At 33.0% G+C, this 144179-nt stretch overlaps 1 protein-coding gene across 1 annotated transcript; it reads right to left on the minus strand.

Moving 5' to 3' along the window:
• Window positions 1-13526: 13526 nt before the first annotated feature.
• Dbx (homeobox protein Dbx) lies at window positions 13527-77665 on the minus strand. The gene is made up of 5 exons (XM_075361711.1): window positions 77348-77665; window positions 73156-73545; window positions 43636-43776; window positions 41025-41272; window positions 13527-13754 (listed from the first exon to the last, which is right to left on the minus strand). Exons 1-5 carry the CDS (start codon window positions 77652-77654, stop codon window positions 13527-13529), a joined length of 1314 nt encoding a protein of 437 aa, XP_075217826.1. The 5' UTR covers window positions 77655-77665.
• Between the last annotated feature and the right edge of the window lie 66514 nt (window positions 77666-144179).

The raw sequence follows: 144179 nt of genomic DNA on the forward strand, positions 1-144179 counted from the left end.
CATCTGTTCCTATAAATAACCAAAGGAATATGGAATCTCAGATTAATGCACCTATTAAGATTCCTTCGACCGATGATGATATAATAGAAATCATGTGTTATACTGGTATTCCAAACATACCGGAAGTGAGGCTAAGGTGTTCGAGTTATGGCGTCAGCGCAACCCGGATAGCATGCCGAATATGAACTCTAGAAAGTTATCAAACCAACAGCGATACGTGGAAAGAAGCGAAATTAGAAGTACAAATTAGGAAGATCAAAAAAGATATAGCGCGGATTGCTTACGAGTAGAAAACTGTAACGCGAACAACCAACCAGACCAATCAGAAATCCATCAAAACCTTAACAGATCTGCATCAATCCTTTCTTTGCTACAGGAAATAGCACTTGTATGTCCATATTCAACTCGTAAGTCCATATTTCAGAGTTCTGTAACTTAATACGAGAAGCAATGATCCAAAAGCTTAGAGTACTCTGAGCTTATAAAGATCCCAAAATTACCTGATAACGATAAGACCGGAGAACTAATCAGATTGGTTAATCATTTACACTATCTCGGATTTGAATTGTTTAATGAATGCTGCAGCTTCAACAATTGCTATTAAGTACAGTATTTGTGCACCAGATCAGGCAAAAGAGAAAACTTGAGTCGTGCATCACCGAATACCCTCCATTGGTACATAGCATTAAGAGAAAAATAGGGTAAAACTTTCTCGATTAGCTGATAACAGGTGCAATAGGAAGATCAGAACCAAAACTAAGAAAGCTGCAGACGCTCTGAAGCGTAAACATCATATCGCTACTGAAGAAAACCGAGAAATTAATTTCGACTGAAAATAAACAAATAATACAAGCTAAAGCGCTGCGTATTAGAAGATAAAAGAAACATATCGCATTTAGAAAAGAAAACCTCCCCTTCTTACCCAATGCGAAACGATTCTATCCACAATTAGGGAAAAGGAATGCCTCAAAAACTGATTCTAGAAATATCCAACGCTTCACCGATGATTAAGCTTCCACATGGGAACAACCAGTGGAATATAATCCTGAGGCGCCATGGATTGAAACTGAAGAAAGTGTTTCACGACATACTCCAAAAATGGCCGATGGAATGTCAATCTTATGAGAGGATTTTTAGAGGGGAATATTTCAAACAGGTAAATGGAAAGCTTCCGGAATCGACAAAACACAAAACTTCAGGGTAAAAAACTGGACGTCATATACCCCTTTATTATAGCCTTATATAAGAGACTATTGCTGGGTATTGAGCGTTCCCTGAATGGATGACACAAGGTGTGAGATATTTTTTAAATAAGGATAACAATGTACAGTTACCAGAAACCTTTAGGCCTATCGCGTGATTATCCGTCTTTTACAAACTGTTCAGAACAATATATCCAACAAAATATATAACCACCTAGATACGAACATATTATTCCGTACAGAACAAAAGGATTGCTGTAGAAGCAATAATGAAGATATATGAAAAAACCATGGAGAACTGGAAAACGTAGCTAAATTACTATGAAGGAACTAAGATTAAAATATTAAAATATCGAGATGGATAGAAGTGTAAAAAGGTATTTTCCAGGTAGACTGTCTTTCCCCTTTGCTGTTTTGTGTAGCGCTGTTCCCACTATCTCGTCAACTCAAGCACAGTGAAGGGAGTTATCTGGTTCATAAAGATAAGGATCCTTCATCACATATGTTTACGTGGACGATTTAAAATTAACCGGAAGAAGTAGAACTGAGCTAGATCGCGGTGATCGCTATCTTTGCAATAGTATAAGCATGCAGTTTGGTCTCGAGAAATGAGTTAAACTCACATGTTTAAAGGTATTAGGGCAGATTATGGATAGTGCTAACAAAGAGGACTATCGAGTTATCTGCCTACTGGCACCACAAGAATCCTATAAGTATCTTGGTACGGAGGAAAACCCGGAAATTTGCACAGAACCAATTAAGAGCAGATTACATAAATAATATTTCCGTAAAGTTTTAGTACTGAGCTACGTGTAGAAATAAGATTTCCGCCATCGGGAGCTTAGTCATCCCGGTTTTGGAATAGATCTTTGGTGTGATCAGATGAAAGGTTAAAGAATTGGAAGAACCGGATCGTAAAACTAAGAAAATGCTGACAATTTATGAAATAGTGTACCCAAGAGCTGATATAGACAGATTATATATCTAGAAAGAGAGGGAGTGAGGACTCCGACAAATATTAACAGCTTACAATTCATCCATTATAAGATCGGCTCAGTTCGTTATAAGTCACCAAAACGATAAATTTATGAGACAGGTCTTAAGAACAGAGAGGAAACCGACAACTGCAGGTATTCTGAGTAATACCAAAAAGATACGTAATAATTTACGGCTTAAAGACGAACAACATCCTGAAAAGAATCCAGATGATAGAATCTTAGATTTGATATGAAAGAGCTAACGCAAAGGCTACCGAGAAAGAAGTGGAAAGAGAAGAAATTGCGTGGAAGATATGCGATAAGGGTGAATGTGGCGAAGATAGATCGAAACGAGATCTGGGCATGGCTTACGAGAGGAAATTTGAAAGGGGAAACGGAGGCCCTGAAATAAGCGATCAGAACCGAACCCAGAGAAGAACTACAAAAAAAAGCCGTTTTAAAAAACAATAATGTATGACGATGCAGGCTATGTGACTCAACAAGAGAGACTATTGGTCGCATAATTACAGGATGCCTGCAACTTGCTAATATTAATATTAATATTTAGAGACAAAATAAGGTTTGTGATTGTATACACTTCTCAGTGTGCAAAGGCCACGGATTACTCAACCAAGCTGAGAAGTGGCACATTCATAGACCGAAAGCAGTAGTAAGCAGTGAGCGATAAACCCATAATGTACGTACGACTTACCTCTACACACTGACCGGACAATTAGCGCTAATAGGCCTGATTTGATCATTAAAGATTTTCAGGAGAGAGTTGCCTTCTTATGTCGTGATACCGTTTGATTTCAGTCTAGCGAGCGGCAGAGAACAAACTTAAATATCAAAACCTGCGAATAGAGGTAAACAGAATGCGGAGACTTAAGACGGAGATCACGCCTATTATCGGCACTTGGAAGAATTTCACCGGATTTACTGTTAAACTTGAGATACCCTGGGAAGCAGGTTTGCGAGAGAATTCAAGAAATGGTGTTGAACACCACGGTTCATGTACTTAGAATCAACTCTAGGGTAGGTAGACCACATCACTGTACATTCCTGAATGTTCAGATAGGACATTGGAGTGCATGTTTAATTCTGAGACCGGATTGCTAACTCAACACAGTGAGAATCGCAGGATGATTGCATAGTACACTAGCAACCTCGCTGTGAATAATAATAATTCAAATCTGAGTAAAATAGTACAATATCTCTCGATCGCTAGTTTATTTTTCCTAACGTCTTTTTCAATCCCGATTTGCTAAAAAACAAATGAAGTTTCTGCAAGCGTAAAACACTTCATTCTGGGATATCGTTACATGAAATTCGTTTGAAGGATGATCTAAAAAATTTTCGGAAAATTTATTTATAATTCTCCGAACCTTTTCTTCTTTGTGTCTCGTTGGACGGAATCATACTGAGGAACACAGAATCGTATTCTTATATTTCAGGTTAAATAATTAACTACCTTCTTTAAATTACAGCGTATAAAATACGTTGTATAAAGTCGTGATATTCGATAAAATTTAATGCAATGCGGCCTATTGATTAAATTATAAATAAATTAATCCAGTAAAATTGATGTGACAGTCAAATGTTGGCAGTCCGCTTAGGCAGCATTCGATATCGAGAAGAAGGGACTACCGCATGACGCGCGCGTCATCTGCTTCGAGTACATTATTAAAATTAAGAATTAAGAATGAATTGAAGTAAGAAATGACGTACGCCTCCTCCCCCTGGTTCCGGCTTGTTTCGCTCTCGGCGGCGGGTAAAGAACTAATAAAAATGGCGACGGACCTTGCAGCAGCTGTACGCCCGTATTTCGCGTTTTGGAGGTTATGAAGGGGATTGAACATGCAAATTTAGTTTCATTATTTCATAGTCATCAGCGCGGAGCGCACCATATTGTTTTAGAGGAGGGGTAGCCTGAAGGAAAGGGGCATCGTATAATTCATGACTTTAAGAGGAAATTTAAGCGGTGAGAAGTGGGAAGGGGAGATCTATAGCCGACGCGGACTTATTGGCTTTTATTGTGGAAGGGTGGCCGGGCGACTCGTGAGTCCTGCAGCGACACATGTTGGCCTCCTGTTAATTCCTTTATTAGAAGACAAACTATTACCGATTTACTTCTCATCTCCTAGTTCGGTTTTTTTAATGTTTTCTCTACCGATGCTGCTTTTATTAAAATATGCTTATTAAAATGACTAAAAGTGCGGGTATGCCGGTCAAGTCTTAGCTTTTATGAGTACACTGCATCCTCCGTACTGTACACTGTTCACTGTATTGTTAAATCGATCTTATAATTACAATACACGGAACAGAGTAATTGGTTAATAATGAATTACATTTAAAAGGGCCTAGAAAACGAATTTTTCACTAGGTCTTATTTTCTTTTAATATTTTAATCATATAAAATCTCCATTACGAACGGGGTACATACTGGCGAAAAAGAGTTAATTAAGCGGTCCTCTTCAGCAAACATGGTCTTCAGTCGTGTGCGCGTGAACAAGAAAAAAATTTTATAATATTTTTCAGATAAACGTTATCGTGCAAGGGAATAAAACATCTTTGTGAGAACGATCGACTAAAATTACTAAAAAATACTTTATAAAAAACCCATTTAATATGCCTCTTTACATATTTTGTATTATTGATGCAAGTTATTTTTTGTTGTCGTTAATAAGTGAAAAGTAATGTTTCCCTATTGAGGAAAGACAGCATATAATGGATTCTGGACGGAAAGGGTATTTGTAATTTTTTTTTACTCTCTGCCCTGGTTTTGAATTCTGTAAATCGGTCGTTGTTCAAGAAACATTGAGTCCATTTCTCGGACAGGAATGATGAATACTATCATATCAGTCTCTGCCGTGACCGGAGTGAGATTCCCTTTTAGCACACAATTTCAGCTGAATTCGGTCGAGATCGGGATGGTTATGTGCAATAATTCAGCGCAGGGACGAAGAAAACGGGAAACCACTTCAATTTTCTAATATTTTCCTATTATGTTCTGAGTGAAATACTTATCGCTTCTGAGCGCGTGACCTACGTCACGCGTTACGACCGTTTCGATTATGGCAGCTAATAAATAATCGATAATATTTAATTATTATTTTTCAAACTATAAAATTATTATCGTCAGTTACTATTTAATAGTTTTATTTTCTTCGTTGTCATTTTCCCTACCGATCAGAGGCCCCACTATTTTTCTTTTCTCAACTAAGGGATACATTAATTTGTTCTTTACTCCACCTTTCCTAGACATTCGTGCGGTTGTGACGCGTGCAAACACTCGAGATATGAGAGGCACTTATCAGATTCGTATTATCTGAGAGTAATGATGTTTACTATGCGACCGGTCAGGAGTGAAGGCTTGTCGCTTAAACTCAAAAACTGAATATTATTTGCGTTTTCGAATCGGCTCGCTAAAGATAGCGACGGAAACCGCTTCACTTCACGTTTTCATTAGTAAACGCGGTCCTGGGTGCTTGTTATCTCGAGAACAGCTAAGCCGATTTAGAGAATGATTGATATCTCATGTCATATCACCATAATATTTTCGGCTATGGCCCTTAATATGCTTATACAATTATAAAAAATAAAGTACAACATAATGAAAAGTTAAATAATTTACGTTCCGTAAAATGTAATCCAGAATATAAAACACGATATTAATTTAATAAACCTGATCGGATGCTATTTCGAGAATTGTATTAGGTACGCGAAGCGTATTCCTTAGAAATACTTAAATAAAAATTGGTCATTTACAAAACAAAAACGGAAACGAAATATTTGTAACGTTTTTTGTTCATCAATATTTATATAGTTTTACATAAATAATATTTACAATATTTACTTCGTTTTACGAAGAGTAAAATTGCATCAATAAACTTGCGATTCGAATAAAATTCTCAGTAAAATTAAAAAAAAAGTGTAGTCTGAGGAGTGATGCCCGAAAAATATTTCTCTATGTAGACTGTATGTGCATTTTTCAGAGTAAAATTTTTTGATTACGCCGTAATCTGATACAATAAAGAAGCACGGTTTCTTAACGACGTATAAAAATTTTTATTAAAATTAAAAAGGTTGTTTACGTTCTAAATGTGGTAGTTGCGATCGGAACTCGTTGATTACCCGTGACGACCTAGAAGACGGGATTTCGGTATTTTAAATTTAATTGCAATCCTCTATGAAAAGAGTAAGACTAAATAAATGCGATCTGTATTTTTAATAGTCATTACAGCAAAAAAAGCAAATTTATCGCTTTTGCCGAGGAATGAATGAGAACTTGCCACGAAAAGGCTCTTAAAGATATTCAGTTCGATATAATTCAAAAAGTTTATAGCTAACCGGCATTTAGCTGTTCGTTTGTTGCTGTAAATCTTCGATCCATTTGTAATGAAATTATTTCTGATCGTTTAAGTCTAACAGTCGAAAATTCGTAATATTTATTTATTAATTACAAAGTGTTCAGAAAGTGACGCAACCTTATGGAAAAATCTTTCCTTCTTTTGTTGCCGGTTTAATTGAAGAAAATTTAGGAAAAACGGGTTACACAATGCTGCAGAGAATATTCATTGTCTCCTAATACATTAGATATGCCAGTTACGCCCAGACCCAGAATGCCTTCACAGAAAATTACGGTGTCGACGCACCAAACAATTCCTCCATCAAGCTTGGGTGTACAAGTTCCAAGAGACAGGGAGTGCAGTAGATGCAGCCAAAAGTAGTCGACCGAAAGTGCTAACATCAGAAAAGTTGATCGACGTGCAAGCCACATATTCTGTTAGTCCCAAGAAGTCTGTGCGACGCCTATTTAGTCAGTCTGATCTCTCCGTCGGTAGTGCCCACTCGGCACTGCGCAAGTGTTTAAAGATCCAAAATACAAAATTCGTTTGTTATCTGCAGACTCTGGAAAACGTGTAATTTTCTGTCAGAGGTTCATGTCATCTGTAACGCCAGACGGGAAAGAACTCGATAATTGGTTTCAGTCTGACGAGGCATGGTTCCACATCGGTGGATACGTGAATGCGCAGAATTCACGGATTTGGTGTACGAGAAATTCACATCAGCCGCACGAGTCTCCTCTACACGGACAAAAAGCGGGTGCTTGATGTGCAATTTCACGTAGGCGAATCTTCATGACATTCTTTCACGGCACAGTTAACAGCGAGCGCTACATACAGATGGTGCAACAATTTGTTAATACCATACCTGCAAACCGGCTGGAGTACATGTGGTTTCAGCAGGACGATGCTACGGCTCATACAGCCAACAATACCTTGTATCGGTGTTTTCATGGACAAATAATTTCGAAGGAGTTGTGGCCTCCTTGATCTCCTGATTTATGCCCTCTTGATTTTTTTTTTGGGGATACCTTAAGATCCCGCTTACAAAACTCATCCTCACACCGTTCTCGAATTTCAGAGCGAAATTGAACAATGCGTCGTTGGAATTCCTCAAAAAACGTTACAACATGTGTTTAACCTTTTCCCATCACAATGCTCCGCGCTTCTTAGCGCTCCGCAAAAATAGTTGGTATCTGATTGCCTCTCTTCGTAGTTTTATGCTACCCTCTTGTGAAAAAATTTTCAAAAAATTACAGTATATTAACGAGATTTAACAGATTCTGACAAAAAAAAAAAACCTTACGATTGGATATTTTTTATGCCTGTAACAACAAAAAAATTGAAACCGTACAAAAATTACGATAATTTAATTGCAGAATTTTTTTTGCGCATTTCTACCGCGTTTTTTATTAGCGAATTTTTTTTTTTTTTGATTTGTGTTTATGAAACATAGTTTGCTGATTAAAAAAAAAATACTTTCAAGCAAATCGGTTGAAAGTTGGGCAAAATATGATGAAAAACCCGTGTCATAAATTACAGATTAATTAGCATATCAGTTTCGAGAAATTTTTATAGTTATTTATTTTTTCTTAGCGTTACATATAATGTAAAATTTATTTTAAAAATTATAAGACTTCCTTAGAGCATTTATTACGTAAAAAAACTTTTTTTACAACAGAGTATTGCTGTTACACGCCACGGGGGGGGGGGGGGCAATAGAGTTCATGAAACGCATAATAATTACCCCAGTAATTACAAGCTATTCGGTACAAACAACAGTTATTTTTTATGTTACTATGTATATAAAATCGTAATATATATTATATATATATATAATATATAAAATAAATTACGAGCGCGCACTAGTTTTTACACCAACATATAAATCGCAATATGGGAGATTCCCCAAAAAAACAAAAGAATGAAATAGATGAAAAATAATAAATAACCTAAACAAATAAAATGAAGTAATAAATTTATAAATAAAAAGCTCTTACCCCTAGTTGGTGATATTTTGGCGTGTGTGATACACGAGAAAGCATCCATCTAAACAGAGTGGTACCTCACAAGCCACACACCTCCAGACTGATCTTACGCGAATGCCGTTTGCCGAGCACACAACGCATTGTCTAAAACTGTTTGTTCCCTCACGTTTAGGAAAATGTCTTGCTTCACAACTTTCAAGACGTAAAAATTCACGATTTCTTACATAAGATCCTCGTGCAGAAAATCTCGTAGGAGATGATGAAATAAGCCCTTTCAAAACCTCATTTCGAAACCATCAGAAGGATTGGTTCTTCTCCATCTTATTGCCGTATTATTTATTATTTATTGTAAGCCGTATAAGCATTGACAAGAAGCATACCAAAAATGTGGAAAAAGAGCATGTCAAAAATGTGGAAAAAAGTTTTTTCGTCCATTTTGTCATGCGCCTATGTAAGTAATAGCTTGAAGACAGAAGATAAGATTGATCAACAGCCCCCATATAATTATTGTAATCTACAATCATTACAGGTCTCACGACATTTTCTGTACCGTGAATTGTTACACTGTATTTACCCTCTTCAGCAGGCCCATGAATAGAAGACAGAAGTGTTACCATTCGCTTGTCATTGAATAGAATACAAGATATTCCATCCAGTGTCGTACAACAGGCTAACCGGTGTCTGGTCAAACCTAATTGTTTACGTCTGTTTCGTGTGAATTCAGCTGGCATTCCAGCACGATTGGATCGAGCTGTTCCACAAGCTAGAATTCCCACATCTTTCAGTCGTCGATATAATTGCAGGGATGAAAAAAAATTTTCCATATACAAATGATATCCACAATTTTCATAACCTGCAATTAGATCGATAACTGTACGTTCAGTAATTTTTTCGTTTACATTTTGTTCCTCTCGTTGTCTCCCGAGATATACATTCATATCGAATGTGTACCCAGAATTATCGAAAAGTCTGTAAACCTTTATCCCAAAGCGCTTTCGTTTACTAGGTATATACTGCCGAAACAAGACTCTACCCTTGTAGGCGCATAAAACCTCATCAACTACAATTTGTTGTCGTGGATTACAGAGTTCACGAGATTTCTGACGAGCAATTTAAAATATTTCGCGTACTCTCCAGAGACGGTCATAGTTACCAGTTTGCATTTCTGATTCTATCGGTGGATCCTGGTTAGTGAAGTGTAAATACTTCAAAATATGAAGAAAGACAGTTCTCGGTAATGTATTCCCAAACCAAGCGAAATGGAAACCTCGTCAGTCGACCAGTATTCTTGTAAAGTGTGTCTTACAGTATGACCCATTTCCAGGATGATTGCAAAGAAACGTTTCATCTGGGCAAGACTAACGTCACCTTGAATTCTGTCCTTAGGTAATGGCTTATCAGGTCTACGGCTTTGAAAATACAAATTAGTTTGTGATGTTACTTTTTCAAGGATAGCCCCAAAAAACAACATAGATACGGCAAACGGCGTCTGCCCATGAATACGGGGATCAGGAATATATTCAGGCACATTGTGTAAATTCCTACGACGCTTCTTAGGCCGACCTCTCTTATGAGGAGCGGATTTAGCCAAAAGGTCGGGATTCTTTACAAATGCACCTGGTTCCGGACCCGTAAAAGGCAAACTGTTTAGTGTATCATATTTACACCTATCAGTACAAACTAACCAGGGATTTCCAAGAACTGGCAGACGACCTTCCAACTCGTAACCTTCGTCATCTGTAACTGTTTCGTCATTTTGGGCCCGGTCAGTTGGATTTTCTTGTAACTCCACCGTGTCAAGTTCCTCATCTTGGAGAGGAAATTCAACAGCTGGTTGCATTTCAACATCCAACTGCACTGGAGAACGATAATGGATTTCATGAAATATATTACCGTTTCCTTCAGCATGTGGATGTAGAACTGAACCGGCTACATTTATTTTCTGTTCCGTGTCAGTATCACTAATCGAATGACCTGGATCATCATCGTCGCTACTAAAATTCAGGAGATGCGGTTCCGAAAAATCGTTACTCCTAATTTCAGTATTTTTGATGTCATCCAAGCCCTCAAGGTCGTCACTGTCATTTTCGTCATAATCTGAAAGTTCTTCGTCAAGAGCAAACCTAATCTGTTCGTCATTCATTGTCTCGATAAAAAAAAAATTACGGCAAATAAAAAAAAATCACAAATTTAAAAAAAACGCCCAATATGTGAAAAAAAATCGCACTGAATAAAAAAAAACCGATGTAATTTTGAAAAAAATAATGAAATAATATATTACCAACGGAACGCCGGTTTGCGATAGTAAGTTACTTACTGCAGTTCACTCGTACTCACTCACACAATAAAGTAACATATGTTAGTATAAAGAAAGAGATTCAGTAAAAACTACGTTTTATAAAAATCCCCTCCACTTAAAAGGCTATTCGGATTGACAAAAAACTATTTTTACTGTATACTGTTATTCATTACGAATCGGTATGCGTTTCATTGATGCCGATATCTTTTGTCAGAAAAGATTTATTAGGCCTCAAATAAAAGTGACACATTTATGACCACAAATTACTTTTTTTTTTGTGTGTGCCGTATAACATATCTTATTATGTGTTTCAATACATCGTTATGTTGCTGATATAATAAGCTAGTTTTGTAAATAATAAATAAATCCGTAACCCTCATAGCAATTATAATACACCAGTCACACACACACACACAAGCACATTTCTGAGAAAAAAATGGTCATATTCTTTCTTGTCCAAATAAAACATTTTAATTCGTATAACTATAGTTCAAATTGTATAATAAAACTGATTTCTTTGTGAATATAAAAAAATATAACCGACTTAGATCCCATATAAAATGTTTTTGTAACAGCGTTTTAAAACTGTCACCGCACAGAGCCACTTTACTGGCTTCGTGATCTGAAAAGGTTAAGAGCGTGCAGCGTCGTATTCAATTATGTGAATCGTTTAATGGAGGCCACTTTCAACAACTATTGTAATTTACTCATTTTCCCGTAAGGTTGCATCATCTTCTGAACACTCATATTATTATTGGTGATTTATTAAACAAAAGTATGAAAATCCGATGGTGGGTGAAGACACATGTCTCCAGTAAATCGCGTACTCGAATATATTGTGTAATCTGAGTATCAGAAAAAAGGTTTGTCATTGAAGAGATATTATCCAAAATGGTAAAATTTGAATTTTATATTTCATTAAATCTTGTTACTTTTTAATTTTTTTGTCTATTTAAAGAAAAAACGCAGGATTTATTATAAAATACGCTTAAAAGGTACCTCGATTTTTCTAATGTTTGTAGTTTTCTGATATTTTTAAACTTTTTTTACGGTCGATTAAAAAATGGATACCGTTAAAAAAATGTTAAATATTTTGGATATTTTTTTACAGAACAGTGCTTTAAAATAAAATTACAGCATTTACATAACTTTATCGATTAACAACGGGATGATTAAAAGGTCTCAAAGAAAGAATTTCAATTAAAATACAGGTAAACTTCGCAGTGCGTTTGCGTTAGAGATATGGTCGCCAAAGTGTCGCAAATTTGCAAAATGGAATAACGGCCACCAAAAGCTGGGTTTACGCAATTCAGTTTTAGCCGTCATCATTTCTGTTACTCGCGGTCTGTTCTTTCAGAATAATTTACCTTATACATTAGTTTATGTATTATTTTGTATTTTTTTACGTTCATAAATACTTTGTTATTTCATTCTTATCGCTACAGTTATTTCATATTTGTCACGGAATACTTAATAAACTCACAGCAAAAATCTACCTCAGTGTATCGATACGTAAGTAAAATTATTTCTAAGTGTTAACAATCAAAAAAAAAAAAAAAAAAAAAAGCCTCAAAAAATTCTGGAGGCAGGGGATGAATCGTGGCGACGATTAGGGACCAGGGAGGTAGCCTTATTGCCTAGGGTGTTCTGGCCCCATATGATGGAGTCGGAGCTCCCCGATGATGGCATTAAGGACCCTCAGGTATGAGGGGAACGCGTGGGGGTAGCGGTACGCGGAAGGCGTGCCGGCTACATGTAGGTTAGGATCGGGGAGGGTAGCCCCATTGAAGAGGGGGGAGTTAGCTGCCCGAATGAGGTGGTTGGCTCACCCTGAAGAGGCTTTGGGGACCCCGGCGGGAGATCCTCCGTAAGGAGGCAGTTAGGGTGGGCAGAGACTGCTGCCACGGCACTGCAAGGCGACCATGCTATGTCTTAACAGGCGGAGGCTGGTTGCCTTGGGGTGCTTAACAAGATAAGAAAAAAAAAAAAAAGTGTTAACAATCGCCGTTTCCACTAAAAAATGTAAAGTGAATGCTCTCTCTTCCGTCTGTTTACGTAATATATTATTTAAATTAAACGTAAGATTAAATTCATTCTTTTATAGCATTTTACTTGAAGTAGATGTAAAATATTAGTTCATAATATTAAGTATTATTACTTACAGACGTTCTCTATGAGTGTCGTGGTGAGCGAAGGGTTCTGTGCCCTTCGTACGAGTAATCGACATTTTAAGTCCAGGTCGGACTGGCAGTATTTTGATGGAAAGAACTTCTCGATACATTCTCCCGGCCGGAATCCGATTAGCGACTTGTGTCGGCTAATCCGAGTACACTTCGATCTCCAGGTGCACTCGCTAGATCAGCGAGGGACCTGGCTGCCTACGGCCTAAAGCAGCTACGAAAGACCCATGGAGACTTTCAGGATATCATATTTCATTTTAATCAATTTAATTTTCTATCTCGGAGATATCACGTATTTTACAATACATAATAAAAATTATATTATTTTACTCTTTAAAATTAGAAGCGTTAACGCTAAAGCGAGTGAGTGTAGATTTCTCGATCTTCAAAAGATATTGATCTTAAAAACCTCAACGCATCGTGTGCCGAGTGGTAAACGAGATATAAAACTGAAGTATTTTATTCATAAAATTAAGGAATGATTATTCCAGAATCAACGGTGGGTTTTATTCTTACCTGTTATTCCTCGTGGGGTCACGTAACATTGATCTCTTCTTCTTCTTCTTCGTCGTCCTCATGATGTTCATCTTCTTCTTCGAGCATAGAGTCCGCTTTATTTCTGTCGGTTTCTAGATCGCTCAAATCCGGGTGAGGATTGTTTTTGTTCGGTAGAGTCTGTTCACGACTGCCTCCGCTCGCCAGTAATTCACGTTCCTTCGAATTCCTCCATTTCATTCGCCGGTTTTGAAACCAAATCTTTACCTTGAAAAAATTATAAACAAAATCTATTATAAATAAAACTAAAATAAACAAAATTGTATCAATAATGATAATATTCTAACTCTGAGGGATAGTGGGGGATAAAGAGTGCTTAGCGAAGAATGAATCTGTTTGACATGTAATATCTTAAAATAATTAATAACTCTAATAGGATTATCAAAAAGATATTACATCTTTCTGTTTTTAATCCCTACGGCTAAGAAATGTTGTTTTGGCAAAAACAAAACAAAAAACAACGTGTTTAAAATATTACAGTCTTATTACATTTTAATAATATCTGTGAACGAGTCATGTAATTTTTCTTTTTTCGATAAAAGAGATTAAACATTGTAAATGTAAACGTTTTTCTTATCAAAATTAAAACATATGGATTTCAGGAAAACAACTAAAACTTCAATTCGGTAAAAAAAGAAGACCAAAGAAATTTTACTATAATTAATGAAATTTAAACTGTTCCCAAAAAGCTTCTGTTATTGTAAGACATATCGTAGACTGCATGAAGTTTATCAGCATCTCTGCGCCTATCGGTGAATTATTGCATCATGCGGGATCGAAGATACAAAAAGAAATAAATATTATTATATGTAAATGAGGTACTATGTATATTAACGGTTTCGCATCCTTTAAAATCATCGATGAAATTTCGAATGAAGAAATGAACTTGCACTTCGGTATTCTATCGGCAAGAAAAAAAATAATTGTCGATTCATTTTTACGTTCATATTCCTAAGCGACTGAACTCGGTTTACCGAGTTCTACAGAAAAATTATTTTTAATGGATTCAGTCGATTAATTTAAGTTTGATCCGATTACAGACTTTATTGGCGCGATCTAGGTGACTTCCGGTTCGTGAAATGTACACTACGTTTTTGCCACTGCATTAAATTTACTGCCTGCAAAACTTTAGCTTTTTCACCGATACGCCCACAAAATTTATTTATTATAATTTTTTATCAGATTTTTTGGGTCGCATACCGAGTTCATTTGAGCGATTAATCGAACCTCCATAGAGAATAAAAACTTGATTTTCCTGTCAACCGAGTTGAACGAAACTTTGAAAGCGGCAGGAGTAGGAGTAGGTTAACGTTACGTTTATCATTAGATATAATTTATATCGTGGATTAATATTCATCCTGAAAATTACATGTCTCAAATAAAATAAAATTCTCCTCGAATGTTTAATTTTATTTAAGCTATTGAAGCTCCACTTAAGTTTTCACATTAACCCGATGTTAGCTCGTGTACATATTAACTTAGGTACTAAATTTTATCGCGGCGTCGCAAAGTGTAGACGTTGACTGTCATATTTTAAATAGCGGTGTAGGAAATCGGCAAATCTTTTACATCGACTTTAATACTGTATTGGCTTATTTAAGAATATGTATAATAAACGAAAAAGTAAATGTCAAACTGAAAAAACGCTAGCTACAAAAAAATTACAGAAACGTTGTAAGAGAGTGCGATGTCGGAAACCTTTCATCGGAACGACAACTCATAATTGACAACGCACCGGTTTCACAAATGATATCCGCACGTATGAAACGGAACACAAGGGTATCGGAGGATGCAATACCCTTCTACTAATCGCAGTATACGGGCATGCGTCCTTTGCTGCTGGATGATTTTAATGTGCTTACGGATTACAAATTGAAAGTGGCGTTGATTCATTTGGTGAAATTTGGACTGCGTTCCCATCCAATGGAGGTTTTTAACGGTAGGTATCCGTCGGAACGGTGCGCTAATGACCTTATCTTCCGTGACGCTCTCTCTTTCCGCCCAGTATGGGCTGAAATCCTTTGTTTAAGAGGTAGTTCTCTCGAGAGAAGAGGGCACCGGAAGCGATTTTGGGGCCTGTACTTCATTACATTTGTTTATTATTAAAGAAAATGTGTTTTGGTTGGACAGCTTAGGGCGTTGCGTCCCAAAGCTAGCCCAGTCTGTGGGAAAATGGGGTTGGGATGGCGAGTAAGGAATTTGGTGTGATGTTTTCCCCTATTAAGTAAGATGCACGTATGAACGTTTACCTAATCAACGGATAGGTTGGTGTCGTACGTATGAGCGGATAGCTTACCGTTCCGGATCTATTAAGAGTTGGTTTAATCAAACCGACCTTAAAAAGCTATCTCATTAGTTACCTGTGACGTGCCGGTAAACGTGTTTTTAGGTAGCAGTAATCCTATTTTGGCGGATTCAACAGTGGCCGCATGTACCAAGAGAATTATCCCGGACCTGGATGCTCGGCTAGATCGCTCTCATGGCGAATTAGATTACCATACAACGCAACTCATGTCGGGACATGGTGCGTTTGAACAATACCTGTATAGGTTTGGCAGGAGAGAGCCACCCATCTGCTGTTATTGCGATGCGGTTGACGAAGCCGAACACACTATTTTCGTGCGCAGACGATGGGAGAAACATCGTATAAATGCAGGACTGATGCATACCCGACCGGAGCAGCTCTCGAAGTGCTCTTGGCTATGTCCGGAAACTGGCATAATTTTGCAATATTTGCAAGAGCAGTCCTCAGAATAAAAGAAGATGATGCAAGACGACTGGGATACTGAGGGTTTCAGTTTATAGCAGGGCTGGGCGACAGCCCCGTTCCTGAGGGCTCACATGCCCTGGTGTGTGGGTTTCCGTGATGGAGCGGGGACTCCTGGGGTCCGTTAGGTGTGGATTAATTAAAAGACCGAGATCCGGCCGGCGGTGTGGTTCCCAGATACGCTTCGGCTTCTGCGCCGTCGGTTTGAGGCTGGCAAAAAGGAAAGACCGAGACCCGGTCTCCGGCGGGGGGGGCTGGGAACGGTATAGCGGGCCTGGTTTCTTCCGTCGGAGATTAGAGGCAGGCAATTAAAAGATCCGGTAAGGACACGTCCCCGAGCCGAGTATACTTAATTGGATGTCCGGCTCGGGGATATAGGGGGGAAAAAATCCTATTTTTACGCAATATTTCTGCAATGTAGTAGCATTATGAGCGAAGTTTCAAATCTACGACTAGCAGAACCGACTAATTGTAAGAAATACAAAGCCGAACACAATCATTATTTTAAAAGTATTTGACACTCGCAGTTAGATAAGTGTAGATCACCCACCGGGTTGGTCTAGTGGTGAACGCGTCTTCCCAAATCAGCTGATTTAGAAGTCGAGAGTTCCAGCGTTCAAGTCCTAGTAAAGCCAGCTATTTTTACACGGACTTCAATACTAGATCGTGGATACCGGTGTTCTTTGGTGGTTGGGTTTCAGTTAACCACACATCTCAGGTATGGTCGAACTGAGAATGTACAAGACTACACTTCATTCACACTCATACATATCATCCTCTGAAGTATTATCTAAACGGTAGTTACCGGAGGCTAAACAGGAAAAAGAAAGTGTAGATCAACTTAAGCCGTATCTTTTTTTTTACGTATACGATTCACAAACTCGTTAAACGTTCGTCCGATTTTGAATCGGACATCACTATTCGCGGTTAGGGAACCTCCTGGTTCTCTATAGACTATTACTCCGATAAGTGCCTGCGTACTGAGCATTTTTTCGTGTCGCTAGGCTTTATTTCGTTATAAATTACCATAATATTTAAAAATTCTCTTCCTGTATATACCGAGTTACCTAAAAAAATGTGTCCGATCTAACTTTAATGGGGGTATTCGACCCCCATTAAAACGCTCGGAAAGTTACCTGAAAATTCTTTCTGGAGTTTCAAAGAAAATTTTCTTGCCGATAGCTATTTTTATATATATTTTTCACTAGGATTGCATGCTACAGAAAAAAAAAAATGTTTTAGTCGCTATAATTATATCAGCAGCTTTTATTTTTAAAAGTTGCCATCAGTTACACTCGGAATTTTTATGATTTCTTTTTTTCAGTCAGGATGAATTTCAGAGCAAAAATGTTACAAGTAAGAATTTTCAAATCGCTTTTATTTATTTTGAGCGACAAATTCCCGATTTCTTTACGTAATATAAAGAGTGGATTAGACCTTCACTACGGTGAACTTACTGCTTGACGTCTATATTAACACACCCTCATCTTCCGATTAGCAGCTAACAACCATCTATCTATCCGTGTACCAGGCCTTTGCATGTGATTTAACTGTTTTTATGAATACTTTCTTACAAAGTTTATCATATGCCTGGGAGAAGCTGGTATATTGTGCGCCTCTAAAGATGACTTTCTGACATATTGTGTCTTTCTAAATAAAAGCTGACGAAAAAAATATTAATATTATCCATAGTAAAATTATTAATATATCTGTAAATAAAGTGGCCTTTATTTATCGCTATTCGATCAATGGTAAAAAAGGGTTGTTGATTTATCGTAACATTTTACTGCTGTATAAAGATAAAACATTTTTCAGTTTCTTGAAATTGTCAATTTTAAAGGTTTACAAACTGAGACGGATAGAAATTAAATTTTTAAATACTTACATGTTCATTTATCAAAGCATTTTTAATGACGACGTGGTGTCGTAACTCGATCGAATGATTTTTATATTAAACACATAGATCGTTTCTTGCGTCGCGATGAATATTTTATATATTTTATTAATATTTTATAAAGTTTTCTTCACGAAAACTTTTATTTTATATGAATTGTAATTAATATGAATTAAAAACTTAAAAACCCATATTTTTCCTCTAGACTGTTAAAACAGCTTTGTAGTAGTAGTAGTAAAATTCAAATTTATATTAAAAAGCTAAAAATCATCCGGAAATTTTATCGGTTTTGCCGTTAATTTACCGCAGTTTATTTTATATTTCCCAGCGCTACACTATTTGACCGGACGGTTGTTTGTTTACGTTGTCCATTAGCAGAAGTCGAATAGCACGCCCCAAAATAACCGTTGTAACACGAGCCGCAAAACACGCACACAAGTCGGTGGACGGACGGGGTGTGGAAACGATTTAAAGGGGGGGGTCGTGGGAACCATCATACGGAACGACAATTTAGCGCGATCCGAAGCAGACACATATTTCCTATCCGGGCAAACTTACGTAAATACTGATTTTAAAATCTTTTTTTTAAGCGTTATTTTATGACGAAAATAAAAACGGTTATAATTTAATTGTTTTTCGTGTTTATTACAAATTTTCCCCGACTGTTTCGTTAAAGAACCTTCGCAGTGTATGAAAACCAGTAAGAATTAATATTAATATGCATTTTTTTTTCTGTAAAAATGATATCGTATGATCAACGGCATCATCCAATCACGCCGTTTGATCAGCGTTTATATCGGCTGATACTGAAGGAATGCGGAAGGTATTTTACGGCTATTTTTTGATAATTTAAAAGTTAATAATTAATAACAATAATTTAACTGGGTAAAAACCTCAATTTTAGGCTGTCTAAATTTTATTTCGACGTGTTCATTTTAAAATTATCCGTTCTAATGAATGTTACTGCCAGGTTCCGGCACAATAAACGTCGCTAAACGGCTCTCACGACTACACGTTTCTTCGGTGTGTGTATATATTCTTCGGATGTTACGTTTTTCAAAGCGCATTAGTCGGTGTTTTTTGTTGATACTGAGACTTTTTCTTACGCCTTTTTAATATATTTTATTATATGTTTTGATATTTAGTTTATTTCTCTTTTTCTGTTTTCTTTTATAATATTCTGCTGTATTCTGCTCTTTACCTTATTTTTATCACCACGTATATATTCTTTTTGTAGCTGTAGTAATGTATTTAACATCTAATGTCATTTGAAATGTTGCTGCAGGTGTTTGAAGATCTAGCAAACTATAATTATGTATGTGTGTGTGCGTGCGCACGGGTGTGCGAACAACACACAGGAGCGCGCCCGCGCCCTATGTTCTTCATCGACGATAGTTCCATGTCGTAGAATTGATTTAATTACTTACTGGCCGTTTTGGCACATATTTAAAAATTAATAACATATTTTTTATGCATTTTAATACGTTTCAGTTATTGGATTACCGGTTCCTTAAGTTCCATACATAGGGTTCACAACCTGCACATTGAATTCTTCCGCGACAATTCGGTTTGTTACGAACAGTTTCTTCAGGAGATTTAGGAATGGACTGTCGTATTGTAACTCTCAGAACATATTACTAGCGATTTGTATCAGTTGAAAAGAAATTAGCTATTAAAAGTCGAACGGATTATTTTTGCTCGACTCTTATCGGTTGTGCGTCGGGGTTATCTTTTTTAAACAAATTATTGCGTCGGTGAAAGTAGAGGATCGTGCTACGATCATTGTCGGTGTTAAGTAAGGTAAAAATTCAAAAGAGTTTGGAAACATTAAAACTCTGAAGGTAGGGAACACACAAAATAACGAATATTATGAAAGTTTTAAGGAGGTCGACGGCGGTAAAAAGATGACCACAAGAGGTGTGATAAGCGCTCATCTAATGTCAGCGTCGTTTTTGCCTTTTCTGATCGTCGAGGTTTTCTTCTTCTGATCGAAGAAGATCATTTACTAAAATGCAGTAGATGAGCTGAATCTCAATAAGAGTGTCATACAATCAAATGTCTTCATCTCCTGATGCACTCCCTCTGGCGGTCGATCGTTTCCACCTTGACCCATCTTTTACCTGTATTAAATCGTTTCTTCCGGGAAGGGTACCCAGAAGTCGGATCGGCCACACTCGCTATATTAATACATCGGTACTGTGCGGGCGATTCTGTCGATAGGTTCGTCCTGTTATCTACCTGAAGGTCACACTAAGGGTGTGACGTGCCTGTTATCAAAAGGCCTAACCGTGTAATTTTAATTTAAATCTAATACCAAAAAATCCATTAATTCGTTCCGGAACTTTTTGGAAATTCGTAAACTTGTCGGCGACCTGGAAAACATTTTTATCTAAAAGAATTAAAATGTATAAATTTTGTAGCGACTTTCAGGACGGTTTATGTACAGCTTAAGAACAAGGAAAATAAAACGCTGTTAAAAATATTTTTATATCGTTCTAGAAAAATTTTAATAAAATGAATTTAGTTTTTCGGTTTTCAATTCATAAATCGGTTTTGTCTGTTCTTCGCAGGGCGACTCTCGCCTCTTCCGTTTCATATCTTCGCTAGAATAGCGTTGATTATTTTCTATAGTATAAGTCAAAGTCTCCGTCATTCTCTGTATTTTTCTCTCGTAACTTTGTATTACTTTACTTTTTTTACTTTGTGTAACTTTGTATTACTGTTAGGGATCTTTTTATGAATTCACAACTCTAATCGTGCGTACGACCTGTTGAAGAACGATTACGATCACTACATTTAAAAGATGACTCGGATATCAGTCGAATAAAATAACGACTGAATATGCGGTACATCTGTAGTTTTTTTTTAATGGTTTTTTATGGTTGTTGAAAGTGAAAATTACGTCTGGGCTTACTCGATATTTTGTTTTTGTCCGGTGAGTCGAAGTTTCGTTAGGGACGGACGAAATGATGACTCCGCACGTTACAATGTATCTCACCGGACTCGCTGTGTATATTGCGGCCCTAGAATGACCCTTCCACAAATTAGCACCCCGTACAAGACCCTTCTCGGTATTCGAGGTCTGTTCAAATTCCGGCCGACTCCGGTGCAAATTATGTACATCGTAATAAGCCGCACAAATTTTGTCGTTATTTGCATCGCACGTCCCTCCGTTCCTTCTAAAGAAAGATAGAATCCATAACGATTCGGACTTTTCCCCGCTCGGCGACGTAAATTCGACGGGCTGACGCATCCGTTTCGTAGCGGTGATCTCTGTACTAAGCAATTTTAGATTTAAATCCCTCTTCAACGGAACGAGAATACGTAATATTCACGACTCATAATTATTCACGAGCTTTCAGCGGGGATCGAATTTGCATAGCCGGCTCGGCGAACGAGCGTCTCGTTTTTACATAATTGGAATACAAAGTAATTTTTTTTTTGTTTTTAGTAAAGAAAACATCGATAACAACTTCAACATTTTTTTCGACATTTTTTATTACGATAGGCTTTAGCGGAGCGACAAATCCGATATGACGATGTTTCTACATATTTTTTCTTTTTGAAAATGAACTCTTTACGAGTAGTAGTACTCTAGGCACCGTTATTAAGAACCCGCAGCACATTTTACAGTAGATACAGATGTTTTTAGATAAAAAATAAATATTATATTATTTTGTAGGAGCAGTAGAAATGATTTCTCTCGAAGGAGACTATTTAAAAAATAAATATTACTTAAAATTCGGGCGAATTTTTGAAGAGATTCACGGTTGATAAACTGGTACATTAAAACGGCAAAAATATGTCGTCTTAAAAACGTTAACTTTTATTGTACATAATACATTTTATTAAATATTATTGTTGTGTTCAGAAATCAAGCGATTCGGAAACGATGTATCGGTTGATAACGTAAACGGATTTTTTAACGGATCTGCCACAACCTAAAATAATTACCTACATTAATCATCGAGAAATAATTTCTGTTTATCGTTTTAGAAAGTGACGGTGGGTATCGTATATTTGTTGTTCGATACTCGATATCGCCGCTCCGAAACGGCGGTACGCTTGAATAAAACGTCTAATACGATTTTGGTTACTGTTAAGCATAGAAATTGATATTATCATTTTTTTTACATATTATACTTTTTTTTTAACGATTTCGGTGTGCTTGCAGTCGATCAGCTCCGTCTGAGATTCTGGAGTTACTTTTGACGGCGTCTCGCTTCGCTCGTCGCACGATTGATTATTAATGGGATTTAATACTGAAATCGGATTTTCGGAATCTATGAACGAGTTTCGACTGTTATAATTTACCTTTTATCTATAGAAGAGATTTGTTAAAATTACATTAAAACAAGTTTAAATCTCTACGCTCGCCCTGAAACTCGGGACGGTATTCACATTCAAAATCGTCCGTGATATCGAAAATGTTCCTTTGATCCAGCGCTATAACTAAACGAGGTTTTTAACGGTTCATTATACGTTTTATACCGAAAGGGAAGGCTTTAACCGGTTACGTTCCGTTTCTAGATCGAGTAAGGAGTTAATAAGGCGTCTACACGCCTTACGTATATCTTCTCTTCTAAAATACTTCGCTTTTAATTAATTATTAAAATTATTTTAAATAATTAAAGAGCGAGAAATTGAAGTATTTTCTATCTCGTTTCTTAACAGATCTCGTAGGCCGTTCTAATATCTTAATTCGATTGAACTGTAACTGTGCTGGTTTAAGCTTTCTACAGATTCGTCGCTGCGTAATCGAGTTATTATCGAGTGTGTCTAAATATTAACATCCGTTACAGTTCTTAACGTATATTCTGAAGGTTCGATTTTCCTCATCGAACTTTTTCTTTTCTTCTATTCTCGAACGACCGTAACGGTCTCTCTCGATTTGTTTATAATTCGTTTATATTTTGCGTTCTATTCTATCAAAGGTAAGAAATCAGTATTAGTTTTAGGCTACCCGTTGTCTTCTGCGTAAATGAAAACCTAAATAAATTTTTACCGCACGATCTTAGAAAAACATTCGTAGATAATAACTTAAAAGTTTAAAGTAAACAACTTAATACAGTAAAACGTGACGTATAATAAGTTTTGTCGACTCGGATTTTATTATTTTTTTCGCCAAAAAAATCGTTCAGGTAAACGGTGTGATGCGAAGGGATAGAAGAAAAATTCTCGAGCGCTATTTCTTCAAGAAAGCAGCCGAAAATATTCTAGACACTTTAAATGCGAATGTTTTCAATACAAAAATATTTTTAATTTTTTTTAAATATTCTTTATGGTCATATTTTAAACGCTTCTAGATGATCGATGGATTTATTAAAACAAGGTGAGGTACGTTTAGTTTGAATATTTCTGTCTAAAAATTTACGTTTACTCATATATTAGCCGATCAGCTGTTAATTATTATTAGAATGTCATTTTTGTTCATTTGTTTATTTAATCACGGTACTTGTATTTTCATTGAGTCAATGAAAATGTATTATATTCTATCAGTTTATGAATAATATATATATAAAAAACCAGTTTTACTTTATATTAGTTTGAGTACGTATTCATTTATGAATTGATATGTTTTATAAATATTAATTTTTGTTATAAATTATTATTTAGCGCCTTATAGATTTTTTTTTTTTTAAAGTAAGAATATATTCTCACATATTTTTACGTACTCGGATAAAATTTTTATCACCAATATTTTCTGCAAAGATTTTTTTTTACAAAGTATTTTTAACGAAGAACGTTTTACTACCTTTTCAAAATTAGTAATATTTCAAACTTCACTGAGCCCTACCGAGTTTACAGGCGATCGGTGAGCTTATGTTTTCGTACGGTGGATACGACTCGGATGTTATATTTAAAAAGGGATTTTTAATTTTTTTATTCTCGTAACTGAAAAAAAATCTATATGTAATGCCGTAAGCTATGCCAGAAATACGGTTAAATTACATTTTCCTTTTTAATGACGTGAAAAGTAATTAATCAAACACTTGTGTGTGTGTGTGTGTGTGTGTGTGTGTGTGTGTGTGTGTGTGTGTGTGTGTGTGTGTGTGTGTGTGTGTGTGTGTGTGTGTGTGTGTGTGTGTGTGTACGTGCACGCACTTTCATTTATGGTGTGTGCCATACACACAGATTATGTGTGTATGGCCCTCTATGTACACTTACACAGATAAAAAACACGACTATGTATTTTTTTTATGAACGATAGGGATACTCGTGTGCCGATATGAAAACCGAATTACCGAAATGAATTTTTTTAATGCCCGTCTAGATTTGTAACGATATCGATTCGATTGGCTGTCACAAGCATATCCTAGGTACAATCGAGAGAAGCCGTGTGGTGATACGCGTAAAAAAACGCTTTTCAAAATTATTGAAAACCCTTTTTAATAATTTTTTACTTTGTAAAGTAGCGTTTAGTACATTACACTTCTTTATTCAGTGTGATGCGGTAGGTTCGGCTAAATTATTAACATATAAGAGACATTAAAAGTAAATCCTCTTTATTCTTTTGTGATTTCATTCGTTATCGCAAGATTTATTTGTTATGTAGACAAAAAACTGGCTCCGAAGTAGACTTCTTCACTACCTCGGTATACAGTATTTAAATTCATGACGAATTCGCCGTGCAAGTATATTTCTCTGCTGTCTCAGCGTATAAAAAGGTTTTTCCGCTAAATAAAAGTATCCGCTATATTTTCGACCTTCTAAGGAGAAATTTAAAAACGTTTGATTAGGCTAGATGGGACACTACGGTGTCCACTACACCACCATCGGTTACTCGTTTGAATGGGCTATAAAGATAAATACTATTGACTCTGGTTCAGGATACCGTAACAGTACACCCATCAGTTCACATTCCTACCGATTGTATCATTTAAGCCTTAACACTGTCGGCCTGTATCAGTTGGATTTTTAACGTCATAGTGTCATGTTTTACCGGAAATATTTGAGATTATGAAATCCATCGAGTGTGACTTATAATACCGGCAATATTTCATTTTTAATTTTGCTTTTTACATCGAATTTCATATTTCTAGTATTTTTTATGGTTGCAATACGTTCCTGTCGCAAATAATGCGTATAGTTTAAAAATAAGGAAGAAAACGTGTTAAATTTTATTTATTTATGGTTAGTCATTCTTACTTTTTCATAATTTTTTTTTTTTTTTTTTAAATATATTACTAAATAAAGAAATATATTTAGTAGTTATATAATTATGAAAATTAGAATCTATATAAAAATGTTACCTTTTGATCTGGAAATTGGAAAAATGAAAGTAGGACTTTCAAATACTATAATAAATATATTTTTTAATTCGTTTTATTTTCTACCGTAATGTTTTTTTTTTGTGTATTTTTCTGCTGTGGTTGTTATTAGGCAGAATAAATTATTAAGATATTTGATTATTATTTCCTATATGACGTGAAAGAATAAAGACGTACGATAACGAAAGAGGATAACGGACCTTAACGACCTTTTTATTCAAGATCGATAAATTTTTGTTCCATCAACCTAATTTTCCAAATATTTATTCGATGTTTGTTTTGTTTTAAAGGGTGAAATAAATAAATAATCATAAATTATATATACGCATATCGCTGTGCGAGTGTTTAATTAATTAATATATGAGTTTAAGTCGGTGAGTTTTTCGAACCTAATTTAGTGTAGGAACAAAAAAAAAACACTTGTGATAATATATCTTGATGCTTGAAATCCGTTTAAGTGCCAGCTTTAGTCTTAATTTATTCCTATATATTTTTTTGTCAAATTATTCCATTTCACATCATTACTGAAGTTTGTCTTAAAAAATATCCGAATAACGGAGATTACTGCCGACTTCTGATTCTTTTTGAGTACTTTTCGTGTCACTAATTAACACGATGATTGATGATGATTCGAGTTTACTCCAATCATCATTCGTGTAAAACGCATAATTTTTTTTTTAATATGCCCAATTAACCGCCTAATTACCGGTCTTTTCTCGTTGGATTTATACAATGTAGGCGTTTCTGTAACAACTGTAATTCAGTTATCGGTTAATTTTTGCAACGGGTAGCTATTATAATCGGGAATGGTTATTTTAACCTTAGAAAGAACGATTAAAAAAGTTAATTTTGATAAACCGAGTAAGAAATCGTGTATAGCAATCAAAATGATTATTATGTCGCAAATGAATCGATTAAAAAATAATAACAGGTACAAATTATCGGGCGTCGACACTATTCTATTATTACTGTTTATTTTACTGTTACCGATGGCTTAATGCGTGCAATTTAACGCTAAAAATTTATGATTAAAATCCAACTATTTATACAATTTTATAAGTAGGGTTTGACGTTTTGTTCGTGAAACCGAATATGCAATTCGGTATAAGTAATTCAGTAATTGCGGTTTCAGAAATCCAGAGTCGGTTTCGATCGACATAATATCACTCGCGAATAGGGGGAGGAATCCGTACCGAATTTATTATGTTATAAACGTAACGGAACTTAGAGTTACGAAAAAAATACACTCGGTTCAATCTCTGACTTCAGAACTCGGTTAAAGTCTTCGAATTAAGACTTCTTTTTTTTTTTTTTTTGTTAAAGCACGTACAATGAAATTTTAAAAATGAAATAGTGGTTTGCGCGGGTGTCGCCCTCGTTATTTCTAGGAAAATACTTCAAGAATTTAGCGACTGAAGGATCGCAATGAATTTAATCATCGAATGCGACTCCCCGATCGAAATTAAACGTAAGCCGACTTTGTATGTTTTAAGATGGATACCCTTAGGTGTGAGAAGCCGATACTCTGTTGTAATATGTGTACGTGCACGAGCAGGCGTTTATGTGTTTACGCACGCGCGCGTAAGAGACAGAAAGGGAGTGAGAAAATGAAGACGGAGCGAGGGGGCCCGCGAATGTAATGTAAAGCATTTAGAGGAGACAGATAGAAATAAATTCAGTGATAATATTATTATTGGGCTCTGGTGAGGTACCGCGGATGGTTTTTATCGATGAGAATTTTTATTGGTTGAAGACGGAGCGGGTGGGGTGTGCGATAAAGCGACCGAGGCGCATGCGCTACCGCCTGGCCCGGCCAGCCTGCTGTTGACAGGTTGATTGAGAGGGTCGCAAGGAAATTACAATGGTCCGATCCACCGCTCCTTTAGACTACTTTTTTTGCGAAATCTCTGATTTATAATGTAGATTGATACTGGAGTCTTAATTTATTCGATATAAAGTCGCATTTATCGTTAAATTATTTTCTTTTCCTCCCTCCTAGTTCGTGCACATCGATAGTAAAAGTCTGCCTATTCTCCTTCTGGTGTTAATCTTTTTTTTTTTGGGAGTACGTGTAAATAATAAATACAAGTAACACAGAAGCGGGTTAAAGCAAATCAGTATTAAAAAAACACATAAAAATTTCAGGCTCGATTCGTTTACCGACCGACGGCTACTAATGAAATGAAAATGAACGATTATAATTATCGTATAAAACAACCCCTTGTTTCATCGAACTCTCCGAGAATTCCATTCTCAAAATTTTTAAACTTCGTTTAATTATTTAATAGTACTCAGGTATCATATCATTATCGTATTAATCCTCCCCTCACCACGTTTTATGTTCAATAATAATAATAATAAGATTATAATTAGATAAATCCTCTCCCACAGACGAATAATATAACTGGCACGCGGTATCCGTGTTTGGTGTCTTTGGTTTTCTTCAACCATGTCTAACTCAACTTCTGATCCTTCTTTAAATTTCTTGTTCACTTCGGATATATTGATGACTTTCCCCTTTAACTTTTCTAATTTACATATACATGTAATTTACGTATACATATTGATAATCTGTCTTCCGGTAGGTTCAAGCGGGTGGCTCGGTCGACAGCTTAAAAGTAACTCCAATTCTACGGACTATTTTTCCTCCAACAGAATCCTTTGATCTTAATGTACCCGGTGTAGCAAATACTTATCCTCTCTTATCCGTACTTTCCTGCTATAATCCCTTCGATCGGATCCCTAGATGAGTTTCTTTCACGGTATTTGTCCTTTTCTATATTTCCCATCTCAAAATCTTAGGTGTTCTTATTCTCCCTTTATTCTTACAGTCGAACATAAGCACGTTTTACGTTGATTGCTGATAAACTTCTTCTGATTTAGGAATCATGTAAGTTACTAAAAATGTAAAAATTATTTACTACGAGTATATTGTCATTATAACCTACACAATATTCCCTCGATTTATCTCAGAAAGGTAAACAAAGTAATGGACGAGGAATGAATGACATATACAAAAAATTACGATATAATATATTATAAAAAATTTTGAAATGTTTTTCTTAATTTCCATTTGCATTAAACTAGAGTTAAATGGGATGCTGCATTAGCAGTTAATGGAAACATTTTAATTTTTTAAATAATAACCTTTTTTAAAATGTTAAATTTGCGATTGAAAATTCCTTTTTTCGAATTACAATTTTGATCGCGGCTTTTTTCCACTTTCAGACACTTATTTGGACCTGGAGTATTGTAATAAACAAAAAATCAGCACACTGTTTCTTGCACTGTAATTTTTAACGTTTTTCTTTATAATTGTTGAATCTACAATTTTTCCTTTAATTAAAATTGATAAACGATTAAAAAATGAGCAAAACAGCGGCTAAATAACTTTAAAGGTTTCAAAAATAAGCATCTAAAAACTTATTAAAAATAAATAAATAAGTTATTAAATTGTAAATTTAATGAGAGCTTTAATCTGTTCTTGGATTAATTACAACGACGTCGGACATTTGGACACTATTCTTCAGTATAAAATTTCTTGCCCAGCATTAAGGTTCCTTGTATCAAAAATTAATAAAAATAATTAATATCGACTCCTGATTTCACCTCTTCTAATGTAGTGATTATTGAATTCTTAAAATACGTGATTTTCTAGGTCGATAGTAGTAATGTAAAAAACCATTCTCGGTAAAAATAACAAAATTTGTGAAACGTTTATTTTTCTTTAACTTATTTATTCATCTAGTTTAAAGAGAAATCTTATTTATTAAACTACTAATCGTCAACACTGCTTTATCGATCGACCATTCAGGCTTAAAATTATCAAACGGGTCCTTATCTTTCGGCCGAGGAAGTATCTTAATATATATGGCATTACAATTTAATCGGAACTCAAACGATCGAGTATTCGCTTGTGAGTAGATTTTGAGGTAATGGTTGGAAGTGCGATCGATATTAAGAAAAGTACCGTACGTAAAACATTAAAGAATCTTTTTCTTCTGCAGCAAGAAAATAAAAGGAATCGTAATCCATTTTCGATCGCAAAACCTAATTTTCCCATTTCTGAAGCCGTCCCTACTAAAAAATCAGACGCTGACAAAAACCGGAAAAGCGTATTCAGGATTTTGGTGGACGGTTACAAAGATTCGCCGATGGTAGTTGCAGCTTATAAAGAAGTCGTCATAAAGATAAAAACGATACAAAATTACTATACCATCCGAGTGAAAATGCTTTAGCAGGATTTTTTATCGATTTCTACGGGACATTCTTACGACTAAGAAAAGTCCATTCTTTTCTGTTCTAATATATAAGCTGAAATATTCCGACGCGGTCGGGTAAAGGAAACAAGGAAGTAAGGCCGTGAGGAGGGAGGTCGTTCGGCGGGAGGAGACTGTGAGTGTGAGCGAAAGAGAGCGTTCGAGAGAAGTGATTCCTTTTCACGGTCGGTTATCGACACAAATATGTGGGTGCTCTCAATCTTATATCGTGATATTAAACAAATCCTCCCCTCGCACAATATGTTTGTGACAGTCTCACTCCGCACCGCACCCCATAAGGGGAGTTCATAGCCCAGTTACAATTTGATTGATTCGCTAATGCAGTCACATATTGCTACAATATGTCGCAATGTCATTTCACTTTCTTTAAAATTGTAACTTATTGAATGAAGGAAAACGGATACTCATTTGTAAAATATAATTTTATTCATTCTCCAAACACGCACGACCGATTTAATACGTCTGCGCACGAGTATCGTTTGATATTTAGAAGGACGGATAATAATCGATACACAAACCATATTAAAACAAAAAAACAAAAAACAACTTTCAGGAGTTAAGTGTGGAATACCGGGTTTCTTCGATAAAATGATATAACACCTAAACATATTATCTGAGGTGAGATAAGATGAAATATTTCACAGATGTATTCAAGTAATACAGTTTCTCATTCTTTTCCGCTCATTCTTTTCAATTTTCTCTTATCGACCAAAAAAAATTACCTAAACTGAATTTTATCACTTATTAGAATGGGATTCTCTTTTAGATCCCTACATAATTTTCTACGGATGCTTGAGGGATAAAATATATCGACTCAATAGAATACGTTTATAGCGGTAGACCATTGGAAGTTAGACCTGTAGTAAACAGAGATATAATTTATTTTTAATGGGAAACAATTCAGCCACGTCAATAGCATTCTAGTTCGCTGGTAGTGGCATAAAAATTACAAGTGCCACACACACACACACACAATATATATATATATATATATATAATTTTACTTGTCTGCGTGAAATTACAGTTTCGCGCGTTAAGCCTTTTGTTTTTCGGTTAATAGAGAGAAGATCGTTGTCATGAAAGTCATCGAGCGACCAAAAGGCGTAGCTTTACGTATTAGATCAGAATGAAATGAGAGAAGGTTAGCAGTACAGTTGTATACCGTTCGAAGTTTCCGGTGGGACAAATCAGGATCGGCATTATTAGAAAAATAGGAAAATCCAAATATTTGAATATTTCAAATACCTGAGGATAAAATTTAAAGTAACCTGTGTGAATAGCGAAGAACGAAAATATAACGGAATAAATAAAGCATAGAAATAAATATTAAATACGATTAATTTGGAAAGTTTTCGCATTATTTTAATGTTTTATTACACTTTCCCCTTGAATTGCAGTCAGGTTGAGACTATTAGTTTTACAAAAATTAAAATTTTTAGAAGTTCAACGATTACAAACATCAAAATCTTAATCCGATCGATCAGAATCTTTTTGAGAACTGTTGGAAAGTTCTGCATGCTTGTGATTTTACATATCCACTATTAAATAGTTCCGCCTCCCCCGGACATTGAAAATGTGGTTTTAAGCTAAACAGTATTAAGCCCTCTAATGAATATTTCTTTTTTGACTATTAATATATTGTTTAGAGTTAATCCTAAAAAAATGAACTTTAAAAATTATGCGTTATATAGAAATTTTCTAAAGATACTGAAACGTGTGTAAAAATTACTGTTTTACATAATTATGGTTGGATTTCGGTATCATTAAAATCTAAGAACTATATTTAAAATTTTTGTAAATAGTTTATAATTCTCCAGTTATTAATTGATCACTTAAAAAACCAAGGTCATTTCTTAATAGAAATAAACTTTTTATATGCTCTTAGGAGAAAAATATTCATTTGACATTTAATAATTTTTTTATTAATCTCTGAAATAAAAACTAAAAAATTCATTCATCCGTAGTATTTATGATACAAAAGGATTAACTTTTAAACCGAAATTTAAAGATTTCCATTTAGGCTGTACTGTTTAGTATGAACATGGTTTTATCAAAAGCCTCGTCTATTAGCAAAGATATGTATGTAATCTAAATCGCGAGAACAATTGAAACAATTCCTCTAATATACGTACGATTAGATGCATTAGACTGCCTTCCAATAGAAACTGACTACCGATTAGATATTTACCGGGTGATTGAAGGTTGTCATCTCTAATTTTAATAAATCTATATTTTCTAAAAAAAAGCAACACAATAACTACACGAAATTAAAAATTTAATAAACAAAACATATACGATTAATTTTTCAATTTTATTTCACTGACATTAATGATTTTGGCGAAGCCATTTAATTCCATCAGTTAATTTATTTGCTACATCTCATATTTTTAACAAAAGTAATAGGTATGATATTAACCGATTATTAACAAAAATATAGTTTTGTTATGCATATATTTTAAACATATATGCATATGTTTTTTTTTTAAATAGTAATTTTTAAATTTGTAGTTCAGGTATAAAAAAAATTAAATAAATATACGCACGTTGAAATTCTGTGAGCGATTCGAGAAATAAATCTTATTTAGTCTGGTGTGTTATTCCTTCAAGATTCAATTATTTAAAGTTTACATCGGTTAAAAGAAAAAAATAAATCGTCTTATCTTTAACAGAGGGCTTTTCTGTAAAATCGTTATTTAAGTATGCGGATCGAAATATTTATTTAGTTGAAGTTAAGAAAAATGAAAACGAGTACGCCGTAATTCTGTGGTAGATGTTTTAAAAGATGACGTCATCGGATACGCGACACGTGACGCGCCGTGGAGTTGCAACATCTGCAAGGAATTGCACGCTTTCCCGCCGCCTGCTCGGTGAAACATGACACTCGCTTATTATAATGTTATGTTTTTAGCGAAACGAAATGAGATTTAGCCCTTAAACTTTATCGAGCTCTGATAAAGGTCACCGTTTGAAGGAGCTTTGAACAGAGAGTTTCTGCTCGAAAAATTCGCTTCGCTTTTTAACTTACTTTTATTTTATTTTGTATTAATCTGGAATTATAGGCTCGTTTTTAATTCTTATCGATTAAATTCGATTTAATTTTTTGAAAGAAGGTTTACTTACCCGTATTAAAACGAACTAGTCGTACCGAAGACTTTATAAAAAAAATTCAGTATAAATATTCAATTCAAAAAGCGTCAAAAAAATAAAATTTCTAGTCGCTCCGGAATAAAACTCGATCGAATATCTCCGTTAATCTTATATTTCAGTTCTACCCGAATGAATATTCGATTCGAATTTTGTTTCAAAGCATTCCTTAAAAATAAACGTTTTCCCTAAAAATAAAAATTTAAAATAGGATAGAGATATTTTATCTCTTTATATATAAAGAAATAATTTAAAAATATCCGGAAAATGGTATTCTTTCCTAGAAAATTTTAACGGATGATTTGGTTATTTCCATTAAACCATTCGCGTCATTTAAATTTATTTAATGTAAACCTGTAGGAAATGTAGCAAATTACGATTATACATAAAGGTACACTTTTTTCTCGGTGTGCAGTTTTAATGTTACATAACTTCGTTAAGAGATTATTTTATAAAACTGCAACGTTTAACTTTATTTCAAAACAGAGTTTTATTCATTTAAAAATTACAAAAAAAATTCTGGATGATTTGTTTCAATATGGCGGCGGTTTAAAAAATTGTATTTTCGGTTTTCGATCGAGGTAAAAAAATGTATTTTGCATAGAACTACATGTTTTAACAACACGATTTCGGTACGTACATAATTTTAATCGACGGGAGAGAAAAACAGGTGGGGAGGTTCCCACCCAGCAGAGGTTTGCTGATTTTTGGAAAACAGTAGAGTCGCTTCATGTGCGCATAAAATACTTCGCATCGCATGTAGCGATGTGAAGTGACGATATTTTTCTAAAAGAAAATTTATATCGTCTCAAGTTTTAATGGAAATGTTTCGTTTCTTGGCAAACTTTTTTCCATCCCGTATTTAACTGAGATCAGTTAAAGATTGTTTTCTTAGGACATGAAGTTAAGTGAAAAAGAAAAACATTGTAACAACAGAAAACCAAAACAGGAATTTAAAAAAAACAGTCCCATAGTGAAACCGACCGTGAGAAAAAATTGTTTAATTCATAAACGACAGTAAAACTATATGTTCTTAAAGTAATGATGTTATGAAACGGTGAAAAACGAGGTCATTTAAAAGCGTTTAGTTTTTTAAACTTCCAAGAATAACGTAGAAAAAAACATGGTTTAAATTACTGTGTAATATCCATTTTTTTCCTTCGAGCTTTTAAGATTCAAATCTTTAAATAAGAGATAAGTCTTTTCTTATTTTTTGCATTCTTTTTGAGACAACTCTTTTCTTTTGTGTGGTGTACCATTATACTTATGACATTATTTAAGATTCTTTCCTAATTCCGGCTTTTCTCGTACGGTATTCCCCCAAAAAATTCTTTGCTACGCGATACGAAAACTGTTGGTTTTCACAGTTATACGTTTTCATTTCGTTTGAAATTTTTAATAGCAGACCTCCGAATCACAATATATTACGACAAAATAGCAGTATTTCCTTTACTAGTATGAATTTCTAATAAATTAAGTCTTTATTACGATTTTAAAGTGGAAACTATAGAATATTAACTATTATTTCTTGTAAGTGCGATTGATCTTTTTAACTGAATTTATGGGTTTTAGCTTCGTTTATATTTGTTATTATTACTATATTCAGATACGTACGATCCCATTAACGAAATAAATCTTTACCGTGCAACTTAGTATCGATGTGAAAGAAAGTTTATCTTATAAAGTCGCCGATTCACCTTTGCCCTTTAACTACACCTTTTTTTAGTAGGTCTGTTGACTTCAGAACTGTTTATTTGTAGATAAATTAAAAATTTTAAGCAAGAATATCTTTTTGGTCGGTTACACTAAAATATTAACCTGACCGACTGAAAATAACTTCCTTAAAAATTAATTTCTAACTTAAAATGTTAAAGAACAAATAAATAACTTGTGAACCCACCGAAAAAGTTAAGTATCGAGTGAAACGTGAATAGGTAACTCGGTAAGGAAAAGCATTTTTATTATTGTCGATAAACAAGCGTGTCCCGTTCTAAACTGAAAACTGAATCGAATAAAGCATATCGTTTAGGTTAGCGTCTCAGTTTTTCCGATCGTTGAGGAAGAACGGCCGAAAAGATTTTTATTAAAATTGAGAATGAAGCTGAACGTGTCGAAACCTTACCTCTGTCTTAATTTAAAACAGTTAAAGATAAAAAAAAAAATTAAATATTCGAAAAGCGAGTTAACTCTTAAAAATATATAGTTTTCGGGTACTTATTCGTACGACATGATTTAGCTGTTACTTCGCTTACGATTTAATCGTGAAAAAATTAAAACCGATAAAATTTGGAACGCGTGAGAAGATAAATATTTTTTTGAAAATTTGAAACGGGGGCTCGAGCTTTTCCGATGGTGAAACTGTTTTCTTAATGTGAGTTATGCGATGAAGTTGATTTTATGAAATTTCTATAGATTTAAAAAATAATGAATTGTAATTTAAAGCATTTTTGTTGCTGAGTTCTTAAATTAATTTAAGATATTTTTTTTTTAAATTTGAAATCGTTCCTTTTTGTAGAAAACAGTTGTGTAATTACTCAAAAAAACTTCAGTACAAAACTTTAGCTCGCAATGACATGTGTAAATAAATGTGTGTGTTTTTTGGTATGTGACAACAATTTATGTCATCGTATGAAGGTAATAAATAGTTTATTATAGAATGGAATAATCTGAATTAGAAATTGGGATAATCTGTTTGCAACAAACTGTACGATTAGTTATAATTAAAAAATACAGTTCACCGCATCAAAATACTGAATCCATTTAATAAAACCAGGCACTATAAAATAAATATATAAATGAGTAAAAAGCAGACGATTATGAAAAGTTTAAGTTTACAACTACGTATTATTAAAGAATACGTTTAAGTAAGAGTAAGTCTGAATTTCATGATGTCAAAAGTAGTTTTCAGGCTTATACTAAAAAATAAAAATTTACCTAAAAACTTAGACGAGAAAATTGAGTAAGCACGAGTCTTTTTTGAAAAGTAATTTGTTTTTTTTTAAAAAAACATTAAAAAAAGAAAGAAACCCAGTAAATATGAAAGGAAAAACCGAGAGAGAGATTTTTATAAAGGCATACATCTTATTTTTGGTGTTCAAAAGGTTCTGAAGAAATCTATGAGATTCAGGTCGTTCCTTATATCGACACGTTTAAAACTCGTTATTTTGTTTATATTTTCTATTAAAAAACCACGAATGTATGAGATTTTAGTAATGTATCGACTAAATTAAAATTTACCTACTAATTAAGATCTCTGGTAGAATATTCACGTAATATAATAAAACTCAGATGATCTAACATTCGGTCGAAACTCGTGAAACAAGTAAACGGGTTCGTATTTTTAATACGGCCGGTTAGGACTGAAGATTATATATTATAGGCTTTTTACAAGTTCGTTAAATGTAAATGAAAAAAAATTTATTATTAAAAGTAAGAATTAAAATGTAAGATTTATAATAGTAAAAGAATAGTACCGTTTGTTAATATTAGTTTTAGTAAATATCGATGAATTCTAATTATCAACAAATCAACGAATACTTTCTAAATAATCGAATTAAAACAAATTTTTTAATTTTAAAAAGCGGATTACGAATGCGGTATTACATTTCTTATTCATTTATATGACGTGACGTCACGTGAGATTAGATTCTGCCCTTACGTTTAAGCGCGGCTTGGTATCCACATTAATACGAACCGTGTTAATGAAATCGCGCAGTAGTACTACTAGTGACTTTAAGAGTAAAATCTCCTGTACGACGCCTAGTTTTAGCATTTATATAAATACAAACCGCGTTCATTAAAGAGATTTTATGGTTCTTCTCTGGCAATAAAGCAACGAATCCGTTTTTAACCACTCGAAAAAGCCATCAACCCTCAACAATAGTGCTTAAGGGTGTGAATGTTGAGGGTGGTTTTATTGCAGACTGCTTGAACCATTAGGAAGGTCTGTAGTTGACATCCAGCATTAGGGATGATAATCAAGATCTGTTTTCAATTGCCTCGAGGGAGTTCGCCTCCCACTTCCCACTCGGGCGCTCGTTTTGCCGTGCTCCGCCCACTATTACAATACCGTATTGCGAGCCGTACTGCGAATAAATACTCGTACGAACACACGCGAGCGCGGGTGGCGCATAACTACTCGGTTCGTTTAATAATGATACAGATATAATGAACGGTATACGTTTATCGTAAAGAGAATTTATATACGGTAGGCGATTTTAACTTACATACGCGAAAGTTAATCGGAGTCGACAAAAATAATAAAACATGAGTTTTCGTTTGTCGTCGATCGCACGATGCGTTCGCGTAATCTGCTTACGGGATAATCGGTGTAAGTAAATATCGACTTTATAAAACCTTATAAATATTTTATGAAATGTCGCGGTTTTAGCGAACGTTCGGATAAACTTCATCTACCTTGTAGATCAGGAAATGTCGCACGGTAATGAGCTTAACAATGAAATTAAAAAGAAATAAAATAAAGGATTATGAAACCGTTAATGAGTAATCGAGGAATTATCGGTCGATTAGGAAAGATTGTTTATTGCTCAGCAGAGTCGTTATGAAAAATAAAACGAAAACGAAAACGTTCAGAAATCAATTTCTGTTCTTCTGAAAAATATTTGCTAGTATTTAGAACAGTGGGTATCGACCGATCCAGTGAGACTATAAAGCAGATACAAAGCCTAGGGGACACTAGAGGTGACCTCAGGAATAAGTAATGGGTAACGGCAGTTCTTTTTGTTTCATTATTAATTATCGCGTCACTGAGTAAGGATTAGCGGGTTTTTATGTGTATATATATATATATATATATATATATATATATATATATATATATATATATTTATCAAAATGTTATTCTACGTGTAATTTATGTATTACACCTTTCTTTTCAAAGACAGCAGTATAGAAGAAAACATAGTTTTAATAGAACCAGGTTAATTCTTTACAGCAGAAACATAATTTTAAAATGACATAACAATCATTTTAAAAATTTTTTCAAATACTATCATATATATATATATACATACAGAGTGTTTCTAAAATGGTGGGCTGGCTATACATTTTCGAATTATAATTGTAAAACTAAACAAAATATACCCTAGGAAAAATGATAATTTCTCCTTCGTTCTTCCCCTGTCCGCAATTTTGTTATTTTTATATAAAAATGTATATATAAAGTTCGGATAGACGAATCATATTAATATTTGGTAAGCGTCTTGGTAATAAAGTTATAAAATTACCAAAAAATCAGGACTTAAATTCCTTCGCAAATTACAAATGGCGGCCATGTTTATTTTTCAATCCGTTATATTTCCATAAATTATCAAAATTTATATTATTTTTCTAAAATATTAAGCTTTTTATTTTGAACGATTTTTAACGTTCTACTGTATTCTTGCCTTTTTCGGCCTTGGTAAAAAAACCTGCCGAAGCAGAGTCGCTATAGCAACCGACTACGTAACTATAGATTGCTATTTAACACAAATACTCTATGAATTATTTCCGTTAATTAAATTTTAAATCGATACCGGTAGGCGTGAAAGACGTCATCGCTTGAGCCGATCTGTCTACGGTAACACCTTCTTAAATCTGTTCATCTTTTGTAATTTTACTACAACCGAATAATTAAAATATCTCCTCGACGATATGTTACCGTTATCAATAATTTAATACATTGATTTTTCCTTTTTATACGTTTCTTTAGTTTTTTATTTTTATTTATATCGCCGTTCAATCTATCCTATAGTGAAGAATCGTTACCGAATAATATCGAATTATGGATTCAAAATATGAATTTTTAGCAAAAAAAAAAATCGATCGAATCATCTAGGTCTCTGAAGGAATAAAAATTAAAAAAGAAAAAGTATAAATTTTGTAAAAGTATTAAAAAAAGAAATACAATAATAAATATAATTAACTGCGAGAAATCACAGATTCCATTTTTAGTGTAGCTTACGCTTGTACATTTACAATTATTGGAACATCAGTTCACCGAGCAATTTGATGGATGGCAGGCACACGCAGTACGATGTGGTTGTTGCGGGGTTTAATATACCTGCTTAACAAGTTTATCCCTTCCTCTAATACTGAAATTACCTCTAAATTATCTGATTAATTGCTTATCGCCAGTTATTAAAATTATATACTGCCCTGAACCGGGGTGGCCATATAGGTTATAAACGCCTATCGTTTTGTTAAAACCATCTGTCTTTGTAATTTTAATCGAGCAATTTTTTCGTTTAATGTTTTTCTACGTGATAAGAATAAATTTAACAAAAATTTTACACGAGATAATTCACCGTAAGGGTGATACCAGAGTGTAGGTAGCTTATGTATAAAAACTGTTTCGCTAATGTACATTAAATATCCGATTAAACTAACATAAAATTTTACATGAAAGGGTTACTTTAAATTGATTTCCAGGGCGCATCGAGCCGATGGATGAAGTAAGTTTATATCTTCCTATCTTTAATTATCTTAACATATAAAATAAAAGGACGACATAAAAAGCAAAGTATTGATATTAACGACCGTTATTATACTCTTTTGAAATACTGGTGTATTTTGACCGTTCGGAAAATCTAATGCCCTGAATAAAATTTATTTGGTGTTGTAATTTATTAGGCAAATAATTAAATTTTCATCGCACCCAAAAAATGTTAAAAAATGGAATTTTTTCGGTTTCGGTGAAAGATTAAAATTTTATTTTTAAAACCTTAAAAGAAATTATAATATTGGAGAGAAAACGGTCACAGTGTTAGACTACCGAATTAAAAATTTATGAAGATGGTCGTCCGATATCTAAAGTTCGATAAAGTACTATCGATTTATTTCGAAGCGATATATTCATTTGAGATTTTGTACCGATGTCTTATTGAGATTACATACATAAATTTTTATCGAATAAGGGACTTCATTTTTGTAAGAAATACAATACAATACAATACAATACAATACGGAAGAGAAGATAAATCACTAATAATATTTTACTAAAGTTCTTTCAACAAAAAACACTGTTCTTAATAATGGTTACAAACTTTTCGTTTTAGATGGTGATATGGCAAAATACATAACATTCAGATCGATTATAATTTGTTGAAAACTTACTTATAATCGATAGGGAAATAGCGAATTTCTTTGAGTTCTTTTATTCTGACTTACATCATACGATTACGGTCCGATAGGAGATAATTCAATTTCCGTTGGGTGATCGGCGTTAATTCGCGTATTGATTTATATTTCCTGTTAAATTAATAAAATGAGATTACAGACCGGTAGACCGGTAGGTGAAGGCGGATTTTGAAGAACCTTCATCAGATAGTGGAGATATAATCGAAAATTTTGGGAGCGTATACTATAATGGGTGTTAGGTAGATATGGTTTTGAAATTTTTCGTTCTTTTTTTTAATAGAAAATACTCGGAATATAGTCGTAATAATAATTATCGTTATACTTTTGATGAATCACATAGTTCGATTAACAGAAATTAGATTTTTTATTTAGAATACAAAGAATAGTTATTATAAACACTATCGCTGTGTACATTCAGATGTAACCGATCAGATGTGTTGTCCATTTTTGGGCTCTTTTGAATCATTAAAAAAATGTAATTATCTTAAAAGCTTAAAAATCTTCTGAAAGTGATAATTAAAGAGCTCCGATGAAAACCAGTTTAACAATAAAAAACTTAATTTTTTGGGTTGTCTGAAGTACTAAGCGAAATATGTTGGAAGGAAGGCCTAAAACGGTAGACGTCACACTACTTTATGCCTTGTGACTAAATTTCTTCTATTAAATTTATTAAAGTGAGAAAACCTATCGGAGAATAATTAGTTTTATTTGTAAAGGACACAAAGCAGATGTATTTTAGATATAAATATGTGCAGGGTTGATTATATTAGATCCGTCGATGGTGAGTACGCGTTCATCTCTAAAGAAACTTTTCGTATTAGCAATTTTGCTTAAATATCTACAGATGAGTTCGCATATCGGTGTACTTTTTGTTTCGATCTCCTGATCAAAGTTTTCGTCGGGGATTTTTGGTAAAAGCTAAAAAGCCGAAAGGTTTTTACAGTTATTTAACAGTTGCTATAATAATATTTATTCTCTGCTTACCTGAGAGTCTTTCAGTCCTAGTTTTTCCGCCAGTTTTTTTCTATCAGGCTTTGAGATATATTTTTGTAACTGAAATCTTTTCTCGAGACCTTTCCTTTGTAGATCTGAAAAAACGGCTCTTCTCATCATGCCACGACGCGGTTTACCTCTGGAACTGTGAGCCCACGGAAAGGAACCGGGTAATGGAAATACAGTTGTAGCTCCGGGAACCGCCATTCCCGGTCCTGTGCCGCTTCCTCCGGTTCCACCTGATAACATTAACATTAAAATTCGTAATTACAAAACTTTTTATCGGCTTAATCTAGGTTATATTAATTATCCGCTTAAATAAACGCTACTGGAAAGTTTATGGGAGTCTAAAAGTTATCGGAAAGTTTCTGGATACGGACTTGAAAGTCTGTATTAAAAAATAAAGATATTTCGCGGAAATATTCGGTCTTGATCCTCTTACGACGATCAAGGAAGCGTTATCGAATGAAATGCCTGGAACGTCTTGAGGAGCAACCTCTTTAAAATAAATAATACGAAGTAATAAAAAATTCTGATATTCTATTCGCGTGTAGTAAACCGATTCTTCACCGAAAATAATGGGGTTCTTAACCCGCTGGGTGTAAGGCTAATGACCCGATCACTCCTTCAAAAACATTAAAGAACTAAAAGTCTAATGTCTTGTACACGGGTAGATAGTACAAATAAAGATATAAACCGGATTAAGTTCGGTTTTAAGATCTATTTGTCCTCTCCCACGAACGAAATAATATTCATCGAGTACTTTACCGGGTAAAAACGCTTCTAGAAAGGCCTGGGAGGGGAGGTTTTGCCCGCATATCCTCGCTTCACGAAAGTAGGATAATCTTGTGGAATAGATTCAGTACAGAAATCGTCTACCTTCCAGAAAATCTCCATTCCGAAAACGAATCTTGATCAGAACGTACTGATGTACCGTTATAGGGACGCACACAAATAAAAAGCATAAGTTTATGACGGGACGAAATCGGTGTCTCAGTAGTCACGTATTACTGGAAACATAGTGCCACGATCCAAATAATACGTATAGGCTAACTAGACGGGCACATCTTGATGTTTCAAATGGACAATAATATAGAAATACGTGTTTTAAGAAAAATCTATCGTTAAGTTACACCTGGTTCGTTAAAGATTATCTGTGTACGACCTGGAGGCAAAGTGAGATCCTTTCAGTTCTACTTTTTCTAGTCGAATTTCAACTTAATTTCGACTTTTGGCCTACTGTTAGCAGATACGACTCTCTCCGGCGAAGAGGGTACATTGCATTCTTCAACACCTAGGGTCCCATCCGAGGCATTCCTGCTAGGCCGAAAGGCACAAACACCGACAGACCTTCAGTGGACTAACTGAGGGGAATCGTGCTGGGAGAAAGACGCAAATACACTGCTAGTCTCCCAAGGTTAGCCCAAGTAAAAATTTTTTGATTTAATCTGTAAGGGTCTGAACGCAATCCACAAATATGTCCATAAAAAAAAATTAATATATAATCGACATTAAACAAATATCCGCCCGATAATAAGAAAGACCTGGCAGCAAGGGACTGATGACAGAGTTCTGCGATTAATAGGGGGATATGTATCCCCCGTTATCTTTAAGTTCCGTTAATTCTTAAGTAATGCTTTAATTTGGCTCAGCTACATTTAACGAATGCAGCCGACTTCCTTAATGAATAGATTGCAACTATCGCAAAACGTAGGGGCGAAGCAGATAAAGCTACCGTATTTGTAACCGAAAGGAACCATAATTTAACAAAAATTACAAGGTTTAAAGCTACTGAAATGTACACATTTACGAGTCTATTCAAACGAAAAATAACGCATATAAATATAAGTATGATTAAACCTCTGATCATTTAGATTTTACTTGAAATTAAGTGTGGTTTACGTGAACAGATGTCGATAAAAAAAGCTATAGTGTAGCCTTTATTTTTTCGATCGATCGATTCGACGTAATTTTGATTAATGTTCGTGGATCGATGAAATTTCGTACGATTACTAAAACTTGTAAGTAATTATACCAAATTAATATTATTATAATACATCGTATTTTAAAATTAATGCTTCGTTCTTCTTACCGAAGTCGGACCTAATTTGGAACATTATTATTATTTTCACACGTACTAATATACACTAAAATAGATTAAAAATTGTCCATCGGGAATCAATACTCAGTTTTAAATTCGATACACAGTCCATAACGGTATCCTTTTCCGGTCCCGTTAAGTTTTGTTATCGACTTTCTTTACCGCTTATATAGTGGTCGATTTAGTATTGTAACAGTTAATTATGAATTGGGGATTTTCAACTTATGCCGCAAAAGGAAACTTTAAAAATAATAAACAAAAGTCGATTACAATTTTTTACAATATATTAATTCCTAATTTGTTTTTTTTTTTACTTGGAGTAGTAATCTCTGAATATATTACGGTAATCCTATCGGCTTTAGGCCATCCGAAATCTTTTAGTTGGTTGGTTTTTGGATAAGGACGGGAGAGGTTTCTTTGCGTTTTTAGAGATTAACAGAATAATAATCAAAAATATTAATTAGTACAAAAAAGATAAAAAATAACTACACTTGTACTGACCGGTATAATAATGTTGCCGGCAGTATAGAAGCGTATGCTGTAATACACTATAATGTGCAGACGGCCTCGGTATCGGTTTGGCTATTCCACATTTGCCGTCGTAATCGGATGCCGTATTGCCTCCTAGGTACGGGTTTGAACCTGTTCGACACAAATATACATGTATTGAAATTTAGTTTCATTCCGTTGCTACTAATCATTAAAAAATTTTCAAAAAGTTAATAATCGGTATGCGATACAGATTACTGATGAGAAACAGTATCAGTCTAATGTTTAACATTACAAAAAAAAAAAACTTAATCGTATTTTTATGAAGATAACTCGTGCGAGGGTGTGAAATTTATAATAAACGGATAAAATTCATAGAAAAATTCGACCAAATACTATAAAAATTATATATATATCCCACATGACATCTCGGGCGTAAAATATTGTAAATTCATATACATCGCCCGGTTAATCAGAATTCAAATTACAGAACTCAGTGTACAAATCAAACTTCGTAAGGACTAATAACGACACGTTCATCGAGGATAGCCGACGGATAAAACTCTGCTGAGTCCGGACGATCTGTTATAATTCGATGTGTTTTGGGTCTAGAACAACATTTATGATGAATAAGGTTAACAAGGAGTTGAAATTATAACGTTTTTCGATCAAATAAAGTGATTCGTTCTGGTTCAAATTATATTATCGTAAAAAATATTCTTAAGAGTGTTCCAAACAAAAAACCGATGAATTTAAAAAAAAATTTACAACGAATATTTACGATCGAATGTAAGGTGACTTCTTTAGAGATGGCCTTCTCTTATTATCACCTGAGCCATCGTAAGGGGTTCGGCGACGAACCATACATTCCATTTTATGAGATAATGTGTCGATTGCCTGCGTTATTTAATATCCAAATGCCATAATATTAATATCGTCAAAAACTTCGTCGATTTTCTAGACCTTCAAACAACGATAATATATTGTTTTACATATCTGTCCGTGCTATATTTGTTAAGTTATCGACCTCTTTATAAATTGTAATTTGAAAAAAAAAGATAAAGATACTACTTTTTTGCTTTCAGGGATTTATGGCATTTGTCGGAACCATATAATGATAAATACTACTGTAAGCAGCATTATTCTCAGTAAATAAGCACCGTCCGAAGATGTATCTCTGTTTATTTAACTGTAACGAATATGCGGCAAGTTATTATTATTTAAGTCTGCCTGTTTAAAAATGACTTTTTAATTGAAAATAATCTATTTTAACACTTTTTGTCGTAATAAAATGTACGTCTTCATTTTAATAGGAATTTTTTTAGTTTTACCGAAGATAAGTAAATTGTTAACGGGTATAACGATAATTTGTAAGAATATTCAGAAAAGAAGTTTTATACCAATTACGAATACAATTCATGTGTTAGGTATCGCTAGATGACTTATTTAGAGTTTAGATGATCTCGAATGTGGTTTTTTTAAAAATAAAAATTAGAAATTAACGTATATATTTTGACTTATAAAAATATTTTGTTTTTTTAAAACGTTAATGTTGTGAGCTATAAAAAATCTATACTTACTCTAGAATAAAATTCTAAAAAAAATAATTATAAAGAAATTAAATCGCACTAGCTTCATATATTGATGTAATTAGAAACAACTTTTTAAAAAAGCTAATTATCGTTTATTGCGATCACCGGTTTAATTATCAAAATAGAAACGAATGTCGAATATTTTAACTTTATTAGTTAGAGTTATATAAATGATACCCGATATTATAATATCTTACTTAAATATCGTGAATGGAAGTCTTAATTTCGGATTTTTTATTTATTTAACTCTGATAACCTCTGCTGTATATGCGGCTACGTAACAAGTCGCAAACGATAATCAGATGTCTTCATTTTATTTTAAGTAAGAGGTGCAGAAAAATGATCTCGTTCGTACGATTAACAATATACACCTTCTTACAAAGAATACGAGCCGCTTCGGCTTAATAGATAAAATTAATAATCGATAACCATAGTCGTGTGTAGACAAATAACTATGCCGATCAAATAATTTAAAACAGGCGTAATTGTTGTCCTGTCAGACAAAATATTGGATTAATAACATCTACATACATTAATTATAATTTAATGATATATGAAAAAAACCTTCTTACACATACTGCTTTCATACATACAAAAAGAAGAAAATGCAGTTTTTAATTTTTTTAAATTGTTTTTAATATTAAAACCATTTATTTGTTGTCTACATTACTAAAAGAATCAATTCTTATTTTTAATTATGTTCAAATTTTGATCTAGCATTCACTTATTCCTTCACTTAAATCTCTGATTTTATAAACAATTTGGGAGAATAAAAACTTGTAATCGTTAATCGCGACTTTGATATGATAATTCAACCACACTTTTTTCCCTTGTTTTCATTGTTCTAAAAATCGTTATTTTTCTTCGGTGTATTATAATTAAAGAAAAAAAAAACAGTCGACAAGTAAAAAAGGTTATATAACTTAAAATATAAACAAAAATGAGTTAAAGGTAAAAACGGGTCTAAAAACAGTGTTCGTATTATATCTCAAGACGGCGAGAAATGTTAACTCGAAGTTAGAAAATTTCTTTCGTATTTGACGTTCTTGCGTGAACGTACTTCGTACAGCCGTTTTATCGTTCAAATTTTTCGGTCGAACGCCATTTACCCCACGCGAAACGCAGTTTAGAAGATGAAGGGTGTGTAAAGAAATATAAGGGAGCACCCTCAACGATTTTACATCTAAATTATATTGTAGCATTGGGCTGTAGAGAGAAGCGACAAATACAATAATTGAACTCTATTATTTTAGCTTTTATTTTTCATTAACGAGCTTTACACGATCGGTCTCGCTTTCCTTTATAATAAATATAAATAATATGTAAGCTCTCCCTCATCTGGGAATTATTTATATTAAAATAGATTAAAATATATAAATATTAAAATATATTATAGTAGATTTTTATATTAAAATTCATTTTTACAATTAATCCGCTGAACAATGTAATATTGCTTTTATTTTAATGGAAAAATAATTTTAATTTTATCTAAAGATAAATTATCCTTATCGTAGAGAGTATAATTAACCGTTACGGATTTCATTATCGTTTAATAAAACGTACCTATTCTTTGTGCAGCCCTATTGAACAGAATTTTTTTTGATGAAAGTTAAAAAATAATAAAAGATAAAAATAAAAATAATGAAAAATTAAAAACAACGTATCAAAGCCTAGATAAAAATCCTATCACACGAATCCCGCTGGGTTGCGTGCGACATTAAAAAACCGTTTTTATACCTTTGCTTCACAAAACTTCACCAGTTCAATATCTAAAAAATGGATTTTTAAATCGTTTAAATTAGAGATCAACACGGCTTAAATGTTTTTCTGTAAAAATTATATATTTTTTGTATCAGCCGATTCTACCACAGAAACATAAGATCTGCACCTCAATAGAGACCTGTCCTCAGCCAAAAATTATGAATAATCGCTCATTACTTTCCTTTCCAAGAAAAGTCATTACCGACTAACGACAGGTGCACGATTTTGCTTCAAGTGCAGCAAGTTTTTTCCATCAAATATTACAGAACTATCCTAGGACATGCGGATGATTCCTAAAGAAAAAACCTCGCTGTTCCCAGAACCGTGTGGCTTAAGGAAATATCCGATTGAAATATGAATCGTCCAGAAAAATCCCTGCTAGAGGATAAACAAATTGTTTTCAAGATATTATGTGCGTTCACATTTTTTTGAGGATAATATATATTTTTGTTATAATACATGAACTGAAAAATTTAGAAACAAAATTTATCGATTTTGATACGGTATTTAAAAATGCCGAGTACATAAAAGCAAAATTACGATGTTTAGTGGATGAGTTGTAAAAATGAATATTAAATATTCTATTTTAATACAAATAATTTCCCAGGTATTTAAAATTCGTGGCATTTAAAAACGCAGAGTAGATTGTATATTAATTTTGTAACCATCATTGACGAAATAATTCTACCGTAGTTCATCCATTTTTCACTTCTAGGTACAAATATATTTCGTTCGCAACTTAAAAAATTGTCGTTTACACAAAACATAATTAATATTATTCTATAACGTTTTGTTTTTCAATATTTTTATTATGAAAATTTTGAAATAATTTCGTGTGTAACAAAATATAATTTTTTCGTAACGTTGCTGATCAATCAAACATTATATTGTTCTATGTATAAGTATTACACTCTGAAATATCTCAGAGTAAAAATTGTTTGCTTTTTTTGTCAGTTTGTGATAAATTAATATATATATATATATATATATATATATATATATATAATATTTATTTATATATATATTAATATATATTATTATATATATTTATATAATATATAATATATATTTTCAAATCAGAACATCTGTTATACTGTTTGTTTTATGTAAAAAAGGAAGCAGAATGTTACTCAACTGGGATTTGGAAAAATATACCACAACATTACTACTAATATTCAATTGATTTTCTTTCATCACAAAGTATTTAGTTCGACTACTGAAAAGGTCAACGGTTGAGACGAAATTGTGTCAACCGAACATAGAGCGTATATGCGAGAAAACCTTTGATCTTCTGTGTAAGAAGCCTACAGTGAAAAAAATTCTGCGCAACTCGATTTAAAGATTATTCTGAAGTATTCAATATTTGATCGTTGATACGCTATCAATTTTTTACATCGTTGACCGGCACAAAACAGTTTTACTAAGCGATACTTTTGTCCGCATGAAATGTGACGCATACGGTCGTAATTCATATTATGGCTATTTTATGTATTACAGCGACCGATGCTACAGTACACGGAGGGTAGATACTGTTAATATTTATTTGTTGTTTTCTGATATCGTAATGGAAATGATAGCGACGCACAAATTACAATATATAATTTTCAGAAAAACTAAAAAATGACTGCTTTTTATCTTTTCACAGACTTCGTATTTCAGTCGCTATTCAAGATGAATCAGAAATTTTAAACTCGGCAGAAAAATTACGGTCGATTTAAATTCGAGGAGCTGCAACAAATCTTTCTTTATTTGAAAATACATGCTCAGTAAATCGTTTTTCCATTCTTTAAATAAATTTTTAAAAATAAATTTTAGTTAATTTTCAGCATTTTTCAAACATAAAATGTGCATTTCTTTTTTCTAGAAATATTGTATAGAACTATATGTGAAATATTTTTTTAATCTCGGAAACCAATTCGTTCAGGAAAAAAGATCCATTTTTTTTTTATTCGTATAAGTGTATAATTAGATCACTTTTGGAACCGGAAGGGAATTTTAATCACCTGTATGTTTATAGTCTTCCTCATCTAGATCTGAAATAAATTACGGAAGAATTATGTTTACGACGCGGGTAGGTACCACATAACAACTGCATTTTGATCCGTGTCCAAAGAGCGAGAGAGTAGCAGTACAATTTAAAACTTAACGTTCAACCGAATAATTCCGGACCCGATGAGAACCCGATCGGATGAGCGTGTTAGCTCACTTATTCAGTGGACCGTCAAATCTTTGTAAGACTCTCATATAGTGCGATTTTTGCTAAAAGAACAGATCTCGTTTCCGCAACACTTTTTGATGGGTTGAAAAGCTGTAGTATTGTATTTTACCGAATTTATAAAAAGATACGGTTAAGACGTTTCTTATCAGCCAATAACGTGTGAAATTTTTTCCCATTTATTCGATTAACTTGGAAATCATCAACTTCTTCAAAAGCCATTTTAGAAAAGTTATTGTTAAAAAAAAAAAAACATTTTCACAGTTTTAAAAAGAATCCAAACGAGGAATCTAAACGTATTGAAATCTATACGTGGGATGTCTGATGACGCAGTAGCGAAATCTGTACATACTAATGTCGCAGTACGGTTTCTCGTGGGACAAACTGACTTCTGTCGCTACAACGAATCTTTTTAAAAAGTTAGGAAAAGGATTTCTTGTAGAAAAGATCATGAAAATCAGTGCGCAGATCTAAAAGAACAAAGATCGAAAAAAATCGAATTTCTTTTTGTTTAAAAATGAAGCGCTTACGTTTCAACGTTTTGAAAGATGAGATAAAGATTCTGAGACGACTGTCAATCAAACTATGTACGTATCAATTGCATAAATCGATACGGAGGTAAAATCTGGAAAAGAAAAAACCGAAACTGCTGCCCGAGATTTCGATGACGAGAGATAAATCCACCTATTCGTAGTTTTAAGGACACTTACAGCGTCCAGAACGAGTGCTTCAAATACATACATAGGTACTTCAAAACGAGTCATAGGTACTTTTATCGACGCAAAAAATATTTACGGTAATCAAGCGGGCAAAACTCTAATATAATCGGATATTAAAAAACGTTTTACTTGATTATTTTAATGCGAAATAAACGGAGTTATTTACAAATTTTATAATTAGTATTTGTTTGGTACCGTTACCTGACGGTTGTAGGCGACACGCTGAGAGACTCTTGCTCCTGAACAAACATAACCAGGAATAATACACCTCGTGCTTTGTTCACAAAGGAAAGTAAAGAGCGAATCGACTTCTTTACTGAAACGGACATATCATCGCGTATGTGCAGGCCATGCGCGCAGAAATGAAGTCTGTAATAAACGATGTAAGAGACATTGTTTATCGTAGGGATTAGTGTCGCTTGTACCTCGGATGGTTTTCGTGATTTTAGACAAAAGGGACACCGGGACAAGTAGTTTCAAGTACAACATTAATGAATCCCGTTATATGTATTCGGTAAGGGAATTAAATAATAATGTAATTTTAAGTTTACTTTATTTGTTTTTCTGTGAACGAAACCTTAATTTTATTATGCAGATAATAAAATATAAAATTTTATTACATTCTCAATAATATGGGTATTTAGTGATGAAACTCATCGATATTAATTTAAATATAGAAATATTTATCGCGATACAAGTCTTATTTGTAAATAAATAACAAGAAAAAAGAGAAATGTAAATTATTTTTGCCTACATATTAATACGACAGCAAGCGTATGTTTTAATAATACACGAAGAAAAAATGTACTGGTTCTCGATTACGATTTGGCACAAAATGAAATTTAATTAAAATAAAAAAAATTGAAAAATATTTTCAGCCGCACAACTGACTTATGTACGCGTTTTGAGATCATATGGTCTTCAATATGTCAGATAGTCGGTAGCGTGACGTATACCTTGTTGCGATGTATGTATCGATGTAGTGTAATATTTGATCCGAGAATTCATCCGAGCGCGAACGATCGGAAATCATTTCGCTCCTATGCGTTTTTATCACGGAATGCTCACTGTCTTGAGTGTGGCTGAAAGTTTTTGAGTTCGATTAACGTCTCTTCCCTGATGCTCTGCAGTCATTATATTACGGGACTAAAAGAGAGAGGAAAACACGGACTGCGCTTAAAAGCAAATCGTCGTAAGAAAAACGATTTCTTTGGTGACCAATCTTTTACAATGTTGTGACCATTCTTAAGCTAATCTAGACGCGTAAAAGGTGGAGGTATCATATTCAAATCTCACCGTATTTGAAATTAAATTTTTAAAATCGATGAAAAGATACGCTCATCGAGCGCCAGATGAAGGATAGCGATCGGCGGGTATTATCAGAAAAATCGCTTAAATTAAACGTAAATTAAAGATCGATTAGACGATCTAAAAACGGATTTCGCTACAAAAGTGGGCTTCGAATGAACGTCTGCATTCCAAGTACTTTTTACTCATATGGATGTGTTTACGGCGATAAATAAAGAAGAATTTAAAAAGATTAACATTACATACATTGTAAGGAAGTATTGTTTTCAACGGAGTTTAAAATCTTTACTTTCAATAGAAGTTAGGCTAAGTTGTAGATTTTACTGGAATTAGTTCTTAGTTCTGAACACAACTATCCTGTAAATACTTGATTTGTGTGTGTGTGTTCAGAGTGCTTGTGTAATTTTTTTGTTGGAAAAATGTTTAAAAACTAATTTTTTTCGGCAGAGAAGTAACATTTTTATCGGTGTAGATAAAACTGTGATTTATAATTTCCAAAAACTTGTAACTCAAGTGATTTTTATGGGAAAACTAAGACAAACAATTCAGCTGAAGAACGTATATACTTATTCAACTTAACGTCAATTTCATTTAAATAACGACACTTATAAACGTTAATGTTGTTACAAAACTTATAAGTATCAAAGGTCATAAAATATAAGGTTTCATCGATAACAAAAACGTTAAATATTTTTACGGCTTATTTATCTTTAATCAAAAATACAAAGTTGTTCCACTGCTATTATAATTTTCCTTCGTTCTTCTTGATGATGATACATCGTTAATTTTTTCGGAGTTTTATCTCTAACAAAATAGAAAATTACATCGGGAACTGTTCTTGACTATAACAAGGTATACATACTATTATTCGCAAACTTTGCATAAGCTGAAGCCGATTCATAGAAAATTATAATTTTTTGTTCTGTTAAATATATATATATAGCTTCATAAGACGGTACAGTAATTCTAAATTTGGAAGTTATTTAAAGTTTAAAAGTTATGAAAAATGTAGGAATTGATGAACTACCAATAGAAGTGATTAGATGTCTCAATGAAGAAGGATTACAGGAGATGATGAAACTATGTAATACGATCTATAATAGTGATGTTTCCATATTTCCTTAAAAGACTGTGTTTACAACCCCCAAAAAGCACGGTGCAGTAGATTGTTAAGATTATAGTACGATCAGTTTAATTTCGCATTCGACAGATTCTTCTGCGAATTCTAAGCAGAAGACCGAATAAAAAAATTGAGCGGATGGTTATAGGTTGCATAAGAACAAGAACGCTATTGAGTTAACAAAAATTTTGCTTAGAGCCGAATAGAAAAACCTAATGGAGAAAGTGCACGTTTTATAAATATGGAATAGCATTCGATCATGTCAAAAGGGATAAACTAGTGGAAGCATTAAAAGAGCTAAAGAGCGATCGAAAAGATAAAATATTAATTAAAGAATTATAACTTAATCAGAAAACGGCTGTGAAAATAGGAAACGCTCAAACCGAGTGGTTTCACATAGGAAAAGGAGTAAGACTAATGTGAGGTCTATCACCGACTTCGTTTAGTATGTTTGTTGAAGATATGATAAAAAGTACTCTAGAAAAAGATAAAGGAATCAGTGTGGGAGGAAGAAGAATAAAATGGATAAGATGTGCAAATGAAGAAATATTTTTTTAATTAAAGAAGAACAGGGTATTCAACAAATGATTTGAGTTAGAGGAAATTATGAACCAGTAAGGTATGAGAATGAATGCTAAGAAATTGTTGGAATAAAGATAGGAAACAATAGGCTGATCCTTGTCTCATACCCTCCAATAAGTCAATTATTGTCCCGATTTCGTCTGCACGAAGGAATAGGTTAATATTTGAATAAATTAAACGGTTCAGATACGTAATATCATTTCATCAACAGGAGATTAAAAAAGTTGAAAGTAAATAAAAACAAGAATAAAAACAGCTAAGGAAACGTTTAAAAGAAAATAACAGTTATTATGTAGTAAAATAAAAAAGTCTTGAAGAAACTTGTTCTGAACTGTATGAATTTAAAATACGGACGCTACGAATAAGAAAAAAGGAGAATTTCGAATGCGGACACGGAGGAGATCGGAAAAAACAAAGTGAAAAATTAAGAAGTAATGAAAAATTTGACGAGATTAGACGCTTAATCGGAAAGATAGCTTTATTCGTATTAGCTACCGGTTGGCTAGCGTGACGTGAAAGCTAAATCGGATGGGATAAGGATCGACTAGAAGGATCAGTACAAGGTGAAAAAACCCTAAAAAGAATAAAAATTATAGACGATCTAAAAGGAAATTGGAGCTATAAAGATATTAAAAGTTTAGCTGTTAATTGAGGAAAACGGAGACGACATAATGATGATTATCGAGCTGTTCCCAAGATTAACACACATCCCGTGATAGCCGTACCAAGCAAAGTAGGGGTGAAGCGATTTTCCAGTTGTCTTCTTCACAGAGCCGAATATATCGTTGCAAGACTGCATGCCGCGTTCTCTAAAATTGAGGCGGTATTCGGTCCTACAAGTAACACCTTTGTTGTATTAATCGCATCATTACTTTCCGATAAAGCGTTCGATGCCGCTTATTCTTCAGCTAATTCATATGCGTCACGATAGTTGGGACAGACAGTATAATGCAATAAAATTGTAATTATCAAAAAATTTCTAAGGACTAAGTTGAAGAGAAAAAATTTGAAAATGTGGTTGTAAATACTATATCGGAAAGTTTAATGGGTACTCCGCCCTCCGGATAACTTACCATATTATTTTTCTAAAATTGTTCCGAGGCAAAACTTTTCAGGTCTGTCTAGTAGTACGGATGTCACGAATACCAGTAGATTTTTCAACTGTTATTTAAATAAACCGATTTACTTTATTATCGAATAAATCGATTTAGATATCCTTATCGGTATACGGAAAAATATCGCAATTTATTAACAGATAAAAAGCCTGTTGTTTTTTACTCTACTGAGGGAGAAGTTAAGCTTGTTTGACGATTAGTGAGTGTTAAATAAGTGCAATTAAAAAATGGCTTCACAATTTTCATATACAAAGTATTATGAGCGAAAAATATTTGTGCACTTTCACCAAAAACGGGAGGGTTGGATAAACACGCGCGTCGAATATGTTATCGTGCGGCGATGTATGATAATCGTACCCCTATGAAAACATCATATCACGACCTTTTAAAGATGTATTTATTACGTCTATTTTTAGTTTAAAAACCTTTTTTCATTATAATAAATTTATTGTTTACGGTTAGAATAATTTATGAATTTAAAAAATATTTTTATCGAATCGTTAAAAATGTACTTACATTTTAAAAAAAAACCTAAAATCGTTATGTTTTTCTGTTTCGTTCAGTATTTTCAAGAAAAGTTGAAATACTACACCGTTCTCGGCCATTTTTGCTGGAATTTTAAAAAATATTTTCTTTTCGTGTAATCGACTTTCGTGTTGAACCGAAATACGTTCTGTAAATGAATAGTCGGACTCTATAGTCCTAACATCTGTAATAAAAACTGCCATTGCCATAGAAACAATCAAAATTATATAATATAAGATGGAATAAAAAATAATAAGATGAAGATTTAAATTAAATTGATTTTTATTTTTTCATTCATTTCAATATTTATAATTAATCCATTACAATCCAAAATTGTACACATTTTATTTCTTACAATAATAACACAATTATTTACAAAATAAATTCGTCTCGATGATTACGCATCTTAGCATACCGATGGATTACGCAATCTATATCAATTTGCATGTTGTTATGAATATGCATTAGAGCAAGTGACGTCTAATTACCTATTACCTAATTATCCTACCTCTTAATTACCTAGTAAGAAAAAAAGATATATTCAGGTTAATTGCAGAGTTGCAACTTGCTACTGGTTATTTTGACAATTTAGTATTGGCAAAACGTTTCATTTTTTCAATTGGGTTTTCAAAAGGAAAAGCCTTTGGGGGGGACCCTGTCCCCCATGACCCACTGTATCTGCCCCTGTCATCGACATACTTATTAAAAAGATTCAGTTTTAATTTCGTTCCCGTTGTATCCTCTAATATTTACTTATATATCATAAAATAAATTTATTTTTAAAATGTTATTAAATTAAACACAATCTCAAAAGATATAACTTTTTATTATGATAACTGTACTTAAACAAATTATTCGGTACATTTACTGATAAAACTAATGAAATAGCACATAGTTTTACAAAATATAATTTTACTTTCTGTAATTACATACGATGATTTTATTATGTCGAATGACAAAGATAATGAAAGCTTTCGTTAAATTTTATTTATTTATATAGATTAAGCATATCATTTATGTCAGAGATAATTTTTTTTCATTCTTACTATAAAATGCTATTTATTAAAAGTGTATTTAGGTACTATTATTTTTATAATATCAGTCTACTCTGATATTAAATGGGTCATACCTTAAAAAATTGGATAGTAAAACCCACGATAAACACGAAAGATACTCGCGGTTCTTTTCTTCATAATCTGGAGTTGATTTCATAGATATACAATCATAAAATCGGTGTTTAGCATTTTAATGATATATATATCTTACGCGACCTTTCATATAAAAAGCGAATGATACGCATTTCCTAAGTAAGCTTTTTGAAACTGGATGACATGAAAGAATTTGCATTTTTGAAAGGAAGCTTTACCTCGTGTCGACTCTACTTTATGTTCTAAGTATTTTTTTTTTTACACTTGTTTTGGTGAAATCGGTGAAAAATCTCTTATTAATTATTTTACCATCTACGGTCGTGAAAGATACGATCAGAATTATAGGATGAAAATTATAAACTAAGCTACGAAGAAAGTATGTTAGTTAAACACTTTTTTTTTGTGGGGAGAAACCGTTTACGAACATTTCCGAACCGAATTAATGAACGGGTTGTATCGATCAGAGTAATCTCAATAAATCGAATCGGCTAAGGAAAGAGAGTATAAATTAAACAACCGTCGAGGCAGGACCGATTTTAGGAAAACGTGGACGCCGACAGACACTGAGTTTTAGCAAAATTTCAGATGGAAATAGTTCTGAAAGTTTTGAGGGAAACGCTGAGAATTGGCAAACGCAGAGATGTAATAGTCGATGACTGTAGATAAAATAAGACTGCCCGGACTTGTGCTAGGATTTTCTAAACTTTTATACTGCGAGGAAAACTTTTATCGGTAGCAGGAAAGTCGGCAGAACGAAACTGTGATGTTCGGAAGAGATTTAACGCGATACTGAGGACTGGAGAATTACTCCTATCGACGGACTGTTACGGTCGATTACTTACGACAGATCGTTCAAGATTGCCGACGTTCAGCTAACAGATCGTAGTATCGAATAAAACCCAATTATTTACGGGCGGTGAACGTACCTGTTACACGGGTGCTTTATAATTTCTGGAGAAAGGTGCGATCGAGCGAAAGTTTTTGAATTAAGTTCTTTTCTTCACGGCATTCTTTCCTTTCGACCGCATGTACATATATTTAGCTATTCGATCACTGCGGTTATTATTATTATTATTATTCTGAAAAATTTCACTCTAGTGTTCGATCCGATCGATCGTTAAATATATATATAACCGCCTTTAATATCGTTAGACTTTTAAGATGAGGGAGTAGGGAGGTCTGAATCCAACTTTACTAACAGCAAGAAGTGAATTACAATTAACAATTCAATCTTTTCAAACCGAAATCAGTTAAAGAGAGGCCTATTCGTAGGATCTATATTAATCGCTTTATTCAGTCGATTATATATAAATAATAACGTGCGTATTAATGTGTAAGTTGTTTAAAGAATGAAAAAATAGTGATGCACGTATTCGAGCAGTATGTTAGCTTTATTAAATTAAGTATCTATGAAGAAGTACAGAGAAAACGCCGAGCTAGCTCGATGGTGTAACCGGTAACAAATTAATATAAGACAAATATCTGATAAATGTATCGAATGATAATACAAATAATATAAGATTACTATCAAAATTTGTACGACCGATACAAAATAGAAATCGGTAACGATTTGACACAAGTGAATCGAGCAGAAGGTTTGGGAGTCTAGTCTAAATAAGTTACCGATAAAAATTTCCCATATTCATCGTTCTTTCTTTTTCCGATTATGCAACAACAGCGGCATACTGTATAACAATCGGATCCGGTTAATCGGCTCAGAATGCGAGTGTTTGATGGGTATTCAATCACTGTATGATCGGCAATTACCCTACTGCTATCGATTGTAGCGATTTGATTTTCTTATACGGTATTTCGTAGCAGAAACATTTATTTGTTTTATTTTAGATAGAGAATTTTTCAGACGGATTTTAGCGTTATAAATATCACGTGTTATCTGCTACTAAATATAATTATGTAAAAGGATTTTAACCGACTCGTGCGGCAAGAGGACCGAATCGAGCGTAATTTTAAAGTTGAGGGGCTATAAATAGATCTAAATATAAGTTAAAGCCTGTGAAAAATTCTATACGATAACTAAACGTCGAAAGTATATCTTCTTGAAAGATTTTACCGAATAAGTACACAAAATTCTTGATAGGTTCGAAGTTTTTAGGTTTTTCACCGGAAACTGCCGTATTGTCCGAATATACGTCGACGCTTTTTCCTATATTTTCTTTCATAAAATGGGGAGGATGTCAACCTATATGCGGGACCCACTTACATCTGGATTCGACAGGTTTTTAAATTGTTCCGTAGTTTATTTTCGTTTCTATATTCATGTTAGGGGACTTATTACAGTTTATATTTATAGTAATAACTACCTTCGGTTATTATTATTTATAAAAGTACTTAATTAATGAAAAAGGTTGGATGAATATGAGTCTTTTGTCAAAGATTGGTTTAAAACGGTCTGCTACAGAAACTTAGGTGTTATAATACAGCGATCCACGCTAATATTAGATGCGTTCAAGGGTCATTTGACTGAAAATCTAAAATCGGGTTTAAAAACTAAACACGGAATTAGTAATAATACCTGGTGGTATGACTTCACAGTTATAGATTTCGGATGTAGTTTTGAACAAGCCTTTTAATGATAATGTTAAAAAAAAGTGTAATTGTTGAGTGCGAAGCAACAGTTATCGGCTAACTCCTATTAGAAGAAAAAAAACCTTCCGTGAGCTCTTATTATGTGAGTGGATTATGAAGCCATGGAATTCGACACCAGATGGCATTGACAAAAATGTTTTTAATTGTTGCGTTAGCAATACATTAGATGGAACTGAAAATGATATTCAGAGGGAGGAAAAATCAAATAATGAAAAATAATGTTATTGATGACAGCATCAATTCAAGTGTTAATGAATTGTGAATGAATATTTTAATGCAGTTTTTTCATGAAAATATAGAAAAACACATTTAAATAGAAATTTAAAAAATTGCAATAATTATTATTTCTTTTAAAATATTCCTTGCTTAAAATCTTGCGCGTAATTTTATATATATATTTTTTTGTTTTATGGTGCTATTTTGATATAAAATTTAAATAATATGTATAATATGATAAAATACTAATATAATAGTGTATAATAAAAAGGATATACAATATACGTATAATAACTTAGGAGATTAATTTTTTATTGGCGGTAAAATTTTATTTGGTTGAAAAAAAATTTCTACCAATTTTTTTCCTGAAAATTAAATTAAAAAATTTGGAGTCGACGTATATATTCAGTGTCGACGTGATATTCAGTGTCGACGTATATTCGGGCAAATAAGCCATTAATCTGATATTTCTATACCAACTGTCATAAACTATCATTGTATTGTTTTTTAACATATAGCGTCCGATTGAGGCTTAAAATACCTGAACGAATTTGCAAAGTCCATCATAATTTTCCACACTGGGTTACTGGTTTTTATTATCAGTATTATTATTATTTTTTTTATAAAAGGAGCAGACTGATCTACCTTTCCCCGTTAACCGTGTACCTTATATGATGTAAGCTTACCTATTAACGTACCTGTAACATAATTGATCACACACATGAGAAAATTAAAATGCAGTAATGACCAAATTATCTATATATATATATATATATATATATATATATATATATGTGTGTGTGTGGACTTAAGAACTTGGTGATAAAACGTTTTCTTCCGCGAAGGCTGATGACTTAAAAGTACTTAATATTAAACAAATGTATTTAATTCTACAAAGAGATACAGAGCTGTCTCCTAAGTATTCTCGATTATCGAACGAAAATTCAAGTATTTATCAGAAATAGAATGAGATGTATCACCTCGATCTGTGTTGTAAGAATTTTGTCGTAAGCGGAAGATTTTTTTTTTATTCAGAGATTAATATTTTTGAATAAGAAAAACCTTACGCACTGCAGAAGTTATCACGGTTCAGGTTAAAAGGCATACGAATGAAAGGATCTTGCTGTAAATATTTATGGAATGAATTGATTATAAAATAATCCTGACATATTATAACAAACCTACTGTATTCAAGTAATATGAACTTTTAAGTAAAACTGTTGATTTTGAAAAAAATTTCGTTTGCTTACTCTAAATATAAGCAGGTCCCATGTTTTCCATTTACGGTGTATTGAGGATTGAAAAATATTATTATCATTGTTATTTCTAATATTCGAGTTTCGATATAATATTTTTTATCCTCAATTCTCAGCGAGTACCTGTCCGAAGAAGTATCGGCGAATTATTATTATTCTATTTTTCTATTAAAAAAATCATGTTGTTGTTATTATTATTTGTAATTCTGTTTATTTTTAAAAGTTCAATTTTATTTTCAGATTCATTTCGTCCATTTTTTATGCTATCTTACCCTCCTCGCTACACTTCATCGCTCTTTTGTATCCTCTGGTCGCGTATGTTTACGCAAAACATTTATAAAACTTACAAGAAGCCGTAAAGAATAGAAGTTTCATTTTATTTCTTTATTTTTTTGTTACCTTTAATTCGCTATAGCCATCGAATTAGGAGCAGTTCAATAGGGTACAATGAATGAAGAACGGATCGAACTCCCTTTTAGTAATGACTATGATGTTACATAATGCTTACCGTGTTATTTCAGCCGACTAAAACACCCCTAAAAAAACAACGCATTTAACTTAGGGTGGCTTACTCTGTTCGGTTAATAAAGCACCCTTAAACGGGAATGTTTACCTAAGGGATTTAGCCTATTGATAGTTGTAGTCGTTCGAGCTTATAAACATAATTATTTCTACCCCTCCTTTTTAAGATTGCAAGGAGGTAGTCAAATGCTGTGACCACTGATTTAACAAGCCCTCTTCGAACACATATACACATATACGCACACACATCATTTACAGTATCTAAGATTGAGGCTTAATTTATCGGAACGAATAAGTATTTTGTTTTATTGTTCATGGATTGATTTTTTCCGTATATCTACGAATTAGCTTAAAAATCGTAAAATATTAACGAAGTTTATTAGTGCACTTATAATAATTTAAAATTAACAAAACATTTTGGATTTATAAATATTGAAGACAGGAAACGTTCAGGTCGTGATCTAATATCGTTTTATTTTTTACAAATAATATAATTATTACTAGTAAATATTTGTGATATAATTAGTATACTACTAATGTATGATACCTAATAATATTTATTATACTAATTATAGTACGTTATACAGTAATTAGACAATAATATAATAACTATTACTTTTACTCGGTAATATAATTGAAAGAGGCGTGTAAATTAGATTTTAAATGGATAACTTCGACGTAAGCTTTTACTCAGAATAGGTAGTGATTAAATTTATGATCGTTGCAAGTATACCGAACAAAAGCCCGAAATGGAACTTCGTATATGTCGGCCAGTAATCGTTACGGTAGCTCTTGCTAGTACTGAGATTTCTATTGTGTTACATACGATGGACAAATATGAAAAAGACTTCATATTTGACTTCATTAGACTTCATATTTGACTCAAATTAGACTTCATCTAAAATTAATTTATTTTATCGCTAATCGCATGTTCGCAATTCTGTATATGTTTGTAATAAATACGGATCGAAGATGACGGCGACGTAGCATCATCGATTTTGAACAGCGGACGTAAATTCTTTTAAACGAGAAACATTCGGGCTACTTTTACTCCCGTTATAATTTTTCTTGATTCGTAATAAAATCTTGGCATCGGGTGTCGGACGCGAAGGCATAGAAGACGATAATAAAAACAAAGTCTTCGCTAAAGAGGAAGCGTCTCTTTTTTATATAGACCTGTTTATGGGATGAATTCGACCGGAGTAAGGATCGTAATATTTAAAAGGACTTACATAACCATAGTTCCAGAAAAAAACCTGAGGAAGACGCTATTCAAAAGTCGGGTACGGGACTTCAAAGAAGGACCTTATTTTTCGCTTGCGGATGCTGATCGTTCTAGATGCGGTAACGACATATACTACGGATTTAATTCGAATCGATTTTCAAATGGAACTTTTCATCGGTGCTAGAAATCGAAGATGCATCGTTATCGGATACGAGGGCTTCGAATTCAAATGCGGTTCTATGTCTTCGAGGCCTGTCGTTCGTGTGAAATGAAAATTTCTGCCCGATCAGGAAGATTTTAGTACTCCTTACAGATACAGAACGGGAGATTTATGCTCGTTTCTTTGTGAGTACATTATAACCATTGGGGGGCTTTTTCTCAGTTCCTTCTGTTATAAAAAAAAAGGGTACGTAAATAATTCTTAATTTCCGGTAAGCTGAAATAATATTTCAGAAAATGAGCCATAATAATCGAGGAATTGTGTTAATTATTTAGTAATTTCTTAGGAATGATTTAGCAATGCAGTACGAATTACACTATTTGGATGATCACGGGCGATTTTGTTACTCTACATTATTTCTACTAACTTTTATAAATTGTTAACCGGATTTGATTTTATTTACAGAAAATCATGACTGATCACTAATAAACGAAAACGCAAACTGTAACTTAAATGAAAAACAGTTCTTGGTATTTATGCTATTAGTACCGATTCGGACAATATGATTAAAACGATTTCTTCAGTTGTGATTAAATACCATTTATGTAATGTCATCTTGTCATTTTCTATTAATTTTTATAATTACACATTTGAGAAAGGATTTTTTATTTAAATCTGAGGTTAGGAGGTCGATCTGTTTAGTACCAGACAGCGAATTGAAACATTTAAATTCTTCTTCGTTTAATTTGTACCGAAGTGGATATCGGCATCGTTCAGTATTTTATTTAAATTTAGGGAAACCTAATTTAATTCGTGAATATTTTTGTAATTATGTGTTTATATTAAGGTGTTAAAACTAAGGTATAAGATAATATAATAAAACTCTAACTTTTTTTATATTTTTGTTATAACTTTCGAAACGGATGTCGATTTTCTTCTTGTCATTGTCAAATTAAAAGAAATTGTAACATATTCTCATCTAGATTAGTGACAATTTTTTAATCGTAAGGAGGAGCTTCTCGAATCTACTTATGTGCACTTTCAAACCTTATTCGATTTATCAAAAGGACCGATTTCTGTAATTTTTTTCTTAATTTCGTAGAAGTTCCTCTTGTTATACCTTTTTTTGAGTTTCTCAAACAGATTAAGCGGAGATTTTTTAATAAAAAAATCAACGGTCTATATAGACGATTTCAAAACAATTTCAATCCTCTTGATTGCCAATACCGCTTAATATTGGATTTTTATTCAGTAATATTTTGCAAATCGATATTAATCTGATATTAAAATATTTTCCCTCGAAACTTTAACCAAATTAGTTACAAAACTTTAAATAAAAAATGATTATTTCACAATACACGGGTGTCCCGTTTTACATTTTTAAAACGAATAAAATTTTATCGTACATACGTACATACATGACAGTATATATGACAAATTTATATACCCTTCCGACACTTTAAATAAAAATAGCATAAAATGTAGAATAAAATATATTTTTTAAAATAAAACAAATAATAAATAAATAAAACCGATTTAAAAAAAAAATAATAATAAAAATACTGAAAATGGAAAGTTTTGGTCTGAAATAGGATTTTCTAAATTTAAACCCGCAAAAATTACATCGACTTCCGAAACAAATGTTATAAGAATAACTCGACACATTTTTATACGCAACATATAAATTCGTAAGGATTTTAAATAAAAGTTACGGGCCAGGATATGTACGAACTTGAATAACTTGAATAGGTATTCAAAATACCTACTCAATTCTTTCATTCTATTACAATTCTATCTCGCAACGTCATGAAGTTACGAACATCTATCGATTCCTCGACTCGATAAACCCACAAGAAATTCGTCATTTCTCAGCCATAATTTAAATGGAACGATTCCATTTTTGTTTAAAACTATATTTTTTGCGATCGACGTCAGTGATTTAGACATTTATTCAAGTTTTTTAACATTTTAATCACGTTTTCTCATACGGGGAAATTTTGAATCTCTAATGAAATGTCGTTCAGTAAGAGTAGTCATATGAAGTCAGCAATAATCTTTTGAAAGATCATATTTTATTTCGGTTTCGTTTCATTAAAGCCAGATTTTCTGATTTCGAGTTAAAGAAATTCGTTTATATATTACATGTTTGTCTGATGACGTAAAAATCGATTTGACAAAACCGATTTTGCTCTGTTAAAATATCAATCCGTGATTCTCTTCTAATCCTCTTTCTGAGAAAAAAATTGTAAATAATTAAAGATTATAAATCGGTTTACAAACAGGTTTAATAATTTTTCGATGCGAATGGTTTAAGAAAATTATAACACAATCTAAAAAATGATATTGCATTCAGCTTTTCTTACGGAATAATCGATTACGTATGAATCGATTCTTCCTGGAAGGAAAATAATCAATTAATTTAGAGGCTAAAATAATTTAAATGAAGGTTTTAGAAAAATAACAAATTGTACAATCGGACAGCATTACTTCGCTGTACTTGGAGCAAGTTATACGCGTACAATGAGCATCACACTGTTTTTTATATCGGATTAAATTGAAGATATTCGTAACTATTTTAATCTATATTGTTTGTACCATATAACGCACTCTTTCGTGCGTTTATTAAACTCTTCAAATTTCCGCACAAGTCGGATGTTTCGTTTTACGTAAATTTAAGCTGTAGGCTTAATTCTTTAAGGATTAAACGGTGCTCCAGCTTTACCATTTCGGTTTCTCAGCAAATTATTCGGCCCCTTTGTGAATCCCTCCGGATCAAAAACGGCCTGGATATGCTCTAACCGTGGAGAAAGCGGTTGTTTGTAGCGTCACGGTACCGGGATGGCACCACAAACAGGATGAGTGCGGGGGCCGATGCAAACCTCCTGGTACTATCCGGGGAAGTAGAGATTAATGAAAATGGGGTGTAGCGTGTCAATTCGCGAAGGTATTTCCTCGAGAAATCGGGTAGGTTATCGTCTTGCTTGGGATTCTTCAAAGGATTAGTACCTTTTGAAGAGTATTTTTTATAGAGTGTTCCAAAAGTAATGCAGAATATATATTTACAGAATGAACCTTTATTTTTGCATGAATTTGCAGAGATGTGACGTTTTTTGAAAAAGTAAACACTCCGATAGAATTTGTAAAATAATAACCGGCGAATGTTCCCCACGTCTCATATGACAATCGCGTAATCTTTTGGCAAAATTTGCGATCACATTTTCGCAGAATTGTAGCTCAATTGTTGCGATAACACGTAAGATTTCTTGTTTAACTTCAGGAATAGTTGGTATAAGTTTGCTGTAAACCTTGGAACAAATCGTCAGAGATAAAAGTCACACGGGGTAAGATCGCATGACCTTTGCGGCCAATTGTGATTACTGTTGTGAGAAATCAGCTGCCCGTAAAATTTCTACTGTAACAACTCGTTGTTTTCACGCGCCGCTGGAAGAACACCTTATCAATATCAAAGTCTAACTGCACGGCTTCAAACTGAGGCCAAAAAATGCTGTTATCATTTCGCAATAATGTATACCATTGACAGATTTAGTTCAACGCTCTACGTATTTATATGTTTTCACGATACTTATGCGCTCCTGCATCTCATATTTCTTCATCGTGACTAACTTGCTACTAACCGGAATGTGATTACTACAACATGTTCTTCAGAGAGCGTTGTAAGCCAACGGAAACAAATTAGGCGGGCAATTTAAATCCTGCGTTAATTTTGAGACAATCTTTTCTTACAGAATAAATATGTCGATCGTTTATTCGGTAAAATATCATCCGGAGTAAATTCTTCTGGAAAATTACTAAACCGGAAAATAAATTAAATACATCACGGTCCGATTATGTCGTTTATATGATACAGACTTTTTTGCGAGATTCTTCATAGGGTTGTGCTTTACAAACAGTTTTTAAAATTTGGAAAATTATTGTTAGATCCATGAAAGAAATAGTCGATGTAGTCAATTTTTGTATCAGTAGGTCTATTATAAATTCCATGTTTGTACTTATACGAAATGGTTGCTTTAAAAAAGAACATTGATATCCAAAATCGTCACGAAATGAAACACAATAATTAGATCGAAACATAATTGAAAGTTAGCAAATATAAGTTATATTTAGCCGATTAATTAATGAAAAAACTTCCAAAGAATGTAAAAGATTGTAGAGTCGAAAAAATTTAAAAGATTGCAAACTGAATTTTACGTTCCATTCAGTTAATTAGTTATTTTCCTCATATTTATTTTTAAATTTTGGTTTGTAATTGTAATTGTGATATACCATTACCAATTTTTTATTTAGTTTAAAAAAATTAGAACGGAGCTGAGAAATGCTTAATTAAATCGTCGGTACCACTAGAATTGGGAAGTAACAGATTCAAACGGATTAGAAAGAGAAATAAAATTTAGAATTTGGCCCGAAACTCGGTTTCTTGAAAAAATTAAAAAATCTATTGTGTAGATCAATAAAGTCTTAGCGTTTCTTATCGAGTAAAAATGATAAGTTTTAAAAATATACTTGCAAATTTCTTTCACTGACGGCTAAGAAACTTAAATTTTTTTAAGTTCTATTAAAATGTAAAAATAGACTGACTTTAAAAGAGTAGTGTTAAATTCAATATTTGTATTAAAGGAATGCGTTATCAAAGTTTGAAAGATGGTATCAGTGTTCATCATTTATTTTTTGCTAATATATACAGAATTATTAATTCTTTCTTTATAAATAAGCCACATATTCCCCACGTTGACAAAGGATTTTTCAAAAGTATCTAATAACAATAATAAAATAAACAACAATAATAATAATAATAAGTCTTTCTTTCAGTTTTATATGACTGAAATTATTTGATTCTTGTATAATAAAATGTTTAATTCTACATCGATTATTATAAGGACGATATGATCTTACGAACGGGTAATATTTCTTGTAATCGTGGAAGTGAAAATTAAATTCATTCCGAATATAATATAATATAATAGAGTAGAATACGGTAGATGGTGCTCTGCGGGCAGGACTGGATTGTGGATCGCTGGGTTTCGGATATACAGTGTAACCGAGTGTGAAGGGAGGTGGTAGGTTATGTGCGAACTGTACCCTAGGGAGAGAAGGGAGCTTTTAGCACTAAGTGGCGGTGCAGCTGACGGTCCCGATCCCCCTTCCACCCTTCGATCTCTTAGACTCCAACTAAACAGTGTACAGGGTGTACGAAACTTGATACTCATCCCAGTTTCGTGTTCTCCTTGTCGGTAAACAATATCAAAAGTCTTCTTGTGTATGCCGACATCTCTTTCTTCCCGTAATAATGTACGTGATAAAAATTGTATTAGATTTATTTAGTATTCGGGAATAAAAAGCTAACTTTAACGTTTTGTGTTTTTTATCTTTAGGATTTCGTCACGTAAAAAATTTGCAAATCTTTTTGAAATAAATAATTAAGCGAGTTTTATTATTATTATTTTCGTAATAAATCTTTTGATTTCGATCACAGACAAAGGTCACAATATAAAAAGCAGTAACTCGTCTCATTTAACTTGTAATAAAAAATTTTTAAAACACTACTCTTAAATTAAACGCACTAAAAGGTAAATAATAATTTTAGGACGGTATCTCAGTATGGATTTGACAACAAGCTTTGATGGTTATATGTAAGATTATGTGAAAGTCATAGCTTCAAATTGAAAAGTTGATGTTTTTACCAATTTTTTCATATGCGTGATGAATGGCCTAAAGAGTGGGGTGCTCGTGTCAAAGCACCCCACTAAAAGAAAGCGTCAAAAGCTCATGTTGTCAAATCATCATGTCAAAAGCATCAAAGCTTGTTGTCAAATCCATTCTGAGATACCGTCCTAAAATAATTTTTTACCTTTTAGTGTGTTTAATTTAAATGGTGCTTTAATTTTTTTTTTTACAAATTTTTTATTTTCTACTTTTTAGAGTATTTAATATAAGAGTGGTTTTTAAAAAGGTTTTTATATATATATTTTTTTTTTTTCGTAAGTCTAAATAGTCTCCATAAGTTTATATTTTACAGCTGCGGTAGCGCACATGTTTGAGCGATCTTTCTAAGTTTTCACGTCTTCCAATTTCCAGTACCGCAGACAACAGTATAGGCAACTTTAAAAGTTCATATATCTTAAAATATTACTGTATGTACTCATATACACTTGAGTGGAGAAAGATGGAAAAATCCTGTTTTTTACATTTGATTCTTGCCATAATCTAGATGTGCACGCAGCAATTTGTTTTTGGATTCAGCACATCCTGCTCGCACACGGGCTATGTCTGACGAATCATCAAACATAAATATTGAATGTAACGGTTATATGAAATTTGAATTTTTCCCTCAGTCGTAGAAAAATACTTTCGTTCAATTTAATCAATTGAAACGACAATATCAGAATGATGGATAATTCTTGAGACTAGACTTCTGCACCACCATTGACTGCTCTGTCAGTTGCACTCCCTCCATCTTCTCCGGGGTACTTGGTTTGTCTACCCCTTTATTCAACGTGATCTGAGGGAACTGAGGTTCCATCTGTTTCTGTCCCTCAGTAGACCCAACTTAATTTCTGGTTAATCTGGGTATCCTCTATTTGCCACCATCTTAAAAAGGACGTCAGCACTATCTTCTGTGTCGAAAAACGTTGAGCCGGAAGTGCTTCAAGATTCGACTGAAAGTTCCGTACCATGAATCTCATACGATGCATAATCCAAGAACGAGTTAATATAAGAATGGTAAAAATACAAACGCTCTGTTTAAGAAAAACAGATCACGATTTCAGTTTAACATTTTAAATGATTTTGGTATTTTAATGGCTGGAAATATTAAGATAATATTTTTTTCCGAACCGTCCTGATTTCCACCTCTTATAGTTCAAACGTTTAATTCTCTTACATTGTTTGACTTCAAAATTTATATCGAAATCACTTACGCGCATGCGCGTCTTTGCCGTACAACGTACAGTCTTTTCTCTACCTGTAATGTCATATGGAATTTCAGATAACATTCAGTCTGTAAATTATAATTCTCTCTTAGTTTAACTGCAAGCACAAATTATGTGTTTTATTTAGGGATTGTACTGTATCAAAGCAGGCTGTTAACTCGATTACGGTTCTATAGTTGGTCTTTAACAATCACAGACGTTTGCCGTAAACAGTGCTCTAACCGTTATTGGAGATAGAGCCGGTCGATCAATAGAACAGCAGTGTACCGGTGACTAAGTGATTTAAATAAATTTAAAAATGTTACGGTCACGCGAAGAAAGATTCCTTTTCTGTGGAAATAAGACGCGGAATAATCAGTCTCTGTGAAAAATTATGCTTCTTCTTAAGAGAGATATTAGAGCTCTAATGACTTGTAAGCGAGCTAAATTCTCGCTGGAAGTTATCGGATTAGTAGTAAAAACGATCTATAGTTGCTTTAATATACCGATCAGAAAACCGTTCTAGACCATTATTTCTTTGTAAAACCACGTACTAGGAGTGTAGGAACACGATGAAGGTTAAAAGGTCAAGACCCGACCGTATTAATTACATTTTACGTTCCTCGGTTTTCCTATAATTTTTTTCAGGTTTCGCGGTACAGCGATCCTCTAGGCCACGTGTATCGTCACTATACGGACGAGGGATGGAGTATTATATACGTCCCGTAGTTAAATAAAACCGGGCTAGATATCCGGTATCTTTCGGGTACGATACGCGAGCTTACAATCCGTAATTATCCGACCGTTTTTTTAAACCAGATTTTCTTAAAGCTCTGATAGTCATGTGATTTCTTCTGAACGTTTTTTCATTAGCCGATCTCTTTTTTTAATAACTTAATTTTGTAATAATCGAGGTATTTTATCAGTTTATACGGTTTACCGATCGAAACATAACTGAAAACCTGAATTATTCAAAACAATTGTTAATATTTTTTATAAAACTAACTTACAGATAAAAGTATGTAAGAACACCGTATTGTAAAAGTAATTAAATATTATTATTTGATTTATTATTATTAAACCTCGTTTGCAATATTTACATTAAATAAAACTATGCGGAGATATCGATCTGAAAGTCAAGTCTCAACAAGAGTAAGTTAACTTATATGCAAATTCCAAGCGGGATACGTAAGAGAAAAATACATAAATTTTCTTCGAGAATAAATCTGTTAAATATACGTTTTGTGTAAATGAATCTTTAGAAAATTTTTCCGTTTTTGTCTTCTTTTCTATTAGTTCAATTTAATTTCTTCGTAATTTATTTGATTTAGTTTTAATAAAAGGTAAGAGATAAATTTAATAGTTAATATTTCCTGAATAGAAAAATAATGTAATTTTGTCGTTGATCACACAAATCTAAGTTCGGTATTTTGTTATCGTCAAGATCCGAGAAAGAGAAGCAAGTTCACCATAAGAAACAACAAGATCGTTTATTCGTAAGCGATGTCATTGAAGTTATTGATAGTGTAATAAACTATCGCTTAACTGTAATTTTGAGTGGGAAGGACGCGGTGGTAGAACGACGATGTGGCGATGAAGCCAAAAAAAGATCAGGACTGATTCGTACGTACATCTTAACGATTTAAAATATGAAAAAAATTATATTTCTACAGATCGAGTTTTCTAAAACAAATGTTTAACTTCACGACGCATTGTGACGGCTTTGTTATTCGGAAATTTTGCTGAACTTGTTAACAGGAAATATCATTTCTAATGTTTCGAAGTACTGACGAAAATCAAGAGTTTTATTTTTTATTAAATTATAAAGGGAAATTCAGAGATTTTATAGACTCATAGGAAAAGTTAAAATAGATATAAAACAAAAATGTAATAGTGCAAGATGTAGTAATGTACAGTAATAGAAGATAAAAACTAATTATTAGTATTTTATCTGACCGCCGAACACATAAATATGGGTTTTATATCAGTTTTACGGTCGTTTAAAGCATTTGAAAATTCTCGGATAAATTCAGATCCCGTAGACAGTGGTGTGCTTTGTAATGGCTTTAAATTATTTTATTTTGAGGTGATCTTGACAATATTCTTATTCATTATAATACGATTATGGACGACAACGTTCTTTTTCGAGTTTAAAATTACAACTGAACAAACATAGCCTAAATGAAAACGAAACCGTCAGTAAACCTTTGTACAAAACTTTCTTTGTCTTTCACGGCGAATTATTGAGGCCATTTCTCTCACGTTCGGTGTTTATCTTACGGCACAATTTTTAGAACGTTTTGTAAGTGACAGCTCGCTAAGGAACACCAAACGACAATTCGTATATCGTATCCGATATTCGTTTACAGTAATAAACAGCGAATAGTTGTCGCTCGATGGGATAATTTTTCTTAAATCATAACCCGTGGACTGGATGCTGCTTTACCGCATAAATCATGTTTATCTTTATCAACGGTAACTCTTAGCAATTTAAATTGAAGATTTCGATTTACAGTATCGTTTATGCGAACGTTCAGGTCATATTAATGTTTAAAAAAATATTTCTCCAGAAAAGAGAACGATATAAAAGTAATGAAAACAGAAGTTTGGAATGAATTTGGTCGGTTTCATGACTAATCAAATGAAATGAATTTCTGAAGTCAGTTTTTAAGCAAAAGAAAATGTGTAACCTTCAATAATAAAAACACAATCATTGTACAAAAATGAAATAAATTACAAACACACAAAAGGTTTTTATTCATATCATATTAAAACATAACAAGTATAATAAATATATAAAACATTGTGTATGTGTTTATTAATATATATATATATATATTAATATGTTGTCCTGATGATGGTTTTAAGGGTTCTTACCTGTAGGCCTGTAGTAATAACAAAAGGGTGTAGGTTACAACAAACAGTAAATTTACCGGGAGTGACGTAAATTGTATAAGGTAAGAGCTCTGTTTTACCTTTTTATGGCAAAACGGACTCAACATTTTATACATGGCCAATTTTTCTTTGATTTATTCATTTATTTAATATATGGTAAATTGTCATCAACAATCATGCAAAAGGTTAGAATCGGCATAGGGATTTAGCATTTTCCGAGGGTTTCGGATTCTTTCATTGTTTCGTCAGCCCCTCAAAATAAAATTTAACTATTGTTGGGCGTCAGTCTGACGTCATTGGTTGGTATTTTCAACATTTCAAATCAGGTCTTGATTTTTACACCTCCTATTTGTAAACTCGTGCTCTATTTGGAGAAGATTTATTTGAATTTACGATCGACTATCACCCGATATTTATTTGTTTAGTTTTGGAATTACAATCGATCGAATGAATTTATTTCGGTTCTTCTGTATAGGGCGATGTCTCATTATTGTTTTTTTCTTTTAAATTTAAAGATCTGATGGAACCTTCCGTCCCGGCCTACGTACATTTCCAGTTCTAATAGGTTTTAGTAGAATAACCGGGTTAATTTCTGAAAATCCGATTCGAGACGTGTTCTAAAGGGGGGTAGAGGAAGAATTAAAAAAAAAAATCTATTTTTAACTATAAGATGTACTTATAAAAATACTTTTCATCCGTGTAATCTTATCGTAAATCAGAATTTATTTATTGGAAACCCTTTCAGAAATTTATAAATATTACTGTCTCGGTAGAAATTTACACGTGTTTTAGAGATATCGCACAATATTCGACTTTATCATATACCGTTAAAGGACAGAAACAGACATCGCCGCTCCCGTAAAGAATTTGTATGATAATTAAAATTAACTGTTTACGTTAATAAATCGTAACGTAGAAAAAACTCTAGTAGAGTATACTTTTACGGCTTTACGCTCTGTATCGTACATCTGAAGCTGTGAGAGCTCCTAACCGAATAAAAAGAAGACAGACTACTGGTATCGAAATAAAATCGTACTGGAAAATAATAAAAAAAAAAAAAACGTTGGTAGAAAAAGACACCGCGATGTTCGATAAGTGTGCAAACGAATCGAAATTGTAGTAATCGGCAAATAAAAGAGTGTCGGATATTTCATACATTAGGAATTAACTATGGATTATCGAAGCAAAAATAAATCTTGTGAAAGGGCAAGCGGCTCTGTTCTAAGCAGTGAATCGAAGAGAAGAAGTGGATGGAGAACGCGAAATGATGAGAGAAAGACCAAACTACAAAAAATGTCGGTGGATTCCTTGAAGTTATTAGTTTAAAGAAGTGAAATAATATTTAAATCATATAGATTTTAATAGTTGAGATGACAGAAGTTCGTAACGGAACGGACTACGCGAATCAAAGTAGACTTTAATTGCTTTGCGAGTCCAAGAGCTAGGTTTAGTTTGCAAACCGAATTCTAGTTTGACTAGTGGTAATGCGGTAAATTATGTTATGATAAATTACATACGATCGGTTGTATTTCTGTATAAAAGCATGAAGAATATTTAGATACTTAAACTATGAATATATTTGTATTATAAATAAATTTAAACGACTAAAATTATGAAATAAAAATAGAATAAAAGTTTACCTCGGTAGGAAGGAGCTTTGGCGTGATCAGGTCCCAGGATCGCGTTAACACTGAACTTGAGCACAGGGGCCTGCTTGCTACCGGGTAAAGAGTCTATTTTCTCTCCGTCCCGGTCGGCCGAATAAATATCACTAAACCTGTTTTTCTGTTCGACACATCTATCGCGGTTCAAATTTAATCCAGAATAGTTTCTGAAGACACCGTTTTGGTTGTAGACGAAATTCCTGAAATGCGGATGTTCCGTTGTAGTAAAGCTGGGTAAACACGAAGGAAATTCAGATCGTTTCAGCGGAGGCGGCACGGAAACTGAAGTGGAATTCGGGGCGCCTTCGTTTCCTCCTAGCCCGTATCTTTCTGGATTGTAATGCGACGGCGAACCGGTTTCTAGTTCTGTAACAAAGAAATCATTATTTACATAATAGTTATTTAAATTATCAAGCGTTTTAAAAATCGAATCCTCTTTATTCCTTCAAAACTTATAAGTTTTAAAAATAACCTTAATGCTAAGAAAATGGTATTTTTATCGAATATACAACTGATAGTTTTGATGGCAGCTAGTGCCATCATGCCGGTCTTTAGTTCCATTACTTATTTCTCTTTTTGTCCTGGTTCTTTGTGTTTTATTTCAATTTTAACTTACAATTAACACTAATTAAAGGTTACTACCCCGTAAAGTTATTCCCTACTTCACCGAGAAAATATGTTGGGTTGCAGAGAATCGAACCAGATCCTTCTGTTTAGCGGTGGGTGATCCCATTGACCGAGCCGCTGAAGGGTTCACTCGAAAAGATTTTAATAGTATCGTCTCTGATTTATTTATAATATTTTACATAATGTATAACAGTTAATGTACAAAAATCTACCAGTTGTGAAACTTTTTAAATAAAATATACGTCCTGCTTAAACTGTAAAAAATAAAAATGCGGAAGGTAGATACGCATATCTAATCGGTTTAAAAATATGTACAACAGAAAAACCTTTTTAAATTCTCTTTCAGGTGTATTAGCCTGAAACGGCCTTTTTAACGGCGTTCATCGCCGTTAAAAATTTCGTAACCGAGCTGTGTTGATATGGAAATTTATCGTCGTCCTTTTCGTTTTCTGTAATGTTCTCTTAATCCGCGGTATCGGAACACAGCCGGAAAATTTCGTAGCTGTTTACTACGAATTCATGATTTGCTTCGATGTCGGTCGAATTTATTATCGGCAACAGCTTACTCCGGCATCTGTTTAATTTTCGAAATAGGACATCTTTCTCGGTATTGGAGACACCGAATATTATTTATATTTATAAATTATTTTAGTATTTTTGGGTCTTTAAACTAGAGAATTATTACCGATGAAATACGTCCGAAAAACTTTCTTTTAACAGTTTAAAGCCTCTATTATAATTATAATTATTATTATTGTTATTATTATTATTATTAATATTATTATGCGATAGTCGGATGTTTCGGCAATGTTGAGGTCATCTGTAGTAATTAATGGTTCTGCAGCTTTTAGAATTTTACACCGGGTAAGGTAAACCGATATTACATTTACTTTTAGATAAACAGATGACCTGGAAGCGTTACTAAATATTTTTATGAACTACTGTTTTTCACTTACGTTCTTACCGAAATCTATCTAAAAGCTTTGCTTCTGAAATCATAATAAACATCGTTCAACGAATTTATGAACGAGAAAATCTGCATTTATTTCGCTCCGAATTTATGTTATTCCGAACGCAATTATATGAAATAAAACAATAACACACTTTGTGATTTTCGAAAAACTGATCATCGTTCAAGTGGTATTTATTCACCGATGCGCATATCGTTGAATGAATTTATCGGATATTTGAATAGCGTATTCACTTTTTGACCGCATTGTTCCAATAAATATTGAAATCTCTCTCAATGGCTGTTCTTTTATTACGATTATTACCGTAATCATTATTATATTATCGCTTTTGTCTTTATAATGTTTTCATTTTAGTAAAATCTAAAAAAAATTGCTTCAATCTTTGTTAAATGGGGATAAAATCAGTTTTAAACCAATTAACAGAAAAGGAATTAACGTTGAAGATACATGAACGTAATACTTTAGAATTTGAAATATTTAGTTCATGCAAGATGTTTAATCGGTGAAATATAAACGTCAGAAGAGGCGCAAAGAAAAAGAATAGAGACTTTTGAAAATTATTTCAAAAGAAAATGTAGAAAATCGGGTATAATAATTATTATTAAACTGTAATACTTGTAGGCTTTTCTAACTATCTTTAGAAGAGAAGGTCGTGGCAAATGTTTTCGAAGAAGAAGATATAACGAGAACATAAAAACATATAAGGATCGTATATCATGACAATATCAGTTAAGTTTCTAGCGCCTAGAAAGTATAAACTACTTTACAAGGTAAAGTTTCGCAGGTGAAAACTGTAAGGAAAAATTAAGATCAAGCTACCCCAAAGCAGAAGCTGATAATGAAGATGACGAACATTTTCAAGTAAAACATTTTAGGTTTAAAAAACCATAGTTGTTTATTCATAAGAAATAAAAATATTCTCTTTTGTCAACACAAACGACGAAACTATTTTCATATTCCATAGAAAGTGATATGGCTTTTGGAAGGGCCTTCCTTTTGCTTCCGTTGCCTTTTTTAATATATTACCCAAAAACTAAAAGATCTTCCAACCGATTTACTTAAAATTAAATTGAAAGTCTTTTCTTTTACATAAATACTATTCGGTCAATCATTTAAAATAATAATTTAACAACCGTGAATTTGCAATATTCTCCTTTATCGAGTATTGATGTTCTTTAATATTTTTTAAATTAAATTCTTCAAAATTATTGTTTTTATATTCTGCTCTAATTTTATTTCATTTTGTTACCTTCTTATTATAATCCATAAAAGTCTCGTATAATAATTTTTTTTTAATGTATTATTCTTATTTTGTGTCGCTATACCGCTATAAGTTTTCTCACTGTTTGCTTTGGTTCTTCGGGGCGAGTGTCAAAGCAGTTCCTTTTGATATATATACACTCAAACATTCCTGATGTTATTTATATGATTTATAATTATGCGATGTGATCTACAAAAATATCTATTTTCTTTTATAACATTAAAAGAACTGAAACTTACGGAGAATTACATTAAACCAGATAGTTATACGGGAAACGACAATACCTAATGTCTGTTTTTTAGTTTTTCTACGATATATATATTAATTATATTGAATTATTATTTGTATTAAAATTGCATTCGGAATAATAATTAAAAAAAAGGAAAATAATTAAAAAAGGAAAAACCAGGCAATTAAATTACAGTTCATCAAAGTTATTCTAGCTCGATTGTCTATAGAACTATCATACATTTTGATGGGGTTAAGCTAAGAATTGTAGTTAGAGGTGATTTTCTCGATAAGCTTTTCTCCTATTATATTTTACCTCTATTCGCTAGATATAAATATTGTCAAAGAGATAGAAAATAACAACCTGTGCGATTATTGTCGATTCTACTATAGCTAGCTGTACGCATAGAGTGCAAATTAATAAAATTAAGGAATTAGAACAAAATTGTAATGTACATTTTAACATGAATTATTTTCGCTAGATATAAATATTGTCAAAGAGATAGAAAATAACAACCTGTGCGATTATTGTCGATTCTACTATAGCTAGCTGTACACATAGAGTGCAAAATAATAAAATTAAGGAATTAGAACAAAATTGTAATGTACATTTTAACATGAATTATTTTCGCTAGATATAAATATTGTCAGATAGAAAATAACAACCTGTGCGATTATTGTCGATTCTACTATAGCTAGCTGTACGCATAGAGTGCAAATTAATAAAATTAAGGAATTAGAACAAAATTGTAATGTACATTTTAACATGAAACCTGTATTTAGAACGTATGTAAATAATATAAAAAAACTAATACAATATTATTGCTACTCAAGATTTCTGTCGTATTATCAGAATAGACAGAACAATTTGCATCCATTTTAGTAACATTGGTTTGAAGCATTATGAAGATATGACAGCCTGTTGTAGGATCGCAATAAAGTTTTTAGTATGTTTTCCAACATACTCGTATCTATTATAACGGTTTACTGTACTTCCCACATTTAATTTAACATTACAGTTTATAGGACAGTAGTAAAAAAAAAAAAAAAAAACAACAAACAAAAAAACAAAATTGTTAACCTCTGATCGGAGAACCTTGATGAAATTCGCCGTCTACTCCAGGATCGATTTCGGCTCCGACGACGGGACTAGAATCGGCTGAAATTTCTTCATCGGGCTCCACGGCAGAAACCGGCCGATCTCGTATAGGCGATGATGCGTCTTGGAGTACGGGTGAAGATCTCGCGGGACTTTTATCCGGAGATAAAATCCGGTCTCTTTTTATCCGATAATCAGTCGGACTTTCGGAATCGGAACGATAACTACGGGCGTTAGGGTACAGTCTGTAATCCGCTGGAGAATCGGCTCTGGAAGATTCGCTGTCCATTCTGATTCTACGAAAACCTTCCGGGCTTCTTCTTTCATTAATATCGTGTTCCGGCGATAAATCTCTCGATTCGCTATTTCCCGATTCGGATTTTAATCCCGGTTCGCTTTTTTCTAGATTTGAATTCAATAAGTTTTCCATCAGAAACGGCGACGTCATTAAAATGTTTGAACTCTGACCGGTGGAGGTCGCTTGCGGTTTCAGCATCCCGTAACAGTCTCTGGTGTCGTTTGCGAATCTGTTATAACTATGAATCGGCGTAGGAATAAGTACGTTGGGATACATAACTAAGCAGAGATTTTACCGTACTGTAATTAAATTTTATAGGCGATGGAACATATTTTAACCGATTCGTACGTAAAACTTCATCCTCGTATCGATCAGTTTTTCTTAAATTGAGTAAAATGAGCAGTTTTTTTATACTTTCCTTTATACGAGTATAAAAATCTGCTGTTCGATAATACGAACCCGATTAACTTTTATTTTTTTCACGATATCATTTCCTATCGTGTAATACGGAAGAGACGATTAATTTTCGCGAATTTAGATAAATTAGTCGGCGAAGTCGATTCTATTCTTTTTACATCTTCAAACTTTTGGAGCGTCGCTTTTCCTCGATCTCAGCATTCTAGGTGCCATTAAGTCTTCATTATCTGAAAAAAGAAAAACATAATTTACTTTTTGTCACGAGTTACCCGAAAAGATTTCTTATAAAATAAAATTTCCTTTAAAAAATACCCCGTTGATAAAAATTTTAATTATGCGATGAAATATATTTTTAACGAGTGAAAATAGTTTACTCGTAATCAGATTATATTTGTAAACCGATATATTAATTTTAATTAACTTTTAACTTAAGTATAACCTGTATACTTAACCGAGTTTCGAAATTTTTATTTTACTGGGTTTAGTTTGCTTCTCTCGAAGTTTCATGACCCAGGGACCCCAAAAAATGGGGTAATATTCGTATGTACAAAGTGGATAAACCGATTTTCATGAAATTTGGTAGAGACTCGTATGTGTGGAAAATTTGTTGATATAAGTTTGGGGTCAATATCTCCAGGGTGGGGGGCTGAGCAAATTTTCTAAAAATATTATAATGGGATGGGATTATATTCTATAAATATAATCCCATCTTATACTAAGCTCAGTACCCACATGCATCCTTATATTACCATTTTTTTTAAATCGCTCCAAAATTTCCCCTTCTCCAAAAATCGAAAAGTTATCTTTTGATTTATTGGATATTTTTTAATTTAAATTTGTTTTAAAGTTTTCCTAGGCATTGTATAAGTACAAGTGACCTAAAAAAAAGTAGTTTGGTGGCAATACGGGGAGTAGGGGAGCCGACCAAAGTTCAAAATATAATTTTTTTGAATTTTTCAAATTTTTTGGTTTTATAAATAAAAATTTAAGTAATAATATTACAGTAAATATACAATAATAAAAATTAAAATCGGTTTATAAGACTAATAATGAAAATTCTATTCTTTAATACTAAAATAGCGATTAGGATTAATAAGGATAAAAATTGACCATTATTGTTATAAGAATAAATATTAAATTTACGATTAAAATATGAAAATTATTTATTTTGATGAACAGTAAGAACCGAGAAGAGCGGTCGTGCTGCGATCAGAGACTTCCGTTACGGAAGTACCTGGTTACAGTCTCTTTCGATACTGTATCATACTCTCTTCCGAAACACTGGCTCGTCTAATATTTACATCAATTTTTATTTTTTTGTATCCGATTTTCCAAACATCTCGTAGTATTAAATATTTTAATTTACGATATTCATGAACCGAGCGACTCGTTAATTTACTCGCTGGGCTATCCATAATTTTTAATACTTTTAACATGATAATTCAAAGATTTTTTGTTTCTTTTACATTGAAAATAATTGTAAGGAACATTCAAATAATAACCGCGAGTAACGTAAAACCTGGACGTTTTGTTTTATTCGTTTAATAATTTAAATAGGCGACTTAGTTTTCGTACCCGGGAAATACCGGCATGTTAAGTTCCAACACGGTTTAGTAAGTACTGACAGGTCTGCTTGTGATTTAATTCCTGTTTTCTTTCTTTTTTTTTGCCGACTAACTTTTCAAAATAATATTTTTATTTTCTAAGAACCGAAATATTTCCTTTTTAATGTTACACTAGATATTGCTTAGAAAAAATGTTATCGCTTTAAATAATACTTTTTAAATCCACATCCTTAATAATGTTTGAATTCATGATGTACGCGATACTGTTGTAATCATAGAATATCACATAGTCACATCAGGCATAATAATTCGTACATTATGGCTCCCTAAAGCCATAACGCAGGAGTGCAATCGACGATTCTCGCAAAATTACTCGTACAGAGCTGATATAAAATCATTTTTTTTTACAATAATATTATACCGTTGTATTATAATACAGTGTAGCCATTTTTACACCATTGTATTATAATATCGTTCACTGTTACGACGCATTAAAAATAATTAGTATATTTTTTTACATACTTTTTCATTATATTGAACTATAGTAGTTTCTTATTAATAATATCCAACAGGTTTTTCCGGTTTATCCTTCGGAGAAGATCTATTACTATCCCTTAGACAGAACGCAAATAAAGGTCTTTCCGGCTTAAAACCTAAAATGTTCAAATACATTTCATCGTTTCTGTAATACACTTTCCAAAATATTGTTTTATGAATACGTGTAACAGCGTAGCTTAATTTTAAGATGTTTCGGTCAGTATAAAATTTTTCATTAATTTTACTATAGAATTTCTACAATTCGTACAAAGGACATTTTCTTGAATGATTCTCTAAAAAAAATTTCTTATAATAAACCTCAAATTAATTATATTACGAAAAATGTTAGTAATATCGAAGTTGAAATCGTTCCTAAAAATTTATTTTTTTTTCGGTGGTTGAGCAGATTTTAAATTTAAATAAAGCCATTTCACCTTTCGAATTAAATATTCCAGTCATTTATTAAATTATTTTTCTTTGTAATTTTGAACTCACATTATAAGTTCACTATTTATTAAAAAAAAATTAGTGTTACCCCGTGTCAGAATTTTAACTTTTAAATTTTATTCTCATCATTATTTTTAATTTTAGAGTACAAAATATTAAATCGTCCATTATATACTGAAATTTTAACATTTTCAAAACACTCATAAACTGGCGGCATTAAAATAAAATAAAAAATAAAAAAATAAGGTTGCGATTACTCACGTTGAAAATAGGTTCGCTGTTTTAAATCCCCATTAAGTACAAATGTAATGTAAATGTAAATGTAAAAAGTAATGTAGTGAATAAACAAGGATCGAAATACCGATTAATTTAACAAGTAATTCATCGGCCTGATTATATCGATTAAAATTTTTTAATTTACCTGAACGACGTATTTAAAATTTGACATATCGCTCTCTTACAAAACACTGGCTACTTGTGTAATATTTACATCAATTTTTATTTTTTATATCCGATTTTCCAAAAATCTCGTAGTATAAAATATTTTAATTTACGATATTCATGAACGAGCGACTCGTTAATTTACTCGCTCGGCTTTCCGTAATTTTTAATACTTTTAACATTATAATTCAAAGATTTGTAAGGAACATTGAAAATATTTGTAAGGAACATTCAAATAATAACCGCGAGTAACGTAAAACCTGGACGTTTTGTTTAAATTCGTTTAATAATTTAAGTTCTATAATGAACTAGGCAAGATCTAAGAAAAAATGAGAGAAATATTAAATATTTAAATACCCGATTAATATTTATTATTTAAATATAAATTTTAATATTTAAATATTAAATACCCGACCAAACTTTTAAAAATGTTGTTTTAAGAACAATCTATATAACGGTTTTATAGATTCAGGATTTAAAAAATAAAATTTTGATAAGTACCAGTTATTTATTCTGATTTTAAGGCGTTTTAAGCTAACGGTTGAGAAATTTTCACGACTACCGATACAGAGCTCGATAGAAGTATTATTTATTTAGTAAAATATCAAATCAGGATGCCAGATACTTTTTATAATTAAATTTATAAATTTTATACGTAGTTAACGATTTTTATCAAAGTTTTTTTCGCTAATCTTAACAACCAAAAACCTAAATTTTAACTCATCGGTACGATATTCCGATGTCTACAGCCGTTTATAAACTGAGATCGATATCCAGGAAATATATTTTATCGGAAAATTTACTTTTATCTCTTGTTCGAATCGAATTCCTTAGGGTAATGCTTCGATGAACAACATAAGATAAAATATTAATCGTTCTAAATACAAAACAGTAGACTAATCTTCTCTTAAGGTATCTGATGAATATTAGATTTTATCAGATAAAAAGTGAAAAAAAATAATTATAGTTATTCATGCATTTAGTAAGTTAGGCCTATTAAAATATTATCGTATGAAAGGGTACAGATATCGCTTTAAATACCGAATAATTAACACCATCGATTTATTAAAAGAATTTCAGGTCGTGGACGACTTTATTAGCGTTAAAAGAATAGGATTTGTGTTTAGCGTCGCTCGCCGTATTAGTAACTTAAAAAATGATATTTACCAAGAATTTGTAACTCATTCGATCGTGCATTTAAATTTGAAATATTCTATTTATCCAAGAGATCTTCCAATTCGGAGAGGATTCTAAACATTCACTATAATTACCTAACATTTTTAAATATTTATTTTTTAAATAGATTAACATACAAGCGACCGAGTCGACAATTTAAAAAGAAATCGGTAACCGGGGTTCTGAACAATACCTTTACATAAAAAATAAAAATAGAGCAAAACGGTGATTGTTTTTATTTGAAAATTATAGTATACGCTTTTCTAATCCGGAAAAATTCTTATTTTTCGGTGAGATTTTTGTAGACGTAACTTGAAGGAAAGGAAAAGGAATAATATAAAGCGGTAATTAAACTTAATAATTTTTAAAAATAACATTGATACATACGTATGATTCTTTCATCGTGTAATCAACGTACGCTATCGATTTAAATTAATAATATCAGCCGATATTAATGTTATATAACTAATTACACAGTTATAAATACAACCCGAATTAACTGAAACAAATTTATTACTGAAAGCAGTTACATTTTTTTTTTAAATAGTGATTTTAAGTCATAAACAGTTTCACGGGTATCAAATAGCTTTCTGCAACCGTTTTTCATAAATCGTCGACGTCTGTATTATTAATAGTGGATGCGATTCAGTAAAACTTTGCAAAAAACTGTTAATCGAATTTATTAACAGGTTAATTCGATCATCTTCGGAAAAATTACCCTTGAAATTAAATTTTCGGAAATTATTTTATTATCCGCTCCCTCCTTTACACTGTAAATCGTAAGATTTGATTACCGCAAATCGTCAAGTAAAATTATATGTACAAAAATGAACCGCTTGCGTTTGATTTCTTCGTATGTAACCTTGCGTTATTTTTGTTCGGCCGTTTATTCTTTTCCTTTTTCGAAAACTAAACTGTGTAAAGATTAATAATAACGGTAACTATCTTAATTTATCCGACTAATTATAAATACTGAAAGAAACAAAACACTTTTAAAAAAGAGAAAACTATTAACGACGTTTAAAGAAGATAGATTTCCGATTCGCCCGGTATGTATTTAAGTGTAGTGTAAAAGTATATATACACTTCACCTCAGCGACCCGATTAACGATTTTCATTAATTTTACCGGTGTTTGAAAGTATGCTTCAAAAGATTTTTATTTCACGTGAAACGTTTAATTTTGTATTAAAAAAGTAATACAGTTAGAATAATTATAATAGATTGCCGGCGATTAAGTTTTGCTTATGTTGGCAAAGCATTTATGTATTTCATAAATGTTAATAATTTTTAAGGATAAGGAAATCGGTTTCATTTGATTTTTATAATTATTATTGTGAAAATTTGTATATTAGATGATTAAGATTTTAATTAAATTGTACCGACAGTAATGTATTCTGAACACAAATTTTTTTATAACTGTAATTATTAACTCCTAAGCAGAAATAATATCATTATGTTTTTTAACGCATTGTAAATTACTTCTTAATGATTTATTTATTGTTTTTATAATATTTTACATTGTAATATACAAATAAAGTCGTAAAAAGCTATACAATGATTGACAACAATATTAAAAAGTGTTTATGATATTTCATAACGATGAATCATATATATATATATATATATTAATCATACACCTATAATTTATACAATTGGAATAACTTAGTTCTAAAATTTGTAAAGGATTCATAACAGTAAATTAAAATCGATGTATTAAGCATAAATAATTTTTACATAATTATTGTAAATAACACATATCGCAGTAAATTAAAATAAATTTATTTCTTTAGATATATTATGTAAATAAAGGTTTTATCAAATAAATGAATAATTATTTATAAATAAAATTTATTCGAATTTAAAAACCCAAAGCTGAAGGAAAAGAACGACTCTTTTTCTTTGTCGGATTTACTAAAAATCCATCGAGAAAAAAGTTTAATTCGACAGAAATTTGAATTATTTATTGTAATTAACACTTTTCTAAAGTCGTGGGACATTTTTTATAGATTTTAGAGTACTCAGGGCCATAACGGCGCCCAACGGGTTTTTAATTAGCGAGCCTGAAGTCCTCATGATTATCGGTGTCGCATATACACTGCTGCATCAGCATCGTCTTCTAATAAAGTTTGTTGTGTTGTCAGTTTTGAAACGTTCTTTTCGCTTAATCGGTATACGCATAACAAAAAAAAGGTAATTAAATTTACCGTTTATTAATTGGTTTTTTTGCGTGTGATGTATTTATACTTTTAAAAGTATATCTATAAAGACCTAGCCTAAAGTCCCTGCTACTGGACTTCGACCGATTATCTATATCTAGACGACTACCCGGCCAGTGGTGCAGCGGTCAGCTTGTCGACTTCCCTAGACAAAAGGTCTCGGGTTCGATTCCGGTCGAAGTTTTCTATCTTGTTTCGATCGCAAAATATCGTATCCGAGGCGGTAATAATACGTATAACAATAAAAATTTGTTCATCTGGCTGTGTCTCTATTCCGTTGGAAACTTACTGAATGAGATTAAATCGCTTGAGTTTAAACTTCAGTTTGGTCTTATCCGGAAAATTTGACGAAAGAAAAACACACAAGACTCTGGTGTAGGCGGGGGTACGATTTGTTATTTATAAATCATTATCAGGGCCGAGTAAGTCTAAATTCTTCACGGAATTGTTCATTTCAATGTTAAAAGTATTACTTTCAGCGCTTGTATTACGGAATCTGAACAATTGTCTGAATAATTTGATTCGACCGATCGAGAAGAATTGTTCGATCGATTATATCGATATTTACTATAAAAATTATAAAAAAAAACGCATATGCCGTAAATATTTTCAAAATTATGTAAGTTTTGGGATTAAGATACGATTTTTAACGATTCGTCGAATTTTAATTTGTATTAGTCATCTCTTAAGAATGATTGCAAAGAAATCTAAGGTTTTTTTCTAACTTATGATTTCAGATAATTTCACTGAACATTTTATGAAGCATTCTACCTGTGAAACGTTACCAAAACGTCACGACATATCTCTAAAAAAAATTCGGAAGAGCATTTAATATCGACGAGAAATATTTCAGAATGGAGATAATAGTTTTATGTTCTCAAACGTTAATTTTGGAAAGTTTTTTCACGGCTATCGACGGTAAATCAGATTTCTATAACACGCACATCACTTGTCTTATATTCTGGTCGTAAACGTTTCGATTCGGTCGTTTTACTTGTTCGGTAAGTATTTTTTATTCACATCTAATAAATTATATATAACGACCCATACGGCACAGGCAGATAGAATGTACGTAAGTAGCCAAATATTTCTTTTACAAATCGAACAAACGGTTTTCATAAAACAACAATAAATATATTACGCTTAACCGTGTGAAACAGACTACAGGATCCGTAATACGGTAAACTAATTTTAGATAATTAATATTGAGGGATATTTTTGAACAATAAAATTTAAAAACCTATGCTGATCATTTAACGATCACGGCATAAATGGTCGTTCAACGGACCAAAATCAATACGTTTTTTTCAATTAATGGATGAATTAAGGGCTTATTCTATATCTGTATATTTTGGTTTACTTCGCACATACATATGTGAATGTGCAAGCTTACACATATATATAAGCTTACACGTACGCATAAAATGGGCACGGGTTATGTAAAGTGAATTATTTTCAATAATATAAGTAAAACATATTCGCCAAAATTATCGCTACTGATGTATATAATTTTCATTGTAACATTATATCATTATATACTGCAATACCTATTTCATTGTATAATGTTACAGTTCATTACATATTATTTATATGTTATATATATAATAAATATACTGGGTATTTTATTTTGTATGCACGCGAGTTTATTTTGTATAAGATAAACGCGTAAAACAATAAAGGATAAAACGAATTTAGAAGCGTTGTATTCAAGAATTTTATCCGCGGCCGTTTGAAAAAGAATTTTCTTGTTAATAAATAAATGAATCCAAAAAAACAGAAAATTGATCGTTAATAAATCGGATGTAGAAGTAACAACCGATAGTTTAGGTGAACGAAGGTATATTTTTACTCGTATTTTGATACTTCATTAATGCTAGTTATTCATTATTGATTTATTTTAATTCTGAATCGTCATAAAATATAGTAATTAATTTTAAATATGCTGTATTTCTGTTCACATTTACGCTAACTCAAAGAAAAAAAATGTTAAAGGTTAAATTTTGAATTCTATAAAACATGAACGCTGTCTAATCCATTTAGGAGACAGTATTTTAAGAAACAGATAGGATTACTTTACTAAAACAGTTTTTTATTAATAATAATAATAATGTTGGACTATTACTCTTTATTAGTAACACACAGGATTATTATTACATTTTTTTCAGTAAAAGATTTATAAAATTACGTTTAAAATTAAGAGTTTTATAAAATTACTTTTCTAAAAGTGTCGACTATCGAGGCACCCAGTTCGGGATTTTTGACTTCATATAGTTTTAAATGTAGAAGTGTTTGTTTTGATTTTCTTTGCTTCTATAGAAAATTCCTAATTTTTGTGAAAAAAATAATGCGAGTTTTCGAATTCTATTTTAATTAAGAAAAATATGTTTTTGAGAATTTAAAATGAAGCGCATCTCGTGAAACAGTTAAAATTATGTAGGAGATTTTAATGCTGCTGACATCAGACTTTTGGAAACAAATAAGTATTTACAGATTAATGTATTGAGTGTATAATTAACATTATTTTATCTGGAGTATTCTTTAGACTTTAAAAACAAATTTAAAAAAAATTAAAGAAAATTTAACCCGACATGAAAAGTAGTTAGTTTAAACAGAAATTATATTTTAAAAAAAAGTAATCGTGTACGGGGAAAAATATTATACAGTAAGTATTATTTTTAATAATTTCATACCATTACTTTGTAAAACATACGGATATTTTAGCGGTACTCAAAATCAACATATATATATATATATATATATTCGAGTATAGCCCCTTAAAATTATTTTATTGATTTATCAGTTTTCTCAGTTAACTAATTTTTGCTAATTTTATTTATGCACTATATTACTATAATTACTGTAATATAATTTTTTATTTATTACTATATATCTGTAATATATTTCGTGTAGTGATTTTAAACTACTCATCGGCGTTTAGAAAAAGTAAAAATATGAAAATTTTTTCATAATACGATAATTGTGATTAATTAAAAGTAACTAATAATAGTGAGGAAGAAAAAACTAAAACAGACGACTAACACGAAAATTTGACAAACGCATGATCACACAAATCGGTAAAATTATTTGAATATTAGAAAATTTAAATATTTATTTAAATACAAAATGAGAAGAAGACCAAAACCGTTTTTCTGATTAGGAAAACGTTTTATGAGGTTAAACAAAACTTATCATTAAACTTTCCCTATTTTTGGTACAATTTCATGAAAAATAGAAGGTTTTGGTTAAATAATTGACAACAAAATCAAAAAGATAAATATTTGAAATTCATGTACGATTAATTTATCGATGAAGCAGAGCAATTTGTCTGGCAATCTTTGCAAAATTTGTAAAATTCCACTATTTTCGTTTCCCGAGTATGTAATTAACTGTCGGCTAATTTATTACGAATACTTATTCTATTCTCTAATATTTTATTTCGCCGTTCCATTCGATCAACTACGGGTATTTTTTTTTCTGTTTCTTCGAAGTTTATTTTGTATAAACCTATAAAATTACACTATCGCATTTATTTTGACGAATTTCTATACCGTAATTCATTAAATGCTTATATTTGTTTATAATGTCAAATATTAGTTTTAAGCGTTTCATATAATTAGTTTTTGAGGTATGGACAGAGCACTCCTCCTATAAATAAAATAGTACTGATTAAAAGGAGTAGATTTTTTTTAATCTCTCGCCATAAAAGGTTTTCATATTCCTGATAATTTTTTATTCGGCGCCTAATTACTTTTTGCGGGTAAATTATTTAGCCTAAATGCTACTTCTAAGTTTTTTCCAAAAAATAAAAAAAAAATAATAAATTAGAGAAATCATATCGATATATTTCAATCGCGAACTTTAAGATTTTGTTAAAATTTTTAAGGCACGATCATTCATCTGGCCATCTACTCGTTCGTGAATGTGTAAGACAGAAATTACACCGCAGCCAAACTTTTCATCAAAGTTCATCCGTTTTCCGCACATACAGTAAATATATGGGACGTTTCAGGAATTTGATTTTTTTAAAAATAATATGTGTCGGTATATAACGTTCAAAGTATAATTTAATTTTCAGAATTTCAGAACGAAAAACAAACAATCTGCGTTTAAAGTATTTTAAAACGGAAAGTGTATAAAAACGGAAAATTAATTATGCTACTTATTACGACCGCGTGGAAAATACTTCTTGTTAAGAAATTTAAGGAATCGAAATTTTTATTTTCAGTTCTTAAACCGATCTTTGTTTTCTGTCATCTGTTTGTGTAAATACGAGTACCGTACTCGATCTGATCGTAACACATAACAAAATAATCTATAAAAATTAAACGTTAAAAACTTTTAATTTCATTTTCACCTTAAATATATGTATTTCGGTTTTACATTTTTGTATTAGAATTTGGTTAACCGAACCTAGTTTGACAAGAGCTGCTTTGTAAGTTTTCGTCGATATATTGCTACTATTAAAGTATGTTTAATAATTTTTACTGAACTAAATACTCGGGCGATAAAAAGTTTTATTCGTGTAATATTTTTTTAATAAAAATTACTTTTGTACATCAAAAAATTATAAGTTTATAAATGTTTGCTATTTGTCTTGCGATGACTTTTTTCTCGCTATTTATTGTCTGTTTTGGGACTGACTGCTCTGTAAGTAAACGGACACTGTTTTTTGATCGGCCAAAATCTATGTAACATCCGTATTGGATCACAAGAGATTAAATAAAGCATATTTTCTTCGATTCCTTAACGAAAACGAATGGAATTTGAAACTAATTATTACCTAAACTCATTTAGGTAAAAGTTTAATGATATTCATTTAGTTTTAGGTAAAACTAAATGAATTTAGATTTTACTTTTACAATATTTTTAAAAACTAATCGGCATTTTCTAACATGATTTTGTTTGTATTTTAAATGTGACTTTATTTTGTAATATTGAATTGTAAAACACATTTTGTTTATTTTTCTTTAAATTATTATTCCCTCTTCCAACATAAAGGTATAAAGTGTGACGTATTATTTATAAAAATGATTATCGTATCGCAAAATTTCATTCGGCGATCTTACGGATTTATTCAGTTTGACAATAATTTAATAAAAAAATAGGTTAGGAAACTGTGGTTTGGCGTGCAATCTGTGATCGACCGTCTTCTTGTGTTCGTGATAAAAGGAGCCGTTCTTCTGCAGAAGATGCGTTTTATTCACCCAGTTGAACCTTTTAGTTCTGACCGGAAATTAAATCTCTAAATAGCCGCTTCAACCATGATTCAATTTCGACCGCTTTTAAGTCACTCATTCTTCTATTAAGATATACGTAAAGATTTTTGATATTTTGTTTTGATCGCGGAGAAACATTTTTATTATAATTATTATTTTATTGTTTATGTTACAAGTAAGCGATAATTTTGAGAAACAATCGTTCTAAGTCGATTTAAATTTTTTTTAATAATTTTATCGATTCAGTTTAAATAACGTCGATATATAATAATATCTTGCACAACGTTGCAGTTTTGAAGGCGATTTCAGTCTTTAAAAAAAAAAGAGGCTTTGATTAATATAATTTTAATACATATAATTCCCTTTTATTTATTTTATTATCAAATAATTATTTTATTACGGTGTATTAATTATTTTAAAGAAAAAAATTAAAATACTCAATTATAGATTTTTTAAAAATATTTAACGATCTGTAGAGAATATTTCTAATTCAGTCTATATGTCGGAATATAGTTGTAGTTTTATAATGTCATGTAATAAAAATAATTATTTGAATTATCAACCTTCTTTGGTATTATTAAATACAAAATACAGTCGGTGATTTTTTTAAATATCTTTTTACAATTAGCTATTCCAGTCCATTTTCTCGACTCGCATACTGCTTAATAATTTATTTATATTTTATTTTCCGAGGAAACAAGACGTTGTAGAGAATATCGATCTATTTAATATTAGCAATATCATTAAGATCGGTTCATTATCGTACCATTACCAAAGAAACAATCGTACCGATTTAATGCGAATCGACAGAGTCGAACGGTTAAATTTAGTTAACTTTTCAATGAAAAGAAAGTTAATGTAGGAACGATTTCTATTAAGAGTTTACATTTTAATTGCAATAATACGTGAAACTTAATATATGGTGAAATACACATACACATACTTTTTGTTTTGTTTGAAGTTAACTTTTACTCGGTACTTACTTTCTACATGATACATCGTGTAAAAGTTTGTTCGCGTTACTTCCGAAATATTTTTAAATATTATTATTCATTTTGTTATTATTATTATTATGGGTTTAAAAATAATCAAGGAATTAATAACGTACAGTTTACTAAATCAGCGTTGGTGGCGGCACGAACAAAATCATTACAAAAGTGAAATTTTATTGCAAAAATCGTTTTATTATCTCTTTAGTTAATTAAAACTTAAACGAAAAAAAACTTTCTACACAGGTGAGACTTATCTGTTTCAACATCACACTGCTGTTTATACTCAAATTTTAAATTATAGTTAATATAGCTACTCTTAAAGCTAAAAATAATTTTCATTATTATGTGTATATTTAAGCGGTTTAACATTAAAGATTGAATTTTATTTTAAGTGAGGTTGTTATTCGTAAATCTTTCATTTTGTTTCTTTTGTCTGCCTCAAAAATAAAACTGCAGATAGGCTACCGTTATAAAATACGAATTCTTATTTAATATATTCGATACCTTCTTCAAGAATATGGAAAAAATATTGTATCCGAGCACAATTTACAATTAATCTCTAGTAAAACATTTCGGGTAATTATTCGTTATCGATTCTATTTTATCGCTTAAAATTCCGTTTTATATCGAATATTTAGCGAATTAAAATTTTAAAGCCTTTGTAATTTAACTGAATATTAATCGAATAAAAAACATCTGCTTAACAATTTTAATTAAATTTTTTCATATAATTGTTATCGTTAAGTAATCTAGCCTGTACGTTAATCCGATACAAAATATTTAACATTCGCTTGAGATTTAGATTAAAGTTTGATGTTTAGATAAATTATCTTATGGAATCGTGCAAAAAAAGGTTCCACAGAACGTAAAAATCTACAGTTTACATATAAAACTATAAAAAACAATATTTTAGATGTTTCTATGTCTTATTATATGTCTTGTATTTTTATGTCTTCTCAACCGACTTAAAAAGTGAGGACGTTATACTTATCATTCCAAAAGTATATACCGAGATACTTTCCGAGAAGGAAATCGGTTTCGCATTTTAATAGCAGCTGAATTCACACGTCACCTATAAATAAACCTATAAAATCCTATAAATAGTTATGTTTTAGCCGGGGTTTTCACTCAAGGAAGCCAGATCCTGTAGGATTTTTTATAAGTATCATTAAATTCTCTACTAAACCAAAAATCTTTATTTCATATCGTTAAACCGTTCTCCAATTATGATAAATAACAAAATATTCAGTTTGAACTGAAATCCTCAATTCTCTTTGATACCAGTAAAAATTTAAGACTTGAAGATTAGTGGGTTTTTAATATGTATTATTAACAAAAGCAGTGTCATTTCTGTAAATATGATATGGTTTCAAATAGATATAACAGTTTTATTAAGAAAAATTAATTCTCCGATTAAAAAATGTAAAGTGCAAAAAGTATGGGAATAAATCGTTTACGATTAAATAAATAGTCATGCGTAAAAATTTTTTTTTGTCTTTTCTGGAAGTTAATTTACCGTATTATTATATAAATATAATTTCGTCTTATATTTAGTTGCCGTATAAATGGCATAGTAAGTTTATCAACTTTTTTATGAAACATTTTTGCCGATCGATTTCAGATTTGATTTGTCTCGGTACAATATTCAACTTCGTCGATATGTACCGAGTGAAGATATTTTTTCAAAGTTGATTTTGTGCCGTTATATTGTTTAAAATTTTGTAAATATTCTAATAACGTATTTATTTTCACGCTGTAACTTCGGTTTATAATTTTTTTAAATGATTTCCCTGTCTTTAAATGATGATGTTATAAAAACATTTGAGTTAAATTTTTTTATAAACTCTTAAAAGAGGAATTCTTTAAATTATTATTAGTATATTTTAAAAATCGCGTTTGTGAAAATTATAACCGTAATAATAGTAAAATTTAGACTTTTTAACAGTTTTTAGTTAATGAAAATTGATTTAAAAACTTTTGTAGTTTTGATTATATTAAAAAAAAAAAATCAATTATTCCTAAAGTAAAAGCGTACAAACTGTTCTAAAAATACTCTCGATAAAAGTAGAAAAATTTGAAACAATAATGCAATTCCGTTACTTTACATGACAGTCTACTACTATGTACATGGTGGCAAGTAATCATGGAATCGTCCTAAAAAGATGGTGGAGCACGTGGCTGTCACGTGTGTGAGATGCCATTTTCTCTTTGACCTAGTGACGTAAACTAAGAAACGATGTGTTAAAAAAATTTCTCATCGCAATTTACGATTTTATTTCGATTTTAAAGCTCTTGAAATTAATTTATTTCTGAGAAGAATATAATGTTACACGCATTCCGGCCTGTTGGCTATGTTCTGTTCTACGGAACGGATTATATAATACGACGACGATGATTAGTAAATAAAACTTTATTTATCTAACACTAAAAAACTAAATATTATTAATAAGAATAACTATAAACTGGATTTAGGAAAGAAGACTCTGACCATGACCGAACTTCATTTCTTAAGTCTTCTTTCGTATAATTTAATTAGAAATATAGCTTAACGTATGGATCTATTTCGTTCAAAAATTTTATTAAATAAAACAAAAAAAAACGTGAGGACAAAATGTTTTTTTATTTCCTCAAGTTTAAGTCAGTTAAAAAATATATAAGAACGATGTAAATCGTATATTTAGCATAATTTTCACGAAATAAGAATACACCATATAAGAAGTTAGGCTATTAGATGTGATCTGCTGTCGAATGAATATCGAACGTTTTATTTATAGGTCGAGATCAGTAATTATTTTTTATCACTAACATGCTATGATAACGATATAAAACTTACCTGCTGTTTATTAACGATTAAATAATTTTGACACAAAATCACATAAATGATAACATCGACCGCTACGTATAAACCTAGATAAGTTTACTTAAAAATAAGTTATTTCATTATTCATGCGTCGGATTATTAAAAAGATGCCATCAAGTCGATCTGTTATCTTTTCTCTCTTTCAGAAATACACCGTCGTAATTATTCGTATTTTGTACTTCAGTTTTTAATTATTAATTCGTGGAAGTTAATAATTTACAAAAAAATTACTAAAAAACACTTTTATACCGGCCGTTAATTTTCCGGTTTGTAAATATCTTAAAACGATGTACAATAATATTCTAAATTTTTAACTATAGCGGCTACGATCACTGCATAAACACTTAAAAATAGGCCGATCGAAAAAAATTACGTGAAGAATTTTATCCACAATCAGATGGAATGACACGGTTTAATTTTATTCACTTTTAGGCCCCGAGTCGGGCGGGCTGTAAGAATGCGGGCCTAGAAATGACATGAGATGAGAAAGACACTTGCGACCCGAACTACCGGCTACGTCCTGCCGAGAGAGAGGGTTAGTCGTTTCTGAAGCGGCTTGCACTATACGACTGCTAATGCGCTGCCCTATACATTTAAAACACCCCTAATAATAATCTAATATAATAGCGATATAATCATATAGAACCGAAGGGGCTGGACATCGAGGGACCCCAGATTTTTCTGCGAGGCTCCGCCCCCTTAGACTCCCTCTCCCGCCACCAGGCTCGGCGTCATCCCCTCTCCTCGTACGTCTCTCGACTCCCTCCGATCCTCATCCGGGGGTAAATTGTTAACCGATCCTTTTTTACTTTAATTATTGTTATATAGTTGTGTGCCGAATAAAGGAAGTGCTACGACAAAATTCACTCCCTGGGTGGCGTGTGTTGTTTTTTGAACCCGTAGCGGTTTCATTTCTTTTTACCGAGATTCCCCCTCCTAAACAGAATTTTCGCAGTTACTATAATTATTATTACGGTTATTATAACGAATAATAATAAAAATAATAACATTTGCTCGAGAAACGGTTTTATTTGTGATTTACTTTTATCGACTTGCATCTTTTATATTTAGATTTTATCTGTCCATCGTTTATTACCTTACCGTCTAAATATTTTAACTTCTGTTTATACGAACGGTATAAATTAGGTTTATTCTCTCTTCATTAATATATACGTTTTTGATTCGTATACGATTAAAATTAGCGCTTTGAAATTCAGTAGTCGAATGTTAAATGCAATAACATTAATATTTCTTTTTACAATTTAATTACATTTGCTTCAAAAGAGCAATAAACCGGCGTTCTCATTTCAGTTTGAATAAAAGTATTTCAAAGTGAATAAAAGTTCTAAATAAAAGTACAGTAATGTATAATATCTATTCGATTTAATCAGTAAATGCAAAATAGCATGATCGACAATTTTTTATTGTCGTTTAGCAAGATTTCTATAAAAACATTACCTTGTATGATTTTCTGGAAAAATCGTTTTTTTCGATTCAAGTTTTTCACTGGAGATCGGTAACAAGAGTATTAAAAATTTCCAATTTTCTCCTCTTTTTTTATTATTCTAAAGATATTTTCATAATTATTTCTACTTGTATTTACTCATACTTTGTAATATTAAACGTTCGCTTACAGTTCGATTTTATTTTATAAAATGCGTCGTGTAAATCTTGCCTTTATTATATGATAACTTTTTGAAGTTTAAGAAAAATCTATTATCATTCTTTAATTATCAGAAGTGCTGATTTTCAGCCTATCGATTGGAGAGTAGGAAATTTCATGTTATGATTTATTTCTTGCTTAAAAATCTCGTGTGTTAGAACCGATTTAGGATCTGCTTCTCCGACTTATTGTCTTAACTCTCGGTTTAGCGATAAATAGTTTTAAGATCGGTGACGTCAAAGTAATCATATCTTTTTAATAGCGGCCAGAATGTAGGTATACAGTCGAGCGATCGTAGAGAACTCGAGGATATTAAACTGTTTATTCCTTGATGGATGATTCGGGAGTAAACAAATTCCGCTAATTTTACAGAAAAAAAAACAATAATCATGTCGTTATCAATGCCATATCAAAGGAAAATGCTTTGTGGATAGTTATAAAACCACTACAGCCCGTTTAGAAACCGTCCGAGGTGATGAAATTTTCCAGTGGCGTTCAGGCATGCTATTCCTATATGCACAGTATGTAAGAATATTACGATAGAATATATTTTTCAGATCGTTCCCATTAGTCTACGGCTGCTACCTAACAGACCTCTCTTTAATCCGACCAATGAGAAAGGTAGAAAATTTTAAGTTTTTTATCAAATATTGTACGAGTACAATTATTGGAGATGTAGCTTATTTCTTCATTAACCTTTTTTTTTTTATTAAAACCAAATACTTCGAGTAAAGGTAGAGAGGCTTATTTCTAATGCAAATTACTCTTAATCCTGTACCGTTCCGTATTTTCTGCTTATCCTACTATATTATTTTATTCTCTCGTTGTAGGCCTTCCGCGCATAAAAATTAATCAAATGAAGGAGTGTTGTCTAACGTTTGGATATTTATATAATGTATACGCGTAATTTCGTAGTATTTACCTATGCGAGTTTTGTTGACGCACGTAAATACGCTTTGTGGTTCGTCGTGCGGATGCTTATAGGCTAAGTGTCTGCTCTTTGAGACGGTAAATAATAGGATGAATTAACAAGTTAAGACGGATCAGGACTGGAAATTTTTTTCTTGTATGACCGAAGTCTTAGACGGTATTTATGTTAGTTTCAAATGCGCTTAATATGTCGATCGGTAAACACACGAACGGTTTAAAATAAAGTACATGAACTTAGTCGTATTATCTGTGACTTTATGTGCATTATCTGTGACCTATCTCGTAAATATGTTTTACGGGATAGTTTTAATACGTTTACGTCTTTTAGTTTTACACGTTTACGTCGCAAAACGAATCTGTATTGTGAAAATAAGTATTAAATGTATTTTCAAATTATTACGGAATTTGTTAACCGATAATTAAAAATTCGTAATTAATAAAATAAAAAGTAATAAAGTATAAATTTATTATATAATATATGTAAATCGTGTGCGTGCAATTAAAATTACAGAAGAATAATATATTAATCGTAAAATAGCTTAATGTAACGTACATCGTAATGGCCGATTCAATGTAATTTTTTAAAAGCTTACCCAGCCGTCGGCCAAAAATAAAAACTTTTTTTCAGTTTCTGAACCGTTTGTAAACTGTATCCTTCTACTATCCGGAAACCGATTTATTACGCGAAAAATTCACAGTTTTTATCTTTCTATTTTCAAGATGATTAGGTGTTCGGAGCGTCAAAAAATCATCAGTTGAATCAGGATTTGATTTACCTTCTCGCCAAAACCCCACAATACAACCTATTTTAGTTTAGTATACAAACTTTGCCCGAACACAGAAACAATAAATCATGATTGAGTTCACAGATTAAATTCAAGCTTTTATTTCTTAGTTTTCTGAAATAGTTTGCGGATTTTTAATATGTAATATCTATCTATAATTTCACCGCCTTCCATTGTTCGAAAACAGCGATAAAATCATGGAAAAGTACAAGAGATCATGGAAGACATGATTTGGGTTCGAGAGAGGTATACCCTTGAGTTCGACTGAACCTTTCCATCTTGAAATTTTGTTCATTAAGTATAATTGTATCTTGTTCTTCTCTTTTTTTTTTATGTAAAATATCAAACGTCTGTCCGTCAAATATGCAGATAATTATTCCTCATATTATGTAATTTGACAGCGCACACGAGTAAAAAAAATCCCTTTCGGCACGCCGGATGGCGGAGGTAGATTTCACCGTTGCTAAGTAGGGGATAAAAAAGATTACCACCTTAAAGTTAAGAAAAACTTAAATTTACTCAATACAACAATGGTTGCACGTGAAAAAAGTTTCATATGTTTAGCATACGGCAAGCTGCATCTTCTTTTAATTCCAGCAATATTTTGGTCATCCTTTTTGTCGTAAGGGTATATCAAAAATTATTTCAGACAAAAGTTTTAGGTAATGTTTAGAGGACTAACGACCACTTTAAACTGATTCGATACTGTGCCTGTTAAGGAAGGTATGATTTTTTTGTCTTCAAAATCCTATTTTTTCCATCCTCTGGGCCAGTGATTGGTGATATTCAAAAACTTTAATCAGATAAGTTTTAGGCCCTTATCCAAAGAATAGTATAAACTTTAAAAGAATTCGATATTTTACTTAATAAGAAAGTTATAGCGATATTTTGTTTCCCCCCCCCCCCACCATTTCCACCCCCATGATCCGATTTTTACCAATAACGAACTCGACTGAGATTTTGGGTCGTGATATTTTATGTAACAATTTGAAAGGGATTGGCGCAAATTTATGGCAGTTATCGTGTTCACAAGAAAGTGAAATAATATATATATATAAACTTTTGAACTAACGGTGGTTTTGGGGTCTGGAGGATGTGAAACGCGAAGATATGTCGAAATTTTTCGGAAGTCGAATCATGGTACCCATTTAATAGGTAGCTTTCTTATGAAATCTACCTAAAATTGAGCGTACCCCTTGCTTATTTTCTTTCCAGAACTGTAAAGTACTTCGTGATTTAAGCATCGTACCGCGAAGTGACTATATATATTTACAGTAATTAAAAGCAGATTCATATATATGAAAACTTAAATAGTATATTAATAATTAATTAAAATTTAACTCTGGCAATAGACTTCGACATTAAAACCTATTTATTTCTTTATTAAAAAAAATTCGAACAAAATTATTAAGAAAAACATAAGAGATCAGCGAATAAACCAGATTACATCACAGAACTTCCTCAGTTACGTACGTAGAACAAAGAATATAGTAAAAAGATGAAATAGATCAATGTAATAAAATCTAATTAAGTTACAATAATATACTTTATTTTAATAAAGAATATATTTAAACGATAATTAATTTACGAGTAGAGCGTTTTTAAAATAAAGAAATAACTATTGAAAAAACTTATCGTATAAAAAAATTATAAAAGTTATCAGTAAAATTAAAAGGTTTTCCCTATACATTACCTTACCACCCTCCTACACACACACTCGCGCGCAAACGCATCCCCACACTTTTTTTTACTACTAAAAAAGCTTTTTTACGCTTTTTAATACTAAAAAAGTATTATTTTTGATATTTTATTATAATTTTTTTTAATGTATCAGAATATTTAATTTTGGGAATGTTTTAGGCTCAACCACAAGGTTGTAGTGCAGTGATTCTTTTATACAATTGTCTTTTAAGGTTTTTTTTATCAATAATTTATTATTCTAAACAAAAAAATACTGCATCGACAGTAGTAAATTCATCACAATTTTATTTAAAAAATAGCATCATATAATGTGAAGAGCATTGAAATTAAAAAAAGTAATTTTTTCACTATTTTTAGGTTAATATTTTTTATAGGCGAAAAAGTAATATGTACCATTTAGTATAACAAATGTAAATAAACGTAATTAAATTTTGTCATAACAATATCAAATATGATATTTATTTATTTTTTTTTTTTGAGATCAGCTTTGAAATATTACAATTTCACTTATATTTGTCGATTAAAAGTAATATGGAAAAGTAAAGCAGGTGCTACGCATTCTACGGAATTTAAAAAAAGTTATTTTCTTATAACCTATAAATAATAAATAAATGTCAATTATTAATATTTATTTAAATTTTTTAAAGGGTTTTTATATGCTGTAACAGCTTGGAAATTCGATTCATTAGGTCGGGTGTCGAAAATTGATGGCCGGACTGTTGATATCTGTAAATTATTTTAATTAATTTATTTTATTTTTCCTTGTACAAAATATGGTTTAAAAAAAGAAATACAATAAATAGTTAGGAAGTATAATACCTGCAAAGGGATAACCTGTGCGCAGGTATGAGCCCTACCCTTTATAAGTTTGTCTTTCTTAGTTAGGATTTAGCTCCGTTGTAGGATTTGATATAAAAAAACCAAAACGTTATAAAGATGGATTAGAATATTAAATAATTTTGTTTCATTTAGACAGGATGACAACAATCATGATTAGAATAGTGGTTCATGTACATTATTTGTCATTGTCCACTCATCTATTTCTTTAAGGAGTTTTTTGTTCATCCTGCTGTACATAAATTTAGCAGGAAAAAGATTTATTAGTTCAGCAGAAATATAGATGACATGTCTTCTGCAGACCGATATGCCATTTCGAGGTATTATAAAGGGGGATGCTAGTTGGCCTCAGTTAATATGATGAAGGTATGGAAGAGGTTTATATTTTTGTTAATGTATAAAACAACGCTTTTGACGTGGAGCTGTCTCATTGTTAACACGTTAAGTTCCGGGAATAGATCAGCTTTAGGGTAAGGTCTGGCCCTATTTAAGGCTGCTTTTATTAACTGTTTTTGAAGCACATACGCTTTATTAAATTGCATGTTTCTTGTCCTACCCTATAAACATATTCCATACTGTAATTTTGACTGGGCATACACAAAATATACAAGTCTACGATACTGTTATTTTTTAGTTTAATAATTTGGTAGAATTTAAGGATTAACTGTTTAATTCTTTTTACATATTATTAATGTGTGCATCCCATTTAAGGTGAGGGTCTATCCAGACGCCAAGATATTTATTTTATTTACTTTTTCGAGTTTGGAGCACAGGCATGGAGTAAAGATTAGCCTTTTGTAGTTTATTGAATGCACGGTTAAATTATTTAGGTTAGAAGTCTGACTAACGTGATTTGTAGAAAACGTCACAAACACGCCTTTTTTTGAACATTTAACGCAAGCAGATTTTTGTCAAACCAAGCTTTGACACGCCTAAGACCTTCTTCAGCTGATCTTATAACCTCACATGTGGAGCATGTGAGAGCTTAGTCTTATTCACATGTGGAGCCCGTCAAAATCAAGGCAGTGTTATCAGCGAAAGATATAAGATCACAAAAAAATAATATGGAAACAACGGAAGAATTTGGTAGGATAGAAACGCATCGTAATTACTTAAAAAATATTGCTTGTGAAACTTGAAAGCACGTGAAGAAAAATTGTAAGAGGAATATATAAAAAAATACACAACGTCTACGCAGATAGGAGTTTTAAATCGCTATGATATCTAAAAAGAAGAGTTGCGAGTGTCTTATAGATCTTAAAGATTTCGACCGTGTATCTCAAATTTATTGCCGAAAACAAAAAGAATAACATGTATTTATTAACTTTCTTAGCGATTGCCGGTCGAAAATAATAATTTAAAACGATATCGTTCGAAGATATCATGAAGCGCAATTTATTGTTTCAACAAAATAAACTGGAAAAAAATAAAAATTACTTTAATAATTTTTTGGACATGGTAAGATTTTAAGCGTCAGATAACACTGATCAACAATGACTTTGTTAAATGAGAGTGAATAACTGATTCTTGTAGTATTTCTCATGGTAATTTCAAATATGAAACCAGAATTATTCTATCAGGCATAGTTTTTTTTTAACTACCATTCTTATTTTCAAGTGGTATCATGCATGAACTCCATAAGCATAAAATTTTTTGAACATAAATATTCCCTCTGTCGTGCGGCCAGTGCCACATAGCCAAGAGCTTCCAATTCCAGTACCACCAGATACAAGGAACTTAGATGAAGATGAAAATGTCGAATCTTGTGCTGACATATCAGGCGACGAAGAAAGAGATCCAAAATTTTTAGAAAATAGATAAACGGAACCCCATTTAATTAATCAGTCAGAATTAAATGACGTGGTTTGTGATCTAAATTTATCAAAGAAATACTGGCATCAAGACTGAAAGGATAGCATTTTTTACAACCAAAAACTAAAATAAGTGCTTTCCGTGACAGGCAGTCAGAATTTCAACATTTATTCTCTCAGTACGAAAACTTAGTATACTGTAATGATGTGGACTCTTTACTGGAAGCTTTGGGACAAATGCACCATCCTGACAAATGGTGACTTTTTATTGACTCGTCAAAGCTTAGTTTGAAAGCTGGTCTACTTCACATTGGAAATCATTACCCATCAATATCATTAGCATATGCTGTTCACATGAAGGAGTCTTATGAAAATATGAAACTTATATTGAGCAGGATTCAGTATGGGAAATGTTTATGGCATATTTGTGGCGATCTGGAAGTAATAACGCTTTTACTTGGTCTGCAACTTGAATACACTAAGCTGTGTTGCTTTTTGTATGAGTGGGACAGCAGGGGTAGGAAAACCATACGTAAAAGAGCAGTGGCCAAAGAGAGAGGTACTGAATATAGGAGAGAAGAATGTTGTTAGTCAGGCGTTAGTAAAACCAGAAAAAGTTTATCTTTCGCTAAAAGAAAAAGGAATAACCCTTTTTCGGAAGAAAAAGGTTTATTCCTAGGTTTATATTGTTGTTAAAGCAATGGATCGTAATGGTGCAGGGTTTCATATTCTAAAAAACAAATTCTCTAATATAAACGATGCTAAAATAAAGGAAGGTATATTTGTTGGACCACAAATAACGAAACTAATGAGTGATCCGGCGTTTAAAGAATGTTTGAATGACTTGGAGGTTGCTGTATGGAAATCATTTCAAAATGTGATAAACAACTTCCTTGGAAACCATAAGGCCAGTAACTACAGAAAACTTGAACTCCTTTAAAACAACAAAGAACTTGGGTGTAACATGTCACTCAAAATCCATTTCTTACATTCACTTTTGTACTTTTTCCCTAAATATTTCGGTGCTATCAGCGATGAACATGAGCATGGACAACATGAACATAAACATATTTACATTTATTAAATAATTATAATTATTTATTAAATGTAAAGAGTTTAAAGGAAACAGGACCGGTGAAGTCTAGAACGGAAAAATAATATCTTCGTTACTTTAAATTTAGGTCGATCTTCAAACCATTACTTTCAAACAATTCACATAAGTAAATTAATCGTAAATTTTTGATTTTAACAAAAAAAAAAAAAAAATTGAAATCAAATCTGTAACGAACGATAACGGTGAAAAATTTTATATGGTTTTCTTTTAAATTTTTTCGCTTACCATTTCTGATATCAAACAGATCATTTTTCATCGATATCTTAAAATCAGTACTCTGACTTAGATCGAGATTAATATTTGACTAATAGTAACCGACTAAAAAAAGTTAAATACAGAATAGTACTCGTTTAAAAAAGGATTAAAAAGAGTCGTAACGCAAACTCTCGTACAAGTTTAAAAATATTTATTTATGTTCTCCCGGTTGTATACAACGAGACATGAGTATCAAATTTCGATTACGAATTTCTTTCGGATCAAAATGCTTTTTTATTTCATTTGCAACGTAAAATTTGGGATTTTAAGTTTTATTTACTTATCGATACATTGTATTTATCGGGACGATTATTAAATTAGAACGATTTGCAGTATGAATCCTCGAATGGTGATTGTGAGTTTGCATATTCGAAATGGAATTATTTTATCGTAATAAATTGAGCTTCGTTATATTTATTTCAAGTCTATCAGTAGATAATTATTATACAGATATATTATAGAAGAAAATAAAAACGTTAACAAATTTTAAAGTAAAAATATTAAAGAAGTTAAAGTTAAAGAATTTATGTTAAAGTTTATCAACTTTTAAACCGCGTTTAAAAGTTGATTTTTTTTTGTTGGTTTTTCATAGACTTTATTAGATCAATTTTCTCAAAATTAAATTTTCCGCAAGTTCTAATGATAACATTTATTCATTATTTAACAAAGTTGTCGTAGTTCAAACCTAAATAAACGTGTTTTCGTCTCGTTGAATTTTTCTGTTTTACGTTGGATATCATGAAAACTAAGGAAGTTACTGTTTTGGGACCTATTTTATTCGATTTTCAGATCAAAAAACACAAGACGTCATCAAGTTTACCTCTTATATAACGCCTTAAAAATTTCACTATGGCCTTATTTCACCGAGGAAACTGGGGGTGAAATATTTCACTAACCCTATAACTCGATAGCAAAGCGTTTTCGAACGGATTTTCAAGCAGTGTGCATGTGCTTGTGACCTTTTCTTATAAGGTTTCAGTTAAAATCCATTCTTAATGAGGAAAACTTCGTGCCGTAAATCATCAGTCGATTCATAAAATATAGAACTGTATATATAGAACTCATCGTACGAGCAGGTTGAAAGTTAAGCGATAGGTATTAAAAACCACTTCTCGTCAGAAAGGACGGCAAGAATCCTTTCGTTATTTTTCTAATTACAGATTCGACTTCTTTACATGTATCGTTCGTAAAACAGAATTTTTTGCCGAATGTGTGGCGAAGCCCACACTTTAAATCTCATTAAATGTTTTGGATTAGAGTCGTTGCAAATCCAATAGAGTTAATTTTGTTATCGGAAATATTTTTTCGATGACATCTTGATCGGAAAAACTAATAAACTACACTTTAATGAAAGAGGAGTAGACAAAATTTTGGTTAATACATCCGTGCTCTAGTTACGATTACTAATTAAGTGTTAGTGTTACAAAAGTACAGTAAATTAAAAATGTACTATACATCGTACAAAAATGACCCGTTTCTAAGAATAGACCTTTTTTTTGACAAATTTTAAGGCGAAATTTAAAATAAATCTATTTTCGTCTAGTCTTTAGCAAGCTATTTATTATTTAAGAAAAACAAGTATTTTGATCTAATTAGTGAGGCGAGAGTAAATTTTGTATGAAAAAAAAATACGAAACCTGACTAGGATTCAAACTCAGAATCTTCCAGTTAAAAGGTAGAAATATTGCTATACCACCGCAAGTGATCGGCAAAAACGTAAAACTCAAGGTAAAGAAAACTTTATATTAATTAAAAGTATTTAATATACGGTCTGTTTCGAGTTGTAGTTCAAAAAATAAATAAATAAATAAAACTTTTAATATGTTATTTTTATGCGAGGCTTAATTACCTTTCCTTTCCTTTTCCTTCATGCTTTCAGATTTATAGACGGAAATTTCCTTCCAGTTTTAATGTCTCAGGGGGTTTTAACTATTTTTCCTTCCCAGAAAGTATTATTTCAGTGCAACCGAGCTCTTTCTTCTTAGACCGATCGATGTTTTCTATTTTGAATTCGGCGCAGCTCGCATCGCACAAAATACCATATTATATTCTAGAGTATATTTTCACACATCGTGCTCGGTTCCTTAACGTTTACTTATATGCCGTCTCCTCAGCACGAGCTAGGATACACCGAACTTTTCACCTATTAAAAGCTTAGCGAATTGCGATCGAACTTTAAAACCACGGGGAAGATGTCGAGTTTGAGCGTCGTATGACCTATTCAAATAAGCGGAATCGCAGATAAAACTTGCAGCGAATTGTGAACTAGTTCTAGAACTTGTAGTGCGATCGGTCTATAATGATAAATACTGGTCAGTGGTTTCGGCTTCCGCTAGCAAAACATTTGATTCGGAACATAAGTATTTGCATAAAAATCTACCGGTCGGCCGGAAGCGATTGAAGTTAGATTAAAGTAATATTCGACCAAAGTTTTCATTAAAACTTCGCTCTCTTGAAATCGTCTTCATATAATGATGTGAAGTAAACTATTCGATAACGATCGGGGAAATACGGTTTTTAGCATGTCCTGCCAAATTAATTTTATAATTTTGGCTACTTCGGGAACTGTAAGTATTGGCTCTGAATTATGCAATTTACTCCAATTCTAATATTTTGAACACTTTAGTGACACGATCCGATAAAACAATCCAAACTAAAATTCTTTTTGATTTTTAAAGTTTTTCATTTTTCGAACCTCTTTTATCACTTAAAAATTGATAATATTAACTTAATAAATTCCGTCTGTCACGCATAGAAGCCCCGTGTCATTCCGGTTTTTTTTTGCGCATCTTCAATATCTTTGCTTCGCTATCGTGAGTTATTTGTCGAAACTACAGGAACGTTAGTAAGACGGCGTATTAAGAATTAAAGTTTATCGAAGACAATGGGGATTTGTTAAATACCCGTTTTAAACAGCGGTCGAACACCGGACACGACGCGTAATACACGCACACCGGTGAAATATATTCATCGACGACGAATTCGAATTGTATGTTTCTATATTTTTATATATTTAATTTATTACTTTGTTTTTATAATATAATATGCATTATTTCCATATTTATGGGTGTGTGCTTCGTTTATATGAACAATTCGGAAAATTTAAACAGCTTGTTAGCCGTTTTAGCCCTTTTATCGATGTTGAATAGCATAAGTTGAGTGTCCGACAGTTTAACCGTTTTAAAACAAATAGATCGATAATTTTCAATTTATGTAATATAATTTTACGAATAAATGCTTGAATAAGTCGTCTCATGCTTCGTTAAGTTTAAATCGCTTTTCTTCAGAAGCACAGTTGTTTGTTTTACGGACAACTGCCTGCGATTGCATTATTATACACATAACCCTCCGTAATTATAAAGGTTCTTCTTTTAATTTCTTCTATAATGGTCTGCCGATCTAAATAAATTATTATTTTACAACAGTCTGTAACACTTTTATACCGTAAATATATGTAACAAATACTGATTTACTCGTTCTATGGAAGTAATGGCGGTAGAGTTCTGTAGAGTGGTGATGAAAAATTAAATCGATAATCGACTTATTTTTACTTTTTGTTTTGCTGGACACCTTTCACCCGATTCGCAGGAAACTGTTCCAGAATATGTTCGCATGGGGAAAAAATTGGTTACATGCTGTCAGTTACTAGTACGAGTTTTTTTTTTATATGCCAGAAGGACATCGTGTTAAAGGATAAAAAAATAATAATTACAGATTTATTTGAAAGGAAAACTAACAGTGTTGTTATTTAATTAATTAACTAAATAACGAAACTAGACTATTTTTCAGGATGAAAAGTATTTTCAAACAAAATAGATTAAATATACTTTACTAGAAGTTATATTTTTACGGCCTGTGGTGTTACCGTTAGTTTTCGTCGGACACGATAATGGAAAAAATAGAAAAAATGAGCATTGTAACAGATGATTGCATTCTTATGAAAATAAAACATCGCCTAAAGCGAATCGGAATAAGTGCGGTGATATTAAATATTACCGTGTAATAAAGAGAGTATATTTTTTTAATATAAATAGTGAACGGTTCTACAAAGATTAAACCGCGATGGAAAGTGTAAAGATTAATGCTTTGATTATTTTTGACGTGTGTTCGGCGGGTTCTCAGAGAAAGAAAGATGTTCGAATATCGTGGAACGGGGTCGTATTGAAATCGGGACTGCTGTTTTCCGGTCGCCTTATCATAGGTCGGTAGAAATGCGATGCGAAGCGTAGAGCAGAAAAGTTTTGGCCGCATGCCGGTGGCTCACCGACCGAGGCCAGGACTCCGCTGGTCGTCGACGACTTGCGCTCTCTCACGTAATAACTATGAAAACTATACGATAAGTACCGGATTCATGATCGTCCTCTTTAACGCTTAATTTATTCAACGATACATTCAGAACTCGATTTCATCGCCTTTTCATTTTAAACCGCTTTATTTCCCTTCTTCCCCGCTTCTCTCGTAATAATCTCGCTCGATTCATTCTATTTTTCGAATTAAAAAAAAAAAAAGCTCTCGGGGGTCTCAGTATCGGTGGCTCCGGCGGAGAGGGGCGTCCGACGGGGGCGGGGTTCCTCGACGCTATTGGCTCGTGCCGCCCTCGTACACCCCCGGCATCGATCTTAGAGAGCAGCCACCTCCTTCCTTTCTTCTGTTCCTGAATAATGCGACCTCCGCTTCACACCGCGCACCAGAAATATTATCGAAATTACTCATTCATTCTGTTCCGTTCCGTGCACCGGCCTCCTGCCTTCTGCCTCTATTTGTCTTCTCCACTGTACTCCAGCGAATCGCCCGGCTCTAAATAATCGTTCGCTTTCATCCGCTCTTATTGTACCGTACTGTATTCGACTATTTACCTTCAAACGACTTCATAACATAACACGCGCGAACACACATCCGACTCGTTCTCACGATTTTGTTTACAAAAACATTTGGCCGAATGTATAATAACATCTTTAATATCTACCGCGTTAAAAATCCTGTTTGATGTTCATTATTGTATTTCTGACCGAATATTTTTAAATTGTAGGAGAAAAGTTTAAATTTTATTCGTTTTAATTATTTTTTTTTAGTCTGTTGTAAAATAATTTGATAAAACACCGGGTGAACGCTATTTTACTTTATTTTGATTAAGTTTCCATAGCGTCTGTACGTTTTTATATTTTAATTTAACAAAATAAAAAGATCATATTAGAATCTATCTATCCCGTGGAAAATGTGGGTATGAAATACGCTTCGTTAAAAAGTAAATTTTACGCTTAACTTTTAACGTTCAATTTATACGAATCGGAAATACCTCAGGTTCGTATAAATTTATCAGACAAACTTACCTATTAAGGATTCAATAATTAAAGAAAATTTAAAGCGATATTTTGGTTTCAGAAAGTAAGATTTCTTTATTCGCTTTACGATCTTAATCTTTGAAATCGAAATAATCATCTTTTATTTACGATGAATTAACAAATTATACAGAAAAAACCTTTAAATTTTTATGTCTGCTTACAGTATTTTATAAAATTTGAAAATATTTTAAAAACCGACAACATTACATTTTACAAATTAACTTAAAGAGAAAGTTAGTAATGGTTTTTATTTCCCTTTTATAAACACTTTATTGCATTTTTGGTCTTTGAAAAATCCTGTGCGATATACCATCGGGTAATAAAATTTTGGTGAAAAAGCTATTTGATATTAATCGTTCTGAACACCTTAATTATCGAACGAAACCGCTATTTCCGATTCACATCGGGTTCAAGTCCTCGTTTTCACACATAAATATCGTCTCTCTTATTAGACGATAGATTTAATAGAATTAAATACACAAAATAAATATATTTTTTCACTTAATTTTTAAGGTCCCGTTTAAATGCCCTCTAAATAAAATTATTAAAACGATCGACCCGACGACAGAACGAAAAAACATAAATTTGGGATAAATATAATAAAGACATTGTACAAGTGTTGAGAGAATTGAATTCAACGGATAGTCGTTTGACTAGATTTCAATTTTTTATTTGATTTTAATCGCTTAAGCCACAGGTTTAGGAAGACATTTTTGTCCAACTGATATCTGAAAATAAGATTAGAGAGTGCTGTATGTATAGTTAACAGTACCAATATATTTTATTATAACGATGATGATGGTGATGTTGATGATGACGATAGCCTTTTATTTTATTTGGTTGGCCTCCTCTCATTCCTTGTAGCCATTCCCATCCTCGATGAAGATACCTGATCTAAACACTGAAGCGGGAAATCCTATCTAACGGAAGAGAAAAAGCGCAGCAGAACCGCATATGAGATACATAATTGTTGCACCAACCTATCGGGACACGTGCAAACAAGGGTCCTGTCGACGCTAAAAACTCTAGACCTCGTACTTCTCTAGAGATTAACCTTATACCTCTTTTACATTATACTTCTTCTCACAGATTCACTAATTCTTCTGGATAGAATATCTGAAAAGGCATTAGCAATTTCACTATTATTTGAGGAAGCGCAGACCATACTGTCCGCCTTCCCAAAGTCCAGTCTGCCTCCTTAACAGTTTTATACAGACCGAGGTATTCTACTCTGGAATGAATCATAAGCTTGCCTATTAGAATTAGTAAGTACGTCCTTTTCTACATAACAGGCACTATAAGGGAATTATAAGGAAAATCAGGAAAAACAAAATTATCTATTTCCTTGCCCGCATTTACATCCACATTAAACAATATGAGGTTTAAAAAGAAGGATGACTTTCTGGCAAATGGAAATTACATTTGTGTAACCTATATCATCCATAAATTAAAAAAAACCACAGATTTTTTCCTCACATAACACTGAGCACTAAGATTAAGGGAGCGATCATTCCAGTAAATTTCTGGCACGTTAATATCATCCAGAATTAGAATTGTTTATCGCTTAAATTCAAATTCACTAATCAACTGATTAAAATATCTGGTCAGCACTTCAGGACGAATGTCAGGGCTGAAATGTTGATTTTCAATTAAAAGCTTATAAACATCCTTTGTGATTAATTCAACCCGAACACACTCTGAAGTAAATTCAAAGTCCTTTCTTCTAAAACTGTATTTTCAAACACCTTAAAATTTCCCTCGGTGACAACTAAAATACCATGTTGAACTTCAAAAGCCGATGCAAAATACTTATCAGGTTTGGTACGAAGGCCTCTGAAATTTTAATGTAAAATACCAAGCCCATAAAACTCTATTATTAATTTTTCTCAGTACCCTCCTCCGGAGTTTCCTTTTGATTAACAGGTCCTTTGTATCTTTCGTTGTCTTTTAATTATCTGTAGAATTGTAGAACTAAAACTCCTCTTATCCGTATCTCAGGGGTAACAACCTTCTCATAGTTTTCGACAGATACCGCAAAATGAAAAGAACTGTATCCATTGCTATAAGTGCTGACCTGATGAAAGTAATTTAGTTAATCTTTGTAGCTTTTTTAACTAATTTAACTATGTCAGAAGTTTCAGCAGTATCTTCAAACCGCGACACAAGCAATGCTTTCTTTCTAGGTTTTAGTAGATGTAAGTAAGAATTTCCCGCTGCCTAAAAAAGGCTTTCTTTTGTCATTAGCTTGTTCATCGTTTAACGTTCTTCTCTCTCTTTAAGGATTTAACCATTTTCCAGTCATTGTTAACTTTTCCTACCTGAGAAGCGACTAAATTATCGTCATTGTTAATAGAAATGGAAATAGGCTTCTCATCAGTGGATGCAGACAACATATTTTTAACCCGCTTTCCTTTACCTTATCAATATTATCATTTTTTGCTTTAGCTTTCATAGGAAAGCTGTAGAACTTTAAGTTATCTGACGAGAGCTGAAGCCAACTGCATCTGATTACGTGAAGAATCCAGTTTTTGTTTCCGTTGTCCATTTTCATCTTTTTTATTCCTGTATCGTTGTAGATGAGTTTCTCACTTGCAAGAAATATTTTATTCATGTGTTGCTCTAAGTTAGAGTTGAAACTAAACAACTTAGAAATTAAATTGTCAGTTGTAAATTTTTTAACGGTGACATCATCTTTTTTAAGTCCAATCGAGTTGACATTTTTAACAGGTTTACTCGCATTCGTTCTAGTAATCAGCGTCCTTGTCCGGCGTTGAAAATTGCCTTACGGTCAAATTTAGCATTCATCACAAATATATTTGGTCACTCCATTTACCATCAGAAACTTAATGTCTACAACCTCCAAATGAAATAACTCTGCGTAAACTATTTATGTAGAATATTTAAGTATTCTATTAATGTCACTCTGCAAAATCAGCTTTAGAATTCACCTTAACGCAAATTTTGACATCATCTGCAAATAAAAGGATGTTAGAAGAAATAAAGGCGGGTATGTCAATTACTCATATACAAATAATGAAAAGCAGAGGACCAAATTAAAACTCTGAGGAACACAGATGGAGCAATATACAAACTAGAAATCTTATCTAACACCTTTACTTTAAACGTTTGCTCAAAAAAAGGACTTTAGCCAAATTAATAGATTACCTTTTATACCAAAACATGCAAACCTTTGCAAAAGTAAATCATGAGATATCTTGTCAAAGGCCTTCTGAAAATACTTTCCAAAATATACATCAACCTGTTTTCTACCTTCGAAAGTTTTTTCCAAAAGAATGAACTGAAACGAAATAAGGGAAAAAAAAATAATAATCTCAATTTCAATTTATACATTTACAATAATTACATTCAATATTATACATTTGACATATATTTTCGTACCTCTAGCCAAATTTGACTAATTGAGGTAGATTACATTAAATAAATAAAATAAAATAAAATTCTTAAGGTACCATCAACAATTACAGAAAATCATATTAACTGCAATAAATAAATAAAATAAAAAAATAGTATACACTTAGATTGTATAGATAATATAGGCAATCCATAAAAAAAAAGATAAATGGATTCGTTGAATTTTAATTGTAAAAACAAATTTCTATGAATTGATTATCACTGATAAACATAATTTTTGTTTCTTAACACGCGATAAATGATTTTAATCTGTTATTTGATGCTGAAAACGCCGCATTTTTATACATCAGGCAGAAATTTCCGAATGTAAGTGAAGGAAAAATTAAAGAAGGGATATTTGTTGGTCCTCAAATAAGAGAGTTGGTCAAAGATGATGTATTTAACTCGATGTTAAATAATGTAGAAAGTCCAGTTTGGGCTTCATTTAAAGACGTTTGCAAAACTTTTCTCGGCAAACAAAAATCCGTCAAGCACCTTAATAACTTCTTACTTCATACAGAGCTATAGGATGTAATATATCTTTGAAAATTCATTTCCTGCATTCACATTTGGATTTTTTCTCGGACAACCTAGATGTAAGTGACGTACATGTAAGAGATGTAAGTGACGAACACGGTGAACGTTTCCACCAAGACATTTCGGTGATAGAAAGCCGCTATAAAGGGAAATGAAATACTAATATGCTAGCCGATTGCTGTTGGACATTAATTCGGGATATGCCTGAGGCTATTTATAAAAGAAAATAATCAGCGAAATCTTCCTAACACAGGCATGGCCATGCAAAATATATTATAAATTTTAAAGATTTTAACTATATTTTCCTTAATTTTTTTTTTAAGCGTAATTTATTTAAAACTAAGGATGATAGAAAAATTGTATTTACAGGACTGTAATGTACGCAAAAACGCAATTCAAGAAATGGTATCCCGCTTAGAGAAACTTAAAAATTGTATTTTTGTCTCTCGGTGTTACCATCTGATTGCAATCTAGATTTCTCAATCCATAGAAAGAATATTTAACGATTTTGGAATTCGATATTCCGGTACCAGCTTACCATATTTATTATTGTATTTTATAGTTAGGTTTACACAATAGTCTTAAGTTGTACTTAACGTGATGAATGACTCTATATTTATGATTAAAGAAATTTCTCTTTATATGTGTATGTGTATCTGTGTATGTAGCCAAAGCCTCAAATGATATTATTCCTAATAATTGCTAGAGGGATATTACTAAACATATTTTTAACTATTCTTAAAACTCTTTTGAGCTGTTGAAAAATAATAATAATAATAATAAAACGAATTTTAAACTAACAACTTGGATAAATTATATTATTCGTTTTTTATTACCGCGTTTATCTTGAGCCTTAATAAGGAACATTTTAAAAAGAATTTAATGTTTATTTAAAAAAGCAAAAAACGGGTTAAACTTTTCCTCGGAAAAAACAGAACATTAATTACAAATTACTGTTCTCCCTCTCTACCAATCGCGCACGTTGTTGTGTTGTCGGAAAGCCCAGCATTTCCGTACCAAGACAGATTTTTAATTAAAAGCTGATAACCCTCCCCTCCCTGCTGCCTTTCACTCGTAGCATCAGGCAGAAGGGGAACCGGTGTAAAGCTCATACTCTCCGAAGCAGTGCCGACACCCGTTTTATTGAGAGTCAAAATAAAGTTTGATGAACAGCAATTAATTCCACGGAGCGGATTAACTCGGTGCTCTGTATCTCATCAATACCTCTATTACTTAATTATACGTAATTTAAAATAATAATAACTTTACTTCTGTAAAACAATTACGGTAGTATCGCAAACGTCGTTTAAAATTGTGAATATATTAAATTAGGAGAAAATGTAGTATTTTAAACGATACACAATACATTAAATACAACGATATCATTTTGACCGGTACCCAGTTATTCAGTATAGTTTTATAAATACGCGATTAAATAAATTTGAAAAAATAAACATAATTACGAAACAGATAATTTAAACGAGTCTATAAAAAAACATAAATACGAAGTAAAAAGTAATTCCAAGTATCTTCATTGGCGCAGTAGTTTTATTTCTAATTCATCTACCCGTTATAAATATTATTCAATTTTTTTAAATTTCTAAGGTCATATAGCTATATACTACAGTTTACGTAAGCTTTAGTAATTTGAGTTCGGCTACATACACGCGATGATATGGGGTTGCGTATACAGGTACAGGTGTATTACGAAGTTCTCCGTGGACTTTTATAATTTATTTTGCTCGTGAAAATAATGGAAAAACTTCATATAAACATACGTTCAAAATGGTTTGTTTGCGAGGTACGGCTAGGGAAAGATTTTTCTCGGATTTCAGCTATTCCAGTGAAATGAGATCGTACGAAAATTTTTAGAATGTTAATTAAGGAGCAGAATTAGTAATTGCTTATTTTTTTTTTACTTGAAAAATTTCAAAAAATAAGTCTCAGAAGCGTATCTGCAGTATTTTTTGATAAATCTAGGATGAAAATCAATAAATTGGGATAAAAACCCCTGTTTTTTATGGTTGACGTAAAACAACTTTGTTAAACGGGTAATAAACCCGTAAAACTTTTAAACAAAACTTGTACAGAATTTAAATCTAAACTAAACTGTGAGATAAGTTGAATAAAACAAAGAAAGCTTAGATAATTTTTAATTTTGCTTAGAATTAGTATATTATTACATTTGTCAGAAAAGTACTTATTTAAAGTAAACAAAAACCGAATTCAATTCGGATTTTAGTTTTATATTACGACGTGCACTCTTATCGGTCTGTATATCACGATTTAAATATATTTTAATGTCTGTGTCCTTGTAAAAAGTCAAAATCTATCAAGTTAAGTAAGCTGTATCTTTCTGATGTAGTCGATCGTATGGGTTAAGCTATGGAAGGCTTTGCTAAATATCAAGGAAAGTTTCTGGTATATCGTTTCTGAGATTAAGAAAACGTATGCATGCGATTATTGGTCGTTGACACCCTTGAAAGTCCCGACTGAAACCGTGTTGACCTTAATAGAATATTTATTATTAATTAACGTTAAGTTTTTATCTAACGTTAACGTTAGTTTTTAAACGACAAATTAAAAAAAAAGAAAGAAAACACGTTCGTTGATGCTAAAAGTCTATGATGGTTTCCTTTCCTTTTTTTTAAATAAGAGTAAAATTAAATATATTTTTGAACGATCCCGGGAATTATCTGGGATTTTACTTTATACGAGTTCGTAGCGATCGATACACGAACAGCAAAAGGAAAGCTCGTCATAAAAGTTTGGTAAAAATATCTTTTAAGTTTTGTGAAATATCTTTCAGATTAATCAAATATATGGAAAGTAATAAAATTATTTTCTACGTAATTTTTCGAATTTTCGATTAGAAAAGGAGTTATCGTATAACTTCGATTTATTTCATTCTAAAGAGCTTTCCAAAAGAGCCATTCAATGAAATATCATTTATCACGGTTTAAAAATTACGGTATAAACTGAAAATTCATCGTTTCTACTTCAATATCTATCGTTATTACCGCACGCGTAATGGGATTTAAGATCAGGTTGTAACATAATTGAAAAAATATTTATTACTATTTAAAGCCTTTCAGCGGGAATTTCGGAAGCATTTATTTGATCATAACTCATTTTTAAACAGGAAAATTGTTCGAATAATAAGCAGCTTGTATTAAATCGCTCGGTTTTAAATTTACATAAATATCGTTTTTAAAATTTTCAAAAAGGCAGTTTTTTCTTTCATATTTTTAAATTATCAACGATACAATAAATTTCCATCTCGAACACGACCGATTTCCATATTTCAGGCCATCGGCTCTCTTGCGATCAGTTCTTATCGGCATTCATAGTTCGATATGAAATTATAAATCCATTTTTTTTGTGACGCGACTGACATTACGGATTAATAAAGGGAATGTCACTCAAAGATCAATAACTTTAACTTTGTTTTACTTAAAATTAATTTCTCAGTCCGAACGCCGGCGCAGGGTGGGGATAAATAAGTATACGCTCATGAACTGATGAAATCATTGTAAGTTTCACTCTGGGGATAATTATCAATTAAAGGGTACACATAGATCAGTGTCCGATGCTTTGTTCTTTCGAGTTAACTTAATGAAAATCGAGAACTTTTTTCTATTGCATCCTTCTCTTTAAATACTAGTCACCACAGTAATATCCTATCAAGAAAAGTAAAAGGGTGCACAAATTTTGTTTATACTTTTTACAACAGATATTGTCACTAATCAGTGTGTGGTGGGAGGGGGGAACAAAACATTGAGGAATAATACTTAAAACTCTTCTGTAATATTGATGTATTTTAGCGTGTGGGATCGTTAGTAACGAGCCAGTTATTTAACGGTTACAAAATCTATGCGGTAAACTACTGGAATTTAAAACGAATCGATTGTACTTTCGCGTTTGAATTGTAGATTATCATTTTTCTGATTTATCAGTTTTTATCTTTTTCTATATGCCGATACACCAATACTTTGCCGTATGTTATTTTCTTTCGCTGTTTTATATGCAGAGTATCGCACATCGATATCTTTGCGTACATGTCGTTATTACACGAGCGAAGGAAGTAAGGTTTGTTCGTGAGGATAAGACGTTGCATCTGACCTTTTATGTCTGTGATTATGTATTATAACGTGTGTTAGTTTGATGTAATATTTGTGCTGCAGTCGATGCTCGAATAATTGTACCTCTTACGAAAATGAAATGAATCGATCGCTTCAATAAAAATTAATAGAAACAGCATTCAAATAATTCGAGTTTAAACGCGAATTTTACAGTTTTAATATTAATCTCTACACCCCGTTGCAGTACACATACGCATATATCGTGCGTATGTATGCGTGATTTATATCCGTTTACGGAATTAAAATTTTGATTCTCAAGAAAGTCGTACGCGCGATTTTTTGTGATACGCTTATATACGTCAGTTGAATCTATAAACGCGGTCTTGGTTAAGATAATATTCCTCCCTCTTTCGCTGTCGCATGTAAGATACAAATAAATTTGATGATAGTGATGTAGTTAAACACCGTAATCTATATAATAAATATAAAATTTTTGGACTTTTGCACCGTTTTTCACGTAAATATTTCGAACGTTTCGTAATTTATGACACACGTATAGTCTATTATATTTCATTTCAAATGGAAAACGAATAGAAATTAAATTTTCTCTGCATTTAAAGAAGAAATACAGATCGGACCGATTATTTTATTACGTGAATTAAGGCACGAACAAAATCTCAAACCGTTCAGACGAAAGGAAATAAATACGACGTTCCGTATTACATTAATATACGTGGCTGTAGCGGTCACAGCAGTGTGAGTGAGACGAGCGGTGTACGACAATAAAACATCTTAGAACGAATATTATAGACGGCTAAGATAATAAGAAGCCGAAGGGATAGGGAAACTTCATTTGCAGAGCTTATAACCGTCAGTTTTAATTCGGTTTCCTTACCGAAAGAGGGGTCGGAGTTCTTGATAATAATATTAAGAGAGGAAAATATTAAAAACTGGAAAAAAACACACTCCGGCATAAACTGTCAACGGCAGGAATGGCGTCTCGGAATTCTTATTTCGGTGCTGGTATTAATTTCTTTACTAAAAAGACGGAGTTCCGCGGGTTTATCCACTTTATCGCGAAACCCGAGATCGTTTTGTAAAAGGCCGAATTAATTTATTTTTAAATTAAATTAAATTAAGAGCTCGGAAGCTATATAACCCCCGCCTTAGGGTTGCATTTCCCTTATTTAATATAATTTAAATACCGGTAAGGAAAGACCGGCTAGGAAACCCTCTACTGCATATATAATAATAAGCTGAAGCGAGAAGAAAAAACTGCTAACAACAACATCGCTTTGCATTAAAGTGTAATGGAAATTAAAATCCAGCACATCGTAAGATCTTTAAAGCATGCTATTTACATAATATTATTACTCCGCTCACCGCTTCCACCACGACCAGACATCGGACAGATTTTATAATTATTATTTATCTCTGAATATACCGGTATTAAATATAAATTATTACTTCGAAATGAATTTTACCGTATTATTTTATTCCGTCTGATGCTTTAATTTATATTATTGTTATCGTGTCTGAAAATAACAGTTTGGTCGGTGATTATGAATCAGTTGTAATTCATACAGGGGTCAGACGTCTCATTTAATTTTTGATATATTAATAAATCGTTTCGTACAGTGCTACTATGAAAGTTTCGATTTTTCCTCTAACGATCGACCCTCGGTTTAGTAAATTACTTTCATTCGTATGCCGCTCATATTATCGCTTCTTGTCTAAATTTAAGAAGCTTCTTTTTTATTTTTCCTGTTTAGCGTCCGGGAATTATTGTTCAGGTATTACTTCAGAGGATGAATGAGGATGATATGTAGGAGTGTAAATGAAGTGTAGTCTTGTACGGTCTCGGTTCGACCGTTCCTGAGATGTGTGGTTAATTGAAACCCGACCAAGGTGTGTTTAGACTAAATCACATAGTCAGAACAATATCAAAGGTCAGAGATGATTCTGATTAATGTGTCTGTAAGCCGTGCATCGGAAAAAACCGCGTGGCGGGAAAGTCCTACAACTGTGTTGTCATATTTTTTTAATTTTATGTCTGTCTCGATTTAGGTTGAAATTACAGTGTGATATATAGCTGAAGTACTGATTTACGGAGTTGTACCGGATTACCAGCATCGGTCTGATGAACTCACCTTATAGATGCATATTAATAATCACATGGTGGTGATCGGAGAACGTATATAATTTTATAGTGAATATTTTCATCCGGATGAGGTACCAGTAGTAAATAATACACGCTTGAATAACTGACAGCTACATACGTTTTTAAAATTTTATAATTATATTAGGTTAAGCATCAGTGTTCTGGAAGTCGAAGAAGGTTTATTCTTCTTCTTGTAATTGTACTCGTGTTGACCGGTGACACCGAAACGTAAAGGTCTAGGCGATAATGTGAATTAAGTGTGGCAAAAGATTCGTGTTTTAAAAACAATTTTATTTTCACGCGTGTTTTTCTTTATTTTATAAATTTCAAATCGATATCTAGTACTTTACTTTTTATATTTTACATTAAATTCACGTATAAATCAGAATATCCGTGTTTGTAGTAACATTCGTCTACAATACAAAAACTCCCGATGCAATCGAAACAATCTCTCTACCATTGGAATCACTGAAATTTGTAAAAAGATTTTATTGAAATACACTATTTGAATAAAATCAAATAAAAAATTTACAAACAACCAAATAAAATAGGAAGACCAAAAATCTAAAATAACCACGATCTCAAACAAAATAATAACCCTAACCGAAAACGTAATCTATAATTATTGATTACTTATTATGTTTTTTATTTTTACTTCTTTTTTAGTGTAGATTAGTTCCTGTATTTTTTTTGGTTTTTTGGTTGCGTCTAAGAGCAGTTTTTTAAAATTTTCTATACTCTTTTTGATTCTTTACATTTTTTATGAAGAATTTTTTATGTTATTGATTTTATTGGTTGTTTTAACTATTTGTTTGTTTTATTTGGTTTTTATAATAATTATTATTTTTATTTCTTTGTAATTTGGTGTTTTAATATTTGAGATAAGAGGGTGTTTGTAAAAATTATGTATTTAATTGGAATTCAGTAACTATTTTAATAAATAAAATATTAATTTTGGGTAGTAAAGATGATTTTTTTCTTTAGATAAAATTTGTTTTAATTTTGATTTACAAGACCAGTGCTTTTTTAAAATGTTAAACTTTATTTTTATTAATACTTATGATGTTTACTTATCTTTTTGGTTATTTTTTAGATTATTATACTTTTGTTTATTTGCAAGCTTTTTTTTATTGTCTTTTGGTTGTAGAATATTTATTATTATTCAAAATGGACTGAATTTTAATTCGGTGTTTAATTTATAAAAATCGAGTTAACTGTTCAACTCTCAGAAAGGAAAAAATAAAACGACAAAAGGACAAAAACGAATTCGCCTGGAAGTTTGCTTTTTCATTTAGGAGCGGGAATTCCATCCAATTTTCCCTAATCTTCCTAGAAGGAGGTATTTTTTATAGTTTTCTAGCTGAGGGTGCATTTCAGAAAAATATTTCATCCATGAAAATTAAAGCGGATAGAAATTTAAGCTACTTTCATAAATTTAATTTTAATTTCAAACCAGGGTTTTCTCATCTTGAGAGAAAAATGTTTCGTGATTTATTCTTTGTAAATAAATATTTTAGTAAAAACATTTAAGGAGAGAACGATTAAAGCAAATAAAATTTGAAAAAATTTTCTCATGAAACATTTTTAAAAATGTTTGTCAAGTATTCTCTTACGAGTTACACATAGACCTACTGGTATTCGAAAGAACATCTTTTAATTAAACTTAACGAGGTTGTTTAACTTGAATTACCATCTTAACTATTATTAAAATATTGAAACAGCAATGATTGTGCGTAAAGTAAATATTACTTTAGGTATTTTATGTTTGGTATTATTATCAGTTTGTTTTGTAAATTATTAAAATTTTTTTGACTTCTATTTCTTTGGAATAAATCAAGGATTTATTAAACCGATCTCAAATATCTTTAACTCCGGTTTGGTACCTGAGGCTATTTTGTACTAAAATCTTCAGTGTTTCTCTGTCTCTATGAAAGTAAAGATCACATTTAAAAAAAAAGGATGCATTTAAAGGAATAAAAGTTAAAAATCCAAAAAATTGTGAAATTTTATTATTTTGTCTCCAATATTATTTTGTCGATTTTATCAATGTCATGTCTCAGAATGCGTTTTAATAGAAAATTACTCCTCGAAATTTTATTTTTTCTCTTGCAGTTTTGCTATTATGTAGAGCATAATAAAATATTTAACTCGGCTTATTTTTTATGTATCTATTATTCCCGTTTTTATTCCTCTCTAAACTATAACATTACATCCGAGGATTATTTGAAAAAAAACAAACAAAAACCCGTTTTCAGAATAGAAAGTTGGGCAATCGATTCTCTTTTTGTGACAATAAATAAGTTGTGTCAATAGATTTTAGTAGATTGAAAAATCTAACTTTTCCATGCGTTTTTACTTTTTATTATTATGTAAAAAAAGTAGTTTTTCGAACATAGCACCGTTTGGTGTAATAACTATTATATATAATTTAAAAAAAACAGTTTTCCAAATTCCACTTTGATTTCTTCGAGCGCTTTCGTCTATTCTGCCATCTTCAAAAATTATACAACTACCAAATCTAATTATATATATAAAAAAATTGTAATACTTTCTCAATTGTTATCAATTAATAATAATAATATAGATAACAACTGAGAAACTATTACAATACGGTCATAGTCACTTAGACCTAAACTTTAACTTTTTACGAATAATAAAATGACGATCAATTGTCTTATGTATATAATTCAATTCAATTATGGTAGTTGCATAATTTTAATCGTAATTATATTCCTCTTGAAGATGGCAGAATAGCCGAAAGCGCTCGAAGAAATTAAACTGGAATTTGGTAAGCTGTTTTTTTAAATGATGTATAATAAAAGCAAATAAAATATTAAATTATTCCTAAAATATTAAAATATTCGATTTACCAAACCTGGCAACACGATTATTGTTTTGCATTATATAGGTAATAACACTTTGACCTTCGAGAAAGAATCTATTATGCTCCAATCATTACTTCGAATAAAAAAATTTACCTAACGATTTCCTACCGATTTTATTTGAAATAAATTAAAAAAATTTCTTTTTACGGAAACGATATTCCTCTGTTCATGAGTTTAACGATTTTGTCTATTATCTTCACGAATTACAACGTGTTACTTCATAAAATTATTATTTTTATATATTAATTTGTTTTGTGTTTTATTTTGCTTTCATCAAGGTTCCTCTATTCCTTCTGGTTTATTCAGTAAGTTTCCTTTTTATTATCGTCAGAATAGAATTTTTCCATTTGCGATGAGATTCATATAATGTGAACTATGTAACAACGATTTGAAAAAAAAAAATTATAGCATAAAGCCTTATGCGAGTTGCATAAAATATTTTACTTTCAGTCAAAATTTAAGATAAATGTCGGTTCATGATCGTTCGAAATCAATTATAACCGAATTCAACGCCAGGCTTCTGAAAATTTTTGTTTTGTTCTATTTTTTTGTTATCGGAGTATGCGAAGAGGGTGAAATTTTTTCCGTCTGAATAAATAAAAGAAGATATTTTTAATTTGCGGATCAGATTGAGATCTCCACGACCTGGGATAAAGTAGTTCATTGTCCCGTAACTATAGTGATTTCACATGAAATAAACGAAAAATTATATTTATCTTTTCCTCGTAAAATAAATAAAACTAATTTTTATTACATACGCTATCGGTTTCGTATTATATCCATCGACCCCGATAATGTCGCTAGTTTTCATCCAGATGGATTCGGGTAATAATCTCGATCGGGCTTGGCAACGGTCGTTCATCTCATGATAAAAAAGGAATGACTGTAATAATTCGGCGTAATCGGTACGAATAAATAAATAATCATTCGTCTTATCGATTCGGATCACGTGTAAACATAAACGAATGAAAACATTCGTTCTGGATATTTATAAGAAAAATATATTAACTATCTATAAATATTAATCTCAATTAAACCGTGTAAATCGTTTTGAAAAAAAAAATATTTTCAACGCCCTAGGTGAAATTCATATCTACCGAATAAATTCATAGGAGTTACTGTTTTATTACCGATTTAAAAGTTTGGCCTAACCATTTATGAAAGTTACGATATCGTGCGATAATTAAATATTTTATCCCGATCGGTAAATAATAATATATTAAATAGATCGCGTCAGGAACGAGTGTTTATGCTACGCCGCAAATAAAAAATATAATTTTACCAGTTAGACCCACATCGTCCCGGTTTAATGAATTTCTGATACAAATTATTTTTTTCAAATCCTAAATTCGCATTTTATTACGGTGATAAAAAAGAAACAAAAAATCTTTTGATAAGATCCGTTTTTCATCGTTTGATAAGACGAGTATCCATTTTCCGTATTCGATGACGAACTCGTTTCTACGTTCGAGTATATACAGCGGTGTTCAGCACTAACCACCTACGAAACTACGAAATGGAGGGTGTATTAAGCTTCTAAAGAAAACCTAAATCCTGGTTCAGATCTGCCGTTATTATTGACTTACACGCGCTCTCGTCACACCCTAACGCTCTTGTCACATGCTATTGACACCTTGATATTACAAAGCTGGATTCATAAGAAAGATCCGCCTACGGCTCAACGAGTGGTTCTCTTAGTTTGTATTAGACGTTAACTATTTTCATTCTCTTGAGCTTAGATGCACAGATATAAACAAGCGATTGCGTACGTACGATCAGACACGACCGATTTCCGTTACTATTTACTAAAGAGACGTCCTGTAGTAGATTTGTGTGCACAATATTATAATACGAACCCGGTTTTACAATAAATGTTATATCCTGAAGTAAATATGAATATCGAACCTCTTATCATTCGAGTTTTATGCACAAGAATTTCTTGATTTTTAACTGACAATATAGTAATTAATCTGACTAATCTAATTAGTAGTCTTTTTTAAACTGAAGGTTGTAAACGAACAAAATCGGATTCAGACCGGTAATTAATAACATTTTCTTGATGTTTGTATTTTTTAAACATAAAGCGAACATCGTCTTAAATTATGATTAAAATGGTTTATGTTAAATACAAAGAAGAGCATTGATAAACGGTTATAGGGTATTCAGTGATAAAATTATTTTATAAAAAAGTATTATCTATTTATTAACTGATTATCGTTATTGTTTTTTCATTTATTATTATGTTTAGTGTACTCTATCGCTTCATTATCTACCGATAATGATTATTTAATCACGGTTTCGGTAACGGTTTTAAATTTAAATAATTTCTTTACAAACGATTTTATGTTGATTCGAGCGAGGAAAATCAACAATTTATCGTTTAATTTTCTTCTTACAGAAAGTAAGAAGATAAACAATTTTTAATGTTCTATTTAAAAAGGAAATATTATTGGCCGTGTACATTGCAATCGACTCGCTTAAGAGAAACGTTATTTTATATTTGTTATCGATCGACAAGTATCGATAACAAATTCATCGATTTGCAAATTTCAAGTACATGCGTATTATCTCGTTTGAAATAGTTTCCTTGCCAGCTTTTCCCCCTGAAATAAATGATTGTAGTCGATATCGAAAAAATAATCAGTTACGTTATAAATCCTCCCCAAATTTCTTAATTTATACAGCACATCCGTACTGTATTTCAAGCTTAACTTTCCTTTTTAGTTTACGTCAATATCGTCAACTCTTGTATGACAAGTATTTTAATGCGTCATATTTTATTAGATTTTATTCCCAGAACTGTAATTCTAATTTAATTTTGTTCATTTTTTATATATATATATATATTTGATCGAATAACTTTTAACGAAAATCACAGCATTTCTTTACTATTTTTGTCGTTGAGTAGTGAACTATTTGTCTTTTATTTAAACTAAACATCTTCTTTATTTTTTGGTATTTTATCTCTCGGTATAATATCAAAGAAAACTTGTAAGGTAAATTAAAAATCTCTAATCGGTATAGCGATACATTGTTCGATAGATTAGTAGTTTTTTATTTTATTTTTTTGGTTCGATCAGTTTCTCTCTAAATATCCGTAATTTCAAATATTAAAATCGATAAAATTTGTAAACAATTTTTCTGAAGGAATATGGTAGTTTCACGAGGGTAAACTCTTTTCGTATCGTGCGTGAAATAAACTAATTGCGCTGGAGGCCCAGTAAAGGAAATACTAAAAACCTTCAACGGTCTTTAAGTCGAGACAGCCAACGAGATTCCAGTCGCAGAAGATTCTTGGATTAAGGAAAAGAGATGAGCTTGCTGTACGCGTCGCTCCTCACAGCACCCTCAATACATCAAAGGGTGTTGCTGTTTATCAAGATCTACTCAATTGTTTTTAGTAGAAAGTTGTGTAGGAGTTGTCACTCCAGGAAGTAATAGAGTGCCAAAGGCTAAATATGAGAAGAAATAGAGAAGTTCTACCTTCTGCTTCTCATGTCCTCACTTTTAATAGACCGACACTGCCGAAAATGTGTATTACATTACACAACCCTTAAAATTAACGATGACGGTTGAACATAGCAACCTCATCGAGGAACTCCCACACGGTCCGACAATGCGGCTCTCGCCACATTGACTCGCCGTTTGTGAGCGGCCAAGTTTCCCCCCGACCTCTAAGTTCCAGGGTGGCTCGATCTCTGGCCCCCCCAAGAGCAGGGCAGTCGAACATCATATACACGTTCGACTGGACCTCCCCGCAGACACACAACTCATCAGCCACCAGACGAAACCGAAACAGATATTGGTTCAGGTTTACATGGTTGGTGAGCACCCGGGCACCCGACGCCCTTAAAAACGAACTCGAGGCATACCATCCCCCCAGATCCTTTATAAAACTATACAAGGATCTTCCCTTGGTCGTGGTGTGCCATTCAAGCTGCCATGTCTCCATCGCGAGGCTCCATAGCCTCTTCCGCAGACGGGAGATGGGCAACTGTACGAAATTTTGTTCCGGTGCTTTGTGATCACCGTTCCGCTCCGGTTCTGGCCCGGCTCGAAACCGCATCCCAAATGCCTCGGCCTCCCGACCTCTTCGCAACTTCCACATGACTGCTTGAACTTTCACCACTAAATCGATTGGGAGAGCCTTTCCCAATACAGTAATAGCCTCGTAGGAGGTTGTTTTAAATACACCAGTGCATACTAACATGGCTCTGCGCTGGGCACTCCTTAAATTTTGAAGCAGTGCTCTATTTCTTTCCTACCTATGCGCCCAAACTGGCGCCGCGTATGCGATCATACTTTCGAAAACGCCTCGGTATACCAAGTACATTTGGCGGCCCGACAGCCCGTAATCCTTCCGAGCAATCCTCCTAAGCTTGTGCATCACAGAGACAGCGTCCGCCGCAACTTGCTTAATATGGTTACTAAAAAGCAACTTATCATCAAACAAAACACCTAGGTACTTATGAACCCTCACTCGGCTGATTACACAGCCTTTATATTTAATATGGGGGTTTCGACTGCATGATAATTTGTCTGCACCCTTCAGAAGCATAAACTTCGTCTTGGGCACAGAAATCTTTAAATTTTGAATGTCCATCCAGCCCTCGGCGGTTGACAAAGCCGCCTGCGCTCTACTTTCTAGCTGCGGTCGTGAATTGCCACGAACTAAAAGGAGACAGTCATCAGCGAAAGCCTGGGCCGTGACCCCTTCTGAGAATGTCAACCCCAGAAATCCGTCAAACACCAGGTTCCACAGCAGGGGGCCGAGAACGGAACCCTGCGGGCTTCCCCTGGTGACGGACTTTTCCACAACTAGGTGCGCATCTTTAAACAGAGCCGTACGGTTAGACAAATAGTCTCTTACCATGGCCTGCAGGGCTTCGGAACATTGCGGCGTTCCAAAGCATAGAGGCAGAACTCCAACACAAGGAAGGAAATGCCGCCTCTATATCAATAAAAATAGCCAAAACATATTTGCAGTCGGCGCTTTCCACCTCGGCAAGAGCATTTAAGATGCAATCTTCGGTGCCAACCCCTTTAATGAAACCATATTGGCCTCGATTTAGAAAACAGCTCATATCGATGCTTTCCTCGAGCCGTTCCACAACCAGCCTTTCAAGCAACTTGCCGAGAACCGGCAAGAGGCTGATGGGTCGATAACTGCTGACCTCACCAGGATCCTTTCCAGGTTTCAGGAGTACCCTCACCAAGGCCACCTTCCAGCAAACCGGAAAGCAGCCCCAGCCTAGGCATCCCGTGAACAGTCTGCCAAGTGGCTCTCTTATGACAGGCAATAGATGGTGAAAAATATCCGGATCAAGTTGGTCAATCCCCGGTGCCTTCTTCAATGCCATTCGAGAAACCACTCGGTCTATATCTTCGGGTTCCACGGTCCGAACGTCAGGGAATGGTGTTTCACCCGCCCTAACGCCGATTTCCGCTTCACCCTCCAGAGCATCTGGAAACAGAGTATCCAGGAACGCCCGGTAAGTCGCCACAGATGTTACAGTGTGGTCACGACCACGTAACCCGCACCGGACACTGGACAACACGTGCAATGGCTTTGGCCTGTAACACGTCTTTGCGAGCTGCCAAGGATCGCGCTGCAACTCGCGCATGGAGTATTTCCAAAAAAACTTGAGTTTGGATCCTTTGATGGCGTGAACATATTCATTACGGACACGCCGGTAGATCCGAAGACGCTCAGCGCGCACGTTGTTGACGATGGTCCCCGTTAGGGGGCAGCGCTGGTACCTTATCCTCGCGGATCTCACTCTTGCGCGCAGCACACTAAGGTCAGAGGACCACCATTTCTTGCCGGGCCTCCGTCTGCGTTCCACAGACGACCCCCCCCCCCCCCGAAAATGGGGTCAAGACGGCTCCAGGCACGATCAGATCAGCGAACTGGCCGTCTATGACGGGTCCGTCCATTGGCCTAGGCCGCCGTAGGACCTCGTCACAGCCAGTCTTGATGGCCTGGCCGATTAGCTCCGCCATCAAGTCCACCTCCTCCCTACACTCCATGCGCCACTGCAATCCTTGTAAGGCAGCATCGCACACACGCCGCAGCCTGTGTCGATCCAGGCCCCTTAGGTTGTAGCGACCTGGATTTGGTGCCCTTAGATTGCCTCCTTAAGCAATATCATAGGTTATAAGCCTATGATCGCTCACACTGGCCTCGGGCCAGACAGTCCAACCACCTGTCCTCCGAAGCAAGTCGCCCGTCACCAAAGTGACGTCTATATAACTCTCTTCCAGTTCGCTGGAGAAAGTTGGCGGCTGCTCCGCATCATTAATAAGGTAGAGGTTTCTGGCTTCTGGGAACTGCTCGAGACCAGCGCCTCTGGGGTTTGTGAGTGGCGAACCCCAGGCGGTAGACTTGGCGTTTGCGTCCAGAGTAACGAACACTCTGGTGCCCGAGAGACCGTCCAGAATCCCGCCCAACTTCCGCCCAAGGTGAGTGGTGTATCCGTAGCCCTGACACTTAAAACAACGGGCTACCTCTACATGGTCGACTACCCTACAGGCAGTCCACCCAAAAAAACCTTCCACCGGCCACTAAGACCTGCCTGATCTTAGGCGAGGTCTCAAGTACCCAGTGACTTCTCGGGGCATCCTTCTTCCCCAACTGCCGGGACAACCTTGGCTTCCTTAAGGAAGTCTTCGACAGCCATATCCAACACAGGATTTTGGCTGAGCCTTAAGTCCGTTCTTAGTAAGAACTGTGGCCTCCAGTAGTTTTTTAGCCTGCTGCTCATTTATAACCTCCAGGACCATTTCGTGATCCCTTGTTTTGGTGACCCGGGAAATCTGGAACTTTTCTTTCCTCGGGTCCAGGATCTTCTTGAGGGTTAGCTCCGTCATTGATGATGAAGCCCCCTGATCAGGTTTTATAGTGACCACCTTGACAGTGGCCCGCTTAATTTTGTTTGCCGGCGCCTGGGCTGGCGGCGGCGGACCTACTCGCCTAGGCGCAGGCGCGGCCGTTGCTGAGGCGAAGGAGATAGGCTTCTTAACCTTCTCCTCCACCCTGTTTATGGACTTCTGGAGTTCACCCAAAGCTTGACAGTTTACCGGTTTAAAACTTCGGACTCCCTCCACAACCTGATCCACCTTGCCCGATAGTCGAGTAACGACTGAATCAAGAGCAAGGTTGGCGCCCTGGAGGCCCTCACATCTAATTGCCAGGTTCGATACCAACAATCCACACTCGCCTAGATACGAGTCTACGAGCTGCCTCAACTCGAGAGCAACTCTAGACTCCTTCTTTGAGAAAATCTTGGCCCATTCGGCCCTCATTTCCTCGATTCGCCCCAAGCCATCCGCCCCAGAGGTCACCTGCTTTAACACAGGCTTCCCCCCAGAAACATCACGCTCAGGGACAAAATCTCAGCCTTCCCCGACTTCGCAGCGAGGCGTCCTTCGGACTTGGCGCCCCCTCCTGTGCCGTGTCCTCGCTGTACGGATCCGGCTTTCGTCTGTTCCGCACCGCTCGAGACAGAGGTGTCCCGCAGGATTTTCGTGCAGACCGCATCACTCGGGCGCTCCACTACCCGAGGGGCTTTCGCGACTTCCTTATCAGAAAACCGGGGCCGCGGCGGCGACCTACCGATTGACCTCCTCGGCAAGAAGGGGTCACCGGAAACCAGGTCCTTGGCCAAACCGACCAAGTCCTCCAAACAACCTCCCCCGGGTTGCTCCATCGCTGAACAATTTAGCAATACACCAGCTGTGTTGCCAGGCACTACAATTCACAGCTTGAACAAATCTAACACCTACCACAATACCAGGTGAACCCCGACGACGAGAACGTAGAACGCTGTACTAGCAGAATCAAATTAAATTAGCACCGGTTGCAAAAAACACAAGTTTTACAGCACGGGGCCAGAGGCCGAGAAGCGATCCACCAAATATAAGAAATAGAGGTGGAGTAGGAATATTAACGTCAACTAGAGCTACCACCGAAGAGGGTGAATTAAATACAAATCTGCAAGCGATCGCAATCACAATGGAGCGTCCGCTTCATTCATCATATATTTGCCGAATTTTGATAGGAGAGAAGATGACAGCGTTTAATTATCCAGCTTCCCCCACCCATACTATCAGTGGGTGATTTTAATGCACGCAATTCTAATGGGAGTCAGATCAAATTGACCTCCCAAGGAAGAGAGTTGGAAACGTTTCTTATTAAACAATGGCTCAGGAGCTCGTTTTAAAACTGAGACGGATTGACATCGTGTGTAGGTTTAGCATTATAAGTGCATCGATAGCATGGAAGTACACTTTCAAGGTTTCAGAAGAGTTCTATGAAAGCGATAACTTTCCGGAGAAAATCTCAACTGATTTGCTGAAAAGCATAGGACGCTTTAAAGAAAGTCCAACATCGAAAAATTCCCTTTAACACAGAATTATGTCAAAAGAGTTATGATAGATTCAAAACCATCCTGGAAAAAATACGTGTCATCCATTAGCAGAAATACGACTGCGGCAGACATTTGGAAGAAAGTGAAGGCGAAAGTGAAGAAAGTGAAGTGTGGGCGTACAAAATTTACTGCTATAACATGCCTTCAGTCTGATGATGAACTAGTGGATTCGCCAAACGAAATTGCTGAATTATTAACCAATCACTTCGATGGAGCCAGTAGAACTACTGACTGTGACGAACGTTTTAAAAATAAAAAACAAAACTTTAGGGTCATCTAAATTTTGGAACCAATATGAATTTTTCATATAATGTACCTTTAAAAATAGAAGTAATTGTGAAAGCGTTGGAGAAAATCAGCGATTCAACATCTGGAAGGAATACATTACATCATGATCAGACAGCTGAGCACGCTCCAAAACTTAGATTGCTAGAATTATATTATCAGATATGACGGGATGGAATGTACCCGCGACAGTGGGTAAAGCATATATTGTTCCAGTTCCAAAAAAAAGATCAAAATCTGACCGATCCCAGTACTTATCGTTCTACTTCTTTGACATGTGCCATTGGAGAAATCTTTGAAGAAATGATAAATAATCGACTCGTTTGGATTTTAGAAAGAGAATGTGTTTGATCCTCGCATCAGGATTTCGACAGTGCCATTTAACTACTGACCAAACGATTAACTTAGAAAATATATATACATCAGTTTCATCACTAGGAAACACTGGGTCGGAGTCTTCTTTTATCTGTAGAAGGCTTTTGATATGACCTGGAGTCATAGAATATCATTCAACTACATGAATAGGGCATTTGTGGCAATCTATCGGTATTACTTGGCAACTACACAAACGACCGTACTTTTCAGGTACCGGTTTATAATAAGTAATCGTCAGAAAAAAGATTGGAATATGGCGTACCACAAGATTCGCCGTTGAGCGTACCTTGTTCACAATCGCCATCAATAAACTGATATTAGCCATTCCAGCAAAAATCAACAGAAGTGTTTACGTTGACGATCTGACAGTTGTAGTGTTGCTAACAACACTACAGTTACGGTGAAGCATATATGTCAATGAGTGCCCTAAACGAAGTTGCAAAGAATAATGGTTTCAAATTTTCATTAGAGAAGATGTGCTGTGTGAACTTCAGTCTCTTCTGTAGGAAGAGAACTTCTCATCGTAGTCCTGTGTTAACCATCGATGACCATCCAGTCCAGTACAAGGATAACGTACGGTTTTTAGATTTACTATTAGATAAATCCCTTACTTGGGAACTATATATACAGGACTTGAGTATTAGATTCAAGAAAGACTAAACATTAAATGTTTATCAAATATAAACTGGGGGTCAGATAAAGAGATATTACTACGGTTATATAAAGCATTGGTTCAATTGAAGTTCGATTACGGGTGTATTGAATATTCGTACGCTAGGAAGTCGCATCTAATAACGTTAGTCGTAACAAATACCGACAGAATCAGATCTGCCACAGACGCTTTTCGTACAAGCCTGGTGACTAGGTTTATGTCTGATGCCGGTATAATGCCTGTACATTATAGAAGAGGGATCTTACTATTAAAATTAGCAGCAAATATATGGGCCTATCCTACTCATATAAACTATAACATTTTTAATAATAATATTCTGACTGCTTTATACGAATACCGCACTAGCTATTCAAGACCAGCCAGAATACGGTATCGTGAGTTAGCAACAACACACGAAGTTGTTTTGCAGGATACATTAGCAATTTCTACGAGAGAAATACCACCATGGCTTTTGCTATCTGTAATCGCAAGATTTGATCTCTCTTATGGAAGAATAAAGAGAAATCAACAGTGGTTATCCAACAGGAATTTTCTACAGTCATTAGTGTCTATGAGGAATGTATGAAAATTTTTACTACGGTTATAAAACCGAACATAGTATTGGATGCTTAAATGGATGCTGCATAAATGGAGAAGCTCATTTGTGCCAGATGTGGCAAATGTTTACACGGCAAAGCTCATTGCTATACAATATTCGCTGGGAACAAGTGGCGGTGACAAGACTTAGGATCGGTCACACTAAAATAACAAATTCATATTAATTGGGGAAGAGACCAATGTGCAGTGTATGAGACAAACTTCTTACGGTTAAGCATGTACTGGAAAAATGTACAATATATGAAAGCCTCAGAAAAAGGCACAGATTAACAAATAATATCTCTATTGATTTAGAAAATGGCAAAGAAAAAAATAATTCCTTACCAAGAAATCATATATCACTATAAATTTAGGTTTCAGCAAAAAGCTATATTACATCTCCAGAATCTCAAACTGTGTTTAATAATTCTGATGTAGACAGTGTTAAACTGGAACCTACATATTTCAGAGGTTATCTGATATTGGGTCTGAGCACAACCTTTGGCTACTCTTTGATCTTAGCCAAGAGGCCGAGAAGCGATACAACCTTTGGCTGCTTTATTCATCCAAGAATTTGATTTATTTTGTGAATTCTCATAAATTGTAATTTTACTGGAGAATTTGCCAGAAGTGGTATCGCAGATTGATTATCCTGTCTGTAGTTTGTTTAGTTTGGTGAGATTATTGCGGTGTTTCTGTGATTTGCTAATGATATATATGGTGGGGGATATGAAGCATTTAACCACAGATGATGAACTGAAGGAGGCAGTGAGGTTGTGGAAAAAGGAAAAACATCATTCTTTATTGGCGTAATGAGAACTTGTTCACCATTGGGAGAAATATGTAGCTGTAAGCGGTGACAACATGGAAAAATAAAGGTAAGTTTTTGTAAGTTTTGTTGGTTTTATATTCAGATGAATAAATGAAATGCAAAAAAAAAACTATACTTCACTAGGGTCAAACTGGGATATCTTTTTAGATGGAATGCTATCGCTTTACCATAGAGGTTGAAATAAATAATATTTTATATTATTTTTTAAATCATATTCTCAAAAACTTTTATTTTAAATGAACTTAGTCAACGGATTACTATCGCGTTTATAGTAAGCCTTCGACGAAGTCAGCATATTTTACATCTGACTGAGAATCCTATATGTGAAGGCCCTTTACACCTTATGATAGGATTCTCAAAATTTGCATGGTATTGTCAAAATTTTTTGTGTATTTTATTTTAATATGTGTTTAATATTTTCCTTCTAATTTTGTTTTTTATGTAAGTTTCAGGACTCTTTACACCCGTAAGTGTTATATGTGCGCGTTTTGTATAAATGTTTCATGTAACGTGTTTTTGTGTTTTATTTTAAATGTAAGCACCCTACACATCCTTACATCTGACGATCCTGCTGGTGATTTTATTCTTTTTTAAACAATCTGGCGGGGGCTAATGGCTTTGGAAGTCGATGGCCGTTTAACGCTAGATGATAATAATAATAATAATAATAATTTTCTCAGGAGCTCCTTTATGGAGTACGGAATTGGCAACCCGAGCTGTCCTAGGTGGTTGCGGTTGTGTTTCTCGGTTTCGTTGTTTGACTGGGGCAAGAAGCATGACCATGATCTGTTTTTGCTGACGTTGGGTGGCGTGCGGACGAGGAGTGCTCATTGCTCATCCCTCTTCCCGGTAGTGGAAACAGGTTGAATATGAGCTGATGCGAGGTTGCTCTACCGAATTCTTGTGCCGCTCAGCGTAAGTCAGTCAATTAGACCCTTGGCAGGGATTGTCCTATGGGTAAGATAAGGGTATTTACAATCGTCACGGTTGCTGCAGGCGAAGAGAATTGGACTGTTAGGCATTAAGGTTACACCGCACAATACTCTAAATACCTCGAAAGGGATGGTTGTGTACAAGGACTTTCTGAACTGCACAAAGGAGGAAGTCGTCGAGGAACTGAATGAACAGGGAGTTGTAGCGTGTCAACGGTTGAGCACGACGACGCAACGGAGAATTTGTACCGCCCGCGTCGCATGTCTTACGCTCAACCAATCGAAGCGTGCAGAAAAATTAAAGGTCGGCATTCACAGATTAGACATCCATCTGTTCATCTCGACTCCAGTGCGATGTTTTGGATGTCGAGTATTCGATACACACCTTATACAAGGAAACATATTTGTGTTTATGGTGAGCCATTACATCCTGATGATCGGTGCAGTGATCCACCTGTCTGCGTCAACTATTAGGGATTATTCTGCAAGATAGAGAAACTGTTCAGTGTAACAGGAAGAAGTAGCAATCCAAGAGGTTAAGACTATTAAAAAAGGTAAACTATCTCGACGAGAAGAAAATTGTCCAAAATAAATTTCCGAAGGTATATACAGGCTACTACGGTTCCTGCAACTTTTTTCAAAGCGAAAGATGTAATTACAGAACTAGCACCAGCACTGGCGAATATGTTGAACATATTGTTAATAAGAGATCTGGAAATCTTCCAACCAGAGAAGACAGCCCAAAACTGGCAAAGAATACAACAGATATCATTAAAAACAGAATAACAGCAGATATCATTCAACAAATAGTTCTTCTCCATTGAGGAAGGAGCCTTTGACCAGTTCCATGGTGAAGGAAAATGAAATCAAAATACAGAGGAAGCCTGAACGCAAAGTACAAATTGAAAAAAATCCCTATTCAGGGAACTGAGATGCAAGAGATAAAGGTATTAGAAAAACAGGATATTTTACGACCAGTAATGGAGCCCCTGAAAGCACAGAGGCCTTTTAAGTGAGTAGGTGAGCATTTCAGCCGCCCTTCACGTTTAAGTGGAGAGTGCATTGACCCTCGACTCTGATACATTCCTCAACGCACTATCTGAGTCGGCAGGAAAACGTCCTACGTAGTTTACTGCGGAGGAACGGAAGATTCTATTTCTGAGATCTCAGACAACCTGGAATTCGAGGTGCAAGCCATGAGGAAGATGGAAAACAGAAAAAAGGATGGCCTATTGGTAAACCTAGGCGATAGAAAAAATGTAGATAGTTTTATGAGCTTTTGATGAATTTAATGAAAGGATGAGTTTTCTTAATAGTTGTATGACTTTAAAGCTGTTATGGCAGACTTAACAACATTTCTTTAGAAATAGATAATGTGTTTTTAATTGGCAAGGGCCCTATACGTCCTTGATATCTTGTGTACTTTAAGGCTCTTTAATATTCAATGACAATTTTATATCTGGATGATCTTTCTGACAAGACTAGTCTTCTGATTAGTCGTCAGGAGTGAAATTTTTTCTTTTTTGTTTGGGAAATACCTTAGCTGTTGATGCACATAACACCCAGAAAAAGATAAAAAGAATAATAATAATACTCTGAGGTAAGTAATTCCCATGTCTGGAATGTACTATTTACGTCCCACGTCCAGGGCGGTAATAACTGTACATAAATACAATAAATATAGATGACTAACAGGGCTCCGAGCATTTTTCCTCAGAAATGTGCTCATTCTTTTGATCTCACTTCCATCTTCAGGTCATTTGCGAACTTGACTTTTCGGTCACCTACAGATTATGTACATTTGAAAACGGACATATACCTCCTTTAGAGCTAGCGATGTGTTGGCTAGGATCGATGTGATTGTAGGTGTATCAGAGGCCCTTCCAGTGTCCATATGCCCCTCGCGATGGCAAACATGTAGTAAGTTTCCCATGTATGTCAGTGCACGGGACTCCTGAAAGCTTCGGTGAGTAGGGGCCTGGAGTCAGTGCGGAGGTTGCGCATCCGCTCTCTGCCAAACATATTCCGGTTCCACCTGAGTACCGTACCGGATTCTTTAGGGTTGATAGCAATAGAGTGGAGGTATACCTCGGCGGTTAGTCTTACTACTTTATATGCAGAATTTTGTACAACAAAACGTGGCGAAGGGTTCACGTAAACACCCTCATGAGCCGATTTATCAGAAGCTAAACGGAAAAGAAATAACGATTCAGTGAGAATTAGAAATGAACTCAGAAGTTAACGGCAGCTATTTGTAAGAAGTAGTATACGTAATCTCATGCGTCTTGTGATCAAGAGAGTGGTAACTTTTTTAAAGTAGGTCCGTACTTGATTATTCGTCGTCAGATTACCGAGTGTTTTGGTAGACCGTTAAAAAAATTCGCAAAACGTTTATAGTGGTTTATACGTACACTAAACGATGGGCAAACTTCAGAAAATTCTTGCTTTGAAGAAGATTGGTGAATTCCCCGTGCTTTTATAACCGTATAACACCGTTAAAGGGGTGTTGTTTGTCGGAATCTTCTCAATTGTACAGAAGAAGAAATAGCTGAAGATCTATCAAGTCAAGGTGTGACTGAATACCCAAGGTTAACCATAATAAGGGATAGTGAAGTTCTTCCTTCGTCATTTTATGTGCTGACATTCAGTAGAACTAACATGCTTGAAAAGATACATGTCGGTATACTTCGTTTAGATGAGTGATCTTTTATACCGCAGCCAATGCGATGTTTCAAATGCCAGCGCTTTGGACACATCGCATCAGATGCGAAAGACAGCAAATCTGCGTGTATGATGAGTCAAGTCATGAGGGCGAACCGTTCAGAGATTCTCCTGTTTGTATGAACTGCCGTTCTAGAAACTGCCCGGTTTATAAAATGGTAACTACGATTCAGGAGTTGAAAACACTACAGAATATCAGCTACTCTGTAGCAAGAAAAACTGTCAACAATTGAGCACCTCGACCAACGCTGACGTAAGTCGGCGTTGGTAAAGTTGTGTATAAACACAAGCAACTTAACCCTTTCATCGTCAATAGTCAACGCAGAACAACTACTTTCTACTCTTGTACCAAGTATTGTAGCTATGATTGGAAAGAATTATAAATAGTAGGATGAAAGCTTATCTCCCAGAAGAACTAGTAAGACCTGTCAAGACACAAAGGTGTATTATACTTAAAGATGTTGAGGAGACATCTGAAAAGGCCAAAAATACCCCTTCGAACAGTTATAAGGTGAGGGAAGGTGTCGCAAGAACGCAGGAGAAGTCTGGGCCTGGTGTGTTGCAGGTCCAACTCAGGATAGAGAAGGTCCTGCATAAAGAGACTATTGAACGGAAATATATGAAGGTTCCGAAAACACAGAGGACTCCAAAAGCGAGGGAGAACATTTCAGCCGCCAAAAGTTTCACGCGGGGAGTGCATTCAGTCTAGAATTGGATGCCATTTTCTCCGCTCCACTTGAACTGAAGTCATCTGGTACCGGCTATAGAATATCTTCTCCACACCATCGGTGATATCAGAGATGGAAGAAGATTCCATTTTCGAGATCTCGGATCACTATCTTCAGAGATAGAGCCCGTTAGGAGGAAAAAAGAGAAATAAAAAAATGATGGTTTAAGGGTAAACCTAGGCAATAAACAGAGATAAATTATAAATCAAGAGGACTATTTTTTTTGTGCGTTTTGGTAATTTCTAAGTTTCTATTATATCTGTTTTTAAGGATATTCTAATTAATTTCTAGTTCTTTTTATCAGAGTGAGAAAGTTTTTATTCCTCTTCTTTTTTTTTGGGGGGAAAGAGCTGTGACCATGTCAGTCGATATCCGTAACCCCGATGAAAAAACTATCGAAATAAGAAAATAAAGACAAACGAGTCCAATGACGGGAAAAGAAGATATTTCCCAGATTAGTTAAAGCGTAGTAAAATAAAATTCTGTGAAAATTCTCTGTGAAGCCCTACTTTCTCTTAAGAAAATATTTTACTAATATTATAATGGACCTTACGAATGAAAAAAAAGATTCAACTGTTTGCAATTATAGATGGAAGTTGCATTTCTCGCAGAGGTAAATAAAAGGAGAATGATACTTAAGAAGGGAAGAATAAACTGAAGTGAAAATATGATAACAAAAATTTGTTTAGAAAGATAAATCGAGAAGGGATCGATAGAAGATAAGTATGGATATCGAAAGAAGATACAAAAAGAAATGGAAATTGCAGAAGCTGAAGGTCGCATTGGGGAAAAAACTGCATAATCGAAGTTTTAAAAAATTTGCCAATCTCTTTCGATTTCATATCGGCTTTTTCTTTTAGTCGTAGTAAATGAAATCGCTTGGTTTATATAGACGAAATAACTTCTATAGCCGACGTCGGCACTAAAAAGAGTTACAGATTTCCTGAAATGCGTTCATACAAAGAATACTTTTCAACTGGTTAAAAAAAAGCGATAACATACTCGTATTTGCAGTTGCAGTTCTTATTCGGATTTTACTGACCTCTACCGGCTTCAGCTCTTTTTTAGTAGTGGTTTTTTATTGTAAATATTAATACGAATGGTAATGTACTATTTACAAGTTTTATATTTTCTAATTTCCAAGCGAAGTCACTTCAGCAATTTTTTCCCCAGCTTTTGTTCTAAGCGTTCCTGATCACGATCGTCAACTCTCCTTTAACGTATCCTTCAGAACGTAAATTCTACTCGATGATTTTATTTATTTGATTATAGTTTTACATGTATTCTTATTCGTAAAAATCCTCCTTAGAATATCATAAAATATTAAAAAATACTCCCTGGAATCATGAAACATCTAAGTTACAAATGATTCACCTTACATCTTAAAGCTCTTTGTTACAGAAAAATTATTATTCTTTAGAAAGTTTTTGGTGGGGTCTTGCGCAAGGGCTTCGCATTAAAAAAGTACAAGGTTATTTTCTTACAGATTAAAAGTATAAGAAACATCTTAAGTTTACTCAAATCCCCGTACACCAAACATTAATTCTAACACAAAAAACATCGTTACTTAATCTAATCTCTGATGTCATTTATCTAATCGAATGTAACTTAAATAAAATTTCAGTTATTTTAGCAGCCAAAACTCATGAATATCTTCCCAGATTTTCAAATACATCATTCCCTTATTCTTTTGCCTCCAAATATATTCACATAAATAGTAAAAAATCCAAATCATCTCGGCTAGTTCCACATCCCGCCTGTCATTGTGAGCGGACACCTACAATGACTCGAGAGACTGTGTATCGACGCCGGTAACTGTATCTATAAAATTCTTAGATCGATTCACAGTATAATGCTGCTAATTAATTCATTATATATTTTTATTACATTGCGTAATCTCACCGTGAGACTGAAATAATTATGTAACCGGGAATTATGCCTACTGTTGTGTTAAACGATGTTTCTTCCATTCTGTCTAAAACAGCGTAAAGTAAATGTTGATTACCTTCGCGACAAACGTCTCCGAATTAGCCATCAGTGGGGGTATATACACCGGAATTTCTATTTTATGCTCGATAAACGTGACTCCCCCCCTATCGATTTCGGCTGTAGTTCCCGGCCCACCGACAACTACTGGACTGTTTAATGATTATTATTTATTACATCATCAGCAGTACACTACGTGGGCGAGCAATAATCCGGTTCACATACACGATTATAATGAAAGATTTGTTTATTTTTTAGGAATTTTACTGTTTCTAATCTCACCACCAACTAATATAACTAACGATACATGTAATAAGTCGATTCAAGCGGGATTGAACTCTGGTAGACTTGATGTAAATAGTGTCACTAAATAATTTCTTAATGACTATAGCAGATACTAACGGATGAAATGATACGCTTATAGACGAGTGTAATATACTTCATAATCGAAATTTAGATTAAAGTTATTGAAAATAATGTTAAATCACATTTATAACTCGTTGATATCGCATAGTATGCTGGGGCTTTGCCCAAAAGATCCATCGTTTCATGAATGTTATTGTAATAAGCAGAACATTAACCGGATATTCATCGAAATGTTTTGTGAATTTTTTTCTACTGCATATTTTTTCCCGTGATTCTATGAGTAATAATATAAGTTGTTAATATTAAGTTGAATAATACTTTAAATAATAAGTTTTATAATACTTTCTTAAATCCTACTCTCTTCCACACGTTAATATCATTACCGTGTAGACCATTTGTTCTCAAAGTGGGCGATAACGCCCCCTTGTGGGCGCTGGAGGCCTTCAAGGGGCGGTAGAAGGCCCACAGAAAATTGGGGGCGTTCAGGGGGTCTAGGAAGGCGATGGCTATTTGAAAAAAAGGCAAAAATTATGTTTTCCTGATATTTCAAACTAAAATTAAATATCTATTACATTAGTACAAACAATTAAAGAGACATCTACATTTTATGATAAAAAATGATTGTGTTCAAACTATAACTTTGTAACCAAGAGGCTTAGAGAGGAATAAAAAAAAATTAAAGCTTGAGTACTCTACTTTTTTACAGTATACTTCAGATTTGAAAAATCATCAGATTAAACAAATAAATCAGTGAAAGGAAAGTTTTAATAATTTGAAAGTTTTTCTTCGTGTTTGACTGACAGCATGGGGGAAACAAAATTTTTTCAGTAAACTATATTAAAATCGGTCAAAAGTTTAAGACTTCAGCTTTAATTTCTTTTTTTTGTGTACAAACCGAAATATTCCACTTTAAAGAGAAAATGCCATTTTTATCTTTAATGCTGCATATATCCCGATCTAAGCAACGTATTGATACAAATAAATATGGAAATTAAAGGGTTTTTTAAATGTTGTTTTTAAGAGCGCATCTTAAAAACACCAATTGCAATTATTATTTTTAACTGATGGTAAGTTTAAAAATTTTGGGGAGCGTTAGAAAATTTGATTCTCAATTTGGTTGGTGGGTAAAAAGGTTTGAGAATCAATGGTGTGGACAGTTATTAATGGTTGACTGTATTTACTGCCTTTAAGTTTAAAAAGCAGCCACAAAGTAATGATATCTTACGCGCGCGCGCGTGTGTGTGTGTGTGTGTGATAATAATTTATTCTTACTTTTATCGTTTTATAATTTTGTTGACTGGTCACTTACTTTTCTACAAAGTATAATCTTTGTAGAAGCTTTGTCTGCATTTATAATAATGCAGATATTTTGTGATACCGGTAAATAAATAAAATAAAGGCAAATTATTTCATCTTGTATGCGAAAATGACAACTTAATAGTTTGTTCCTGTAACCGATTCAGAGAAACTAAGACCCTGTGGAATGTCGGTGTGCTGTAGAATTGCCCTATGAAGGGTTCGACTCCACGTACACGCTGAAATTTTTACTCTTTTTCACGGAACGTTGTGCGATTACTGGAGTTTTCGATCCGTTTTACTGCTTTACTCATTGATATGCCTTGACTACAACCCTTATTTTCATTAAATAAAATTAAAATTATATTTCTTTAATATCTTAATTTAGATTTAATTATTATACATGATTTCAACCGGTTTTTAGAATTTATATATGTTTCTTCTAAATTTTGTTTTTGTTTTAAAAATATTTATTTGTTAAAGTAGAGTTATTTGGAGCTTTTCGTTGGTAGGATTTAGTTCACTAATCCGTTCCGTTAGTCCATTTTATACCAATGAAAGTGTAACTGTGCTTTCAATTAGAAATATTTTGACTTATACTTCATAAAAGGTTAAAAAATGCAGTCACCCACTACTAATTTACTTTATTTTTACACGACCGCTCAAAGAGTAGTGTAATATATTTAGGGTGTATGTATATATATATATATATATATATATATATATATATATATGTATGTATGTTTGTTCCTCCGTAGGAGTTCAACGGCCAAACAGATTTAGATGTACGATCCCGCGTTGAAATCCTTACGTTACCATGAATGTCATAGGCTATATACATATGTATATATATATTTATTTTTTCTATGTATACATATATAAATATATATTTAGTAGTGGATATTTGCCGGTTAAAGCACAAACTTAATGAATTGAATTAATGAACTCTGAACTGAACTGTGAGCCTCTAAATTGTGTTAGCTGGGTTTGAACTGAATCATTCAAATCAATCGAATGAATAATATTACAAAAATAATAGAGTTATATTTACGTTAAATAAAATAATATTAAATAAATTTTAAAAATTTCAGTTTATTAATAAATGGCTTCTCTGGGGACGGGACTGCATGTGAGGCTATAGTGGTGAGGTGATACGAGCACTCGTGCGAGGCTAGACCAATCATCGTCAACTGGTAACAAACGGAGTGCTCCTGGGGCGCTGTTTTGGGAGGTGCAATGGGGTGCTCTTATATCATTGCAAAAAATCATCCGAATTTCAAAATTCAAACGGGGTATTTGTTAGTATAATCACGATGGAACCAAACCAGAAAAAATTAACTGATATACTCAGAAAAATCGAATGGCCTGCGCTAATCCGAGACGAGCTTAAGCCCGGCGAACTCCCACAAATGGTCTTTGCAGAGTTTGATGACGGTACGATTACAGCAATGATTTCGGCATCGGATTGAGCATTGAAACCACTATTATCGAATTTGATGCTTTAGAAAAACAGGGAAAAATGGAATGGCGTATGCTGCCACTAATGTTGTGCTGTGCTGCGACGGTGCATAAACTACCCTAGATAGAGCTGTCGTAGATGTGAGCACTCACATGTTTGCCAAGAGTCAGGCCTACGTAGCACTGAGTGGTGTGAAACAATTGGAGAATTTAGCCATTAGTTGTTTGGATCCCACAAAATCGTTGTATGTTCCTCACGATATAAAGTCTCTCGAGGAACTCAATCGCCTGAGAAATCTGAGATATTTTATATCCATACGTTTTTGAATCGTGAATTTTTCCCGATGATCATTAAAAAGTATTAAATAATAAAAATTAAAAAACACGACTGCCAAAAAAAAAATTGATATAAAAAAATGACAATAAACCGAACTAAAAAAAAAAAAATATGGAAATAAATGACTAAACATCGTTATGCAGTATGTAATTAAATGAAATAATGGGTGACCAATCAAATTTCAGGCAATTTAAATATATTTTTCGTGTTGTAGAAATAACAGGCATTTAAGGTTGTCTACGATTACGTACTAAATGGTTGTCTATGATTAAGTACTCACCAGGTTTTATTACATCGATAAGAAAATGTTGTCCTTCAACGAAAATATCTAAATTCAGTCGGGAGGGCTCTTTAATATAGAATAATTACTATTCAGAGCTCCTTAATATAGGATAATTACTATTCAGAACCCCCCCCCCCCCGACTGCATTTAAATATTTTCGTCGAAGGACAACATTTTCTTATCGGTGAAAGAACTTAATCATTACACAACCTTAAATGCCTGCTATTTCTACAACATGAAAAATATATTTAAACGAATTCAAACTGTCTGAAATTTGATCGATTACCCATTAGTTTATTTAATTAAATACTGCATAACGATGTTTAGTCCTATATTTCCATACCTTGTTTTTTTTTTTTTTTTTTAGTTCAATTTATTTATTTTTCTTATTTTTATTTTTTTAGTCGTTTTTTTTAATTTTTATAACTGTTTTTATTATTAATTTAATGATTTTTTTAATTTATTTTAACCGACTGAGGCCATACACGATTAATAAAAGTTGTATTAATTACACATCTATTTACTTAGAGTAATGATAATAAATATACTCTTACATAAACATATTCTTGTATAATAATATTACTTCTATATATATGTGTTATAAATTCACTGAGGAATTGCGCAATATTTAGAATAATGTTTATTTCTTAACGATAACTCACACGTGAGCATAGGCTTTGCCCGTCCGGGTATTATACATAGCATATGTTTTGTAATTATCTGTTAAATAAATCGTCTTTTTCTTAACTGTTGCAGATTAAAGGTATTTTAAAAATATTTATTCGTTGCAGTTTTATGATAAGTGATATTTAAAATCATACGTGCTCGCATATGAGGTTATCCGCCGAATACGTTGTCATCGTGATATGTGTTAGTGTGAAAATTTATTGTCTCTAAAAATATTTTGTTATTTAATTTAATGGCGGTTGTTTGTATTAAGTTTTGACAATTGAACGCGGGAATGAAAACCTCATTTTCAGAACGGTAAATGACAGAATCCGATGCCGAATCGAGAAAGATGAAAAAGAGTTGCGTCGTGTTTTGTTTGCGTGTAACGTTCGCGCTCATGCTTGTGTCGCGGGAGTTCAAATGAACGACTGAAAGTGCTGACCTCAAAACCGAAATGTCAAAAATTGACACAGATTTAGCCGACCGTGCGTCAAAACAAGGAAACCAATTCACACCATATCATTCCCGTGACACGGTTGGTTTTTACACCGCACGGGAGATAAAATTAATGAAATTTTAACTGGAAAAGGGAGAGTTTTAGTCATTTTTATGTAAAATATCATCGGCCACCGCCTGTTGTCAAACGCAGGCGAGCGTGAAAATGTTTTAACCACTCTCGTCTCGTAATTACTACGGAAATTATGATTGTTTCTTCAAATTGGATATTTAAAGTTAACAAAACTTTTATACGAAGCCAAGAAATCAATGAATTATATTCTTCAAACCGATTTGTTAACGAATTAATTATCGGTTCAGTATAAAAGTTATTAGTTCTGAAAAGTGGTTTTTCCGGTGCGTTTCACGAAAGAAGTAAATATAGATATTTTATACCGATCGGTATATAATAATACGGATAAAAAAAGAGCTGCCCTAGCATTTATTTGGAGGAGAAATGGTAAAAACCTTGATCGTAGCAGCATCACAGTGTACACTGTAATATATATTTATTTTATTTTATTTTTATTCTGTTTCTTTATTTTTTATATAATATAAAAATTAACAATATTAATATAATTACATAATAAATACGATAAAATTATATAATGAACAACAAATATATAATAAAGCAACGTATTAAGCAAATAGGAAGATTATTTAACTACATATAAGTTCTTAATTATAAGAGGT

The sequence above is a fragment of the Lycorma delicatula genome, chromosome 4 (genome assembly GCF_047948215.1).
Source record: "Lycorma delicatula isolate Av1 chromosome 4, ASM4794821v1, whole genome shotgun sequence".
Lineage (NCBI taxonomy): Eukaryota > Metazoa > Arthropoda > Insecta > Hemiptera > Fulgoridae > Lycorma > Lycorma delicatula.

Bases quoted from the DNA above. Each gene is read 5' to 3' on its own strand.
- Dbx (XM_075361711.1), bottom strand. From the start codon at position 77,654: ATGGACAGCGAATCTTCCAGAGCCGATTCTCCAGCGGATTACAGACTG. The intron at 41,273-43,635 runs GTCAGTACAAGT...TAATGTTATCAG, and splicing joins CCGGCAACATTATTATACCG to GTGGAACCGGAGGAAGCGGC. The intron at 13,755-41,024 runs GTAAGCAGAGAA...AATTTTTTCAAG, and splicing joins TAGGACTGAAAGACTCTCAG to GTAAAGATTTGGTTTCAAAA.